Below are 142,253 nucleotides of genomic sequence, written 5' to 3'. Positions count from 1 at the left end.
ACCTCTCAGGTCTCATTTTACCCATACATAATATAAGGATATTGGATTAAATCATCTTTAAAGTCCCTTTAACTTATCAACTTTGCACATCTAGAACTTGACAGGTTTGAAGGCTGAGCAGGTCTCATGCATTGGAGGTGTCTTGGAGAAAGGGCACAACTGGGGCAGCTAAAGACTCAGAGGTTGGAGACAGCAGGTGTTCTTTGGAAGAGGGAGAAAAGTCTGGCATCTGATGCATGGGAGATAAACTGAGGCTTGAGGGTTATTCACCAGACCCTTAACTATAAGCTAAGGAACTTTCATTTGATCCTGGGACTGACGGAAACCATGGAAGGTTTAAGAGTAAGATGAGCTGAATGTAAAGTGCTCTCATATTTTTGGATAAGAGGGAAATAAGGTGGCACTACACTGTGTTACACAGAAAACTTACCAACACAGCTCTCCTTGGAGAACATGGGAAGGATGCTTTTGTGTCCCTTGGGCCCAGCCTCTAGCTGTCAGGTCTTTTCCTGTTGCAGAGCTGCCCCTCCAAGCTGAGCCCAGAGACCTTCCTGGCCTTCTGCATCAGTGCCCTGGACAAACTCACTAAGGACACCTACCATGTTCGATTTGCTCTACCTGGAAACAGCCAACTCAGCCTGCACCCTGGGCAGCACCTCATCCTACGGTACATTCAGGTCACGGGAGGACCAAAGCCTTGCTGCCTGCCTACCTTGTCCTAACTGGTGGCCTTAGGCAACTTGCCTGACCGCCCTTAAGCCTTCATTTGTCTTCTTCAAAATAGCAATATATGATTCAGATGGTTTTTCAGATGGAACTAGAACTAGATAATGCATTATCATGAAAAATAATAATACAAGCACTTTAGCAGCACTTATTATCCAAGGCACAGTGTGTGCATTCGTATGTGTTAATTCACATAACCCTCACAAAGTCCTGTGTGAGTAGTTGCCACTATAATCCCCCACAGGAACCTGAATTCAGAGAGATTTAGGAACTTGGTCCAGGTCACACAGTTAGGAAATGTTGGAGCCAGGATTTGAAGACAAGCAATCTGGCTCTAGGGCCTATGATTTTAACCTATTATGGTTAGCACCAGTTGACAGAAATGACACTGTCACTGAAAATAAACTGCCCAATATCACATAGCTGAGAAGTCAATGGAGCCAGGATTCAAATCAAAACAGCCTGGCTCCTGAGTTATACTCTTAGCCACTTCTCTGAGGTTTGTCCTGACCTGCTTTGGTGCTCTACACCCACTTGGATTCCTGCCCCCACCTTTCCAGGGACAAGATCCTTTGGGATATCCAGGGATTGGTGTCGGCCAGGCAATCAGTTCTATGAGTTTGGGGTTCATCAGAGAGATCTGGATTTGGGAGTCATCAGCCCATATCTGGATGGCATTTAGGAGCATATGTGTTTGTATGAAAAGAGGAAAGAGGATAGATTTGAACCCTGAAAATTCTGGAATTTATGGGACTGGCAAGAGAAAGAGGAGCTGGCAAAGGAGACATAAGGTGCAATCAGAGGATAAGGTGGAGACCAGGAGAGAGCTTATTGCTGATCAGACTCCAGGTGTGTGTCTAGGTGCTTCGGACTTGGCCTGGCTGGCAGTCTTTGAAGCTCACTGTTCCAGGAGGCAGGAGAGCCCCAGGCAGGTCACAGCCTCATGCAACCCTTAATCCGTAAGCCAGGGATGCCCAGAACCCCTACCTCTAGACTGGCTTCCCTCCTCCATCCTCCTCACTATCCCAGTGACATTCCTAACGTATTCAACTGACCATGTCACTCTCTGTTCACTCTCTGATGCACCTCAGTACTTCCATGATAACATCCTAAGCCAAGGCCTCCAGCCTCCTTTCCCACCAAATTCTTCCCTGTCCCCCACTCCACATGTGTTCCTTGTCTGAGCCTTGCCATCCCACGCCAGTTCCTGACAATGTCGACATTGTCCTGCCTCTAAGCTTTTGCCTGGGCTGCCCCATATGCCTGCAGTTACTTCTTTTCCTGTCCCTACTGTGATCTGTCAGTGGCCTGCTTATCCCTTAGTCCTCCAGGAGGTTTTGGGGGTTCTACAGATGAGAGTGATTGCTCCCTCTGTCAGCTTTACCTCTGTTGCAGCAGACATCCTGGCTCTTTGCATCTACGTCATCTCATATGTCTGTTCTTGTTTCCTCATTTGTTTCATAAATATTTATTAAATATTTCTGTTTAGTGCCCTGCTTTGAAGCATTGAGACAGGGTCTTTTTAACCTTGCATATCTCAGAGAAGAACATTTTGCACATGACAAGCCTGGAGAAGAGTGCTTGGGTGCTCTTTAAAAGCTGTGAGGAATAGTGGTGGGGAACCTGGCTTTGGAGTTGAGTTGCAGTTGAATTCTAGCTGTGCAATTGACTTCTCTAAGCATAGGATTCTGCATGTGGATATCATTTGAATGAAATGAAATAGCATGTATAATATGCTTGGTGCATAGTAGGCATTTAATACAACCTGGCTATTATTGTACCTCATGATTGCTATCCTGACCCCATGATAACATTGTAGAGAGGACTCATGCAGGGGATAGGGCTTTGGACTAGTGTTCCTTTGAGAATCCTTCCAGTTTTGATACTCTGGGTGCATGATAGTGTTTCATAAATCTAAACAATTTTTTTAATCTTTATTATCACTACATAGTTGAGACGAGGTCAGGAAAAACCACAGCAGTGTCCCCAAAATTGCTTACATCATCAGTGTTTTTTTGTTTATTTGGTTTTTTTTTTGTGTGTGTGTGTATCAAACCCAGGGCCTTGTGCATGCAAAGCAAGCACTCTACCAACTGAGCTATAAAACTAGCCCCATCATCAGTGCTTTTTTTTTTTTTTCAAATAATAGTCCATTGAATGGACATACCACATTTTTTATGCCTTTATTTTTATGTGGTGCTGAGGATCAAACCCTAGGTGAGTGCTCTACCACTGAGCCACAATCTCAGCCCCATCATCAGTGCTTTTTGAAGCACTCTTCCACCTGTAATTCCAGTGGCCCCATAGTCAGGACATAGATGGCTGCCTCCATTTTGCAGAAGGGGCAGCTGGAATGTTAAATTACTTTGCCTGTAGGGGCTGGGGATGTGGCTCAAGCGGTAGCGCGCTCGCCTGCCATGCACGCGGCCCGGGTTCGATCCTCAGCACCACATACCAACAAAGATGTTGTGTCCGCCGAGAACTAAAAAAAAATAAATATTAAAAATTCTCTCTCTCTCTCTCTCTCTCTCTCTCTCTCTCTCCTCTCTCACTCTCTCTTAAAAAAAATAAAAAAAATAAAATAAATTACTTTGCCTGTCATAACCACCATATGGCAGAGGATGAGTTCAGTGCTCTTTGTTTTGCTGTACCTTGCTTCTCAGTGAAACTTCTGGGGATATCTGGATTCCATCTTCAGATTCATCAGTCTGGCAGAGAAGGTTCTTTCTTTCTTTCTTTCTTTCTTTCTTTTTTTAAAGAGAGAGAGAGAGAGATGAGTTTTTTTTTAATATTTATTTTTCAGTTTTTCGGCGGACACAACATCTTTGTATGTAGTGCTGAGGATCCAACCTGGGCAGCACACATGCCAGGCGAGTGTGCTACCGCTTGAGCCACATCCCCAGCCCAAGAGAAAGTTCTTGATAAGGGTTTGTTGAATGACTGGCTAAACACCTGACTGTGTATTTCTCCTTCCTAGAGGGATAGTAGATGACTTGGAAATTCAGAGAGCCTACACGCCCATCAGCCCTGCCAATGCAAAAGGATACTTTGAAGTTTTAATCAAGGTGAGTTGACTCTTCTGGAGGATGCTCCTAAGATGTCATGAATTGGTACCTCCCTTGCCAGCTTGGTTGGGATCGAACAGTTTCCATCCAGTGTTCATGTGGGAAGAGGCTGACTTACAGGAACAGCAGGCCAGGTAAAGGGAGCCTTCTCCCCTCTCCTTTTCCTGGGGAAGGGGTCTGCTGGACGACTGACTGAGGGCATATTCTCTATAGATTTTAGGAGGAACTATTCTTTTTCACTTTTTCCTATCAGTGAAGAATGAGCACAGAACTGGGAAGTAGAGGAGAACCAAATCTCCACACTCACTGTGTGTTGGGCATTGGGGTTCAAAGGTATGTCAGACACGGTGACCACCCTCAAGGAACCAACCCTGAGACATGAGTGACAGATGCTGTTATAGAGGAGGCCCAGCCCAACTCAGGGCAGCTGGGGGTGCAGGGAAGGCAGGCCAGGCTTCCTGGCAAAAACTATGTTTAAGGAGCAGGGAGTGAGGGGAAATGTGTGAAGGAGTCTCTGCAGGCAGGATTTAGGGAAGTAAGTCATTCATCCTGGAACAGAAGAATGAGTGCCAAGGGAGGAGGATATGAGTTGAGAGAATCAGGAAAAAGGTGGAATGTGGAGGACTTTGTGAACTGAACTAACCTGACATCACCTCTGCATAGGAGGTGAGCAGAGGCAGGGCCTTTGATACACTTGAAGTAGTATGAATTGGTGGTTGTGGGGAATGGCATTATAGGCTGATGGATGGATAACCAAATGTAGGGAGGTGGTGACACAGAGTAGGTCTTCTAGAAACTGTACCCTGTCTGAGTGACAGGAGGAGAGGGTGCTCATAGCGTAGTCAGGGCAAGTGGAGGAGTTGGCAGAGATGAGATGAGCAAGTGTGTCAGATGCAAAGTGCCCTGGAGACCCAAGGAGTGGGCAACAAATGTACAAGGAGTCATGGAGGTCCAGTATGCAGAAAAAATAATTAGATTGAACTACACGAAATGGCTGATACTCTGACATTTTTTACTTAGAAATAGCATTTCACAGTAGAGCTCTAGCCCATCATTCCCAGATGGAATCCTGGGGAACACCAATGTAGAAGGATAGCTTTCCCATTCTAATCTCCCTTTAAAACATGCATTATTATTCCTATTTCATTGATGAGCAAGCTGAAGCCCAGGGGAACCCAAGGTCCATAACTAATCAGTGCTGTGGGGGATGAGCCCTGCCCCTGACTCCAAGATGCCGGTGTTGTCTTCCCTCCCACTTCCCTGCCTGCCCTGCCTGCTTCAGAACTCAAATGTTTATTCCCTCACACATAATCCTGGATGGGATCCCTTCTGCACGCTGATGTTTGTCTGGGAGATTCTGTAAATCCTCTCCAAATGGCCTGCTTCCCTGCGCTGCTTGTCTGGGTGTGTTTCTGCTGAGAGGATAAGCCTGGAGACAGTTCTCCAGAGCAGCTGGATCCCTCCCAGCTGTAAGGCTGATTTTCTCCTTCGTTTGCTGGAAAGCCTCTCTTTAGAGAGGCACCTCATTATCCCTAAGCCGCTGGCTAGGAAAAGCCAGAAATGTCTTTGCAAATTGGGAAGGCAGCGGGGTTTTCCAGTTTGCCTCCCCTTGTAGAAAGGAGGGAGGCTGCACTTCTGAGACACCTGCAGGGTACGGGACACTGCTTCTGGCTCTTTGTTCTCAATTCAACCTTATAACGACAAGTAGATTATATTAGCCCCATTGTACAGATGAAGAAACTGAAGCTCAAAGATCCTCAGGCAATATGACCCCAAGTAGAAGGATAAAAGCTCAGTGTCCATTTTGTTTTGCAGTGCATCTTGAGCATCTCCTCCAAACCAGGCCATGTAGAGACTCAAAAGAATCTTTCACTTCTTCCTGGTACTGTCTGTGGCATAGGGCCTCTGAGGCCACAGTTGGGGTTGTGTCTCCCTGCCAGACTAGGGTCAGAAAACAAAGTATGCCCTAAGACCCAGTCTCCAGAAAGGCAGGAGCAAAACTTGCCCTCCTTGGTGGTAGAGCTCAGAGGTAGAGCCCTTCCCTAACATGGAACACCCTAGGATCATCCCCAGCATTGCAAAAAAAAAAAAAAGGACTCTTCTTCTCAGACCTCTTCCAGGTGAACCCCCTGCCTTTTTTTGCAGGGGCGGGTATTAGGGGTTGAACCAAGGGTGCATAATCACTGATCCACATCTCCCAGCCCTTTTTTATATTTTATTTAGAGACAGTTGTCTCCCCTGCAGTCCCAGCATGGTGCCTGGCACAGAGTGGGTGTCACCCAGGCAACATAGACTGCCCACCACCCATGGAGGAATCCCTTCCACAACCTTCATTTTCTCACATATTCAGCACATGGTGTAGGGTAATTCAGACATTGTAGGTCCCTTGTTTAGAACCTCAATAAGTTGCTGAGGCTGGCTTTGAGCTCACAATCTTTCTGCCTTAGCCTCCCAGCCAGTTGCTGGGATTACCAGCCAGCGTGACACCTCACCTGGCAGGACTTTCCCTTTGCTTATGCAGATGATAGCTGCAGAAGCAAAGGTGGTATCCAAGGTGGTTCTGGGTGATGGAAAACATGTTTGGAGACCAAAGCCCAGTCTTTTCTTTAAGCCTGGCTGTACTCTCCTAGCATTTTATCCTTCTCATGGGAATTAGGTAGTCTCTACTTGGCATGTATCTGTGCTGTACATCCCTTTCAGATTGTGTGTGTGTGTGTGTGTGTGTGTATTGCTAGTCATTGAACCCAGGGCCTCCTGTGTGCTGGGCAAGTGCTTTACCACTGAGCTATACCCCCAGCTCCAGATTGTTTACTCTTAAGGGGAGGGCCTGAATTTGGATTGACTGATTAATTAATTCATTGAGATATTAAGTCCTTTATGGTTCAGACACTAGTTGCCTTCATGGAGCTTAAGGTCCAGTTGTCTCCCCTGCGATCCCAGCATGGTGCCTGGCACAGAGTGGGTGGCACCCAGGCAACATAGACTGCCCACTTCCCATGGAGGAATCCCTTCCACAACCTTCATTTTCTCATATATTCAGCACATGGTGTAGGATAATTCAGACATTGCAGATGTATGGCCTGCAAACCGGATCCAGCCCACAAATATATTTGATTTTGGCCTATATAGTGTTTTAAATTTTTATTAATTACTGTCATTTTAAAATGGGAGACTATAAATAAAAATACAGATTTGCTGCCTGTTTTAGATAATCAGAAGATTTGTCATCATCAGTTTCACAAACTATAGCTTGGTACCTGCAAAGTGGTCCTCCCTAGAAGGAACACTATCTCACCAATATATCACAGTCCCCACCACTCCCTACTGCTCCCTTTCACTGAAATTGTTAATTGCCATTAGTCACTTGGTTGTGGGTCCCTGTGGGCATTTGAGTTGAGATCTTTGGTGAAGGCTACAGTCCTGTGGATTTGTATCCCAGCCTTGCCATCTCCCTGTGTGGGAACTTATGGGCCTCATCTGAACATCAGGGATGACAGTACCAACCTGTAGGTGCAGAGGTGGATTAGATGTGAGAACATATGTAAAGCCCTCAGCATGCAGGAAGAGCTCCACACTAATGACAAATGTGGTTTGTGTTGGCAGCATATGCCTTTCCAACTGAGTTCTCTCTGTGTTTGCTTTCAGTGCTATCAGACAGGGCTGATGTCCCGGTGTGTCAAGTCCTGGAGAGTGGGAGACACAGCTTTTTGGCGAGGACCTTTTGGAAACTTCTTCTATAAACCAAATCAGGTCAGTGCCAGCACCCTAAGTGTTTAGGAGATGCCCCTGGCTTACCTCCAGGGCTGTGATTCTCATATTTTAGGCCATAGAACCTCACTGTGCCTTTGTTCATAAGCTTAAACTCAATCCTTAGAGTATCCTTGGAGTTGAGAAAGGGAGGAGATAGAATAGTGGAATAGACACTAATAAACAAAACCACCTGCTGTGCTCCAAGACTATCTGTGGCTTCCCATTGCTCAGAAAACCAGACTCATTTACTTGGTGTTTAGGAGCCTGTGCTACATAAACCTCAGGTGCTGTTCTGTGCATTCCACTCATAGGGCCAAATATAGCCATGGCTCCCTGCTTAGGAGCCCACTGCTTCCCAGCTCAGAAGACTATTGCCCTCGTCTTCATGGCATGTTACTTCCTTGATTTTCCCAGGAATACTTAGCAATTCCTCTTCAGTTGGTGCATATTTGAAGAGCAGTTTGGCAGTGTATAACAAGAGTCTTAAGAATCTTTAAATCCTTTGACCCAGTAATTTCACGTCTAGAAGTCTTTTGTGTGGAAAGAATCCAAAATGCTGACTACTTTGCACATATTCATGTTTTTTGTATGTGTGTAATAACAAAAAATTGGAGATAATTGAATATCCAACATTAGAGGTACAGTTAAATATTCTGGGTTTCAGTATACAAATATGCAGGCACTTGATAGAGTATTATCTTGGGTTTTAAAACATAATTTGTTTATAAATGATATATGCTGGGCTGGGGATATAGCTCAATTGGTAGAGTGCTTGCCTTGCATGCACAAGGCCCTGGGTTCAATCCCCAGCACCACAAAATAATAAATAAATAAATAAATAAATAAATGATGCATGCTTATGCTACAAAATCAAGTAATAAACATTAGGTAAAAAACTGAATATATACCAGGTTGAGAAACTAACTGAAAAGGCACAGAAAAAATATGAAAGGAAAATACAATGTAATATGCTAAACTCTGAATGGTAGAATTATGGGTGATTTTTATTTTCTTCATTTGTTATATGTTCCAAAATTATACATTCTAAATTTTCTGCGATGAACACCTATTACCTTTATAATTAGGAAAACAAAGCAAAACAAAAACAAATGGAAAAGAATGAATCATGCTTACCTCGTCTTTCTTTTTGTTTAATTTTAAAATAGCATTTATTATTTTTTTTCTTTATTATAAATGCAGTACATATTCATTATCCAGAAAATATAGAGGCAAAAACAAGAAAACAACAAACACCTGCAGGCCATTTCTTTAGATACCAGGTTGCTACCTTGATGTGTATTCTTCCAAATCCTCTTTCATGAGTGGGTATGTTGGCATATGTACATACACAGGTATGCATACTGAGCACTTGCACATATGTATGTATTATAATGCTATCAGGAACAGGGTGTAGCTCAGTAGGAGAGCACTTGCCTAGCATCCACGAGGCCCTGGATTCCATAAAAAAAGGAAATTAAATAAATAATACCATCAGACACATATTTGGCACCTTCAGTGTACATACTCTGACCTTAGTACTTGATATATGTTAACTCAGTTCCCACAACAGTTTTCAGGTACTTCTGTCTCCAGTTTACACATGCATGTGTACACGTTAGTGCTCTTTCACAGGATTCCATAGGACTCCCCAGTACTAACTGCACTCAACCCTGTGTTTTAGCTCAGTGTGTCCCGGCCCCCCAGTCCCTGAGAGCAGGGCAAGGAAATTGTTCCTATTTCTTCCTTGCCTAGGGTAGACACCAGATAAAAAAGTTTGTCTTGACCACTTTTTCCAGGAGGGAACCTTCTGATGCCATGTTGCTATCCTCTATATCCATCAAACACTCAAAAGCCCCTGCATTTATTTTTTATTTTTTTTAATATTTATATTTTAGTTCTTGGCAGACACAATATCTTTGTTTATATGTGGTGCTGAGGATTGAACCCGGGCCACACACATGCCAGGCGAGCACGCTACCGCTTGAGCCACATCCCCAGCCCCCCTGCATTTATTAATCTTTTTTTTTTTTTTCCTAGCACTGGTGATTGAACCCAGGACCTGGTGCATAGTAGCACTCTGTCACTGAGCTACACCTCCAGTGCTAGCCCCTGCATTTCTCATCTGTGAGGATATAGGGCCCAGTAGTGAGGGAAAGGTGATATTGTCTCAAACATTCCTGTTGGCCACCAGAAGCCTTGATCAGGGCTGCTTTTTCTCCCACGAGAATGCCTGGGTGCTGCTCCCCTCTTGCTAGCCTGCTTTGCTTCTCTGCACTTGTCTCATTATAGACAGATATTTTATCAGCCCTGAGGCTGACACCCAAGCATGAGCGTGCTCATGCAATAGACAGAATTGTTTACCCAGGCTCCTGCCCATGCTGGACTCCAGGGACCAGAGGTAAATCAGACAAGGCCTCTGTCCTCCCACTTAGTCTGATGGAGGAGACAAGCACACAGATGATAACAGTATGCCTCTGTTATATCAAGGAAGGCATAGCAAGCTATGAAAACACAAAGGAAGACCCCCTTCCCTGGCCCTGGCTGGGAGAGGCTTCCCAGAAGACAGCCTGAACATGGAGAAGTGCAGGGAGGGTTGAGGCAGGCTGAAGACATGGAGATGGGAGGTTGCATGAATAAGGACAGCAGGACATGGCCCCACAACAGCAGGTAGGAGGGTATCCTGAGCCTAGCAAAGGGAAGCAGTCTAATTGGATTAAACCTCAGCTCCTCACCAGGCACTTTATATCATCTCTTATGAGCCTCAAAACACTTTTTGAGATAGGTGTCATTATGAGGAAGTGCAATTGTGTGTGTGTGTGTGTGTGTTATTGGGAATTGAGCCCAGGTATGCTCTACCACTGAGTTGCATCCCCAGCCCTTTTAATTTTTTATTTTGACACAGGGTCTCAGTAAGTTGTTGAGGCTGGCCTCAAACTTATGATTCTCCTACTTGAGTTTCCAGAGTATCTGTGATTATAAATATGCACCACCACCCTGGCTTATTTTAAAAAAATTTTTTTACCAATTAAGAAACTGAGGCCCAGATTGATTTTTAAAAAAATGCGCAGATCATATGGTTTGGTATTTCCACACAGAGGCCTAATCTCTAGAATGAGGGAAGTGAATACTTCTCTGCATAGGGGTCAGGCACTAGCTTTTGATGCACTCATCTTAAGAAGGCTTGCCCCTCTTTAAGAGATCTAGAGCCAGGAAATGAGTTCATTGAGAGGAATTGAGGGAACTAGGCCTCTTGAGCAGGAACTCACCTTGAATGCATGACTCTTTTGGACCAATGCTATGTTAGACACTTGCATATATTATCGCATTTAGTCTAGAGAAGGGCAGGCTCTGGGGTCCAAGAAGGGGCCCAGAGATATCTTCAAGGCTGCCTAGGGGCAAAGGAAGTAGCCCAGAGAATAGTGCTGTGATGGAGTTGGGAGTGGGCAAGGCTTTGGTGGGAGCAGGTTTCAGCTCAGCGTGAGGTGGAGAGATCTCCCTAGCAGGGGCAGTTGGCCTATTATGGAGCAAGCTGATTTGGGAGGCGGTGAGTTCCATGGCAGCAGAAGCTGTGAGTGGAATCCTTGTGGCAATGCTTTAGAAGTCAAACAAGCCCGTGTTCAGGTTGGACTACACTGCTGTGTTCCCTTTCAGCCTCAAGACTCCTTAATCTATTATGCATACCTCATATGCCTTTCATAAGTCAGGATGACTTCCTGAAGGAGAAGAGAGGAGGCATAGATGGGTGGAAACCCAGAAAGAGCACTGCTTCTGGTTCAAGCAAAACCAAGAAAAGGCCCATAAGCAGGACAGGTGGGATGAGACCCTCAATCCACCTGTCATGCCCATTCTACTCCCCAGTATGGTGAGCTCCTCATGCTGGCTGCAGGCACAGGTCTGGCTCCCATGGTGCCCATCCTGCAGAGCATCACAGACAATGCAGATGATGAGACCTTCGTCACCCTGGTCTGCTGCTTCAAGACCTTTGAGAGCATCTATCTGAAAACCTTCCTCCAGGAGCAGGCCCGTTTCTGGAATGTCCGCACCTTCTTCATACTCAGCCAGGTAAGCCCAGGGAGGTGACTTCCCTCACTGAGACTCTGCAGTCACCTTGCATCCATCCCAAGGACCAACCTCTTTGCGCCACATTGCACTAATAATCCCTGTCACTGGTAGTATACCCACAGGCTCCTGGCACAGAAAGCGGGTATTACTATGGTCTCTTTTTTTTTGCACTAAGGATTGAACCAGGAACACTTCACCACTAAACTACATCCCTAGTCCTTTTTATTACTTTACCACTGAGCTACATCCCCAGTCCTTTACAGTTTTAAATTTTTGAGACAGTCTCACTAAGTTGCTGAAGGTCTTGCTAAATTGCTGAGGCTGACCTCAAACTTATAATCCTCCTGCCTCTGCCTCCTGAGTTGCTGCAGTTATAGGTGTGTACACCTGTGCCCAGCTCTCACCATGTTCTTATGCAGAATGGAAACAGAACTCATCAGTGAAAGACAGTTGTGTCACACTGTAGACAGGATTGAGCCAGGATTTGAGCCCAGGACTGACTCCTTCCCAAGCTCTAGCTCCTCCCACCATCCTTTGCTGCCTCCCCCACCCTCTGGCATTACCAGCTGTGTGACCTGGGACCAGCCGTGGAGTCAGGGCAGGCTCAATGTATTCAGTTCCTTGGGACCAGGACCACATGTTTGGGTCAGCACTGTTTGTTCAGGGATTAATGTAGTGCCAGGCACAGAGTAGGGACTGTGTCAGCAACTGATGGTCCAAACTGGATCCAGGTTCCCTCCATTTAGAAGGTTCCCCATCACCTCAGTTCATCTGCTCATGAGACTCCCCAAGCTGCAGATTCTTTATCTGTAAGTCACACTGCCTTCTGATACTGCCTCCCTCCGGTTCCCTATCCCCTTCATTCACTCTAGTTACCCTTCTTGGATCCTCCCCACCATAGAATGGAGGACCGTCTTTGTGCTTTATCTCAAGCCAGGTCCTCAGCTGCCTTTGTTCTTCTGCCTTCCTTGGTCTATAGATTTAATTCTCCTTGCACCTGCTGGCTTGAGGGTCCCTCCTGGGGCCTCCCAGCATTCCTTTTTGCTTATGGTCAGTCTTCTTGCCCTGTACTATGGACACCCCTCTCATTAATTTCCTCTTTGAGGCATCTGTCACTTAGCTGATCCTCAGCACTGTGGTCAGGTGGGTGAGGGTTGGGTTAGGAGACTGGATTTCCCTTCCCCAAACCAGAGTTTCTGGGCTCCCCAGGAGCCAGGGTCTGTGGCCTGTCCATGGGGCAGAGTGCTCAGTGGTAAGAACATCAAGAGGGTCATGCTTGGTGAACATTAGAAGCAGCAGGAAGTACCCAGGCAGGGCACAAGGCCAGAGGCTAGTGTGCAGCCTGAGGGAGTGGGTGAAGGAAGGCCATGGTGCCCCTGCTCAGGATAGTGGGAGCGGGACAGGAGGGTGGTAGACACCTTGGATGCTGACCAGCTCTCCTGTCCTCTGTCCCCCACCCACATGTCTACAAAATTCCAGGACACAAAAGTGAAGATGACCCAATCCCTGCCCTGTAGGCGCTCACCTGTGCACGGAGAGATGGCACAAGGACAGGACAGCTGATAAGGGTTCTCCCTCCTTGAGCACTTTCTCTGCCTGGTATCATTTGAAGCACTGTGTGTAAGAACTAATTTAATCTCCACAGAGTCTCATGGGGCTTGTACTGCCGTGATGCCCCTTTTAAGATGTAGAAATTGAGGCATAAATGATTAAGAACAAAATAACCCAGCCAGATGGTAGAGAGCTGGGACGCTGGGACAGGCCAAGTGGTCCTGCTCAGTGGCCTTTCTCTTTGTGCTCATCACTGTGAGATAGCACAGCACAAGATGCTGAGAGGCGAGGATGGCCAGGATGCTGATGGCCAGCAGGCAGAATTGGGAGGGCTTTGTGGACCAGTTGACCTTAGGGCTTTGATGTTGCAGAGGCCTGGGGTTGGGCAGGGAAGTGGGCTACCCATTGATGGAGGGGCAGGTAAAGGGGGCTGAGGATGACGGCTCTGCTCCTTCATACTCCTTCGAGGGCTCCTACTCCCCTAACTGGGCCCTGGAAATTGGGTCCTTCGGGGTCTCCCACTCCAGTTACTCCCTGCCAATTTGTTGTTTATTCTGCAGCCTAAATGACAGATTTGATGGACTACCACTTTGCTCCAGCCCTTCCCTGGCTCCCCACTGCCATTAGGACAGTGTCTAAACTCAGTAGCCCTGGCAGAATGTACAGTTTTGCCTCCTGGCCCAGCCTCCCTGTGTGCTGTGTCCTGGTGTCACTGGTCTGCTCAGTGGTGAAAGGAGCTCTGCTTTCCTGGCTGCTAGGCCTTTGCTCAAGCTGTATCCTCTGCCAGGGGAGCTGTCCCCCTCCCTTTCTTAACACCTGCTTACCCTTCGCATCCTGCTGAGGGGAGCTCATCCTGGATGTTTGCCTAGAGCCCCTGGGTGGTGCTGGTGTTCTGCTGTTACAGCCCCACTCTCCTCCTCCACTTGCCACACCATCATTGCTTACAGGCCCCTCCTGACCTGAGCAGCAGCCAGACCCAGTGCACTTTGGGGTGCACAGTTAGGGTGGCGGCAGGCAAAGACAATTGGCCTGAGGGAACTGAGCATTGGGAAAGAGAAGTGAAGCCAGCAGGCCCTACCAGGCCCTGCCCTTGAGGCCTCTTAGGATGACTCAGACCGTGGAGGGAGTATAGGCTCAGACTGTGAAGGGAGTGTGGGAAGATTCACATCATCAGCGAGGACTCCTTCACTCTCCAGTGCAAGAGGGCTTTTGGGGTCAGACAAGCTCTGTGAGGTGGGGCTCCAAGGCCCTGTGAGCAAACTTGATGCTAGAAGCCTCAGCATCCAGGGCCTAAGGTAGGAGGACAGCTGTGAGCCAAAGATGGAGGGCAGGAAGAGAAGGGGCCTGGGCCTCTTGGGCCTCTATGTGAAGGATAGATCCCCTTTTGTTATGGGGCTCTGCTGCCTGGGACTTGTGTTACACACAGCCGGGACAAGACCTAGAGACTCATCTGTTTGAGCAGCCACCATGTCCCCTACCATCATACCTGGCATGAGTGGGCACCTGGCAAACATCTTTAAAATAAACAAGGAATTCATTGAATCCTTAAAACAAATGAACAAAAGTATGCCCTGAGGTAATAGTAATGGATTGCATTAGGGATTCTGGGAAACCCCCTTATCTATGGGGAGAACCGCTCCCTGCCAGTGTCAGCTACAGAGGCAGTGAGAAGTGGTAGGAGTAGAGTTCTGCACTTTCCCAGGGAAGCCTCTTCTCCTCCCCCTACCTCCCCTGCTCTGGGGGGTAACAGCTCCCAAGACTGCTGCAAGGGTGATGAGGATCTAAGTTTGCTTCCTATTCTCTCTGCATCTCTTTCCTCATTTGGTAGAGAAGAGCTGGCTATGTGAACTCTGAGAAACCCATGGTAGTCACTCCCGCTCTTTTTGATCTTCCCAGGAGAAGTCCCCAGAGCAGCTTCCCTGGAGTTACCGAGAGAAGACCCACTTTGGTCACCTGGACCAGGACCTGATTGAAGAGCTGGTTAGTCGATGTCGGAGAAAGCCATTTGCCTTGGTCTGTGGCTCCCCCAAGTTTACCGAGGACATGGCCAAGTGCTTGCTGTGTGCAGGCCTGACTAAGGACTCCTACTTTCTCTTCTAGCCCGGATCTCCTTTCCAAAGCCCAATCAGGGGCCTGTTGCAGGGACACGGGAGGAATCTCAGACTAGAATCAGAAGTCATGGCATCCAGGCATGGCCCTGCTGCTCACTTGCCATGTAACCTTAGGGAAATGTCTTTATCTCTTAGGATTTCTGTTTCTACACTATAGGGTTAAGCATTTCCTCCTGGCATCCTGCTGTGTGGGAGCCCTGATTGGTAAGCATCCAGCCTTAGAGTCAGGGGGACTCCTCCAAGGAAGCCAACTCTAGGATAAGTAGCAGTTGGGCAGGAGAAGTGGGGAGCTGCCCTGGTCCTTCCAATTAGAAGGCCCTTTAGGAGCTCCAACAATGGTGTTCATGCCAGCTCAGAACCCTAGGTTTAAACTCTCTAACCTTTTATGTTTAGAGAATGACCCCAGCCAAAGCTAAATGCTCTCTGGACAAGGACCATAGTTTATGTACCTTGTGCACTGAAGGCCTTGGATTCTGACTTGCCAGCATTCTTGGAGCAAGGCATTGCCCTGGATGACCTCTGTATTGGCTCCAAACATGTCCCACTGCAAGCAGCTTTGCACTCAATCTCCTTTCTCTGGCTCTAGAGCCTGGACAGCCCAGAGCCCTTTCTGTAGCTTAAGAGGAGGCCTGGAGGCAGACACCTTCCCTCTTCCTGCAGGTGGCTGGCTCAGCCTGTGCCTTCAGCTGGGTGCCCTGGTTACGGTTGCTAAGGAGATCTAAAGATAGAGCAGGAGACCTGGGTCCCTCTCTCAGCTCTGCCCACAGTGGTTGCTGATCCAGTTCCCCCAGCCCTCCCCATCCCACTCCCTCCATCCTGCAGAGGGCGTGCCCTCTCCAGGGAGCCTGGTGCCCCTGGGCAGTGCACTGCACTTAATATAATTCTGCTTTTTTCAGCCTGGGTTCCAGTGTGCTGCATCAGCACTGGCTGGCTACGGGCCATCCCAAAAATTGGAATTCTAGGCAGTGGAATCTTAGCCATGGGACATTAAGAGCTAGGTTTTTGCAGTCATAAATTTCTAGTCTTCATATCACAGCTAAAAGTATAGGATGCTAGAAAACATCTAGTCCAACAGAATGATATCAATGGGGAAGTCAAGGCCCAGTAAGGCCCAATGACTTGCCCAAGGTGAAAGAGTTAACAGGAGAGCTGGCACCACACGTTTCCTTATTTCAACCCTGTGCTCATAGTTCTCCACCAGTGGTTTTCAAAATGGGCTCCACAGGGCTCTTGCATGGATGACAGCAGTGAAAAGATGGCCAGAGGGATCTCCAGGCCCCACTTCAGCCAGAAGAGTTCTATTTTTATCCTATTTGTATACTGAGGTGTGGAGTAACTTTGTCAGAAAGGATTTTCCTGTTCCCTCCCCCCCCAAAAAAAGTTACAACAAATTTGCTGTGCCATGTTCACCAAATAGTCATGGTAAGCAACAGAAAGGACATGCAAAGGGTTCACACTGTTCTATAGGAAGGGATTCTGTGCTAGATGGAGGAAGGGTTGCTGGATGTGACCTCCAAAACCATACACATGTGAGCATATTAAAGGCTTTGAGAAGACTACGGGTTTCATTTGGTTTAACCCAGAGTTTCTCAGGCATTTTCCTCTAGAACACTTCTGTAGGGCCAGGCTCTCTCCAGCACAGTGCAATGAAAGGAAAAGGCCCTGACAGAGCTCCCAAGTAGGGACTGTTGATCTCCTGCTTGACCTGTGCCTGGGGCAAGACACTTTCCCTTCTTCAGGGCCCCTGTAACCTCTTGCCAGTGTCCTTGTCCTGCCCTCTGCCAGTACATCCTGTGGACTCTACATTAAGGGTTTTTGGAGGCAGTTATGAGCCTGACTCTGTTCTAGATACTTAGGAAACAACAGTGGGCAAGTGCTGCCTTTCTGTCAAGGAGCTCCAGCCTAGCCAGGAAGGCAGGGGTTAAACTTGTAGATCTGAAAAAATGGAGTGTGGAGTAGGACTAGAAGTAAGCTAGTTCTAGGGCTTTACCTAACCTAGGGAAGGCCAGGGACATGCCACTGTGCCCCTGTGGATGGAGAGTACGCTCACTCATAACTAAGGGTGGAGTGGGGGTCCTCACTTAGAGAGTAAAGGTCTGGGTCAGTTCCTTCATATTTTTCTTTGTGCCATTTTAGAGATTTAATATTTAGGTATTAGACAAGGTCACCTCATGGTCAACAGCCCCTCTTGTCCTAGAGTGGTCATCCTTCCCCTCCCTCCACATAGAGTCTGTGTAGTCTGGCTGTTGGCGGGATCACTTGTCAGGGACATTGGTGAGGACCTAGCCATGCCTTTGGTGCCAAGATCAAAAGGACTCCTATCATCAGATACTTGAGAGCTTGTGTCTGGGTGTTGTGCCTTGCAGGGTGCCTAGTGAGCCCCAGAAGAGGAGGAGTGGTTAAGATGTGTGAAAACAGACCTCTTGGGATTGGGGATGAGACTCTGGGCAGCTGGTCCATCCCTCCTATCTCCTGCTGGTGCCTTATGTAGGCCATCGGGGAAGTGCTGTGGGTGGTGGCCACTGTGTGATATTGCAGTGGAAGAAGGAGACTTAGGAGCTGGACATGACCAAAAGGCATCAGGAAATCAACAAAGTGACAACAGTTCTGTGATCAGATAGGTCTTGGACTTATTCTAGGCTCAGGCTGTCCCCTTTGGGCCCTGCTCTACACTAATCAGACTGATTTTCCTAACGTGCAAATTCATGCCTATCACTGTCCTACTTAAAGTCTTTCCATGGTTCCTTATTACCTTCAGGATATGGCATCTCAGCTTTGCTCACCTCTCCAGACCTGTCCTGTGCTGCCACCTGCTCTGTGCCCACCTCTTATACTCCATACGTGTTCTCTGGTATCATTGCTCCCTTCACACTTGCTGCTCCCTTTGCCTGGCCAACCTCCTGATTCCAGTCTCCCACTCTCATTTTTCACCTTCTTATCCTCTGAGCTCCTGGTTCAGTGTCTCTTCTTTGGGAATCCTTGCTGCCTCTTCCACCCCAGTCTGGAGCAGTGAGCAGAGACTCTTAAGTTCTTCCATTGCCACACCCATCAGACTGAGCACAGCAAGGGCCCTGCATAGCCCAGTCCACTGCTTCCCCAGCAGAGAGGGTGTGCAGTACATCCTGAAGGTCAAATACTTGAGTGATAAGCAATATTCATGGATCAAGTGACAGGTGGCAGAATGCTTTTCATATTCATTGAAGCACAGAATCTTAACAAATATTTATGCTATTTTATTACCCCAATTTACAGATGAAGAAACTAAGCTTCCAAGTCATTGAGTGATTCTTCAAGGTCATGTAGGCAACACAAGTTCCTGATTGTTGTAAAGGTTATATATGACACATGAATGCACCTGGAGATATGTATAAAGATTTTTATTGCTGCACTGTTCAAAACAGCAAAAACTAAAAATTGTATGTCCATGAAGAAGAGAAAAAATGAACAGTTCCTCTTTTTCATTTGATGCTGGGGATTGACCCCAGAGCCTCACGAGTGCGAAGCACACTCTGTCACTGAGCCATACCACAGCCCCAACAAATTGTTCTTATTCATCCAGTGGAACATCAGACAGCAGTTAAAATGAATGAACTAGACATCTGTCAACATAGACTAAATCCTAAAAACACCATAATGATGTGAATTGCATGTTGTGAAAGGATAGGTACAGTGAGACACCTGTACTTAGAAATTGTTAAAACCCAAAGTAATGCTGCCTTTTGAGTTGAGGAACCAGCTGCAAGCATGAGGCTGGCTCTGGTGATGGACAGAGGAGTTGGGTGGGGTCTCAGGCTGCATCTGTACTTGTATTATATTAAAAATATTTGAAATGAACATTGCAAAATGTGAACTGGTTAATCTGGGCAATGGATTCACTGATATCTGCTAATATTTTCTATTTTGTTTTGTTTTAAATAATTCTATAATTAAAGATCTCTTAAATTTTTTTTTAGTAGTAGATGGACACAATACCTTTATTTATTTTTATTTTTTGTGGTGCTAGGGATTGAACCCAGTGCCTCAAGCATGCCAGGCAAGCGCTCTACCACTGAGCCACTGCCCTAACCCTTAAAGATCTTTTTAAAAATATCAAATGTGGGCTGGAGTCATGGCTCAGTGGTAGAGTGCTTGCCTGGCATGTGTGAGGCCCTGAGTTTGATCCTTAGCACTGCATATAAATAAATAAAAGATCCATTGACAACTAAAAAATATTTTAAAAAATCAAATGTGAACCAGGCATGGTGGCGGGGCATAAGCCTATAATCCTGGTGACTTGAAACTGAGGCAAGAGGATCATGAGTTCCAGGCCAGGCTCAGCAACTTAGTGATCCTGTTTCAAAAAATGAAATGGACTGGGGATGTAGCTCAGTGGTAAACTACACCAGAGTTCAATCCCCAGTTTAAAGTGTGTGTGTGTGTGTGTGTGTGTAATCTCAAAATGTGATTTTGACCTCAAGTTGCAACGCTCTTCACAAACTATGGGCTTACAAACATCCACTCTCTCTCTCCCACCTCACACAGGTTCCCTTTATGCCTCCAAGCTCTTCAGTCATTCATTCAAGACTGTGAGCTTGTACCATGCCAGGGCCTCTTCTAGATGTCAGGGACCCAGCAAGAAGGAGTATAAATCATTCCCAGCACTCCTGCTGTCTGAGTGTTCCTTCTGCTTGGACATCTTCTTTTCCCCATAAACTTAACCCATAATGATTTGCCAGACACCACTGTTGTAGGCTTTTCCCTCTCCTCCTTTTTTTTTTTTTTGGCCGGGGGGATTATTTTGTTTTTCCATTTAAATGAAGCAGACCAAGTTCAAGTGATTCTCTGCTGTGACCCACAAGAACTAACTGTGCTTCTCTGAGTCTGAGTTTGCTCTATAAGATGGTGGAAGGTAGCATCCTCTCCCAGGTTATCTGTCCTTCATCCCAGTGAGGGTGAGGGATACATGTGTGCACCTAAGCACAGCACCTTGCTGTGAGGCTACTCTTGAATGGCCTTACCCAACAGCACTTGGCTCATGACTGATGGCATTTATTCCTATGTTTTATTGTCCAGAATTCCCCAGCCCAGCAGGGTGCCACGTGCCTGTAGTCCCAGCTGTTCAAGAGGCTGAGGCAGGAGGATCACTTGAACCTAAGGGTTCAAGGTCAGCCTGGGAAACACAGCAAGACTCTGACTCAAATGAAAAAAAACTCCTCTTTTTATTATTTTTCCCATGCTTTGGAAAATTTTGATCCCAAATTGCAAGTATTAAGTCATTATTAATTTATCTCCCATTTTTTATTAATCAAAGACATAGATAGCTGCGGCTCAGAGCTTCTGATCTGCACACCCAGCTGGGAGCTGCGCGTGGCTGACATGATCCCAGCCAGAGGCAGAGGCGGCAACAGCGTGTGTGGTCTGGCAGCTTGCCGAGGGGTCGGGGGAGATGCACCTTGCTCCCTTTCCTTTTAGTTGGCGAAGGATCTGGGAAGCTGCTGTCCTTGCCAGGTGGCTGCTACACACACAGGTGGTCACTGACTAGTGGGCTAGGAACTGAGTTTCCATGCCAGGCCTTATTATGGGACCCCATGTGGATCCCAGGCCCTCACCCCACGAGGCTCATTTTAAATAGATGACATGCACCAATGCCACGCAGAAGAGCGTGGAGTTCACATAGTGGGAGGTGGCAAATAGGTCTGCATGTGGGTCCCACAGGCTCTGGCTGGCGACCACCACACCATCATGCCCCTTACTCTCAATGCTGACAGAACATACTAGCTTATAGCGGGATGGGTCCCTGATCTCAGGACTCAGAATGGCAGCCAGGTAGGCACACTGGCCTGGATGGTAGGCCACACCAGCCAGCTTGGAGGGCAGGTGGGTCTGCATCAGTTCCTCTGCCTGGACACAGGGGAACTTCACCTCTGGCCTGGCTGATCATGAGGGAACCTGGAAGGAGGAGAGGAGGGGGACGAGGGGGTGTGTTTGCAACAAACAGAATTTGAGGTCAAATATGCTGGACATAGACCCCTGAGTTGGAGCATATGATTTGGAACCCTGGTATGGAAAATGCAATGCAGAATCTAAACACAAGAAAACAGCTTTATAAACTGCATAGTGCTCTGTGGATGGCAGAGATTAATCCAGTTTTCAGTCTATAAAAAAAAGTGCCTTGGGGCCCACAGCCTGGCCCACTCACCCTCGTTGTACCCGCAGGCTGCTGGCCCATACTTGTTCCTGGATGGTGCAGATTGGTGGACAGTAATGCAGTTCCAGTTGTGTCCTCGTAGATGTCCAGTTCTGTAAAAATGTGGACAAGCATTGAGGTGAACATTTGCTGAATGTCAACTGCTGGGTTTGTCCCAAAGGTGACTCTGAGCAAGGATTTGGGTACAAGAAGTTTATATGGGAGGTAACTCAGGGAAACATGGTGAGACAGTTGGGAAGGAAAGATGATAAAGGGTGTGGGTGGGCAGGTTACCCTTGGCAGCAACTGGAGATTCGCCTGCCGTGGTCCATGCAAAAGACAGTGGAACACACCTCAGAATCATGCCACTGAAGGACAAGGAAGCTGGGCATTTATTCACCACAAGCCTACTCCTTTACTGGCTGAACAGGCATGTTTGGCCTCTCCTGAGTGGCCTCAGTGTTGGCAGCCTGAAAAACCTCAGGTAAGAAACCTGGAACTAGCAAGGCACATGAAAACTTCTGGCAGGTGCTTCCAGGGTGGGCAGGGTGTACAGGTGGCAAATCAACAGCATTCCGTACATGATCTCCCTTAATGCTTAGTCTTTAGGATCAGTAGCAAAGAAATAGATGTTAGAGAGGTAAAATAGTGATAGGAGAAAATGGTGTTATTGCACGAGGCTGGGCTCAATACAGTGTCCCCTCCCCACTTATCCCCCAATCCAGCACAGTGGACAGTAAGTGTTGCCGTGGTGACTGATGAATGAATAAAGAAGCTGATGGAATCCACAAGACCATGGATTAGCTACCACTCCTCTGTAAAATGAGGGTGCTAATTCCTTTCCTCCCAGGTGGCTTGGAGGAATATAGGAGATTGCGTATGTAAAGTTGCTCAGCTGCCTTCCTCTGCCCCTCTGAGGAGACTGGGGGTCTTTACAAAGAGGCAAGCCTTCAGGCCCAGTTCAGTGGTTCTCTGAATCTCTGAGTAAATGGATCTTAGCCTGTCCCGGTTTCCCCGTGCTAAAGCAGAGAAACACACAACGGCCCACCTTACCTTCATGCTATTCCAGTATGTTCCTTCTATTTTTCTCTCTCTCACCTTCATATTTTCAGCCTATCCTTGGAGAGCTGCCCATAACCTGTACAGCCTCCGCTCTCACCTCCCTCCTGTTAAGGTCTGTAAATAAGTCTGGATGGCGCCTGGCATTTTGCCGGACTGCGGCACCCTCCACTTCTCACCCCACTTCCATCTGGCATGCACTCCCCTTCTACCGCAGCTGCCTCCGATAAGGTCCCTGGTGTCCAGAGGTCATTCTCAGCAGCATCTGAAGCTGTGGTCAATTCCCTCCTTTCTGAGCCTGTTTCCTCCGTGAGATGGTAATTCCCACCTTCCCTGATGATTCTGAGGATTGCACGACTCATTCATTTGGGTATGGAGCAAATATGTCTAAACACCTGCTGTGTTTTCTGCTGGGTTCTTGAGGGCCTTGATTCCAGGGGTGTGCACCTCCTCCTGGGCTCTGCAAATGCTGTTACAGCAACGTGCAAAGTCTTGCATTCTCCCTGATGCACAGCGGACATTCAGTGAGTGCAGGGATCTTTTCTTTCTATTCCCTCTGGGCCTCAGCTCATACACCCAGAAAATAGGCAGAAGGGGTGGGCTTGCTCTCTGAAGCCCTCTGCATCCCCTCTGGCCTCCTCCACTGGGCATACTTGCACTCACCTTGAGCTCCTGTGTGAGCCTTTGTGCAGCCAGGATGCCCCTGAGGCTGAGCGTGGGAGCTTCGGCCTTTGGACTTGTGGGAGTTCGCCTGGCCCTGCTTCTTGATGGAAGACCTGATGAGGAAGCACTGCTCCCCTGACTAGCTTGACGGGCAGCCTGGGGAGATATGGGTGGGCCAAGTGGAGAAAGGAGGAAGCCAGGGCACTTGTGAAGGGGTCTGCAGGGTCTTGGTCTCAGTTACCTGCCCCTGCAGACATCTATACCACCCTGACTTTGCACCCCAATTCAGACCTCTTCTTCCTTTCCACAAATGGGGATCCATGTGGCTCAAGTGGTAATGTGCTTACCTGGCATGCACAGGGTGCTGGGTTTGATCCTCAGCACCACATAAAATAAAAAAAGATGTTGTATCCACTGAAAACTGAAAAATAAATATTAAAAAAATTCTCTCTCTCTCTTCTTTCTCTCTCTTCTTTCTTCTCTCTCTCTTAAAAAAAAAAAGAATATAGGCTCTCAAGCTAGTCACATGGGAGGTTCAAACCTGAGCTCTGCCACTGAGCAGCTGTGTGATCTCAGGCAAATCACTTCACTTCTTTGAACTTTAGTTCCCATATTTGAAAACTGGGAATATTTTTATTCCTTTTCTCATTAGCTATTTGTTAACCACTTAACTCTGCACCATAGGCTGAAATATAGCACTGAACCTGTTAGGTGACCCCGTCTGGTGGCCCAGACCTGTTAGATCTCTGCTGTCCTGGTGTCCATGTGCTGGAAGATAATAACCAGCCAGGGGTGTCAACTAGGGTAGGACTGCCCACAAGGGGGTGTTTAGAAATATTGAGGACAGACATCCAAAAGACATCCAAAACTCCTGGATAGAATAAAATATATTTTATTATTTACTTATTTTTGTGTGGTACTGGGGTACTGTCTGTCCATTATATTCTTGCTATTGAGTATTTATTTTTAGAAAATCTTGCTGATGAAGTAGAAGAATTGTATCTTATAGTAATTTGCATTTCTTTGATCAATACAGTAAAGTTGAAAAATAAAAAAAAAAAAGAAATATTGAGGGATACTAACGCCTCCTCAGCTGTGGGGATTAAATGAGATGAAGTGCATAAAGTTTCAAACCTGGCAGAGTAGGTGCTCAATAAATGCTTGTTAAAAGCAATGATCTCTGAACTCCACTTACCATACAGTGAAGTGGAACTGATACTCCGTACCCTGTAAAGTTAATTTAAATGAATGTGTAAATACAGCTTATCACATGGACATGTCTCTTCTTCTAAACTCTTTACAAATATTACAGATGAGGAGACAGAGGCATGGAGGGAAGTTTAAAGAATTTGCCTAAGGTCTCATAACTTGGATATATGGCTGCATAAGAATGTGCCTGGAAATCAGTAGGAACTCAATGGTTGCTTTGATACCTCTGGTACCCGTATGTGCTTCCCCACATGTTGAAGTTTGAAAGCTTCATTGTGGAGCAGGGAGTTTCCAGGCTTGGTGTCAGTACAAAGCATGTTGGAAGGCTCTGCACGGAGCTGCTCTTGTCCCTGAGACCTGGTTGTGAATGAGCAGCTGAGGAATGGAGGATGAGAAGGGGAGAGGACAGGAGGCCCCAAGGAGTGAGATGGGGCAGCAAAACCTTCCAGACAACTGTCTGGAGGTCACAGTCCAGAACAGCCATCCCAGCGGGCTCCCATGGGTCAGGGAAGGGCACGGGGCAGTTTCCCTTATGTAACCATGGACTTCCTCTGCTGCACCTTGGCTTGTTAGCGCCTGGCCTGGCCAAAGAAGTAAGGCTAATTAGTCATCAAAGGAGGGGGAGGAGAGAGGCTGGGCCAGCGGGAGGCTTGCTTTGTGTATCTCCTCACCCCCTCTGCCTTCTGGGCCTCTGCAAATCCTCTCTCTCAGGCTTCCCCGGTGACCCCATCTGGCGGCCCAGAGCTCCTGTTGCAGGCAGGAAGTCCTGGCTGCTTAGGGGCTGTGGGAGCCTGGGCAGCAACTTCTCCCCAGCTTCCCATTATGTGAGGTGGACAGTGCTGCGTCCTCAGAGGGCACAGTGAGCCTTAGATGAAGCGGCTGTGCATCAAGCTGGCAGAATCCCAGCTCAGAACATGTCCACTTGAGTCATCGTACTAGCTGCTGTCAGTGCTCAGCCACCTGCGAAAGCAGACCCCTGCCGTGGGACAGCGCTGCATCATCTGTGAACCCCTTTCCTCCAGGATCACGTGGTTAGTCCCCAGCAGTCTGATGAGGTAAGGTAAGACTAGGAACCCCACTTCACACATTGTAGAAACTGAGGCTCAAAGTGGGAACCAACTTGACCAAGGTTACACAGCATATCAGATGTGGAACTAGGATCCAAGTCTGGGGAGATTCAAACCCAAACCTTTACTCTACTCAAATATAGGTGAGAGCAATTGCCCCTTGCTGGAGGGGTAGCTTCCCTCTGAAGGGGCCTATTTTCTGCCTGACTCCCCAAGCTCCTGCCAGTCCCAGGACAGCAGGCCCCAGCTCTGCCCAGCCCCAGGTCCAGGAGCAGGTCTTTTCGGGTGCTGGGCCTTAGTTTTCTCATCTGTGACATGGAAACAGGACCTCTTTCCCTGCAGGGTGGAGTCTCAGTGAACAAGGGTGCAGAGCTGGGATGGGGGTCTGCAAATGGCAGCGATTCCAACCCTTCCTTACTTTCTTCTCAACTATCCAGGAATTGGAGGCCAAGAAGGTCACGCCCTTGTCCAGGGGCTCTTTGGAACACTTGTCCTTGGCCCCATCTAGACTTCTGGCATGTCATTTCTGAGGTGGTTTCCATACCCAGCCTCTGGGATCAGGAACAGGACAGAGTGACTGCCAGAGAACAATAGAGACTCAGAAAGAGAGGATGTGGCCTCCTAGCCCTGGGGTGAGGATCTGGCTCCCAGAGGTGCGAGGACCCACCCAAACCCCATAAGCCACCTTCCACCACCTGGGGACCCCAGCCCACCCCATCACCTCCCTTGCTCCCGGCTTCCCCCGTTTCTCTTGGACCTGTCGCTTCTCTTTCCTGTGTTCCATTCCTCATCTCCTTCCCCTCCTCTGTCGTCCAGGGACACCCCAAGCCCTGCACACACACTTTCCCATGGTGTAGACCCCATGACTTCCTAACAGGCTCCAGTGTAAGTGTGGAGTGTGACATGCCATCACCAGACAAAGCTAGACCCTACTGACTTCAGGGAGCTGAAGGTGGAAGCTGCTCCATGTCCCTACCTCCTGGCCTCTGCCCCAGGGCCACACTCAGGGGAAATTCTCCAAGGTTCCCCTGACCTTTAGTAAGAGGGAGATGTGGCTCCTGGGACCCAGCCACGAGACCCCAGGGGTGGACAGACCTCCCTGGCCCTGTCCTCTGCCAAGTCCTCACGACTGGCCCAGGGAATAGGGAAGATACCATTCTTGTACCCAGAAACCAGTGACAGATACAGAAATGAAGACAGAACTGATGCAGAGAAGAACCCCAGTTATAGACATCCACTCCCAGAAATCCACGCTGACATCTAGGGGTGCTGATGTGCAGCCCTGAGCTATGTAAGCATGTGCTGTCATAGCTACATGCACCAGGCACAGATGTGCACACCCAGAGACAGAGATCTGTACAGCAGCAGAAGCTGCATCCCCGTGGGACTATGTGTGCCTATGGAGAGGCACTTTGTCCCTGGGAAAATTGTGCACATGCACAGCTATGGCATTTATGCTGATTTGTGCTGAGACATGGATGTATATACTCAATGAGGACATTCACTCAGAAATCTTTGAATATATCCATAGGGAGAAATAGACACATTGACAACACAGTACATACAGATTTAGAAGTAGAGCCATAGATACATTCACAGAGACAGAAGCACTGCATGTGTGATCCATGAGTGTGTGCAAAGATGGATTTGTGTGCAAAGAAACAGATATGAATGCACAGCAGTGAGTAGTCACACAAGAGCATATTCACACTCAGAAAGGGACAGCCACACCCAGAGATTAGTGTACTTGGTGTTCGTTACATAGATATTGAAGTGACTCACATACCCAGAAAAGAATGTGCCCAGGTGATGACAAATGTACACCCAGAGATGGGTACACATGTGTGCACAGCAACAGAAACACACAGCATCGGTTCCCCGACTTTGGATGATGTACTCACAACCTTGTGGAGCTCACACTCCTTCAGAGACATCCTGTGTCCCCTAGCTCCGGGGTTCTGCAGAGCCAGCCATGGAGGGAAGGGTAATCTTATGGCAAGAGACCCCCCCTAGAAGTTTAAGAGTGGGTCCTCAGAGCTCAGCTCATGGGAGTTGGCACAACAGGGCCTGACAGACACCCAGGCGCCCAGGGTTGAATGTTGTGGGTAGCTTGGACACACCCTAATGACCCTGGCAGGTGGCAGCCTTTGTTCCTTCTCCACCACCTCCCCTGGGGACCAGGGGAAAAGCCATGACCAGGCTGCTGATTGAAGGGAAAGGCAGCCTGGCAGCAGGAGGCCCCACCCAGAGGTCACTTCAAGGAGAGATGGGTTAAAAATGAAAAATACAAGAAGCTCTGAGGTCTGTGTAGCATTTGGATTTCATACAGATGGAATGTAGGATAAGGGAGAGCACACCTCCAGACTCCCTGTGTGCAGCGCTCTCGCATACACCACCATGCCTTGACCCATTCTGTAGATGCCACTCTCCTCATTTCCCAGATGAGGACAGAGGCCTGGAGAGGTCAAAGGACTTGTCCAAGGTCACACAGCTAGTAGCGCCCACATTTTTTATTTGAGCCCATGTGGTCTCTGTTTGAGGACCTTCTTCCTTCACCACTATACCAGACCATCCTGGATTCCAATAGGAAGCTGTTATGTTGTGGTCTGAATGTTTACATCCCCCCAAAATTCATGTGTTGAAATTCTGACCCCAAGGCAGTGATATTAGGAGGTAAGAACTTTGGGGAGACCAGTCAACTTTGGGGCCCTGGACAGGTGGGTTGGACATGCCTTGGAGAGAACGTACTATATGGCCTACGGTCAGTGGCAGTTGGGACAGGAGCACAGCTTCTTACCACTCAGGTGGAACACCCTGAGGGTAGTCAGCACTGTCTCGGAGGTGCCCCTGGGGTTGGGCCCTGTCTCCCACAGTGGCATCCTGCCCACTCATACAGTCTGAGTTGCCCCCCACCCCAACCCATGTCATTTCACATCCTTCCCTGTGCTCCTTGGGATCGCTTCCCACGCTTCCTGTCACAGGGTCTTCCCATGGAGGAACTCACCCCAAGACCCCAGGGCCTGTCTGATGAGGGGTGCGTCGTGTGCTGGGGAGGTCAGAAGTCTGCAGCCTGGCCCCTGGCCTGAGCTGGGTGGCCCCCTCCCTGGCCTTCTCTCATACCCACAGTGGGTAGGAATGTTTAATAGAAGCTCAGCCCTAGGCTGCCCAGAACCTTTCTTTTCTGTCAGTCAAGGCCCACAGGTGAGCCAACCCTTCAGGCTGACCACTCCTGATGCTCCTTGCTGAACACCTTCTAGGTGGCCTCCTGTGCTGGCAGCCAAGGGCTCCTTGGGGACTTCCTGACAGAAGGGTGGGCCAGAGGCAACATGTGGTCTGGAAAATGGACATCTGAGTCCTCTAGGGTAAATAAAAAACATCCTTGTTGGTTCTCACACAAGGCCAGGATGGCTGAGACATCCTTCACGTGATCTCATTCAATCCTCCCCGCAAACTGCAGGCAGCTGCTGCCACTACTCCTTCCCCAGCAAAGAAGCTGGGCCTCCAAGAACTCAGGTCACTTTCCCAGACCCCCTCAGCGAGGCAGCTGTAGAACCAGGATTCAGACCTCAGTCTGTCAGAAACCAGAGCCCAAGGGCCTCCCTGGAAAGGAGGCTAGTTTCCCTCCAAAGCCCCTGTGCCTGGCCCAGACTCTGCAGAGGTGGAGCTTAGAAATGCATGTTAAACTGAACTGACCCACAGGGACAACTCTCAGAGAGAAAAAAGGCCCTATTTCCTGTTGGACACAGAGCCATGAGGGCATTTCTGCAGCCCCAGCTCCTTGCCCAGGGTCTGGCTCTGGGCATAGTGATGTTCAAGCAAGGCTTGTGGATCAGTAAAGGAACCAACATGTAATATTTCTGGCCAGAATGCTCACTGTGGCCCAGAGCTAGTAGGAGCTGCACAACATAACTCAAGCGCCAGTTCTGCTCTCCTGCTGCATTTTTTCATCAGAAAGACTTTTCCTTGTCTCCTTCTGCCATCCTCCTTCATTCTCCTTCTGTGTTTAATTCTCACATCTGAAGGAAGCTTGTCCATTTGTTCCATGCATTTGAGGTTCCTTCTGGTTTCCATAAGGGAAGAATAGGAAAAAAACAGTAGTAAGTTCCTACTGCATGCTTTTAGCTCACATTCTCATTCTCTTTTCACAACCGTCCTAGAATGGACCCACTGGACTATGAGAAGCACAAGACCCACACAGGTTAAATGACTTGTTTAAGTCACCTGTTCAAGTTAGAGGCTGAACTGGGATTGATCCCAGATCTGCCTGGCCCTGCTACTTAGGCCCTTTCTCTACCACCCAATTTCCTTCCAGGTCCAAGCTGCTTGCCTTCCTGACAGAGTCTGGCCAGTGCAGATCTCAGAACGTGTCAACCTGGTGACACTAGATCCGTCACCTTAGAGTGGAGTGAAGGAAGCACCTGGGGATCAGCTTACTAATTCGAGGGGCCTATGAATTATTCACGCCACCATTAACTTGGAGGCCCCTTCAGCCTCACCTCTCTTTCCCCTGCTCCAGACCCTCAGATCCAGGCTCACCTGAACTCTGCAGCCCTGTGGGGTCCCCTGGTGAGGAGATGCTGACAGAGCTGGGGTCTTGCCTGCTGCTGGCTGTAGCACTGCTGGGCCCAGGCCCCAGGGCCCAGGCCATGAAAGGTAGGAGCGCCTGGAGATGTCAGAGCCAGGAGTGGGGAGCAGGCAGAGCCAGGGTCTCCTGAGGTTTCCATGTGAGAAACCAGAAAGTAGGAGGCCCTTTTTAGTGGAGGCTAGCTGAATTGAGGATTTGTTTCTGGGATGGGGAAGAGAATATTTCTTTAGAGCCGGTGTCTGCCGGAGGCTTTACCTACATGATTACATTTCATCTTCACAACCAACTTCGAGGTGGTATCAGTCCCCATTTTATAGGAAACTGAGGGCTAGCTATGTTAAGGAACTCATCCAAGGCCACAGGATCATGAAGGGCAAAGGGAATGGCCCAGAGAACTATTAAAGTTTCCTCACAGGAACAAGTCTTTGTCCTCCTGAGGGCCGGCTGCATTCCCACTGCCAACTGCGCCAGAGTCAGTGTTCCTTGTTGTTCCATTCGGTAGGCTGGGCTGATAGAATTTCACCCTTCTGTAAGGGATGCATGGAGGGCTCAGCAAACAGCTGTCAGTGCCCCATCTTCCTCAAGCTCAAGGGGGCTCAGTCACCTCATTGCTGGCAGAGATGGGATGGACACTCACGTGTTTCAGCCCATGCCTGAGCAGCAGGAGGAGCTAGTCATTCCCATTTTCCAGCCACCAGGGTTCCAATGGCTTTGGAGTGACCTTAAGGTTCAGCATGCCTGGCTGGGTTCTTATGGACAAGGTCTGTACTTGTCCTGGTGCCCTGGGCCACCTGAGCTGTAGGAGTTCTGCTCTGATACTCTTATGGCCTTTCCTGCCTATGGGCAAGACTGGGGGAAGGACAAGGACAGGCACTGGATATAATGTCTCTTTATTCTCTTGCCATAAAGGCATGAACCAGACACTATTGCTGGCACTGGCCTGCCCAGGGACCAGGCAGGGAGCCGACAATGTGACCCCAATGTACATCTGTGCAGCCAGCTCATAGCTACCCAGCAAAGAAGACAGCAGCATCCCCATTTTATAGGCATGTGACTGAGGCACACAGAGGTCAAGCGATTGTGTCCTTTCTCACCAGTCTTCCCCAAATAGCAAAACTTTCTCATTTTTCTTGGTCAAACTCAATATCATCATCTCTGTAACTCTTGTCCTTCACCTAATACTGTTGTCTCCAGACAGATCAGCTTCCCTCACTCTGGACTCCAAAGTTCCTGTGTAGCCATAGCATAGTCACACTGCACTCTGTCATTCGCCTGACTCTCCCATCCTGCCTCTGCACCCTCCCTGAGCTGCCCAGGAAGCCATCCACATCCCTCATTAGCCTTAGTTACTTTCTTGCTGGGGCATGCACTTGCTGCATGTGTCTCACCTCTGGGGACTTTAGTCAAGTGTATTCTTCAGGACACCTTTGGGTGCAAGTGACAGAAGCTCAACCTGAATGAGTTTAAGCAAAACAAAGCAGCACTGTGAATGGAACCAGGGAGGCAGGGGTGTAGCTGAGGTGGGCTCAGGGATGCCAGCAGCCAGGACCTGTTGATCCCAGGGCCAATTTCACTTTTCACATGGTTCTTGCAAATTGCCCACCAGGAGTCTTTCATAGACCCCATGCCTGGTCCTACCCAGGGCTCCCACTCCTAGACTAGAGACTATAAAGGAAAGGAATCCCATCCCGATGTTCTGAGCAGAACTCTGGCCTCCACCTGAGCACAGGCACATCCAATAGGCTGGTCCTGCAATGGCAGGCTCCAAGGATGGCCCTGCTAGGCTCATGTGTCTGCCTGCAGGGCAAGGAAGGGGAGCAGGAGGTAGAGGGCAGGTGCTGAGCAAAGCAATAGATGGTAAATAGCTTCCCTCTGCAGCTGTTTTCTCATATGTAAAATGGAGTCAGTGAAAGCCCTGCCTTTCATGGGCTGCTGTGAACATTATTTGAGGTCATTCACTCACTCATCCATTTGGTAAGAAGGCACTGATGCTAGGGCTTGGGATATAGCAGGGAACAAAAGGGACCACAATCCTTGCTCTCATGGAGCTTCCATTTTCATGGAGGGAGACTAGCAATGAACTGAATTACCCAAGTAAAAACGTGTTAGATAGTGATGCATAGTGAGAAGAAAAATACAACACTATATCAAGAGTGGAGGAAGGAGTGGAAGGGGCTCTTGATTGTGAGTAGGGTGGTAAAATGTCATAATAAAATTTGAATTACAAAAAGTTTTGAACCTATACAAAGTAGAGAAAAGTTGTATAATAAATCCCTTTATCTCCATCAACCAGCTTCAACAGTTAACATTCTACCTTTCTTGTTTCCCATTTTGATGGTTCTAGAAGAATCTAAAGCTGATTTCATATTTCACACACAAATATGTCAGGATATACCTATAACCTAGAAAGACATAAAACCGTATTAACCCCAATATCATTATAATGGAATAATTCCTTTAATTTTATCTAATATTCTGTTCATGCCCAGTTTTCCCTAATTATTGCCTTAAGAAGTCTTTTTTACAGTTCATTTGTTCAAATCAGAATTCAAAAATGTTCATACATTATATTTGTATTTGACTCTTTCAACATAACCATGTGTCCCCCACCCATCATTTGTTGTTAAAGTATCCCGAATATTTAATCTTATACAATATCCTATGTTCTGGACTTGGCTTAATATATCCCTGAAGTGTCATTAAAAATGTTAGTCTAGGGGCTGGGGTTGATGCTCAGTGGTAGAGTGCTTGCCTCGCAAGCATAAGGTACTGGGTTCAGTCCTTAGCACCACTTTAAAAAAATAAATAGATAAAAATAAAGATATTGTGTCCATCTATAACTGAAAAAAAAAAGTAAAAAAATGTTTGTCTAGGCCAAGTGCACATGGGGCCTAGCTACTCAGGAGGCTGAGGGGCCAGGGAGCCTGGGCATTGCTTTCAAGATCAGCTTGGGCAATACAGTGAAACCCATGGGAAAAACCTCCTAACTTAGTTCATTTTTTAAAAAAGTTCCTCTAGAGCTGGGGATGTAGCTCAGTGGTAGAGCACTTGCTTAGCATGTATGAGGCTCTGGATTCGGTCCCCAGCACAACCTCATATACACACACAAATCCCCCTCCATTTCACTCTAACTTATAGATGGATCCAGAGTCTTTATTAAATTCAAGTTCCTTTATTTTATTTTTCCAAGAAGACTTTATAGGTGGTGGTATGTATTACAGATTGTCCAAGGTTGCACCTTGACAATAAGATTTATTGGTGGGTTCAGGAATTATTAATCTGATTCATCCATTATAAATTTCCATATTAACTTTTTTTTCCTTTTTTTAAAAATATTTATTTACTTGTAGATGAAAACACAATATCTTTATTTATTTTTACGTGGTGCTGAGGCTTGAACCCAGTGCCTCACACATGCAAAGCAAGTTCTTTACCATTGAGCCCCAGCCCCAGCCACTTAACTTTTTCTTAAGTACTAGGGATTGAACCCACTGAGCTACATCCCTAACCCTTTTACATTCTTAATTTTTTATTTTGAGACAAGATCTCACTACATTACTGAGGCTGCATTTGAATTTGTGGTCCTCCTGCCTCAGCCTTCCGTGTGTCTGTAATTATAGGCACAGGCCGCTATACCTATCAACTTTTGTTATTTTTAAATTATAAACAATTTCAAACATTTAACAAAGTCAAAAGAGCTTTATAGAGACTACCTATATACCCAACCATTTAGTTCTTACCTATCATCAATGTTTTACTCAGTGATTAGAATAGATATTGATGATGTTTATACATCCAGTATTTCATTAAGATTTGCAAAACTATGATTTTCTAATGCTGTTATTCTTTCTGCAGCTGTCTATAAAAATAATTTTCCTTCACCAGCTATTTGGTTGTTTGAAAATCCAGTCCATGTGGGAGTGGCAAAGTAGAAGCTTAGTGTATTTTCCTTTCTACTTATCAATTTTCCAAAAATAAATTAGTGTCTCAACAATCTCTAAAAGAAACCAATAAGTTTCTTTTGCATCACATTATGAATTCATGAGTTTTTAAAAATATATTTGATATGTTTCAACCTACTCTAGTAGTTATTCTTTTTTTGATGCTCAAATTGTACCTTCTTTTATAACTTTTAGTTCCTCTGTCCTTTCACATAATCCCAGCAGTCTATGGTACCTTCTTTGCTCTTTAACACAAAGCTATTCAAGTATATTTTACATATTTCTTGTACTAGACCTAGTATCAGCCATTTCTCTAAGTAGCCCTGGTTCAATTGGGCATAAGAATCTTAATCTGAAGTCTAGTGGTATAAAATCATACTGAAATATCATTGCTTCTAGGCCTGTTTAATGAACAGAGTATTTTTTTGGAAATAAAAATAAATTTTAAATTCAAATTGATATGTTCAGTTCATATTAAGGATACAGAGTTTTATTGTAGTATTTGGATCTCTTATCTCTTACACTGAAAATTCTGCTTTGTATTGACATTAGCATATTTATTTTCTTTGTTCCAAAAATATTATAATACTTTTAATAATATTTGATATTATTACTAATAGTAAGACTGCTGAATATGGTTTAAGATTTCTTCATGGCTCATTTTGACCTCAGGATATATTCTACTAGGCAGGTGCAGTTAAAGTGTAGTATTCCTAAGTCATTTGTAATAATTTTTTTCCCATGAGATTATGTCTCCAACTTGACACAGTTAGGTTTGCTTCCAGTGAGGATATTTAGGGGTTTCATTAATTTTTTTTATCTTTTAAAATTATATGAATTATTTTCTGGGATCACAAGTCAAAATGATGAAACAAGGTGAGTGTCATGAGGACTGGCCATCAATATTTCCTGTATTTTGTATCCTTCCCCTGACACAGAATCATTCTTATTAGTTTCCTTTTGTACTCTTTTAAAAATACAAGCGAATGTGTATGTACCTATGCCCTTGAATGCTGTAAACAGACTGCACGTTTTCACTGAAGGGTGTTGTTGTTATTAATTTTTTCCTTTTTAAAAAATTTGTTCTAATTAGTTTTACCTGACAGTACAATGCATTTTGACACATTGTACATAAATGGAGTATAACTTCTCATTCTTCTGGTTGTACATGATGTAGAATCACACCGGGTTGTGTAGTCATATATGCACACAGGGTAATAATGTCTGATTCATTCTACTGTCCTTCTTACCCCCTCCTCTCCCTTCACTCCCCTCTGTCTAATTCAAAATACCTTTATTCTTCCCTAGCCCCTCCTGATTGTGAATTCACATCTGCATATCAGATAAAACATTCAGCCTTTGGTTCTTTGGGACTGGCTTATTTCACTTAGCATGATATTCTCTAGCTCCATCCATTTACCTGCAAATACCATAATTTCATTCTTCTTTAAGGCTGAGTACTTTTAAAATCACTGATAGCACATACCCAGGACCTGGCACGTGGTGCAGTTTCATCCAGGGTTGAGGGCCGACTGCCTCTGTTTTCCTTTCTCACTTGTTTTGTTCTCCACTTACCATTATTTCACAGTCGGCTCATGTGTATTTTCTGTCTTTCCCACCAGAAGGTAAGTTCTGTGAGGACAGGACTTTCTGTTTTGTCCCTGTTGTAACCCTAATGTCTAGAACAATGCCCTGACATCTCAGACAACATTTGCTGAATAAATAAGAAAGAATGCTTCACGAGAATTTAAAGAATATATAAATCCATGAACAAACACACGGATCCGCGGACTGCCTCGGGGCAGGGCCTGCACCAGGACCCAGCCTCCCTTGCGCATCAACACATCAACGTCCCCAGCACTGATTCTGGGCCGTCCTTCTCTCTTGCCCCAGGTGTCAAGTGTGGGGGTGTGCTCTCAGCACCTTCTGGAAACTTCTCCAGCCCCAACTTCCCGAGTCTGTACCCCTACAACACGGAGTGCAGCTGGCTGATTGTGGTGGCCGAGGGGTCCTCCGTGCTGCTCACCTTCCACGCCTTTGACCTGGAGTACCATGACACCTGTGGCTTCGACTTCCTGGAAATCTACAACGGGGCCTCTGGAGACAAGGGCAATCTACTGGGGAGGTTCTGTGGCCAGGTGCCCCCGCCCCCCTTCACCTCCTCCTGGCACGTCATGGCTGTCGTCTTCCATTCCGACAAGCATGTGGCCAGCCGTGGCTTTTCTGCAGGCTACCAGAAAGGTCAAAGGGGCTTACGGGTGGGAGGCTGGCTCCGGAATGGAGGTGGGAGGGGGGCAGTGGGGTCAGGGGAGGTCTCTGTACCTGAGTGTGAAAGCTGTGCTGTGACCTTTGACTCTGTTCCTGGGCACCACCTCTAGGCTGGGGCAGCATGACCTCACTGACCTGGTGGCCGTGGGCTCCCACGCTCAGGCAGTCGTCCTGTGCCTCTCTCTGTTGCTCCTGGAGCCCCCAGAAGGTCTCATCACGTGTAGGAATGAGGCCTGGGTGCTCTCTACCTTGTCCTTCTTGTTCTATGTCATGGCACCAGCTTGCTGGGGACCCTGCTGCTGCTTCTGCTGCTGACGCTTTGCCACATCCCGCTCCTTCCTGGCACAGGGAGGCCCAGGGCCCGGGGCAGGTGCACATAGGTCTGTATGCAGCAGCAACTCCCCCTCCCAGGACCTTTCCTTAGAACTGGCCCCATATGTGGGGTCTCTAACCCTCACTCCCTCAAGCAGGCATGTCACCTGCAGCACAGGATGGCGCAGGGAGCCAAGGCCTTGCTCTTCTTGCCTCTCTCCTTGACTCCTTCCTCATGTCCTCAGGCTTCTGTGCAGACTCAAAGCTCTCCCTTCTCCCAAGGTCAAGACCAAAGGCTCGGTCAGGTCAGCTCAAGCAACAGACAACGGCAGAGGCTCCTGGTTCCCAGGGTCCACTCATAGCAACACCGGGGACTTGGGTGGAACGCCCAGTCCCTGCTGAATTTAGAGGCACAGAACCGTGGAATGCTAAAACATAAGAATCTTAGACTGTTATCCTGCCAACCTGTTATCTCTGAAGTTTCAGCAGGTCACCCGGTCCCAGCAGCCCCCATCCTGGACTCTGGGAACTGGTGTGTAAATGCCCAGTGCCCTCGTGACATAAACTGTGCCCTCTGGCCCAGAGCTCCTCATGGGGTTCAGCAGCTACCTGTCCATACCTGTCTCCCTCCCTCACACCTATGTTCCCAGATCTCTCAGATAAACTCCTTGCACTCTGATCTTTGTCCCCGGGGTCTTGCCAGTGAACCCAAACTCAGGTGAGTTACTTACCTGCTCTGCTCCTTGATCTTCTTACTTAACCTGGGAAACAGCAACACATGCCCGCCAGGGTTAGGGTAGAGATTTTAAAAGGTGGAGTAGGTGCTGAGTGCTGGGCCTCTGCCTGTGGTGTACCAAGCTCTCAGTGGACGGTGATGAGGTTCCCATGACATCCCTGTGGGAGCAGCATTTGGGGGCATCTGGTTCCCAGGGAGGGAGGAGGCCAGGAGGTGTGGGGAGGGAAATTCAGTTCCAGTGGGCTCCCTTGCAGATGTGTGCGGTGGCGTCTTGACTGGTCTATCAGGGGTCCTCACCAGCCCCGAGTACCCCAACAACTACCCCAACAACGTGGAATGCCGCTGGGTGATCCGGGCTGCAGGGCCTGCCACCATCAAGCTGGTGTTTGTGGACTTCCAGGTGGAGGGCAATGAGGAGTGCACCTATGACTACGTGGCAGTGCTGGGGGGGCCTGGTCCTGCCCACGGGCACCATTTCTGTGGTGGCACCAGGCCCCCCACCCTCGTGTCATTGGGCCACGAGCTGCAGGTGGTCTTCAAGTCCGACTTTAACATTGGAGGCCGGGGCTTCAAGGCCCATTACTTCTCAGGTAGGAGGAGCTTCACCTGGATGCTGTGCCTCCCTGTATGCCTCTAGAGGCCACATTTTTCTGTCCCTTGGGGCCTTGGGCTTTCTGCATTCTCTGGATGCTCTAGTTCACACTTCCTGGCCAATAGCAAGGCATAAGCATGTCACTTCCTCTGTGAAGACCCCCCCATTCACTCAGAAAGAATGAATGAATCCCTTCCTCAACTCCTTAGCAATTTTTTTTTTCACCATGATCTAGTGCTTATCATTTGCACATGTCATTTATATATCAATCTCCTGCCTCACTGTGAGTTCCTCATGGGCTTATCTTTTTATGTAGCTTATAGTCGGTACTCATTAATATGTGTACAAAGGAACAATGAATGCTTGGAGAGTTCACAGTCCAGTGGGGGTGACGGCTAAGACAATGATAGCCCATTGTGACATGTGCTAACAGTAAGAATCGTGGGGGACTTCCTGGAGGAGGAGAGAATTGATCAGTGCCTTGAAGGACTTCACCAGAGACAGAAGGGTGTTCCAAGCAGGAGGAACAGGGTTTGTAAAGGCAAGAAAGACAGTATCTGGTGTGCTCACAGTACTGGAAGTTGTTTGATAAGGCTGTAATAATGTAGGAGGTGCATGGGTGTGTTAGCTTTCTGTCACTGGGACAAAATAACGTATAAGGAAGAAAGGTTGATTTGGGGTCACAGTTGCAGAGGCTTTTGCCCATGGTCACTTGGCCTGTGGTCTCTGGGACTGTGGCGAGGCAGAACAGCGTGGCAGGAGCGTGTGGTAGAACAAAGCCGCTCACTCATGGCAGCCAGGAAGCAAAACAGAGAGACAGGGAGGGGCCCGGGGCCAATATGATCTTTAAGGCTCTGTTCCCAGTGGCCCAGCTTCCTCCCATAGGGGTCACTTACAGATTCTACCACTGCCCATGAGCACCACAGGCTGGTGACCTGGCTTTAACAGCCAAAAGGAGGTGGAAGGCAACGAGGAGTGCACCTATGACTATGGGGAGGACATTTGGTCAATCCACAGGAAAGGGTTGTGAGAAAAGGGCAAGGCTATGTCTGAGCTGCCTTGTCTGTCTACCAGGGAGCTTGGACTTAACTTTGAGTTCATATTTGAGGTGTTACTACTGAATTCCTAACAGGACCAACATTCTTGAAGGGGTTGCATTTGGAACGAAAGTCCCAGCTTTCAGCTAGTTTCAGTTTATTTATTTATTTAAATTTATTTTAATTTTTATTTTTTGGTTCCAAGGATTGAGCTCAGGGGCACTCAACCACTGAGCTACATCCCCAGCCCAATTTCGTGTTTTATTTAGAGACAGGGTCTCACTGAGTTGCTTAGTGCCTTGCCATTGCTGAGGCTGGCTTTGGACTCTGGATCCTCCTGCCTCAGCCTCCTGAGCCGCTGGGATAATGGGCATGGGCCACGGTACCCAGCTTAGTTTCAAGTTAAAGCAGACTTCAGCATCGGTTGTCTGTTTTGCTGGCTGTAGTGTCCAGACCTGCCAGAGTGGTCACTGTGGGGCCCCTGCAGTGCCCTCTCTGAGCTGGCACAGCAGAGGGGGCCTTCTTTACCCTCCTCTCCGATGCTCCTCCCACCCCATTCTCCCCCACCCAGGAGAATGCCAGGAGGTGTACATGGCTGTGCGAGGCAACTTCTCCAGCCCCCAATACCCCAGTTCCTACCCCAACAATATCCGGTGCCACTGGACCATCCGCCTGCCTCCTGGCTACCGCGTCAAGGTGTTCTTCCTGGATCTGGACCTAGAGGAGCCCAACAGCCTGACCAGGACCTGTGACTTCGACCATCTGGCAGCCTTTGATGGGGCCAGTGAGGAGGCACCCCAGCTGGGAAACTGGTGTGGCCACCATCTGCCACCACCCATCACCTCAAGCCACAACCAGCTCCTGCTTCTGCTGCACACGGACCGCAGCAGCACCGGCAGGGGCTTCTCCGTGGCCTACATTGGAGGTCAGCTGGGGTCAAGGGCGTGGGGGCACTGGAGTAGGGGGAAGGCGAGGCTCTGCAGCCAGCTCTGTGCGGCCTTCTCCCTCCATCCTGCCAGCTCGTTCTGATCCCATGGATGGCCTCTGCCAGCCCTTGTTTGGTTGGGCACACCACTGCCAACTCCTGGGACCTTGAGACCACACCAGGATGGCCCTTGCTTCTTTCTACTATGGCAGGACCCTCCTTCTCCAGCTTGACCTCCACCATTCTAACTCCTCCCTCCTGGCCCCTTCTTTCATGGAGCCCTGGCCTCTCTCTTACTGTGGTCGATCCCCTGGATCCAGGGGGTACTACACAAAATGTGGCAATATTGTTTGTGGAAACAACTGGCAGAGCCATGGAGATGCCTACAGCCCTGTTTGTATCATTTGGAAATACTGACTGAACAAATGGCACTAGTTTTTCCTCACACAAAGAAAAGTCTGGAGCTAGGCAGCAACCTATTGATCCAGGGACTCCACAGGATTCCAAGTGCTATTTCTGGCAGTCTCGGCCTCATGGTTGCAACATGGCTGCCACCAGTATTCTGCCAGACATCCTGTCCATGTTCAGGTTTGGAAGAGGGTAGTAGATGTGCCAGCCACATGTCCCAGGAAAGCAAAAAGCTTTTCCAGAAGCTCTCACAAGATTTTCTCTTGTCTTTCATTGGTTTACTCAGTCAGATGGCCATAGTCTACTGCAGAGGAAGCCAGTATTGGTGTTGGTTAGTTTTGTCAGTGAAGAGAGGCCACTTCTTCTCCCCTCCTCCCACCACCCTTCTCTGGATCATGGCCCTAGAAATGCCTGCACTCTGGACCTATCTGTCCTCTGCCTAGTCGGGCAAAGCTCCTTGCTGTGCAGATATGGAACTGGGGGTGTTGGAGGGAAGGGACTTCACTTTCACTGTGGTCACACGGGCAGTCCATGGCACAGCCAGGACTAGAACCCACTCTCCTGCCTTTGTGTGTGCCTGAGCAGGACATGGGGAGGGGATCCCAGGGCTGGACAGACCAGAACCACATCCAGAGCTGCCATTTGCTGACCACCCGAGTGGGCTCCTCTGTAAGAGGGGTTGATAAATGCTCCAGACGCCTGGCTCTGAGGACGTCTTTCCTTCAAGGGTCTCAGACTATTCAGCATTCAAAAGATTTTCCTCTTTCTTTTCTTTTTCTTTTAGTTGTCAATGGACCTTTTATTTATATGTGGTGCTGAGAATCGAACCCAGTGCCTCACACATGCCAGGCAAGTGCTCTACCACTGAGCACAACCCCAACCTCTTTCCTTTCTCTTTACCCCGTACAACAGGGGAGTTGGGGGCCCTGGCGATGGAGAAGGAAACAGAGCTGCAGCAAGCCCGTGGTTGGGAGGTGACCTTGGGCAGACCCACCCCTCTGGGCCCCAGTGGGCTCCATCCCCGCGGGCAGGACAGCTGTGGCTCTGCAGGCTGATCCCCTCCCCCGATTCTGCACTGGGCGGGGGGGAGGGCATGCTCCAGAAGGCCAGGTGCCATTGGGGCTCTGCCCCAGGGAGCTGGCATCTGCCTTCCTCTTTGGATCTCAGTTTTCCACTTACAAAATGAAAACATGGACTGAAAGATCTTTAGAGTCCCTCTTGCCTGTGATAGGCTTGTTCTCAGTCCTGGGCCCTCTCCCAGCTCTGTGTGATTTAGGACCAGCCACTTCTTTCCATGCCTCGAGAGACTGAAGGTTGGGGCAGCTCTAATCCTGGCTCCTGTTCCAGGGACTTCAGTGCAGGGACTCCCCTCCCTCCCCCCCAGATCCCTTTGGGAGCCCAGGGTCAGACAGGGGTACTTGTGCAGGGCCAGGTTCCAGATGGGGCCAGACTGCGGGCGGCCTCCCCACTGGGAGGGCAGCCGCAGCATCCATCAGGGGTGACACACAGTTCAGCGCCACCAAGATCATTGTGGGAGACAGCCAGCCCATAAATCCCTGACTGCCCAGACACCAGAGGCTGAAATGTGTCTGAGGCATTTCCCGCAGAGGCCTGAGAGGCCAGTCTCTTTTCCTCCCACCAGCCACCATCTTCCTTTCCCCTACATTTGCCCCTGCACCCTGTATACACACACAAATACACACAACACACCCTCATACACACACACACACAAGTGCATATGATGCTCAGAGTCATACACACAGTGCTGACTAGGAGGTGTTCGGGGAGCTGTCAAGCAGCAAGAGCCCCCTGAGAGACGTCGGACTTGGGAATTCTATAGACTCAATGGTTCAAATCCCAACTCGGCCACTGCAACCAACTTCACCTCTCAGAATTTCAGTTTCCAAAACTAAAATAGGTTTAGTGGTATCCACCTCATGGGGTCCACCCACAGTGGGGGTCCCCTTACCACCCTCTTCAAAACTGCAATTCTTAGCCTGTGGATGCAGCTCAGAGGCAGAGCACTCACCTAGCACCTACCACACGAAAGGCCCTGGCTCAATCCCAGTACCAGATGCACCCAAAACCCCTGCAACTCTCCCTCTTCCTCCCCACGCTGCGCTTCCTGTCTTCCAGTGGCTTGATTTTCCACTCTGTGCTATGTGTGTTCTACCTATTTATTGCCTTCTGCATCAACTAGAATGTAAGCTCCACGAGGGCAGGGATTAAACCCCCCCCCCCCCATTTCTGTAACTCTGGTGTGCAGCTATTTATTGAATGACTGAATGAGTGTTTAAGTGAATTGGTGGGCACATGGCAAAGTGATTGGCATGAGGTGCTTTTATTATACTTGAGAATTTTCATTTACTCCTCACTCCACCATTCATTCAGCATTCGCTAGCCTGTCCAGCCTGCCCTGGACTCAGAGGACCCCAGGCAAGCATAAATCCCTGACATGGTGCCTGTCCTCGAGTGCTTCCAGTCCGATGGAGTTAACAGAGTGGTGCATGTGAACACCCCATGCTGTGCCCTGTAGGACTCCACAGGAGCCTTTCTCTTCCTGGGCCTCTCTCCCCATCCACTACCCTTTGGGAGGGGTTGAGGAGGGAGGGGTCAGACTGCCTGCCCCTTAGGCCTTTAGCTCTTCCCTCCCATTTCCAGTGGTGCCCATGAATGTGAGCTGCTCACGCACGGACTTCCAGATCCTGATCTCGGCTCAGGTGCTGGCCCCACTGGAGCGGACCAAGGTCTACCTAGGTAGCCGAAACTGTGCTGCCCAGGAGGTCGACAACAACTTCCGGATCCAGGCTCGCTTTGACACTTGTGGCACTGAATCTCAGGTAGGGGTGAGATGGGGAGGAAGGAGAGGAGGAGCATGGGTCTGGGGGAGGGGCTTTGGCCCTGCAGAAAGGCACCTGCCTGCCCCAGCTTCTCCTCTGGCTCTGGGGGGGTACACAAGGCTGGATGCAGAGCTCACCCCTTCTTGGCTTCATTTATCCCAACATCTTTGCTTAGTGTAGACATAGCAAAGGACTCAGGTGGAGGGATTGAAGAGGGGGTCCTGCTGGACAGCCCAGTGACAACCTACAGCCTCCCCTGGTGCTGCTCTCAAAAACCCAGCATGGTGGCACACGCCTATAATCCCAGTGGCTCAGGAGGCTGAGGCAGGAGGATTGTGAGTTCAAAGCCAGCCTCAGCAATTTCACAAGGCCCTAAGCAACTCGGTGAGACCCTGGTGTCTAAATAAAATACAATATAGGGCTGGGGATGTGGCTCAGTGGTTAAGTACCCCTGGGTTCAATCCCTAGTCCCCACCCCCCACCCCGCCCCCTACAAGATAAAGGCCTGTTGGTGAACACCACTTAAGATCTTTGCTGCTCCTCCCCTTCTCCCTCCCTTTCTCCCCCCAGGCACCCAAGTCCCTACTTCTTTAGTACACAAGGCTGTCAGGCTCACTCCTGCCCACCCTCCCCAACCTGGGATCCAAATCCATCCCAGGGCTCCACAAACAAAAGCATCTTTCAAATAACAGGATCCACTTCCCTCCAAAGGCTGTGAGGCTCACAAATGAAACTTTTCTACTATCCTTGGAGTTTGAAGGCCATGAACCCAGGCATAGGGCCCCCAGAGAGTCACTGACCAGTGCCCTAAGCACCCTCTAGGAAGAGGTCAGGAAAGACAGTGGTGAGAGAAGGAACAGTGCCCTCTGTTGCAGACACTCTCCAGTCTTGGAATCTGGGCTGACTTGGCAGAAATCACGGGCTTTCCAGCAGATGCCATTCGTCCTGCAGCAGGAGCCACTTGTAGGCCTCTGGTCCTTCCAGTCTGCTCCTCTGCCTCCTGGTTCTGAGAGGAGAAGTGCAGGGGGCCTGGTCTTTGCTGCAAAGACATTCTGCACTCATCCTTGCTCCATGCCCTGAGTCCCTGGGGATTTTCTTGGAACAGAACCACATTCCAGAGTCATGGAAAGATGGAGACAAAGAAATCCCAGAAACTCCCAGAACCAAGGACCAATAGACAGAAACAGAACCACCTCAGAACTCAGGGCCGCAGAACCAGAGAATCGTGGAGTCAGTAGCTTGGAAATGTAAAACTTGAAAACCTTGGATCATAGATGCTTAGTGAAACCCTTACCAGCACCAGACCCATAAGGCCCGTCTCTACATAGAATTGCTTTCAAAGAGGCTCAAATGGCCAAAAGCAATAATAAAAAATGAAAGCCCAATCTTTCTGTGCTCATTTGAAAACCCTAGAGACTTGACTTCCCAACCTAGATAACCACATGTCCTTCTAAAGGCTCTTACTCAGGAAAGACCCCCACCCCCTGCTGAACCCCCTCCTCATCTTATATGGTTTTTCTCTCCTTTCTTCATTATGTAGATTGACTTCAGCCTTCTTACTGGGTCCCGTTTTACTCTTGGCTCCTGTCTTGCTTCGTCCCATGTCCCCAAGCCCCAGGACAAAAGTCCCTTTCAGGGTATAGAGGCAGACAGACTGAGGCTCCCTTGGGGACATAGGAATAGGGTCTTTTGGAAGCCCAGAGAGATCCCAGAAGTCACCTAGTCTATAAAACTCCAGATGGTCATACCCTTCAACCCTTCCCAAGGGGTCGCCCAGTCTTGGGAGATGCGAGCTTCCTACTGCCTGTGCTGCTACCTATTTTAGGTGGCTTCAGTTTTTAGGAGCCCTGCCTCTGCAGCAGCCCCCTCAGAAGAGACAGTTTGGGTGGCCCAAAGAGTCTGCTACAAATGTGACATGGTGAGGAGTGGCCTTGGGTCACTGCAGCCCCAGCCTCCAGACCCCACAGACTGCTCACTGAAGTGCTGCCCCACAGGCCCTGGTGCCCCGCCAACACAGGGTACCTTGACCCCTGCCTCCGTCATTCTTGGGGTGAGGAGGCAGCAGGCTCCCCAACATCTCATTCCACAGTGCCTCCTCCCTGCCCTAGGGTACTGTCTCTGGATGTCCAGTGACTTGAGAGCAGGGACTCGTACTGCACACACAACTGGGAGAGAAGCCTCCAGAAGGAAGGCCCCACAACCCCAGGGACAAAGCTGCTAATTGAGAGGCAGGAGAGTTGCTCCTGAGCCTCACTGCGGGCAAATCATTGCTCTCTTGGCCTTGGTGGTCACCCACATTTGTCACAGATGGGGACTGTCTAGATGCTTTTTGGTTTGAGTAGCACCGTTGAACAGTTCTGGGTGAGAATACGGTCTCTGTCACTTGTATGCTAGGTGACCCCAGAGAAGAGTTAACCTCTGGGCCTCAGTTTCCTCATGTGTAAAATAGGGATATTAATGAGGATTATGAGATAATGCACTTAGGCTACAGAACTCGAACATGGTAAATGAGCCCCCAACTGTTGGCCATGGTTATTGCTACCGCCTTTCATCAACCTCACCTCATCAGATCTGATCCTCTCCTTCCAGACAGCCCATGCCCCTAGGGCCCCTTTTCTGGATGGGGAATCAAGGCTCTGAGTGAAAGGGAGTGGGTGGCTGAGTGAGGACCAGAAGCAGGTCTATATATGCCTAAGGGAACAGGTCAGCCTGTGCTCCATCAGGTGACAGCAAGTGCCCTGTGACCCCACAGAGGAGAAACAACACCTCGGTGATCGTCAGTGTGCTGTACATCGACTTCTCGGCCCCTGGGCTGGAGGACATCCATGAGTACGAGGTCCGCTGTGAGCCGCGGCGCAAGGAGGCTTCTGTCCACCTGCTGTCTGGCTCTGACTGGCTTGGACCTTATGCTGCCACTGCTGAGCACCTTCAGGAGGCACCCCCCAGGGAGGAGGTGGAGACACTAGAGAGCCCAGTGACCGTGGTGGCTCAGGACACCAGTGACTTCGTGTTCCTGGGCCTTTGCATCCTGGCTGGAGTCCTCATGATCACTGCTATCGTGGTCCTGATGCTGCTGTGAGCAGGCAGGGCAGGGGCTTGCTTCTGGCATCCCTGGAAGGCAGTCGACTTGTTGGTGACCAAGAGCAAGTCAGGTCCCTCTCTGAGCCTCCATTTCCTAGGGACCACCCCTCTGCCTTGCTCTCTCACAGTGCTGGCGTGAGGCTCAGAACATGAATGGAGAAGGGCTTTGTAAACTGCAGCCTGCCGTGTGTGGGCCCAATTGTGGTTATGATTAAGGTTAAAAATATTCTGCTCCAGAAAAGGACTCTCCTGTGTGTGTCACTTGTCGGCTTGGACAGCTGTTGTCACTGGTGGTAGAGTGGTTACCATGGACACATTCTGTAACTTGTATAAGTGCTTCACTAACTCGGGGCACCATTCATTGCTCACCCCAAGCCTTCACTAGGAGGAAGTCCAGTATCTCTCCAGGGCCTCCGGCCTCCTGAATTGACCCGGGTACCTCAAGACCTCATCTAAAGCAAGCCAGCTCTGTCTCTAAACTCCAGGTACAGGGAAGGGGAGCCAAAACCCCATCTAGTGCTGGTGTTTCAGCTCCTGACACATGATGTGGGGTTAAAGATGGGCCCTGCACATCCTCCTGGATGCTGGTCAACCAAGGTGGTGGTGGCCTGCTGGGTCAGTTCCAGTGGAAACCACGGCAGACTCAGCACTATGCTCAGGAGGCTGAGGACAGGTGTATCTTTGTCATGTTGGAGTTTTTTCTTAAGTGTCTTGTGATCTTTCACCAAAAAGCTCACTGAAGTCCCGTGTGTGTCTGTCCTCGCCCCTAATGCTGAGCTCAGATCACTAGTCCATCCTCGTCCCCAGATGAGTTCTCTTGGGCTTCTTCACTCAGAGCTTCTACCGTTCATATCTAACTCAGAAAGAAGATGTAAACTTCTTTCTCAACTTACATCACAGGGATCAGAATCCTAACCCTTCCCAGTGGGATGACCTCTGGGATTATTATGCAAATCAACCCACCCTTTTCCAAGGATTTATCAGATACCAAGAAGTAGAGCAATCTTAATAATGAGAAATAAACAAAAATACTTTTACAATACACTACTTTCCCCTCTTCACTTTCATATTTGCATACTGATTGCTCAAGAAGTCCTTCTACAGTAACAGAAATCTCCAAACTGATGATGCTGACCACTGGTCTCAGGTTTAAAAAAAATGGTAGCCCAATTACAGTACATTCAACAAGCCAACAAGCAGCCACTGGTTTCCATACTTGTGTCTGTAGTCGTGACAGCTCCAGACACACAGCAGCGCGCCAATCAAATGACGTTCCTGCCTTCGAGGTGTTTAGAGTGACTGGATGCAGTGGCGCATGCCTGTAATCCCAGTGGTGCAAGAGGCTGAGGCAGGAGGATTTCGAGTTCAAAGCCAGACTCAGCAACTTAGCCAGGTCCTAAGCAACTCAGTGAGACCCTGTCTCAAAATAAAACACACAAAAGGGCTGGGGATGTGGCTCAGTGGTTAAGGGTCCCTGGGTTCAATCCCCTGTACCAAAAAAAAAAAAAAAAAAGATATTTAGAGTGGTCAGGTGCAGGAGCCCAAGGCAGGAGATTCGCAAGTTCAAGGTCAGACTGGGCAACTTGGCTAGATACTACCTCAAAGTAAAAAATAGAAAGGGCTGATGTAGCTTACTGGTAGAGCACCCCTGGATTCAAAGGCCAGTACAGAAAAAGAAGGGTTTATGGCAATGTCCTCAGACTCAAGGGCAGTGTCCGGTGGGGAAGGTCTGGAAGGGCAGAGAATGAGAAGGTGATTCTGGCAGAGCAGAATTGAGGAGTGAGGGGGCAGTAGCTTGAGGAAAAGATGAGAGAGAAAAGAGAGAAAGAACCCATAAAGCAAGAAATGAAGCAAGGGAGAAAGAGCTGCCTGGACATTGGGACCTGAACTGGGTGGACGTCCACGCTCTCCCACTTACTCATGTGAAGCTGGAAAGTTGCTTTGATTCTGGGAGCCTTGATATCTCCGTCTGCAAAGTAGTGCTGCAGATCCTCTCTTGCTGTGAGGCTGTAGCAACATGGCGAGTTGGGGGGGGGGTCTGTCTTGGTAGGTGTGTTGCAGGACAGTCCTGAATCTCCCCTAGGTGTTGTATGGAGGTCCCTTCCCCCTCCTCTCACACCTCTCTTCACCAGGCTGCTTGGCGAACACCTCACAGACTCCCTGGGCCTCAATTTCCCTGTCTGGGAGAACTGGAAACATGCTGGAGATTTCCAAGGATGTTCTGCCTTCTGGGATTGTGGACTGAAACTTGGGGCGCAGCTGGTGAGGTGTGGGCCGCAGGACGCACACCAGGTCTTGTCCTTGGAGTCGTATCAGGTGGGGGAAACAATGGCCCAGCCTGGGCCAGGCAGAAATCTCAGAGCTGCCTGTGTGCACCTGTGGGAAAGCTGGGACTCCATCTCCACTCCCCAAGGTCACCCTTATGGGCAACTGCACAGAGGCTGGGAGCTCCGGCTCTGTACCCGGACCACCTACAGTCAAACTAGGGCTACCACTGGCTATCTGTGTGACTTTAGGCAAATCACCCCACCTCTCAGAGCCCTGCCTTCTTACCTGCAAAGTAAGGAAGATAACAATGCCCACTTCGTCAGCTCTCTGAGAATTAAATGAGATAATGTGACCATCCTCCACAGGAAGGAATTCAGTAAGTCATTCCTGGGGATCTGTAAGTCATGCAAAATCCCTGACCTGGAAGCCCAAGTAATAGGTTCAGCTTTGCCACTGATTTGCTGTTTGACTTTGGGGAAGCCTGTTTCCTTCACTGGCCTCAGTTTCCCTTATTTGCAAAATGTGACAAACATAATTACCATCTCCAGTACCACTGATGTCATAGCTGCTGATGTCCAAGCACCCACCATGTGGCAGGTGTTTAAAAAGTGTCATCTCACTTAAGCCACCTTAGCAAGTTAGGCACACTTGCCCCACTTTACAGTGAGGAAACTGAGGCTCTGGGTGGCAAAGTGCCGTGTCCAAGGTCACATGCCTCTGAAGAGTTGAAGTGAGACGGAGACAAGATGGTTCTTCCCCGAGCTCTGCAGTGAGCTGGGCCTCCTGGGACCCAGGGCGATGCCCTCAGATTTAAGGGCAGTGTCCGGTGGGGAAGGCCTGGAAGGGCAGAGAATGAGAAGATGATTCTATCTTCGCAGATGTGCCCAGAGCCTGCTGTTCCAAGCCCTCCAGGCGGCCAGCATGTTGATTATCTGCGTGAGCCGCAGGAAATGACAGTCTTTATGGCAGCACAGTGTCTATTAGAACTGAAAGGGCTGAAATGATACCCATTAGCCAACGTGCCTGGCCCTGCAAGAGTGTCGGGGCACGTGGGCATGGTGCAGCTTGCCTGCTCACCTGCTAGTGTTCCCTTTACAGACAGCGGAGGACTGTGGAGAGAGCTTGGGGGAACCCCAGCTTCCAAAGGGTGCACCTACCCTTGGACAGAAGCTCTGGGTCTTGTTACCAGACTATTTCTGTAAGGCTGATGTCCCTGACTAGGGGGTCCCCGGCAAATGAGTGCACTAGTGTTGGGAAATCACCTGCTGGGCCGCAGTTCAGGCAGATCTGGGTTTCTTTCCAGTTCTTTCCCTGACTCTGTGTGGCTTTGGGCAGATTGCTTAACTTCTCTGACCCTTGTTTTTCTCATGGGTGGAATGGAGGTAGATGATTGTGAGGATGAATTAGGAGAACATGGAGAGCAGCATCTCACACGGGGATTTCACCTGCACGGATTCAGGAAGTTGTTGGCTAGTAGGCCCCCACCTGGGTCAGGCCCAGGAGTCCTCAAATCTCAGAGGTGGAAGGGGCCTTTCAATAAGGTGGTATCCACCCATCCCCTGCATCATCCCTTGATCCACTTTGCCGCAGCCTCCTTCTTCCCTGCTGTCCTTCAATAGAACAAGGTCCTTCCTCCCACGGCCTGTGTGTTGTACCGGAGCACCCCCGACCTGGCCTCCTCCCGGCCTTCCCTGCTCCAGTGGCCCTGTCACTGTGTATCCTGTGCCCTGCTTTTCTTCAGAGCATTCATCTGAAATGATTCCAGGTGTCCGTTTGCTTTTGCTTTTGGTGCCTGTGTCTCCTCATCACAACGCAAACCCCAGGAAGCCATCCATTCTGTCTTGTTCACCCCTGCCAGACACGTGTGGCATTCAAGGAGCATTTGCAGTTGAATGAGTAGGTGAATGAGTGGATTCAAAATTCACTCAATTCCAATGTGTGTGCGATTATTATGTTCTGGTGCAATCCAAGTCAAGGACATTTCTCAAGTGTCCTCCCTGTGTCCTCTTTCTGCATGAAGAAGCAGACTGGCCCAGACGCTGGCCTCGCCCTGCAGAGCTCACTGCCTCAGGGAGAGAGATTTGCCTGAAAACTACTGTGAGGAGCAGGATGCTTGAAGCAGCGGGGACCAGTCAGGGTGGCAAGAACCAAGAGACTGTCCCCTGAAATCAGGGATCTGGAGAAGGTCAATAAAAGAATGTTTCTCAAAGGTGTGTCAGCGCGTCGAGAGGCCCCAGGAGAGCACGCAGCCCTGGGCTGTGACACTGGGGGTCACACAGAGGAGGGAATGTTTCCTGGGGCACAGCCAAGAGGACGGGGAACCTGTCCTCCTGGCTTCCACCCTCTGATGTGGTGGGTGCAGTGAATGTGGGTCAGCCTCCCCGGGACACAGCAGGTACAGAAGAGTGACAAGTAGATCTCAAGTATCCCGAGGGTGACAGTGGATCTCCTGGGTGAGCGGAGATGTGCGTGGAGATAAACAAGTGCTCTCCTCTCGACACTGAAGGGACCGAGATGGGGTTGAAATGAGTGACAACTGTGTAAGAGCTGGAGGAGGACAGAGGGAGTCTAAAGCTGAGAGGACACTATCAGGCAGAGGAGCAGGAGTGGCATCCCAGCCACAGGGAACAGCATGTGCAATGCATAGAGGCTGGAAGAGCCCTTCGTGCCTGGGCCGGGGTGGGGGCTCAGCATATTGGAGGGGAAGTGGGAGAGGCCAGCGGAGGAGTTATTATTTAAGGCACCAAGGTGGACCAACAGCATCTCTCGGAATGATGGTGGAAGTCCCTGTATCCTGGCTTCAGAATGGAGGAGACCACTGTACCAAGAGGGGCACAGCCCGCCATGTACAAAGGCTCTTGATCTGTTGGCATCACGCACGGCTTGTCCCACAGAGCTGAGCCCTGGGTTCCAGGCTGTCTCTGGCACCTCCTGACTGAGTCAGCTTGGTCTGTCCATCCAATTTCAAGCAGCTCTCCCCAGAGCCCCCCAGGAGCCAGACCCTAGGGCATTGGGGTCCAGGCAGGAAGGTGGCAGGAAGGCATCAGCAGATCATGCTGAAACTGCTCCTGTCTTAATCCTGCCACTGGTGATGTGTGGAGGCTCAGGCAGGTTTCATAACCTCCTGAAGCCTCAATTTCCTCATCTGCGAATTGGGAACAGTGATAGGAGAATTTATGGAAATTTACTCTATGCTGGGCATCTTTCTAGATTCTTTTGCATTTATTTTCTCATTTAATTTTCCGAACAGTAACTCTTATTATAAGTTTTAAGAAATGGTGGAGTGGGGATTCAAATCTGGCCGATGGACAGGTCAGCAGGGCCTGGACCTCAGCTGCTTCAGTAGAGCATGTCAGGGAGCTGACAAGGAAAGCAAATGCCAGTTGTTGCCCACACTCATAGCTGGATCAAAATACGTGCCAGGTGCTAACATCTGGCAATTTGTGCTTCTGGTGTTCTAAGAATCTAAGCACGCTCTAAAAATTAGTTCATTGACTCTTCATAATAAGGTTGTGAGGTGAATACTGTTATAAGTTCCATTTCACAGATGAGGAAACTGAGGCACTGAGAAACTGAGTAACTTGCTTGAGGTCACAGATAATAGCTCCCGCTAGGTAAGGGCCAATGCTGAGCTCCAGGCATTGTTCTCATGTTAAGTATTAGGTATCACTAAAGAGGTACAGCACAGAGAGACTGGGTTAGTGAAGGGTGCAGCCAGGACTTATACCAGCCATCTGATGTCAGAGTCCCTCTCCTAACCCCCAGCTACCAAACTTTTTCTTGGTATATTCTCCATGCAAACTATGAGCTTCTTAAGTACCGACCAGAAGCACACAGACCCACAGACCCACTCCAAGTGGTAAAATGGGTTCTGGGCTCCTGAGATCCCAGCATGTGCCTTGTCAGAGTATAAGGCTGTTCTCAGTCAAGGCTTCCACAAACCAGGGCTGCACTGGCCTGTGAAGCCCAGAACACAGAACACACAGTGCCCAAGCCAGGCCCGGCTGCTCCAGACAGCCTCAGGGCCTCCCAAGGCATTTGATGCTCCTGTCCAAAGTCAGTGGTATCCGGTAGAGAAGGGTATCCTTTCTGATCAACCAACAGGGCTCACCACCTTCTGGTGGCTTCCTCCTAGCTCATTCCCTTGGGGGTAGGGGATACATTTAGGAGGGCAGCTCCAGCTTCCTCAGTACCCTGGCCCAACCTGGGCCTACACCTCTCAGCAGCAGAATGTCCCTGGCTGCAGTTTCTGGGAGTGCATTGCAAAGAGCCCTGGACTTGCTGGCAGAAATGGAGATACATCTCAGTGGCTCCTGCTCACTGGGCCACATGCACAGTTTACCCACTCTAATCCTGCAACCTCCTAGCTTGGCAGGTAAGAAAGCTGAGGCTCACCAGGCATGGTGGCACATGCCTATAATCCCAGTGACTCAGGAGGCTGAGGCAGGAAGATCGAAAGTTTGAGGTCAGCCTCAACAACTTAGTGAGACCCTGTCTCAAAATAAAAAATAAAAAGGATCGGAAATATAACTCAGTGGTAAACACCCCTGGGTTCAACCCTCAGTCCAAAAAGGAAGAAAGCAAGCTGAGGCTCAGCAAGGGTGGGCTGAAGGGGCTCACCAAAGACTACCCCCTCCCCCTGTAGTGATGGAGTAAGAGATGGAGTGGGGACTAAGTCCAGTTCCTTCTGGGGGCTCTTCCCACAAAACCTCATGGAGTCTCTGAGATGTTCTACTGTCACCAGCAGAAAGATACTTTAGGGGATTTATTTGTGCCTTGAGGTACCAGGCCCTGAATTGGGCAGATGATGAGTAGCTAGTGGCAAGTATGAGTGGTCTGGGGAGACCAACCAGAAGTCCCAGCTTTGCCCTGGGGCTGGGAAGCTCCCCAAGAAAAGGGGGTGCCTGGGCAGGATCCTGAAAAAGGACACGAACAGGGGAGCAAAGGGAGAGAGGAAGGGTGTTCCCAGCAGGGGTTGTGGGAGAGCAGAGCTCCAAGTTCACTAGGAGGCTGCAGCCCTGAGCAGGAGGGAGAGGGCAGAGGCTACTAGGCGGTGGGGACAGGGCATGAGGAAGCCTTCCCACAGAGCAGGGCCGAGCCTGGGGGTCTAGGATGCTCACCCCTCCCTGGGTCCTCACTTGGTGCCCCTCTAGGGCATAGGGGCTCTCCAAACCATAAATCCTGGCTTATAGCTGACGCTCCAAAGAGAAAGTTACTGACCTCAGGTTGCCCAGAGGACTGGACACACTCCCAGATCACATGACTCCAAGGGATACCAGTCCCTGCGGTGCCGTCTCGCTGCCCTTTCTCCTTCCTGGGGGGTGAGTTTCTGCCTGATCACTGTGGGGGGTGATCAGGGCCCCCTGCCGTCGGGATTCCCTGGCAACACTGTTGACCAGATCCTTCTCACATCACCTGGGTGAGGGAGTGCCCCTTCTTTGAAATCAAACCCAAACAAACCCAAGCAAACCCAAACAGAAACGGCCCCCCACCTGAGCGCCAGGTAACAGGTGTGCACACATTTGGGCTCACCTCCAGGAGCAGGAAGGAGGCCTGTTTGTATATTTCCTCCAAATAGGTGCCAAGCAACTTGCAGTTTGCAAATGTTCTTCCCAGACCTTCTGTCCTGTGATCCTCTGGCCTGTCCTGAGGAGGAGGGGCTGGCCATTTTACAAAGGGGGCACTGAGGCCTGAGAGGGGAATTCAGGTGCCCAAGGCCACACAGCAAGTTGATGGTGGAGTTAGAAACAAGTGGCCTCAGGAGGCTGCTCTTGGGGTCACCCATTGATTAAATGGTTTCTCTCTGATCAGCGTGGTGACAAGAGGTGTTTGGCCCAAAGGAGACAAAGAAGGAGCTACTGAGGCCAAGACTGCAGAGCAATCACCAGGCAGAAAAAGGGAAAGGTGGAGAAAGTGTGGGCAGAGGCCTGGGGGCGGGAGGCAGGTGGACAGTCCCAAGCAAGGGTGACGCCATTTTATAAATGAGGAAACTGAGGTACAGAGAGGTGAAGTAACTTGCACAAGGTGACAAAGCCCTCAAGTGTCTTAAGGATTCGAACCCAAACCACCAGCCTCCTTTGAGTGGTTTTGCACACATTGCCAGGCACGTGGAGAGGGGTCCTCCTGCACAGGTGGGTATACCGACATTTGTGTACACACACATTTGCAGATGTGCACAGGTACACACAGCATGGACACCAGACCACTGCCCCATGCCCCTGGACGTGCATCCTCCCCTGACCTGCAGAGTGAAGGCATTGGCAGAGTTGGGTGCCAGGCCAAGGGCATGGAGGGAAGGGATTTCAGTGGGGTAGGAGATCAAGTCACCTCTCTTCCTAGTGGTGTAACTCTCTGTCTTTAGGCACCACCAGCTCTGTCAGTCTTGTGGATTTTTTAAAAACACAGTGTCCCTTCTCCATCAACCCCTGCCACAAGGTAAAAATTCCCCACCTCATTGAAGAAGCAAAGATCTCCCACCTGTGCCTAGTGCACCAGGCCCTGGGCTGGGCTCCTTATAAATAGGTATCACTCAGTTTCCTCAGGGTGCCAAGTTCACCTGGGAGTCGGGGGGTATGATCTAGACGTGCCGGACCCTGCAGCACATCATGTCCTTCACTGCCCATGTCTCTCACCAGGATCCAAGTTCCCTTTAGTGGTACAGGACCACCCAGCCTCGGGAAGAGGAGAGGGGCCAGGGAGGGGAAGGCTTTGCCCATGATCACACAGCCAGGGGAGAGAGAGCAGAACCAGGGCTGGGTGCAGGTGGGGGGCAAGAGATTTTTTGCTCACTGGAGCTGAACTTAGGCTGGAATGCGGGCCAGTCTGGGGCTTGGAGAAATCCTGCCTGGACCCTGGCTGCTTTTCCAGATCAATTTTATAGCAAAAGAGGCATCGGAAGGGAGGCCTTCTGGGTGTTAGGCATCACCACCAGACCTGCCACTCTGAGCAGCAGGGCATTTCTGGGTCCTGTGACCCCATGTCCTTCTGGGGCATATGCAAGAATGTCTGAGTTCCCTTGTGGTGTGGGGCTGGGGCGTGGGCGTGAGGAGTTGCATATTGTCAAGTGTGCAGGTGTGTTAGGTGTGTCTGCATGTGTGCGTGTGTCTAATGTGACCCCCTCTACACACTCAGGCATACGCACCTCCCCTGGTGTCTCACTTGATGCCCACCATGGGGCAGTAGGAGCCGTGAGAAAGGTAGCTGCCAAGGGAGCAGGGAGTTGGCCAGAGCCGCCCAGGGTCTGGCTACAGGAGGCAGGTGTGGCCTGTGTGGTCAAGTGCTGGGTGTTTCGTGGGTGAGGGGGGTGCGGGGTCTGTGCCTGGGGGGAGGCCCTGCGGTGCTGGGGAGTGTTCCTGAGCCCCGTGACCAGGGGGGTGGGGGGCAGGGCTGAGAGGACCAGCCAGACCTCTGCAGGCCATGCTGCCCACCTGGCAGAAGCCAGGGCCGGCGCTGGACACAGCACCACCTTGTGGGGCTGCAAGGAGGTACCAGTGCTGTCACCAGGGAGCAGACGGCCACCTCAGGAGAACGGGGGCCAGGGCAAGAGTGGCGCAGGGGACCTGAAAGGCCAGATCTGCCTGTCCATGTGCCACTGTCTCTCCGACCTGCTTTCTCTCCCGTCCTCGACGCCCCCACCAGCCTGCCCTACCTTCACTGCTGCTGGCCATCACCCTGGGCACAGACCAGCCTGGCCTCGGGGGAAGGTTGGGTGAGGACGTGGGCTTGGTCCTGGCTCCTGGATCTGGGTCCTACGAGTCCTTGCCATGGGGACACCCAACTCCCCTGCCCCACACTGCAGGAACCCTTGTGCCGAGGGCCATCGGCTGGCAGGGCCAGCCCCTGTGCTCTACCCTAACACAGCCAGGGGGACTTCCTCCCAGGCCCCCAGGGTAGAGTCGGAGCTTGCTCTCCTGCCTTGTGCGACTGGCCCCTCTGCTCTTGGGGTGACACCTCTGGTTGTTGCCCTATCCCTCCCTGCTGTGTGCTGGTCTCTGTTCAGTGGAGAATGATGATGGTGTGTGTGGTACAGGTGGCATGGTGTGGTAGTATTTGTGTGTGGTGCTTGTGTTGGAGTGTGTATGGTCATGAAGTTATGTGTTATAATGGTGTGGGTGATCGTGTGTTGTGGTGTTGTGGGGGGGGGTTGTCATAATATATGTAGGTGTGATAGTGGTTGTGAAGTTGTGTGGCTGTAATGGTGTGTGTGTGTGGTTGTGCTGTGTGTGTTTGGGATGGTGTGTAGTGGTTGGGATGGAGATGTGATCTTGTGTGTGGTTGTGAAGGTGTGTGGTTGGGATGGTACTGGTGTGGTTGTGTTGTGTTGTAATAGTGTGTGTGTGGTTTTGAAGGTATGTGATTATGACGGTGTTGGTGTGGTTATGTTGTGTTGTGATGGTGTGGTTGTGATGGTGTTGTGTGTTGAGATGGTATGTGATTGTGAGGTGTGTGGTTGTGATGGTGTGGTTGTGAAGGAGTGTGGTTGTGATAGTGTGGGTGTGGGTGTGTGTATATGGTTGTTATGTATTGGTGTGATTGTGTGGGTGTGAAGGTGTGTAGGTATGATAATATGTGTGGTTGTGAAGGTGTGTGGTTGTGATGGTGTGGTTGTGGTTTTGTTGTAATGGTGTGTGGTGGTTGTATTTGTGTGGTTGTGATGATGTGTGATGTTGTGATGGTGTATGTGGGGGGTTGTCAGGATGTGTGCAGGTGTGATCATGTGTGTGGTTGTGGCAGGTGGCAGGTCAAACAGGGCTTTCAGGGCCTCCCCTCGACTTCAGTCCCCCAGGCCTCTGCTCTACAGGCTGCCACTCGGTTGTCCTCTGTGACCTGGTGCCCATGTGATTTTCACTCCTGTTCCAATGCCCTGTGCCTCCATCTGTATCGATGTTGCCCTTTGCAATGCCCCACCTCCAAGAGGCTCTGGGCTTGACGACAGGGACAGAGTAGCCCCTTCCCCTGGGCCCCCCACATCTCCACCTCCTTTGTGTTCCGTCTTCCTCATGCTGTCACCTCCACACTGATGCTCTTCCCCGAGACCCTGTGGACTCTTGTACAGGGATGACCAGAACCTCGTTGGGGCTCACAGCCTGGAGGGAGACAGATTCAATGACGCAGGATGACAGGGACGCTGAGGGACCTGCGCAGTGTGCTGGGAGGGCGGGCGCCCAGAGGCTCCTGATCAGGGTGGGAGAGGGCCCAGAGGCTTCCCAGGCATGCATGAGCATGAGCCTGTCGAGGTGGGGAAAGTGTCCACAGGTGATTGTCTGTAAATGGCATGACTCTTTTTCCTTTGTGTTTACTGTTATTTTCTAGTTTTGCTATTAAGAATAGGTATTATTTAGGAAACAAAAATAAAAACATTATTTACATGGCATAGAATACAAAAAAATATAAATACAAACAAAAACAGTGTCCACAGTATGTGGAAAGGCCAAGAAGCATTGAAGAAGATGGTGGGTGAGTGTGGTGCACTAGAAGTCACTGAGATTGTGTGGCACGAAGGTCAACTCCAGGGAGTAGCTGGAATTGAGGCCCGGGAGGTGGAGGGAGCCAGACCAGGGGAGGCCTGGGTGGCCAAACTGTGGAGCTGGAACCAGGGAACTGACAAGGGACTACTAACAAGGTCAGTGTGTATTTTTTTTTCAACTTAAAAAAAAAAAGCCAATTTCACATAAAAATTACCATAAATTCATTTCATATAAAATGAACCATTCTTAAAGTAATCATACATTCACGGCATTGTGTGAACAGCACCTCTATGTAGTTACATTTTCATCATGCCAAAGTGAAACCTCTTACTCATTAAGTAATTTCTCCCCATTCTGCCTCCTCAGCCCCTGGCAATCACAAATCTGTGTTCTGTCTGTATGGATTTATCTTTTCTGGACCTTTCATGTAAATCGAATCACACGACATGTGACCTTTGTGTCTGGCTTATTTCACTTAGCTCAGTGTTTTCGAAGTCGTCAGCATTGCAGTTAGTACTAATACTTCATTCCCTCGATTCTGCCGGAGAGAGCTTGCCTAGTGTGTGTGAGACCCTGGGTTCAATCTGCAGCACCAGAAACGACAATAACAGCCCCACTTCATTCTTCTTTATGGATAAATTATATAGATGCTCTGATGCTCCTCAGTTTACCATAAGGTTACATCCTGATAAGCTTATGGTAAGCTGAAATATTTTAAGTCAAAAATGGACTTAAGGGGCTGGGGTTGTGGCTCAGGTTGTGGGCACTTGCCTAGCATGTGTGAGGCACTGGGCTTGATCTTCAACACCACATAAAAATAAATAAATAAAGGTATTGTGCATATATACTCTCTTTCTCTCTCTCTCTCTCTCTCTCTCTCTCTCTATATATATATATATATATATATATATTTTTTTTTTTTTTTAATGGATTTAAGCTGGGCTTGGTGATGCACACACGCTAGGCAAGTGGAGGTGGAGGTAGGAGGATCATCAACCACAAGCAACTCAGTCAGACCCTGACTCTAAATAAAATTAAAACTAGGACTGGGGATGTGGCTCAGTAGTTGAGTGCCCCTGAGTTCAATCCCCAGTACCAAAAAAAAAAAAAAAAAAAAAAAAAAATGGATTTAACATACCTAAGCTACTGAACACCATGGCTTAGCCTGTTGGTGGTTTACCCATGTGGCTGGCTGGAAGCTAAGGTTTGCTGCCACTGCCCAGTATCGTGAGAATACAGATAGGATTGCACATCACTAGCCTGGAAAAGATCGAAATTCAAATATCAAAGTACAGTTTTTGCTAAATGCCTATCACTTGCGTACCACTGTGAAATTGAAAAAACATGTCAAGCCATTGTAAGTTGGGACCGTCTATACCACATTGTATGGATAGACCACAAGTGTTCATCCACTTACCACAGATGGACATTTGGCCTGTTCAGATTCACTTTTACTCCCTCCAGCTATGTCCCTGCCATGGTTCAGAGGGGGCAAGAGGAGGGTAGTCTAGGGACTGTGTCAGGGAAAAGGGCACAGGGCATCGGGCATAGGAAGGACAAAAGCCAGTGCATTTTGAAGATAGATAAGGTGGGGCTGGAAGGAGGAATGAAAAATATTTTCCAAGTTTGTTGTTTGTGATGGATGGTGGACTGATTCTTTTTTCTCTCTCTCTTTTTTTTTGTACCAAAGATTGAACCAAGGAGCACTTAACCCCTGAGCCACATCCCTAGCTCTATTTTGTATTTTATTTATAAATAAATATAAATAAAATATACTGAGTTGCTTAGCACCTTGATTTTTTGCTGAAACTGGCTTTGAACTTGAAATCCTCCTGTCTCAGCCTCCCAAGCTGCTGGGATTATAGGCATGTGTCAGCTCGCCAGCTGGCCTGATTCTTTTTTTTTTTTTTTTAATTTTTTTTTACTTCATTTATTTATTTTTATGTGGTGCTGAGGATCGAACCCAGTGCCTCCCACGTGCAAGGCAAGTACTCCACCACTGAGCCACAACCCTCACTGAGCCACAACCCCAGCCCTGCAGCTGGCCTGATTCTTAATAGAGGAGAAATTTAAGGGGAAGAGTAGAAGTCTGGTTTGGATCTTGCAAATTTGTGGACCATTCCGAAGGAAATATTCTCCAAATAGTTAGAGGTGTGGGTGTGGAACTTGGGAGAGAGGTCTGGGCAGAAGAGCTCAACAGTCTGCACAAGGTGTGATTCCCAGGAGAGATTGGGGGAGGAAAGCACCACCCCCCATCATTATTCTGTACTGTCTGGAAGACAAGTTCTAACCATCTTGCTCCTCCCTGAGTCACTAGACCCAAGCACAGTGACCAACAACTAAAAGTAGCTACTTGAGTCCCAGTTAGACGCATGAAGAGAAGCCCCCAGCAGCCTGGGAACAAGGCGGGTGTTTGGAAGAGCGAGAGGACGGGTCTCAAGGATGAAGTGGTCCTCAGCTGTGGTTTATATGGGAATGGGAACAGCGTTGGTGACACCAGGCAAGGGAAGCCAGGGCAGGGAGGGGGCAGAGGTGAGGAGTGGAGGCAGCCAGAGTCCCAGCCTCTGGAGAGGCTTGCTGAGAAGAGCAGGAGAGAGGCAGGGAGCAGCCTGGGCAGGGAGAGGTTATTTCGTAGATGATGATGGAGGTTTCGGTCTGCTGCTTGTGTTTGTCTTGGATGGAATGCATTTACATACTGATGGGAAAAGCCAAGAAAGGGAGAAAGGGGGATGCTGAAGCAGGGCGGGCTGCCCTGAGCAGGAGAGGTGTGAGTACGGAGAGGGACAGGCACGGCAGGGACAGCATGTGGCCTCCGAGAATCCAGCGCTGTGGTGCGGGCCAGGGATGAGGGTGAGGCAGCCCCTGTGTGCTGCTTTTATTTTCCCATGGAGTCAAGGCTGTCTGTTAGGAGTCCAGGAGGCGATGGTGGGATGGAGGGCCAAGGAAGAGAAGCCCCAGCAGCCTGGGAACAAGGAGGGTGTTTGGAAGATTGAGAAGACAGGTCTCAAGGATGAAGTGGCAGTCTGTCCTTAACAAGACCTCCATGGGGTGCTGGTCCTGTGAGTTGTGCCGAGCAAGCCAGGGATGGTGGGCTGACCAGAGCTGGTGGAAGAGGTGAGGGCCCCAAGTGAGGGCCAGAAGCACAGTGCTGATGAGCATCGAGTCAGACTTGAAGAATGGTGCAGAGCCAGCAATCCCAAGAGCCCTTGCAGGAGAGAAGAGTGGAGTGGAAAGTGTGCTAGAAGGTCCCCTCTGTGCAGGTGGCCTGGTCAAGAACCTTGTCTAACTGAGTGGCCTTGCTTGATCCCCTTCTCTTCTCAAGCATTTAACCCAGCAATGCTCTACCACTGAGTGACACCACTAGCGTTTTATTTGTTTATTTATTTGAGACAGAGTCTCACTCACAAAGTTGCTGCAGCTGGAACTTGCCATCCTCCTGACTCAGCCTCCCAAGTCCCTGGAACTACAGGCCAACATGCTCAGCCTCCTCTCAGGCAATTGAATAAGCCAAGCTGCTCTAGGGGGATCCTGCATAATTTATGCCTTCGCAGCTGCCCCCTCTCTCTTATTTGCTGTGACCCAGGCGCTGCAAGGGGAAGGGCTCCCACCTCAGGAAGTCTCTGTTTTTAAGTGGTAGGCAGAGAAGGGATAACAAAGGCCTCCAGATCTACCAGAGTTTCCAGGACTCCAAAATGGTTTTCTTTTCTTCCCCTCACGCTGAGATTTTTCATAGACCCCAGGCGCATCACATGGGAGGGGGAAGGTATCTGGGAGAAGCAGAGAGACACTGGACCCTGCGTCCAAATGACTGAAGGGACAGTCTGGGACACAGGAGATAGATTCCAGTCCCAGCTTGGCCTTGACTCTCAGCTGGACCTTGGTCTGGAACCTGAGCATGCACAGGACCAGCACCCCATGGAGGTCTTGTTAAGGATAGATTGGTAGCCGAGCACATGCCTATAATCCCAGCGGCTTGGCAGGTTGAGGTGGGAAGATGGAAGGTTTGAAGTCAGCCTCAGCAACTTAGTAAGACTGTAAGCAACCTAGTGAGACCCTCCCTGTCTCACAATAAAAATTAAGAAGGGCTAGGGATGGGCTGGGGCTGGGGCTCAGCGGTAGAGCGCTCACCTAGCATGTGCGAGGCGCTGGGTTCGATTCTCAGCACCACATAAAAATAAATAAAATAAAGGCATCGTGTCTAACTACAACTAAAAAAATATATATTTTTTTTACAAAAGGCGGGGAGCGCTGGGGATGTGGCTCAGTGGTTAAGCATCCCTGGGTTCAATCCCTGGTACCAAAAAAAAAAAAGACAACAGATTGCTTGTCCCACCCCAAGAGTTTCTGAAGTTCGGCCTGAAAATTTCTAACAAGTGCCCAGATGATCCCCAGGTGCAGGTGGGATCTACTGGTCTAGTTGCTTCCTTTCTGCTCTGTTCTTACCTCTGACATGGAGCCTCACACTGGTGCTGCCTGCCTCTTCCCAAGGGCCCTGGGATGCTTGAATTAAATGCTGGGGAATAAGGAACCTCTGGGAGCTGGCTGAACTCCCTGCTTGGTGGGCAGGGAAACAGGACCAGAGACTGCACAGGCCAAGGTCACACAGTCAAGTAGCCTCCGCCCCCTCTGGGGTCCCCCAGCCTGACACAGACACTTGCAGCATCTCATCTTTCATGTGAAGTGACACTACATGGTGTTTGTGCCAGACGCTGGTAGTTCCTGTCTATGTCTCTTGGGGTACACCATCTTGCACATGCCAACCTGGCACCTTCTAAGGGCTGGCCTACCACTCTGCCTGAGGACGTTTTCTGGCCTCAGAGGCCCCTAGCCTGGCCTGTGTACATGCAGGAAAGCCACCAGGGACCTCATGCCCATTCTCCTGCAGCAGATCCCAGCCAATGACTAGTGGGTACAGACCTCAGCTCCCTCACCCCTCATACCAACACCTCAATGAAGATCCTCTGATCACCTCTCAAACGAATCGCTTGCCTTTGATCTCCAGGAACTCAGTCTCAGACAGACTAGTAGTAGCAGCAGCAGCAGCAGCAGCAGCCATCATTCATTGAGCACCTAGTATATGCCAGGCATTGTGGAACATGACCTCAATCCACCCCCCCGTACCAAGTGAGCATTTTTACCTTTGTTTCACTGTGGAGGCCACTCAGGTACGGAGAGCGGGGTGGGCTGATCCGGGCCTCTCAGATGATAAGCTTTCAATCTACAAGTGGAGTTCCAAGACTCCACTTGGCCGAGCTGGGAGTTGAGGAACCTGGGCTCCCCTCTTGGGACTCACCCTCAATTCCCATGGCCCCTGAGTGGACAAAAGGCAGCATGGGACAAGAATGCAGCATCTTGGCCCTGACCCTGTCCCCATGGCAGGCACCTTCAGGAGTGGCAGCAGCAGGACTCCTTCCAAGGGCTTCACCATTGAGGAAGGAGCCTGAGCCACAGAGGAAGAACGTGGGGCTATCTCATAGTGATGTAGCCGAGGGCTGGTTTGTGGCTACTCTTGGAGACTCCCAGGAATAATTGGGGGCCCTTTGAGAAGAATAAGTTCATGCTTATGCAGAAGGAGGCTCAGGGTTCTTGTCTTTGAGGCAAAAGTGGGACTCTACTTTGTCACTGCAGGCCAATGACACCCGTGATCCCGTGTCAGTCTGCACTGCTGCATTTCTAACATGTTTTTGGGGACAGATTGTGGTCTTGGTCTCTGGAAGTGTAATGTTTTCTTTCAGCTTAAGTTTCAAAGCATGTTCCATAGCAAACATTTCATTACGCAGGAAGAAGGCTGCCTGGGGGATAATGAAGTCACATACTCCAGGACGGTGAGAGGCGCTCCTGAGATGGCACTCAGGGCCCACGTTGGACTTCATTCGGGGCCCGTTTTCTCTGGCAGGAACTTCCAATGTATCTCCCTGGGCCTGGCCTCAGTTTCCTCAGGCATGCCAAGAGAGGCAGCTGAGGGGCCCCATGCTGTTGAGGTCCCAGGTTTGACAGGGCCCATGGCCCTCCCTTGGGGCCACCCGGCAAATCTAGACAGGTTCCTTCCCCAGTCTCTCCTGGAAGCAGATGTGTAATTGAGCCTACGGGGTCACTGTGACAGGCACAGCCCGTAAGTCTCAGCTGGGGAGCAGCCCCGGGAGATAAATTGAAGTGCAGCTGGCTTTTTCAATCTCGAGGACAGCCGTCTCTGGAGTTCACGTGGAGAGAAGGGGGAGCTGACAGAGCCATTCCCCAGGGAGGAGACACTCAGGGGGCGGGGGCAGGAGGCCCCAGGCTCCTCTGGTGGGAAGGAGTGGTGGCAGAATAGTGTTGGATCCCCAGAAACCAGGCACCAGGGTGGATTCGCGTAGAACAGTGACAATCAAAATGTGCACCAACATGGGCTGTTTACACGCCTCTCTCCTCCTGGGCTCTAAGGCCAGAGTCAGCCTCGGAGTCCACTTGTGGTGCCCAGCACAGGGACTGGTCACAGGCAGGCATCGCAGAGCACAGGTAAAGCTATGATAGCCGGGCTACGTCGAGGGCTTGTTCTGCACCAGGCTCCATGTTTCATGTTCTGTTAAGTGGCGTTTTCTCCGTACAACATCCCCTCGTGATAGAGTTGAGGAAATATCAGCAGAGATGTCGAGAACAGACAAGTAGATGACGTGCCCAGGGTCACTCAGCTGGCACCTGCCCGAGCTAGGCTTTCAACCCAAGCAGTTTGCTCCAGAGCCTGGGCTCCAGGGCACCCTATGAAATGACCCATACACTAGTGACAATAGCAACAATGAAAAGACCGTGTCAGGCACCTGTCCCAGGGACCAGAGAGAAATTAAGAAATGATGGGCATGAGCCCAAGCAGGCTGGCAGAGGAAATGGCAGGTGAAAATGGGGGTTGAGAAAGGCTGTTGCATGTTTGGGAAATGGTGACACATTTGGAAAGACTGGAGTGTGGATGGGAGTGACCCAGGAGGAAGGTGGAGGCCAGATCATGGGGACGTCAAGCTAAGGAGCTCGGATGGGAGCCGCTGGCGAGGGCAGCCACTGCAGCAGAAAGTGACATGGCCGGTATGGGCCCCAGACCACCTCTCATCACCTCTGTGCCTTGGTCCACTCACTTTCTTCTTGGAGCCTCAGTTTCCCTAGTGGTCACTCCTGCCTGGCAAAAGCAGGGCTTCAGCAAGGACTGATGAGATAATGGATGAAGAAGGTTTGAAAAATGTTACAAATGCAGCTTGGGTGGCAGGTGGGATGGGAAGGCGTGACCAGATGGTGGGTGTGAGTTAAGCCAGCTCTTTTCTGAAGGGGCTTTCGAATTTGCTCCAACTTTCTTTTATGATTATTAAAACATGACTCTGCAAGGGGCTTTGCTACTAGCTCAGCCCACCCTTCGAAACTCACCTTTCTGGTTCTCTTCTCTTTGCAGGAGGCAGAGTGGTCATCAACACATGGGCTTTAGAGTCAGCCCATGTTAAATCCCAGCTCTGCCACTTGAAGCTGTGTAACCTTGGGTAAGTAGCTTTCTGTCTCTGAAGTTTCCTGATTCTGTAATGCAAGAATAATAATGCCCACCTCCAAGGGTTGTTGAGATGATTGAATGAGATGGTAATAACTCATGGACTTTGCAGGATATGGAAGGAACTAGTCATTGATATCTGGGGAGGAAAAGAGTACAGAGTCCACAGGAGGGAGGGAGATTTATTTTTCTCTATATACTTTTTGGTAATGGGAGATTCCTTACTTAGAGAAATTAATGGAATTTCAAATACTGAGATAAGACATGGAAAGTCCTTCCTCAGCACGGCCTTGGCCCTGAAGAAGCACTCCACAATGTTAGCTCTTTCTTCTTATTGTACACATGGTTGCAAAGTGATGTTTCGGAACTCTTTCTTTGTGAACTGAAGCTGAATGCTCTTGGGGAGCACAGAGACCACGGCTGAGGCCAGGGTTACTTCTTAGCCAGAAAAGAGGTCTCCCAGGGCAGACTCTGGCCTCTGATGCAGCTGCTCCCAGCCTCAGTGAGCTAACACCCGGCCCCTGGAGGAGCATGCGGCTCTCCAGGTTGAGGCTGGGAAGGGCTGGGAGGCCAAGGACCAGGCCCACAACCTGGCTTTGTAGCCTGTCTGTGACGACCTGCTGAGTCACCCTGGGCAAGTCCTTCAACCTCTCAAGTGTCAAATGAGGACACGGCCGCTCATCTTCCTGGCTGGGCTGCTGGGAGGGTTCCGCAGGAGTCCAGAGACAGTTGTCTGCTGTCATCGCACCTTCCTGGACATGGGGGCAGCCTGGCCAGTGACAGGCTTTCTGCCTGGGGTGGTAGGGTAGGATGCAGGGGACAGAGAGGTCAAGGATTCCCAGTGCCACCCTACGGCTCCACCCCGTCCACTTCTCTGAGCAGCACCCTGAGCCATGAGCCGGGCTAACCCAGCAGAGGGAGGGCTCTGGATTGCAGCAGAGAAGCAAAATCCGAATGTAACTAACAGAGCTTTACCTTATCCACTTGCCAGGACGGTGCTTATGCTAATCCTATTCTGAGCAAAAGCAACTCAGACTAATAAAAGCTGCGCCCACTCTGGGCTCCACACCATCTGTCGGTGCGCACGCTGGGGATCCACTCTGCCAGGCTGTGGGGGACCCTCATCGGCTGGAGGCGGGGCGGGGGCCCTCTGGTCTTTTGTCACACGTTCATTCAGCACGTTGCATGAGGCCCTGCTAGGGACACCAGCGCCGAGAAGGAGGAAGCAGAGCCACCCGAGGTCACTGCCCCAAGAAGGCGTGTTCTGGTGTATAGGGGGGAAGCAAGGAATAAATAAGAGAATATGGTAAGTTCAGATGCATGCGGTCTTGTGAAGAAGGACACTCATGTGGCAGCAAGTGACGCGGGGGTGTGGGCCTAATTAGAGACCGAGGCCAGGAAGACCCTTGGAGGAGGACCTGCAGGACAAGGAGTCAAAGGAGGATCAGGGTGTGCCGAGCAGAGGAGGAGCCTCTGCCAATGTCCCAAAAGGCACCGTGTGAGTTTGGGGGACAAAAGCCAGAGCAGCTGGAGCCAGGGGTCGGAGACAAGATGGAGCTGGTGCCAGAGGTCAGGACTCGCAGAGCTGAGCCGGCCTCTGGAAGGACTTGGGTTTGTTTTCAGTGTGATGAGATCCGTGGGAGGGTTTTGGGCAGGAGCGTGACGTGGTGCAGTATGGGCGCTCACTCTGCCAGCCAGGTAGAGAGTGGATTACAGGGAGGACAGGCGTGCCGAGGAGACCAGGTAAGAGGCCAGGTATGGCACAAGGGATGGAAGGTTGAGGAGGGGGTTTCAGTGGGAGAACAGACTAAGATAAAGAGGGTCACGGTGCACACACCACACATCTCTGGTGTGCGGCAGGAGCTCATTAACGCTGATTAGGGTTTGGATTATTTTGACGCCCCCTCCCCACCATACAGCTTCCCCCAAATCATACCTTTGGAAAACACTAATATTTGATTGGTTCAAGTCCAGGTCCCGAGGACCCTGTGACAATGCTGGATGCATCTTTCCTTGTGAGCTGGCCTCAAGTGGTGTCTCTATGGCCATGTGGGCTGCCTGCCTCCGAAGGAAGCCTGCCAGGTATTTTCTGGCTCTGAAGCAACCCAACCCTCCTGGCTTTATCAGGGTGCGTTGCTGTCTGCATCAGGAGGGCGGGCGCAGGCTCTTGCACATTTAGAGACAGCACCAACAGCAGAACCCTGAGACACCACAGCAGAGGGAGGTTTGGCCCCCGATCCTGCCTGTCTTCTAATTTGCTCGTTCCTGGCATGTGCATTGAGTCCCTGACCTGCACCGGAACCTGCTGGGGCCACAGAAATGAATCAGGCACAGTCCCTGCCCTAAATTTCACATTCAGGTGCTGAGGTGGGGGTGGGGGTGCGAGTGAAATACCCAGTGTTCTCCAGCTGCTCCAGATTTTTGGTTATCAAAAAGCTGTCCAGGTAGGAAGCTCCTGGCACATGAAGCTAGGATTTTTTGCTGAGGAGTTTCCTAATTCCACGTCTTTAAAACCCTTCCCTTAAGCAGGAATTCCCAGGCCGTTCATCCACCGGCCCCCTCACTGTCCAGGCTGTCTCCCAGCTATTCTTCTCTTCCTGCACCTTGACTCCAGCCACCCTGCACTTGGTACTGTTCCTGACCTTTGACATTCCTTGAGCTTGCACATTTGCACATACTTTTCTTTGTAACCTGAAAGGCCACTTGTCCTTCTCACTACCGGCCTGCAAACTCCTTTGTAAAACCCATCAAGAACCAGCTGGAAAATCCACCTCTGCCAAGGCTTTCTGGGTCCACTGTAGCCAGGTCCCCACGGGCATAGTGAAGCTGTCCCTCCACTGGCCCCCAGCCCTCCTGTCATCCCCTGATATGTCGGATTGTCGTGGGTCAGTGTCTTGGTTCGGCATCGGACCTAGAGCCCTATCTGGTCCGTGTCGTGCCTGGGTCTAGCAGAGGCCTGGCATAGAGGAGGGAGGGGTTCAGCAAGCTGGTTCCTTCCTGGACGTACCACTTCCACGTACCTGGAAGTACCACAGACACTGGGGCTTAAACAGAGGACATTTGTTTTCTCACAGCTCTGGAGACTGGAAGTCTGTGATCGCGGTGTCAGCAGGTTTGGCTTCTCCTGAGGCCTCTTTCCTGTCTTGCAGATGGCCCTGTTCTTGCTGTGTCCTCACACGGTCTGCGTGTTGTCTGTGTCCTCTTCTTACAAGGACACCACTGTGTGGGATCAGTGCCCACCCACACGACCTCATTCTACCTTCATTATTTCTTTAGAAGTCTCCATCTCCAAACAGTCACCTCCTGAGGTATGGGGGGTCAGGACTTCAACACAGGGATTTCAGAGGGACAAAATCAGCCCATAAGAGGGTGACCAGTTGTTAGTGTGTGGCCATAGCCTAGGAGTGTGAGAAGCTCAGGATGAGGCCAGAGAGGTTAGCAGAGGCCTGGTGGGGCAGGGTCCTGAGTGCTGGGCCTCAGGCTAGACTGTAGCCCCCGGACAGAAAGCCAAGGAAGAAGAGGAGAACCAGATCCCACGCAGAGGGGTAAAGAGCAGGGCAGGAGTACTCCCTGGGGTTGTGGGAGGGGACATAAATATTGATTATGTTTATGGGATGTTCTCAAGGGCTATTAGCTCTGAGTTTATTTTCCAACATAAATAAAAGAAGATAACCATTAAGGACCTAAGTTCTCTGAGGCAACAAAATACCGGAACACTTATGAACATACAAACATCATCCCCTTCTTCATCTCTGAGACTGTTTTATAAAACACTCTCTTATTTAGATGGGGAAGCTGAGGCCCGGTGGATGGGAGCAGCCTGTCTTCAGTTGCTAGTCAGATACAGTAAAGTCTGATCAGCCTCCTCAAGGGCGATCATGAAAAACTGCACAGGAAGGACCTTCAACCCTGGTTGGACTTGTTCTCACACAGCATTGTTATGTGTGGTTCTTCATGTTCAAAAATATAGATGACGCGTGACTGTGTCTTCACTGTGAAAAGAAACCAATCACACTGAATTATAACCCAGTGTACAAAATAAATGTGTCCATATCAATATAAAAATTATCAAAATAAGTAAATAAAATGGAGAGAAGAGAGATGCATCTTTCTTGTGGAAGACTTCTAAATAATATAGGTAGATCCTGGGAGTTCTGGGAGGTGGAGCTGAATTCACCACCCACCATCCTCCAACCTTTAAGGGCTGTCTGGATTTCATGACTTGCCCCCAAAGAAGAGAACACAGAAATGGAAAACTGGTAAACGACAGCAGAGGAACCTGGCTAGTACTACCTGAACCGACACCCAAGGTTCAACTCATCAGCAATGCCACGTGGTGCCATGTGCCTGCCCCCTGATGAGATGTGACCAAAAGGGACACCCGCCTGGGCGGTATTCTTGTCAAAAGCCTATAATCTCAATTTAGTGAGGAGGGAATCCTCAGACAAGCCCGAAATAAGGGGGATTCTACCAAACACCTGGCCAGTGCTGATCAAGACTGTCAAGGTCACAGGAAACAAGAAATGACTGGGAAACTGTCACAGAGCAGAGGAGGCTAGAGAGACATGGGCACTAAATGCAATGTGGGATTCTGGACTGAATCCTGGAACAGAGAAGGGACATTAATGGTGAAGCTGAAAGAAGTCTGGGGCTTAGTTGATAGAAATATATCAACAATGGGCTTTTAATTTTGTCAAATGTAACCCATGAATGAAAAGTGCTGCCCACGGAAAGAACAGGGTGAGGGACATATAGGAACTCTCTGTATTATCTTTGATGCTTTTTGTAAATCTATACTTATTCCAGAAACTTTAAAAATTATTTTGAAAACATCAGGTAAACAAAGCCAGCCTCAGCAACTTAGTGAGGCCCTAAGCACCTTAGTGAGACTCTGTCTCTAATAAAATGCTCAGTGGTTAAGCACCCTGGGTTCAATCCCTGATACTAGAAAAAAAAAATCAGATAAAGAGAGAGTCTCCCTGGGCTGCCAGTCCATACCCCCATCCAAAACTTCTCTCTAATTTAAGTATGTATCTGTATACACCTATACACCTTTCCCCCATCTCTTTTCCCTCCAAAATGCTCCTATGGAAATAGTTTATCCTATTGGTTCATCCTGTACATAGGATGCTGCAACTCTTTTCTTTTCACCTAGCACTGTATCGTGGTGTTCCCATGTTTGGCCTTATGGATCTGAGCTGTCCAAAGCAGTAAACTTTGGCCACATGTGGCTAGAAGCACTTGAAAATACTGTTAGCCTAACTTGGTATGTTTTAAGAGTAAAATGTACACCTCATTCCACAGGCAGTACAAAGAGGAACGTAAAATGCCTCATTAGTCATTTTATGTTGATTACACGTTGAAGTGATAATGCTTTGGGAATATTGGGATCAAAGTATATTGTTAAAATTAACTTCATCTCTTCTTTTTACATTTTTAATGTGGCTACTGAAAATTTTTAAATTACATATACGATTTGCATTGTATTTCTCTCTCTCTTTTTTTTCCCTGATACTGAAGACTAGACCCAGGGCCTTGCACATGCTAGCTAAGTGCTCTTCCCCTGAGCTACATCTCTAGCCCATTTAAAATTTTCTTTTGGGACAGGGTCTCACTAAGTTGCTGAGGGGGCCCTGGAACTTGCAATTCTCCTGTCTCAGCCTCCTGAATCACTGGGATTACAGATGTGTACCTCCACATGTCATCCGTGGGCTGTGTGTGGACTATGTTGCACATTGTAGCCTAATGAGGGGATAAGTCTGGCATTGGGAACTTTCTGTGGCACCCCCACAAGGATTGAGTGCCTGATGCAGGTGAACTTCCCCCTCAAGCTCTGCCAAAGATCCCATAGCACCTGAGATAAGTGTGACCCGAGAAAATGCCAATCAACCTGCTGACTGCAGGACATTTCAAAGCAGGGCTCCACCCTTGAAACCTTATCCCTGCCTTTGATGTCCCCCTTAAATAAACCACCAGAGCCATCTTTTCTTTGTCTGGTTCCAGGGCCATGTGGACTAGTTCTATCAAGGACTTTGCTTTTGTAAATATATTTCTGGCTATTTTTGTTACGTTATTCACTAATGATTTGAGACTTTAAGTTTTAGGGTGGTTTACATCCTCCTGAGCAGGAAGAAGAACCCCCTAATGAGATGCTGGCAGTTGCCCTTGTTAACCTCACCCAAGAGGTTACAATACATTTTTATTGAACAGTGCTGTTATATAGATTAAAACACACTTTAAAAAATCTAGTTGTATTTATTTAACCATTCTTTTTCTAATGTGCATTTAGATTGTTTTTATTATATTTTATTCTATTTATTTTTTTGGTACTGGGGATTGAACTCAGGAGCACTTGATCACTGAGCCACATCCCCAGCCCTATTTTGTATTTTATTTATAGACAGGCTCTCACTGAGTTGCTTAGCTCCTTGATCTTGCTGAGGTTGGCTTTGAACTTGCGATCCTCCTGCCTCAGCCTCCCAAACATCTGGGATTGTAGGCGTGAACCACCATGCCCAGCTTAGATTGTTTTTAAAACTTTTGCTATTACAAAGTATGTTGCTGTTAAAAGCTTTGTACATGCCTGCTTTGTGTACATATAACAGTTTTTTCCTAGAGTAGAGGTTGGCAAACTAAGACCCACACACCAAATGCAGTGCACTGCCTGCCTGTTTTTTTTTTTTTTTTTTTAAATTTTTGTACCAGGGATTGAACCCAGAGTGTTTTAACACTGAATCATATCCCCAGCCCATTTTTATATTTTATTTAGAGACAGGGTCTTGCTAAATTGCTTAGGGCCTTACTAAGTTGCTGAGGCTGGCTTTGAACTTGTGATCTTCCTGCCTCAGCCTCCCAACCCGCTGGGATTATAGGTGTGCGCCACTGTACTAGGCTATCACTGCCTGCTTTTGTACCTCAAGTTTTATTGGAACGCAGCCACACTAATTTATTTGCTTATTGTCCATGGCCACTTTCGCACTACCATGGCAAGGTAGCATACCTGTGACAGAGACCATGTGGCCCACAAAGGCTAAAATATTTACCACCTTCCCCTCCCCCACTGTTTTTCACAATTTGCTGACTCCTGCTCCAGAGTCTTATCCGGCCAGGTCCTGGAAGGTAGACTCTGAGATGGGGATTAGCACAAGGTGACTTTATTGGGGATTGCTCTTGGTGAGGTGGTAGAGAGATAAACTGGGTTGCAATTCATTATGAAGACCTTTGACAGCCCTGTGGGGACCTGTGAAGCTGGCAAGGCCCTTCAGAGTTGTCCTGAGTTGGGACGGTGGGGCCAGGCCTTTCCAACCCTGAATCGGCCTGCCTCACAAAAGGGGAACATCCTCAGGTGAGGTAACTCTCTTCAGTGGAGGGACATTCCCAGCAGGGCTGCTGGCAAAGAGCACTCTTGGCAAGTTGGGAAGAGGCCCATCAGGCATGGTGGGGGGACCCGGGGAGTTCAGAATGGCATCCACTCAGTCCACACTTGTTCTGCTCAGCTCCAGGTCTTGGGTTGACTTCTGTGGGCCCTTTTCCTGGGAGAAATATAAAGCTGGATGTTAAACTACAACTTCCACCCATGGGACGGCTTCATGCTCCTTACCACCTCCCTCTTCCACTATCTAGTCTAGATTCCTCTTTTCCTCAGTGACTTCCATGGAGGCTCGACCTAGAGACCCTCAGCCCTGAGAAGCCTGATCCTGTGGCTGCCATATCCTGCCCAGGCCATGTCACCTTTGCTTTACTTATTTTATAAATATCTGGCAAGGGAATATCAAGAGGTCTCCAAGCGGATCAATTGGCTACCAAAGATCTAACTTCTGCCTCTATTGCTTAACCGCAGCCTGATGATCAAGGATAATTAGCTCTGAAAATGGCTACTACTCTCTTGCCTGCTAGTCCCTTGATACAAGGAGCTCAAAGTGCCTGGATGGAGTCACAGCTAAAAGTTAAGTAGCCATCTTGATGTTTCCAATGGAAGTGTTGTTTTCCCTTTGAGACCCAGGACCTCTGCCCCTGCAGAGGCCAGAGTTGCCAGGACTGGAAGCACAAATGCCCTAGAGGGCCGCTGGGAGTCATGGTAATGGTGAGCCAATCCCGCTTCCCTTGCTTGGTTCCTGGACTCACGTAGTTTCCCTATTGGAGACAAAGTGCCATGTAATTGTCTTTGATTAGAATGTGTGCTTCATCCTGGAAGATGACATCCTATTCCTTCAGGGGGTCACATCTGAGCTGGTGCCTTCAAAAGTTTGTTCCAAGCTGGCAGCTCAAGAGTGTCATATGTGAAAGGATGAGTAGGCCCCGTGGCCATGTGTCCCCTACTACAGCTCCTGTGCTGAAGAGCCATATGGGATCCCATATGACTGTCCTATCATCTATACATCCTGTAACCTATTCCAGGTTTAAAACTCTATAAACCCTTCAGGAGTTGTGCTTAATGAAGCCCTGTAAGCAACAGAGGCAAACCCTGGGATAGTTCTATTCCAGGGGAAATGAATCACAGCTCCTTCCAGGGAAAGGGGTTTCATATAATCAACTCGCCCAGTGGCTGGTACTTTTCCTTGCAGGGTGGAGATGTATCTGAAGCTGAGCGTTGGTCTCTGTTGCTGGCAGGTTGGACACACAGCAGCAGCAATAGCTTGGTGAGTGGGAGCTCATATGCTGATTTGAATATGTCCCCCAAAAGCTCATGTATTGGAAACTTCCTTCTTTAATTTGTATGTTAATGGTATTTGGAGGTAGAGCCTTTAGGAAGTGATTAGGATGAGATGAGGTCATAAGCGTGGGGACCCATGATGGCATTAGTGGTTTTACAAGAAGAGGAAGACACCAGACCAACTTGCTCTGTCTCGCCATGTAATGCCCTTTGCTGTGCTGTGGTGCAGTGAGAAAGAAGGCCCTCCCCAGGTGCCAAGTAGATGCTGGCACCATGCCCTCGGATTTCCCAGTCTCCAGAATCGTGAGCCAAATAAACCTTTCTTTATAAATCATCTGGTCTTGAGTATTTTGTTAGAGCAACAGAAAATGGACTAAAACATCATGCTATTGAGCCCCTACATGTCTTCTCTCATGCTATAATGGTTACTCCACTTATATACCTGTTGTGCCGGCTGTAGGGTAGCCTCAGAGAGAGACTGGGGGACATCACTGCATATACATGGTTGTTTAGTGCTTCTTCCATGTTTTCTGATAGGAGTTAACATGGAATACGAGGATCTCACACTTGGTGAGCACTCCCATAGTTCCATCTGGCAAAGTTTCCTTGACCTCAATTTTCCGATCTTACTCCTTTCTGACCCTATACCAAGCAGCCAAGCATTCTCCACTGTTCATGATGTCCACTTCACCTGGCCCCATTTCTTTCCATAAAAAGTGGATGACCAGGTGCACTACCTAAAGTTCTGCCTGTTGGAAGGATTTCCCCTTCTGCTGTCTTTTAAGGACATCCCTATGTGAACTTGAGGCCACACACTGGGCAGCCGCGGTCTATTTTTGTCGTGCTCACACATCCTGACCTGATTCACCTGTGAACAAAGCTTAGCTCATTTTTCTTCTCCATCAGCTGGATATAAGGTGCTCCCCAGGCATCCATGGGTGTGAGCTGGTGCCAAGGTGGAGAACATAGAGGCCTGGGCCACCGGCTCATGACACAGCTTGTCCGCTGGCCCTGCTATGCCCATCTCAAATTATCTGTTTTTTTTTTTTTTTTTTTTTGAGAGAGAGAGAGAGAGAGAGAGAGAGAGAGAGAGAGAGAATTTTAATATTTATTTTTTTAGTTTTCGGCGGACATAACATCTTTGTTTGTATGTGGTGCTGAGGTTGTACTTCCAACTTATGAGTTGTTGCTGCACTTGTCTGAACTTTGTGACTTGATGAATTCAGTAAGATCAGTTCATCCTAGCAGCTTTGGCTACATGATCAACTTGATACCAGAACTCTGTGGCAAGTCAGAAGCTGTTTTTTTGAGGAGTGTACAATTCTTGGCTACAGATGGCATGGCCCTGCTCCAGATTCCTAGGGGTTAACATTGTGATGACTCTCCTATTGGGCCTTGTCATAAACTCAATGGGTGTCTTTTCCCACCATAGATAGCTCAAATACCCCAGGTTCTGCCAGCTCATATGGCCCAAGCAGCATGGCCGCTTGTACTGTAGCCTGGACCTGCTGCCGAGCCCTTTACTGCTCTGAGCCCCTATAAAACCCAGCAGCCTTTGTTCCATCTAGTGTAGGGGTGGAGCAATATTCTAGGTGTGAATGTATGCTGCCTTCCCAGCCCAGAGGCCTACCAAACCTGTGCTTCCTTCTTAATGATGGGAGTGGCAGATGCAACAATTGGTCTACTTTATAAGGGATGTCCCTGGCATATCCAGACCCCAGGTCCCTAAAGATTTCACTGATCTGTCAGCTCCCTGTATCATCATAGGGTTTTCTCTCCACCATTCTCTGCAAAGCCTGTCTAAGGCTTCTGATAGACTTGCCAGGTTTTGCTCTTGTGGACCAATCAGCTAATGACTTCAATCTCTGGGCTCAGCGTGATGTTCTATAGGCTATCTAGGCTGTACAGGTCTTTTCAGGCTAGGCTGTGAGAGGGTAAGAGCCTTAACATCCCTGGGGCAAGTCTGTAAATGTATACTCTTATCTGTTCCAAGTGAATGTGAACTGCTCCTGATCTTCCTCTGTGATAAGGTAGAGAAAGAAAACCCTCACCAGATCCACAGCCACACACCACGAGCCTGAGAACGTGATAACGTGCTCGAGGAAAGACACCACATCTGGCATGGCAGCTGCCTGCAGAACTCTCGTGGTTGGTCTTGCTGCAGTCATCTTCTAGGAGCCACCTGCTTTATGTAGGGGTCAGTCCAGGGGGTTAACTAGAGAGGCACAGGGATCTCCACCCCGTATCCTTTAGTTTTCTAAGGACGGCATTAATCTCTGTCATCATCTGATCACCAGGGAGGCTGAGCATCTTTTAACGTTTTTTATTTCCTTTTCTTTGAATTCCCATAAGTCATAGTTGTTTGCTTTTTAAAAAATGGTCCATTTATTTTCTCTCTCCTTTGCTAGACCATGAACTTGAGGCCAGACACTGTCTCAATTATCCCTGTGATCCCTGTACCTGGCATGGAATTCAACAAATATGCACTGAATGAGTGACTTCAACAAGATGAAAAACAGCATTTGATTGGACATCTTGGTCTTCTAGGATCTTGAAACCAACATACCCAGCTAAGGGGTAGTCCATCCCTGACAGCAATTGTATCATTTTGGGTAATTTAAAAGAAAACACAATGTCATCCAATCAAACCATCTCTCCTTTGAAACCAAGGCAGTGTCACTGAACTAATGGAAGCTCCCAAAGCCTTGTTTTTCTGGATGGACTCCCTTTGATAGCAATAATGGGCAGTAACAAACTGAGCCCTTGCCCCATCTGGCTGTGATAAACGCATCCAAAACACATTACAAAGCTCAGAGTGAGGCTGTGAGGCCTGAGGCTGCTGCAAAAGAAAACCAAGGTTGACAGGCACAAGTTTAAGAACCCGACATTGTATAAATGAGAAAATGCCAGCTGCCTGTTCTCTCCCCACCAACGCGGTAAGTGCGTTATCTGAGCCTCCTGCCATTTTTCAAGCCCGGGACTCTAATGGTATCTGTTTGGGCAACTCTAAACTTCAATTAAAAGAAAAAAAAAAAAACCCTCTCGTTTACTGTATTCTTTCCTTTTTAAAAAAATATTGAGTTTTTAAAATAAATGTTCAAATTTTTCTTAAATATGTTTATGCAGGAACTTTTTTTTAAAAAAAAAAATCTTTTTAAAACACACATCTAATCAGGTCACTCAGCTCCTTAAAAACTTCTCATGGTCTTCCACTGTCTGGAGGCCAAGGTCCAAGGTCTTTGGTGAGGCCTCCAAGGCCCTTGTTACTGTTTTCGCCCATTTCTCACCGCATTCATTCCTGAGCCCTTAGGCTTCAACCTCGGCCCCTTGTATGCCCTCAGAGGCCAGCCGTACGTTTCACACCTTTATGCTTCTGCACAGCTTTGGTTCAAAGATGAGCTCTTCTCTGAAGATGTTCTTCCTCTGAGTCATTAATCACTCCTTTCTCTATTGTCTCCATATTTGAAATAAATGTCTAACCACCCAATATGCTCTACCATCATTATCTACTTGTGTCTGTCTCACCAGACTAAGAGCCCCTCAAGGTGGACATGACATCTCATTTACGGCTGTTTCCCCAGTGCCAGGCTAGTCCTGGGCACAAAGGAGAGGAAATACTTTTGTTTGTAGAGTAAATGAGTGAAAATACAAAGACTCTGTCCCTAACCCAAAGAACCAGGACTCCAATTTAACCAGCATGAGAAGAGGATCAACAAGCCGCTGATGTAGACGGATGCTGCTTACAGATTTCCGTGACTGAAAGGGCTGTAAGGCACATGCACACCGAAACTCACAGGTAACTCAGAGGTGCCAGGAACTTTTCTCACTCCATTCCAGGAGCAACCCTTTCATTTTAACAGACTAGAGCCCAGAAGTGCTTCTTGGTGGGCGGGCAAGTGTGGATGGGTGTCTGCAAGCCTCCTTCCCTTCTGCAAGTGCTCAGAATAGCTCCATTAGCGTTCATGGAAATTCTGCACATGCATCAAGGAGAAAACAGCCACAAATAACACAGCCCGCTTTCCAAATCTCCAAAGCACATCTCTGCAATCATTTTACTTTCCAACTATCACTACTGAAGCCTTTCAGCAAGAAAGCAGTGTTTTCAACTTACTCTGGGTTCCCAAGTTAGCAGAACTCTTTGGTTGTTTATAAATGAAGCTTCCTACATCCACTCACTCTCCCTGCCCCAGCTTCTATTAACACAAAAACGACCAGTTCCTGCTGGGAATCAAAGGCCTTCACCTGATTTTTAGGACACTCCAAATATGGTCCTGATTCTTGCCTTTCTCTCCTGCCTCATCTCCAGCAACTCTCCTGCATGTGTCCCCCCACTCCAGCCATACAAATCATTTTTGGGGGTGTGGGGTATCAATTGAACCCAGGGGCACTTAACCATTGGGCCACCTCCTCAGCCCTTTTTACTTTTTGAGATAGGGTAGCCTAGAGCCTCACTAAGTTGCTGAGGCTAGTCTCGAAATTGTGATCCTCCTGCCTCAGCCTCCTGAGATTACAGGTGTGTACCACCATACCCAGCCCAAATCATCTTCCATAAATCTCCATTTTTGGGTCTTTCCTTACTGTCTTCTCTGTAGGCATGCACTTCAACTACCCAATTGAGTTCTGCCCTTTAAAACTGCACAGAAGTATGATCTCCTCCAGGAAGTATTATTTCCTGGTTGAATTAGATGCTTCTCCTCTCCATCCACAGCCACTCACTCAACTAGGCAATAATGACTATGGAGATCTAGCTTGTGCCAGTCTCTGTTCCAGGTGCTGGAGATGCAGCAGGGAACAGAACAAAGCCTCTGCTTTCCTGAAGCTTAGATTCTTGAAGCAGGAGAAAGACAATAAAGAAATAAAGAATTGTGTCAAGGGATATGAAATGCTCTACAGAAAAGTAAAGCAGAGTAGAGTATTATAGAATATTTGGGAGGGAATATTACTCAGGGAAGTCAGTGAAGGCTTTTCTGATAAGGGAGAGAGACTTGATCCAAGTAAGGACAGGAACATGTAGACATCTAAGGAACAAGTACTGCTATCAGAACAGTGAGTGCAAAGGCCTGAGACAGAAGCATGCTTAGTAGGTAGGTGCAAGGTAGCAAGGGAGTCAATGGGACCACAGAATCATGAGGGAGAGCAAAACAGGAAATGAGGTCAGAGGCAGTCAGAGGCCAGATCACACTGGGCCTTGTAGGATATGGTAAGGATTTTTTTTTGGTGGTGCTAGGGATTGAACCCAGGGCTTTGTGCATGCAAGGCAAGCACTCTACCAACTAAGCTATGTCCCCTGCCCTATGGTAAGGGATTTTACACCAAGAGAAATGGAAGTCACTGGGAGGTTTTAAGCAAAGAAGAGATCATTTGTCTTACATTTTAAGAGACTCGTTTTGGCTACTCTGTGGATAACAGAGGAAGGGGGAACCATGAAGAGCACAGACATCTGGACATCCACAAATATTTATTGGCCTCTACTATGGCCACGCACTGTTCCAGGCACTGAAGATACCCAGTGAGACGGGATCTCTGATCAGTCAGGGAGGATTTACAATCTAGTGGGGAGACAGAACTGGCGTAATGACAGAACACACGAATATGTCTAGAAGAGTAGACAGGGTACTGTGGTGAGGGCAAGAAAGGAATTAGGTGGGGAGCAGCACTCTAGGAAGGGAATGCTCAGTTGCTTTAAGAAATACCATGTGGAGGGGCTGGGGATATGGCTCAAGTGGTAGCACACTCACCTGGCATGCATGAGGCACTGGGTTCAATCCTCAGCACCACATAAAAATAAAATAAAGATATTGTGTCCACCTAAAGCTAAAAAATAAATATTAAAAAAAAAAAAGAAATACAATGTGGAAGAACTACAACAGTCTGGTGAAAATGGAAGGAGGTGAGAAAGGAGAGGAAGGCGGGGCCAGATCACAGGTGGCCTTGTACACAAGCATGAAGGTGCTGTACTTTATCCAGAAGGTAGCAGGGATCCACTGATGGGTTTTAACACCATGGATGTCCATGGAATATCTAGGAGATACTGCTGAAAATGGCACAGGTGTGGGCTGCAAATACAAACTGGAATATCATTGGCATCTAAATGAAGCTTAAAAATATGAGAGCTGATGGAATCAACTAGAGACTATATACTATATACCATCAAGAGACTATATACTATATACCATCAAGCAGACCAAGATCTGTCATTCATTGTCTGTGACCCCGAGTAAGTTACTGCCCTTTTCAGAGCCTCACCTTTCTCATCTTTAATTGGGTATTTTCTTTTTGTAAAATGCTACCACAGTCCCGGGCACACAGTAAGTGCTCAGTTATTATTCTAGCTCCATCAGTAACTAGCAGTGGCAACTGGACAGCATATTGTGCTCTGAACCTCAAGGTCTCACTGTGGCCACTGCTAGGTATCCAGCATGCCCCACGGAATGGGCACCCGGTAAACGTTGCTCAGTAGTGAACAAATCTAAAAGACTGGAACAATACCCACCAAACACAATGGAATTAACAGGGTTTTCAAAGATTATATATATAAAGATGCATGTCAATAAATCCTCTAAGGAAAAGCGCCAGGCATTTGGGTAGACATTAGCCCTTCCTTCTGTCCTCGCTTTCCAACCCATCCCTTTTTTCTTTAATTTTAAATCTCCCCCTTGTAATTGGCTCCTTCCTTTCAGACTGCAGACATGCACCTGTCTCCCCTAGTCTGAAAAGCTTTCCTTGGGTCTTATCCCTTCTCTCAAATTCTCATCCTGCCATTCTTTAATTTTACCAACTGTACTCCTTCGCAACCCAGAACACTCTTCAGTGAGGAAACCACACCTTTTGTTTTAGAACACAAGTCTCAGTTTAATAGTACTTTTAAAAAGGCAAATATCATTTACATCATTCTTTGAGCAGGCCTGTACATAGGTATTTCACTTTTTAAAAAATATGCATTTTTTTTCTTACCACAGTAATTCATTGCAGAAGAAATTTCATTATGTATGTTCTACAGAGCCCTAAACCAGAGCCAGCGTATTCAAATAAACCCCGAGGTGTGGGGAGGCTTCGGGCCAGTTGCTCATTAGAGGCCTCAGCATGGGGGCTCCGGAGACCCACACAGAAGGTCTTCCAGAGAGAGCTGAACCGTTCAGATAAGTGAGCTCTGGAAAGCAGGGCTGGTCGGCGGGCTCTGGCAGGCTCACCCCTGGGGTAGAGCAAAGAGAACAGACAGGGAGTTCTGAGAGGCACCGGAGCTGTCTAAACTCAGGGGGATGGAACCGAGTGAGCAGCAGCGGTAATTGAGTTTCAGTTACCTGCAGGGTGGCGAAATAAAGTGTTAACTTCATCTGCCTGACATGGGGGAAGTTTAGAGGTGTCCTTGGCATGCTCACAGTGAAATCCGTCACCCTTTCACTGTGTTGGGTGATGGCAATCGTATGGCGCTTCCTAGTGACAGCCTGCGTGCATCCTGTTAGGCAGCACCAGCGCGCGGTGGCTAATGAAGCAGGTTCCCGCAGGCCTGTCTCCCAGGGCTCCCCGCATCCTCTGTCTGAAGGAATGGCACCATGGGAAAATTTAGCACAGCCAGCACCAGCCATCACCCAGACTCAAAAGAGTCTTTGAATGGCAGAGAGAGGCCCATTTTCCTCTCTGCCCAGCCCAGGGTTGGATCCGTCCTCGGGTCACTTTTTGTGGGTCTGTACAAACGTGCCGACGGGCAGCGAGCCGTTCTTCACCTGCTCCCGGATTTCAGCTCGGTGCTTTAATGTGAAGACCAGAGCTCTCACCGTCCGCCGGTATGGCCCGTTAATGAGGCGGGAGCAGAGATGAAACGTTTCCCGCTCAATATTTTCAACCAGTAGGTGATCCATCTAAAAAACAGCAAAATTATCAAATTAGAGCCTTGCATTGCATAAGGATTAAAAGTAAGAGAGGCTGCAGCACTCTGCTCGAGGCCTCCATTAATCAACTGAAATTCAAGGACATCTACTTCCTGTCACAAGAGAAACAGGAAGAGCAAATTAATTCCACCCTGGCAATTAAGGAACAAGGCCATGTGCTTTGTGACAGGGACCTCATTCACAACCCCTGCCGGGTGGTAATATTTGCCATTATAACAGGAAACTGGCTTGAACTAAGCAACGGGTACTGGGCCCTGTACTTCACCAACCAGGAAACGAAGTCCAAGGATAATAAATCAGTGGAGCAGTTCATGCTTCTTTTTGTTTTTAAAGGGCCTTTTAACCCCTTACAGCATTTTAGAAACACTGGGTCTGGATCCTAAACTGTGCATGAGGCAGTTTATAAATCACTTTTCCCATCTAATGCTCATAACTCTTATTATCACATTCTATAGATAAGGAAACAGGTTCAAAGGTAAAAGATCAAGACTGTACAGCTACTGAGAGACAGAGCTGGAACTCTGCCCTAGACCTTGACTGCAAAGTTCACGGTCCTCCCCTTTTGGCAACCAGTGGCCCCTTCAACGTTCTGAGACCCATGCAGATTCAATTAAGCAGAACAGGCCTAGGCGATGGGACCTGGAGCAATTCTGGGGTGGTCTGGCTCATACTCAGGCCACCCTGAGGTCACAGACCTAATCAAAGCAGACCGGGTCTGGAATTATGTCCACATGGTCTAGATCCAGGCCAGGTGAGGCTGCTGGTCAGAGACCCCCAGCCCATCTCCCTCCCCATCGTCCCTGGCCTAAGCGCTCTAGCTGTTTTCATGCTCCTCTACGCCACGGCACCAGTGCACGTTCCCTTAGAAGACACACCTTTCCTCAGGAAACACTCGTGTTTTTACGTCAAAGCTTAGGCAAACATACACCCATGGAGAAACCAACAAAAACCCTAGCACAAAGGACTGAAAGTTCTTCAGGCTACCACTATGTCCTGAGCTTCCCTTGGTCATTATCATAATGTTATAATAATCTATGTTTTGAGTTTGTCTCCCCTGGTAGTAAGTTCTTTGAAAAGAGGAACAAATTTTTCTTACTCCCTCTTTCCCCTTTATTCCTTCCCTTCCTGCTAGGCATTTATTTGAATATTTATTCAGCATCTATGACGTGCCAGGCTCTTGCTTGGGTTGAGGAACAGCAGTGACTAGGGTAGGCACAGCTTTTATGGCCATGAGGAGAAAAGGCAATAAGAGAAACAGGTGGTGAACGGGGATCATTAGGGTACTGAGTGCTAGGAAAGGCGGTGGGAATGAATGCCGAGGAGCACAACCACAGAGAAGTCACCTCACTCAGAAGGGTAGCACCTGGCTTCAGGAGGAAATGATGTTTTTCCTAAACTGAAGGATTCTAGGATCTGGCCAGGTGAAGTGGGTGTTTGCTTTGTGATCAGTTCAGTGAGCCGACACACACTGTTCTGTATATCCTATACTTCTATGTAAAAAGGATAAAAAGGAAAAAGCCCTGGTGTGGTGGTACACACCTGTAATCCCAGCTACTTAGGAGGCTCAGGCAGGAGGATTGTAAGCTTAAGGCCATCCTGGACAAATTAGTGCGACCCTATCTCAAAATCAAATAAAAAGGGCTGAGGGGCTGGGGTTGTGGCTTAGTGGCAGAGCACTCGCCTAGCACGTGAGAGGCCTGGGTTCAATCCTCAGCACCACCTAAAAATAAATAAATAAAAGTATTGTGTCCAACTACAACTAAAATAATTTTTAAAAAAAGGGGTGCAGCGGTTGTGGCTCAGTGGCAGAGCACTTGCCTGGCATGTATGAGGCACTGAGGTTGATCCTCAGCACTACATAAAAATAAATAAACAAACTAAAGGTATTGTGTCCATCTACAACTAAAATATGTGTGTGTGTGTGTGTGTGTGTGTATACATAAAATATATACACACACACACATCATACACACAAGAGGAAAAACAAAGAAAGAGACACCAAAAATAAAAAGTCCTATCTGATATTTGATAACATGTCCTAATATGCGAGACAGACACAGAAGGAAGAAAAAGAGAAACTCTGAAGATACAAGAACCAAACAGGGAGCAGAATAGGACTGAGAGAGAAAGAGAGTGAGACAGAATATGAATGCTGTCAGGCCCAGACATAAGCTGAGGTCTACTAGGCAAAAGATGCTCATGAAAGCCTGTGGTCCCAGTGGCTGGCTGATTACCTTCTAGGTCTGGGCTGGAGGGAGTGGACTTGCCACCATGGCTCTCTAGAACCCACAGTGCTCAAGTTTTTCAAGTCAAGGGTTCCTGAGTAGACGATGCACTAGTGAGTCCCTGGCCTGAAACAGCCCTGGTAACAGACTACATTGGGAGGCTGGCAAGGTGGCTGCCTAGCTGCCCAGCATTTGACCCATAGCATTTTCCAGAGAGGCTCCTGTTCTAGTATGAGGCTGGTTACTCACCAAATATTTAGAGATTCACTTAGTTTAACAGGTAAGAAAATCTTTCTTTAAAAAAGGGGCATGCTGGGCTGGGGATGTGGCTCAAGCGGTAGCGCGCTCACCTGGCATGCGTGCGGCCCGGGTTCGATCCTCAGCACCGCATACCAACAAAGATGTTGTGTCCGCCGAGAACTAAAAAATAAATATTAAAAATTCTCTTTCTCTCTCTCTCACTCTCTCTTTAAAAAAAAAAGGGGGCATGCTTATAAAGGAAGAAGAGTCTGTGTGTTTATAAAAGAAAGTCATAGCCATTCCATCAAATTGTGCTATTATAAAAAAACAAACCCAAATCTGAGAGTGCCTTGGAATTCACATAACTTGCTGCCCATATGTCTTAATCCAGCAAATAGAGCTGGTACTCTGAGTCTGGCTGGTTCTTGGAGAAACAGCATATAAAAGATCTGACCCCTCCCCTCTAGGAAGCCACAGCCTAGAAAGGAGATGGAATGTACAGAGAGTGCCTGGCGCAGCTTGACAGGAGCTAGGCCCACGGTGTGATGGGAATAGGCAGTATCTAACAATTCTCAAGCATGCCTCTTGCTAAATGAGGGACAATGAAATGAAGAAATGCAGAAAAATGTTTGTGATATTAAAATATAAGTCATAAAGGAAAATTATTCATCCTGCACCATTGTGTATAAGAAATTCATTGCACAAAGTGAAGAAGGCCTATCTTGTAACAGCCTTGGGTAATCCAAACTTGCCCAAGTTGATAACCCCTTTCCAATGGGTCCTAACTTGGTGCTTTAGGTAAGTAAACCCTTTTGGATAAAAGGATCAGTTTCACTGAGACCCTGAGAAAAAGAGATTTTGCTATGAGATACATCTGTAGAAATGGGAATGGGAACAGAAACCCTAGAAGAGATCTAGCGATTTGCTGTATTTAGCAATATTTCTCTCTCTCATCCTCTGCCTGGTCTCTCTCACACATTTTTGCTCCTCTCCCTGGGTCTTACTCACTACCAATTTTAACCGCCTGGTTCTCTCCTCTTATGCTACACATCTCTACCCACACCTTCTGCTTCCTCATAACTCCTCCAACATCTCTTCTGTTTCAATACTTGCACTGATGTTTTCTTGGTATTTCCTAGTTCCCGTTTCTTGGAGACAGAGAATCTGACGTGCCTTCCTTATCTATTTGTGTGTGTGTGTGGAGCGTGTGTAATTCAGATGTCTAATCCTGGGCAAACTGGCTTTAGCTGGGGAAGATATAAAACATGACCACCTAGGGCTCTTCTTCACCAGGGAATAGATCTGGTGGGAAATGGTGCCATCATCAATTATGATGTTTGCCACATCTGTAAGCTCTATAAATGCAAGGAAACAAGGTCTTCTTTTGTTAACCATAGGAAGTGTTCAATAAATATTTGTTAAATGAATGTGCTTCTTCCCCATGTATACCTACCTCCTCTCCTGCCCTCTCAATAACATCATACATAGCAGATGAATATCTTTTTATTATGTGTTTTCTAGTTAGCAAAATCCTTCCCAGATTCTTACACCAGAGTTAACATTTCCATACTTTGTATGTCTATATCCCTTGCTGGGCTTACACCACTACTTCAGACTGCCTCATATTTCTGTTTGTTATTTACAGACTCTCATTCAAAAGATGGTAAGCTAGCACTTCTCTCTCTCTCTCTCTCTCTCTCTCTCTCTGTTACTGGGGATGGAACCCCAGCCCAGGAGATAGCAAGCTTTCCTAGGAGAGGGACTGTAGCTCATTTATGTTGTATTTTCCCCTGACACCTAGTAGAATCCCACTAAACATTCAATGAATCGAACATCCACAAGAAGCAAACTTTGTGTGGGTTTTCTGATAGCGTGATCGGATTTGTATGTATCAACTCACACTTCTTTTTGACCACTTGAATACATTTATGAGAGAGCTGGTCAAAGCCAAGGGTGCAGCCTGAGGCCATTAAACAAAGAAAAAAACTAACAGTCCCATATGAGAATGTACCCCTGACCTGGATCTCATTAGCACCATCTAACAACCAACTGAGCCAACCAGCCAGTGTTTCATAACTCTTAATGATACAGGCTCACTTTGAGAATCAGGTTCATTTTTTTTAATGACATAATAGGAAAATGATCACAGGACGTGAGGTAGGAAGGAGAGTGGATAATGAGGAAGGGGAAGTAAGAGAATGACACCACAGGGGATGTTCATATGAGGAAAGATCTAAAAGACGGAGAAGAACAAAGAAGATCTGGAAGGGAGATAGTAAAGGGGAATAGAGCTTGGATTTGAACGATGGAGTTTTTATTCATCTATTCCATTATTCCAAGAACAAGAAAATAATCCATGAATCTAGAAAGCAAGGTCTGAAGGGTAGTAAAGAGATGAATCTTTTGGCTGTGTGTATATTCTTCATTTCTGACTTTCACTATTAAAGGATATAACTGAAACAACATGGAAACATCTTTTTCTACAAAGAATATAATGAGTAGATTTAGTATTTACAAAAACACATGCTAGGATCAAATTGTAAAAGCTTTTCAGTCACTGGGCCAATAATTTACCCAATGGTTTTACTACTATTGCCTGGTGTCTGATTTGAATGCACTCCACATTGATTACTGTCAAAGACCAGATACTGGATTAGATGGTTCATTGATTTACCCTAATATGGAAATGTCTCATGATGATAGGTGCTAGGGTTAACCCTACAAAAAAGTGTTTGTATTTACATTTTCTTACATCCCAAACGAACAAAAATACCATCAAATGCTATTTATGCAAGAAAAACAGATTGATTTTTTTTTCTTTTGGCCAAGGAAGGCAGTAAGATGCATACTTTTAATTTTTAAAATTTACTCTTTGGGAACAAAACCATTCAGCTATGCTTAATCTGATATTTTTTCCAATTACGATGGAAAGCACTAACGAATGTATCACTTTTTTAACTTTGCTTTGTAACACTTGAGTGCTTACCACTTGATGTGCCATTTAAAGGATAATTAATGGATAAACTAAAAGGATAATTATTATGGAGTTTAATATAGCAGGCAAACTGCTCATTAATCCTTACAAGCATAGCTTCGTTATTATCATTTACTTAAAAAGATACCACAGGGAACTGGTATTTACCACCACATTAACTACATATTATATACCCACACTGTATGTTTCTACAATAATTTTGGCTTATTTAAAAAATGAATTTTATTTAAAATAGCACGTCTGTTGGCTAATCGATACTCTGGAAAGTTACTTATAACCTACATATGTTTTTCTCTCTTCCAATATTCATACTGAAGCTTCATTTAAAAGAAGTTAAGCAAACTTACTAAATAGCAATTCCCTGCACCATCAGATAGACATTAAAAATTATAAACATGAAAAAATTAAGATATATAGAAAAGGATATATAAAATGACATTAATTGAAATTGATCAAGATTGAAGAGAAAGCACAAATGTAAATAATCATGTCAATTTTATGCAATGTTATTTAAATAATCAATAAAAATCTTACAGAATGTTTGGCATATAATTTGCTCTAATAATAATTTGCCCAGCATTCATTTAAAAAGCTATAGTAATTTTTACTGAAAAAGGAAATGCACCAAAATGTTAAGATTATGCCTGGGTGGTAGGTTCAATGGAGATTTTTCCCTGCTTTCTACAGTTTTCTCATTTTCTATTCTAAGTTTTCTTTTTTAAACTAAAATCTTCTTTTCAAAAAGTAAATAATATATCACAAGTCCACCTACTCTTCTTTTGTAGATAAGAATTCAGATAGAAGTGGTAAGGTTAAAAAGAAAAAAAATTTTTTGACAATGTAGTAATAGATCTAACACTTCAGCAAGACTTCTAAATTCCTTCCTTTATTAAAAATAATTTAATTATTCTTTAAGGATATTTTAATAAGGAGAGCCTGGGATATCCTGGGAAGAAGAAAAATATAGATGTTTTTGCTTATTTAGCTTTCTTTTTTTTTTTTTAAGAGAGAGTGAGAGAGGGAGAGAAAGAGGAGAGAGAGAGAATTTTAATATTTATTTTTCAGTTATTGGCGGACACAACATCTTTGTTGGTATGTGGTGCTGAGGATCGAACCCGGGCCGCAGGCACGCCAGGCGAGCGCGCTACCGCTTGAGCCACATCCCCAGCCCCTGCTTATTTAGCTTTCTGTCACTATGACAAAATACCTGACAAAATCAACTTGGAGGAGAAATCTTTATTTTGGCTCACAGTTTCAAAGGTTTCAGTCCATGGTTAGCTGGCTCCACTGCTTCTGGGCTTGGGATGAAGCAGAGCATCAGGGCAGAATGATGAGAAGAGCAAAGCAGCTCACCTCATAGCAGCGAGGAAACAAAGTCTAAAGAAGAAGCCAGGGATAAGATATACCTTTCCAGGGCATGCTTCTAGTGACCTACTTCCTCCCACTAGGCCTCACCTTCTACAGTTTCTACCACCTCCTAGAACTCTATTCAATTATGATTTCATCAATGGATTAATCCATTGAAGAAATCAGAGTCCTCATGATCCAACCACTTCCCAAATACTCCATCTCTAATCATTGCTGTACTGGGTACCCAAGCCTGAATTCAACACATCAGAATTTGAGAGATGTTTCTGATTCAAATCATAACAATGTTATATATCTGATTTTTCCAGAGTATTAATTAGCTTGCAAGATTTATTGTTTGGTGATAATTAATACCATTATAAATGAGCAAAAATTCTTCCAGTAGGTATACTTCAAACCATTAATATCATCTCAACTTCTGGCTATGAAGATGATAGGGAATATATTTATGCAATTGATTTTATGCCTTAGAATTAAAAGTAGGGGGGCTGGAGATGTGGATCAAGCGGTAGCGCGCTCGCCTGGCATGTGTGTGCATGCCTCGGGTTCGATCCTCAGCACCACATAAAAACAAAGATATTGTGTCCGCCAAAAACTAAAATAAATACATAAATAAATATTTTAAAAAAGAATTAAAAGTAGGGGGGGTAACAAAAATGGGAGAGCAGAGTTTTCTCAATAGACAACTTTTTTTGTTTTGTTGTTTTGTTTTGTATCAGGGATTGAACCAGGGGTGCTTAACCACTGAGCCACATCCCCAGCTTTTTTTATATTCTATTTAGAGACAGGGTCTTGCTAAGTTGCTTAGGGCCTCACTAAATTGCTGAGGCTGCTTTGAACTCGTGATTCTCCTGTCTCAGTCTCCCGAGCCAATGGAATTACAAGTGTGTGCCACCCGCCCCCAACTCAGTAGATAGCTCTTTCTTTTGTCATTGATATTCCAAAACACAGGCCATCTCAGAATTTTTACTTCACTGGGAAGGGAAAGAATTTTAAATGGGAAGGAACCAATATTCATTAAGTGACTTGTAATCAGCAGGCACTAGATACTATTCCTTTGTATAAATGGTTCATTTAACTTTCCCAATAACCATGTCAGTGGTAGGAATTGTAATTCTCTTTTTTTAGAAAAAGAAAGCAAGTTTCAGAAATGTTAAGAAATTTGCCTAAGGCATCATGACTCGAAGTATGACACCCAGGGTTTCAACCTAGGTCTTGCTAATTCCAAAGCCCACATTCTTACAACACTATTTCCCAGAATGCTTATAAATCTAGAATCCTTAGAGTTATCTGTTAGAACAAGGTCACAGCATTAAGTCTATGAAAGCTCATGAAAACTTAGGGCTTATTTAAGCAAGAGCTCCTAGCAATCACATTCCAATTAGAACTTTACCTTTAATTCCAAGGCTTCTGAGAGTAATTTCTGGGCATTTTTCCTAAGTGACTCAGTTTTGGGATCACTTCGAACTTCAATAGAAGGTCTATCCGAATGTTTTTCAATGAAGGTTTTCCACTCAGTGTAAACTTCTTTGGCAAGAGAAGCCACCTCTGAATCTGCATGTTTACGCATCTTGTTCACAGTGTGACCTGGAAAAGGAGGAGAAAAAACAAAGGAGAGGTAGTTGTATCTATTTCTGAAAAGCACAGAACTAGATGGTCTGACGTGTGGCACTGACAGTCACTTACATACCTAAGGATGTGAAGGGTCTTGTGTAAATGAGACGGTTTTCATAAAGGCTGGTTTCATTAATGGAGAGAATCAGATTTGTTGACAGAAAAAGTCATAAACTAGAAGCATCATCAATAGATTCTTAAAAAGAATAAGAGCCAGGGGTGGTGGTGCAAGTTATACCCCAGCAACTCAGGAGGCTGAGGCCTTAAGCCACTTAGCAAGACCCTGTCTCAAAAATAAATAAATAAGTAAAAGGGCTGGGGATGTGGCTCAGTGGTTAAATACTTGTGGGTTCAATCCCTGGTACCTAAAAAAAAGTTAAATTAAATTATAGTATGAAGAAATAGAGACAAATTCAGAATGTGGGATAATCTACAAGATAACAGACACAGTTTCTTCAACATTTAAAAAAGGTGGGTAGGGGGCTGCGGTTATGGCTCAGTGGTAGAGTGCCTGCCTAGCATGGGCAAGGCGCTGGGTTTAACCCTCAGCATCACATAAAAATAAATAAATAAAATAAAAGGTGGGCGGGGGTTGTAGCTCAGTAGTAAAGTGCTTGCCTAGCATGTGTGACGCACTGGGTTTGATGCTCAGTACCACATATACATAAATAAAATAATGGTCCATCAATAACTGAAAAAACATTTAAAAAAATAAAGGTATTGTGTCCAACTACAACTGAAAAAAAAAGGTGGGTAGGGTTAAGGACTGAGTCTGAACTACCAAATGTGATATGTGATTCCATCATAAAAAACCAACTACTTTGAGATAAACAAAAATATGAATGTGTACCAGAAATTAAATTATATTCAGGAATTATTGCTAATTTTGTTAACAAGAAAGTGGCACTGTTGTGAACTGAGAAAATATTCACACTTTTTTAGAGATGCATACTCAAGTACACTGAGCTAAAATGACAAAAGATCTGGCAAACACCACAAAAGCAAAACAGAGAAAGATGAAGAGAGGCCAAAGGGCATATGGAATTTTGTTCTCGTATTTTACTTTATTTTTGTGTATGTTTCAGATTGTCATAATAAAAATGGAAGAAAGGGGGAAGGGTCAAACATATCAATATGCAAAACTACCTATAAGAATAAATATGCAGAAAAAGCCAAGGAAATCAACTAAACACAGGAATTAAAATTTCAGAAAAAGAAAGAATTCAAGACAAATATATGTTTGAAAATCAAGAGCTTTCTTAAGGCAGCAATAACCAGCTAGAATCCAATAGGCAAAAAAAATCCTGCCTAAGCTAGTAAAAACCGTATTAGTAACACATTAATGAAAGTGGTGCCTACCTCCTTAACAGCTCTGGATGCTTCCTTTGCTCCATTCCTAAAACCAGTGCCCTTGCCTTGGGGCACACTGCCTCCAGGTGACCACAAAGGCCTCCTGACTGGCCTCTCTGGCTAGGTTTGGAACCTGTTAATGCCATCTTCCTGCAGTTAGAGAGGCCTTCATTTAATTTTACTATTTTCTTTCTCAAAACACAAATTTGACCATTTCACACCTGTACTTAAATCCTTCAGTAGTTCCTAAATCTCTTAAATATTTTTTCTTCTCTTTAGTTTTGAATTCACATCCCAATGAACATTCTGTCTATTTGGAACACTCTCTTCCCTCTGCATCTGGCTCACTTCCATCAGGCTTTCAGACCCACTCAGGGGTCTCCTATCAGGAGTCTCCCCTACTAGCCCTGATCCTGGTTGGGACCCCTGCTCTGTGCTCTCTTCGCCCCTTTGCTTCTGCTTATCACAAGAATTACAATAAATACAATAGTTAGTTGTAATTATCTGATCAGTTATCAGATAATCACTGAAGAGAGCTTCTTGAGGGAAAGAACTGTGACACATTTATCTTTGTATCTCCAGCAGTGAGCACAGTGGCAGGAGAAGGAAGAAGAGTAGCTTGTTGTTTTACTAGATGCACCTAACAAGATCTAATAAAGGGGAAAATATACCATATAATTAGATGAAAGATAAGCACAAAAAAACCACGATAGAAATTAATTTGTAATCTCAATGATTATTTTTGTTAGATACAACCAAAAGTTTTAGACTTATTTTAGAAGGATAACTAGGCAAGAGTATGAAAAAGAGGAGTTTCCCAGGTACAAATAGCCTTATAAGATATCTGAACATATATAAAGCAATAATAATTAAAAGGAAGGCAAACATTTATATTTAATTTGGGAAAACGGTCAAAACAAAATTTCTCCAATTATGCCAACTATATAGCCCAACACTATTCGCTTCCTTTACTCTCCACACACTTCCTGAAGAATATTTGTGCTGGGTACTAGCCAGGGACTGGTCATGGGGGGCTTGAACAAGTAACTATCACTGCTTAAAAGTTTAAAGAGAATCCTGGAGGTTAAAAAAAGAAAAAAAAAAAAGTAATGTTGAAGGAAAGATAGGGGTAACAGAATATTAAGAGTCTTTAACTTCTCACTGTAACCATTTATTTGGAAAGGATTTTTATCTGGATTTTCTATTGAGCAGGGAAAGGAGTAAATCAATACTCACCATAAACAGGAAGATGAGGAAGAGCAATGCAGAGCATTCATTAGAGACATCTAAAGGTATTTCTTAGATGATAATGCTGAGGAGACTGCTTTTGAAACACACATCATTTCAAAGCAGAAATCACTACTGATATTTTCCTTTCCTGGGTACAGCTCTTGATATAGCTGAGACTCTTCCCTCAGCAATTGTGTGTGTGTGTGTGTGTGTGTGTATGTGTGTGTGCTGTTCACTCACACACACACACACACACACACACAGATCGCTAAAAGCGCAAAGATCAGGGCTGGAGATGTAGCTCTGTGGTAGAGCACAAGCTTACCACATGAGGTCTTGGGTTTAATCATTCAATTAATCAAATAAAAACATTTAAAAATGCATAAGATACCTATATTCAAGGTATTGTAACACTCCCACTGAGTACCTACTTTGTGCCTGATTATGAGGACAGAGATGAGTAGGACACAATCCTTGGAATTGGCTTATACTTACCCTGTGTTATGGTTTGGATGTGAGGTGTCCCCCAAAAGTTCATGTGTGAAACAATGCAGGAAAGTTCAGAGGAGAAATGACTGGGTTAGAAGAGTCTTAACCCAATCAGTGAATTAATCCCTAATAGGGATTAACTAAGTGGTAACTGAAGTGGTAGGGTGTGGCTGGATGAAGTGGGAATTGGGGCGTGGCTTTGGGGTATATAGTTGTATCTGGAAAGTGGAGTCTCTCTCTGCTTTCTGATCATTATGTGATGTCCTGTCTTACCTTGAGCCCTGAGGAATGGAGTCTGCTATCTGTGGATTGAGACCTCTCTGAAACCAGGAGCCCCTAAATAAACCTTTCCTCCTCTATAGTTACACTGGTCTGGTCCTGTTTCTCTCATCCTTATGTTCACAGCAGCAAAAAAGCTGACTACAACACTCGGACAAAGTGAACAGGGAAGACATATGTTACAAAAATATTCATCCCAATATAGTTTCAGGTAGTGAAAAGATACAAACAACCTCATCATTATGGATTCAATTTGTTAAAAAAATTTATGGTCCATTTAAACAAACCACTTTACAACCATTAAAAACTGGAATAGTTTTACATGTAGTAACATGGAAAGATGATCACTGCATTCAGTTAAGTGAAAAAAAAAAAAAAGGTCTCAAAAGAGGATGCACAGGGCTGGGGATATAGTTCAGTTGGTAGAGGGCTTGCCTCACATGCACAAGGCCATGGGTTCAATCCCCAGCACCACAAAAAAAAAAAAAAAAAAAAAAGCTAAAGCACAGTTGCACAGCATATAAAGGACTTTAAAAATCACAGGTATATACATATAAACACCTAATTTGTTTATATGCAGAGAAAGTCTTAAGCATTTATAATAAAATTATTTTTAAAATTTTTTATTTAAAATAAATTTTGAAGTTATAGATTGACAGCATGCTTTTATTTATTTTATTTATTTATTTTTTAATATTTACTTTTTAGTTGTAGTTGACTCAATATCTTTATTTATTTTTATGTGGTGCTGAGGATCAAACCCAGTGCCTCACAAATGATAGGCAAGTGCTCTGCCACTGAGCTACAGCCCCAGCCCTACAATAAAATGATTAACAGAAGTCTCTTCTGAGTAGGGGGACTATACAGTTCCGCTCAACCTAGGCTCTGGCTTACACGCAAACAAACATCTTAGACAGCCGGGGCTTGCTATAGAAGGGACACATTTAAGTTTCTTTAAATGTGTCCTTCCCATCATGTGATCCTCACCTTATCTTTTTTCTCTATCCTAGAAAGGCTCTGCTGATCCAGCTATATGTATGAAAACTGAAGATGCAGAAGCCCCTCAAACAGAGTCCCACTTATCAAATGCAGTGGACTCCCTCCATCCTGACACTGCTTGGCTTCAGACACTGGCCTTTTTCCTTCTGAAATATTTTTTTCCACTGCTTTCTGAACTACCTGTTTACTGGGTCTCTTCTTCCTTCTCTATATCTCCTCTGCTGGCTGCTTATCCTTTCCCCACCCATTAATTATTTGAGCTCCAGCTTGGGCACTATCCTTGGGCACTATCCTTACTCTTCTTTCCTTCTCTGAGTAATCTTATCCACTCCTATGGCCCAACCTCTACCTGCAAGCAGATGACTTCCACCTATGTATCTCTAGCTAAAGGTTCCCACTGTGCATAAGACCCAAACATTTAACCAGTCCCCTTCTAAACATCTCTAACTCAACCATTCTTGTCACATGATGGCACTGCCACCCATCCATCACTTAATGCTCCACTGTTTCTGTCATCCTTATGTTCATTCAACCACTCCAACTCATACAGAGTCACTTCCTTACCAGTCTCTGTATTTTTTCCTCTTCCTTTTCACCTTCCTCTCCATTTACATGGCCCTAATTCAGGTTTTCACCACCTCTCCACTAGTCTACTACAAAAGTTCATCTCTGCCTCAATCTGGCCCTCTCTAACTCAACCTCTACACTGAAGTCAAAATGACCTTTTAAAGACGATTCAAACTGGGCACCTGTAATCCCAGTGGCTTGGGAGATGGAGGCAGGGGGATTGTGAGTTCAAAGCCAGCCTCGGCAACTTAGCAACTTAGCACCTTAGCACAGCAATGCAGGAAGTCTGTCTCTAAATACAATATAAAAAGGGCTAGGGTTCAGTGATTGAGAGTCCCTGGATTCGATCCGTGGTTAAAAAAAAAAAAAAAAGACAATTTAATCATATCACTCCCCCAAATCCTTCAGTGGCTCTCTATTGCTCTCAAGTTTATTTCTAAGTATAGCATTAAAGTTCTGCATGTCCAGAACCTCTTTGGCCTTACTTTATGCCATATTGTCCTCTTTTAGTCCTTCCACACCTTTTTCTCCATGCACTGAGTCCTAGATACAGTGAGTAGATTGTAGGTTCCTGTTTTGAGTGATGCTGTCTGGCCTTTTCACATTTCTGTACCTTAGCACTTACTGTTTTTATTTATTGAACTTCTGCAGTGCTGTGGATGGAACTCAGGACCTTGTGCAGGCTAGACAAATGCTCTACCACTGAACTACATCCCCAGTCCTATCTAGAATATATAAATGCCCACTTTCTCCTCAAAAGTGTAAATGTCTTGAGGGCAGAACCTGTACCTTACTCCATGTTATATTCCCAAGTCCCAGAAAAGGGCCAAGTACAGAAGAAACAATTAATAAATGTTTGCCGAGCTCAATCAAAACAGTTAAATAAAAAAAGCATGTATGGAGCTGGGGCTGTGGCTCAGTGGTAGAGCACTTGCCTGACACTTGTGAGGCTCTGGTTCCATCCTCAGCACCACATAAAAATAAATAAATAAAGGTACTGTGTGTCTACAACCAAAAAAAAAAAAAAAAAAAAGCATGTACCTTTGGCTTTCAAATTGTACTAACATTTGGAAATGGATTCCATTGATTGGGAAATCACACAATTGCAGACAAAATAACAGACTATACTATAAAGACATGGATCCAAAAGTATTGGGAAACAGAAAAAAGTTTCTAATTCTCACCTATTGCTTTGTATAAATTATCTCATTTAATTCTTATAACTAGATAATGCATTGAATACCACTACTATTTTTCTCCTTTTACAAATGAGAAGCTGAAGCTGGGCAAAGTAACTTGTTCAAGGTCTCACAGCTAGTCTGTATGGAAGGCAGGACCTGAAAAGAGCAGCTTCACTCCTGAACACCTAAGACCCTGGAATTTTCTATTAGGGACTGACACATAGAGCACCGGCTCTGTTGAGATAATGTTGTGCACCTTCTTGGTTTTCTCAAACCAGAAGGGAACGGGCCCTGAGAAATAGCCCAAGGATACCAGGCTTCCACTCTCATGCAAGGACAGCAGAGTTGCTGCTTTCGGCCTGTACATTCCACAGATGCTCCCACAGAGCCATGCCCAGACTGGTCTGGAGGCTCAGCTAGGGAAACCAGCTCAGGAAGGGCGAGCTATAAAGGAGCCTCCGGGAAATGCAAGACTTGTTAGCAAGAGGGAGGACCATCCAAAGAATGAGATGGAGAAAGATAATCCAGTCTGGGGCAAGAAATGAGATAAGAGGAGGTTATCTAGGGCCCCTCCCTTTTATAAAAAACAAATTGTAAATTTCAGATCCCAAAGGTGATTTCAAAATAGCATTAATGAGTTTGCCACTGTGCTAAACACTTGACATATTGAACAAATGTAATCCTCAGAACAACCCTACGAAGTAGGTGCTATCATAGTGTCTCGTCTTACAGGTAAAGAACCTGGGGTATGGAGAGGCTAAGTAACTCAGGAAGCATGGCAAAAAGCAGGGCCAGGTGTCAAGTGCACGCATAGGCAGTCTAGCTCCAGAGCCTACTTTAACCCTGTACTGTTGCCTCTGTGATCAGACAGTCCTACCTCCTCCTGATTCACATGAAAAAAATGAGGCTCCATGACCTTTCCCCAAGGTCACAAGTTGGTCAGTAGCTACATCAAGGAAGTTAATGATCTGCAAAAAGTCATTATTTGCTCCATGAAGTTTATGTTTTAAAGTGAGCAGTGCCACTGGCTAGTCTTATGACCAGGGTCAAGTCCCCTGGGTTTAAGGTTAAGGGGTTTCTGCATCCTAGCACATTGTTAAGACAAATTCCCAGCAGGAAGCAGTTTTTTGCTCATTTAACAAATATTACCAAATACTAGGCATTTACCAGGCCCTGTGCCAGGCACTGGGTTAGAATGTTGAGCCAGACATGGCCCCGCACTAAAGAGCTCAGGCAGGAGCTTCCCCTTGAGCATAAGGGGAAGACAGCTAAACACAGAATGCACAAAAGTGTTACAGGTCCTAAGATCAAAATGTTTGGGGAACTCCTAAGAGAATCAAAAGGACAAAAGAGAAAGTGGTAATGTTTGTCCTGAGTCTTCACAATGACTGAAAGGGGCAGGAACGGCACAAAAAGAGGAGAAACAAGAGCATGAAAGACTAAAATAGTGTGGCATAACTTGAGGACCTGTTGGGCAAAATAATCACCTCAGGAGATGTCCTTCCCGTTCTATCCTCAGAATCTGTGACTATGTTCCTTTACGTTGCAACAGGGACTTAGCAGACGTGATCAAGGTTAAGGAACCAAAAAAGCAGAAGGGTAAGTCAGAGAGATTAGATGTGAGAAGAATTTGACTTATCAGTGCTAGTTCTGACATGGACAAAGGGGACCACAAGCCAAGATATGCAGGCAAATTCTAGTAACTGGAAAAGGCAAGGAAATGGAGCTGCCAACAACTTGACTTTAGTCTTTTATGCATCATTAGGTTTCAGGAGGTAGCAAGAAAGAGTATAAGAACATCTTAGCACTGGCACTTATTTTGGTTGTCTAACATGGAGCAAGTCACTTTAAACTCTCCAAGCTTCAGTTTCCTCATTTTTAAAATGGAGAAAAAAATGACATTGACTTTACAGAATTGTTATTGGATCAAATGGGTCAGAGATGTGAAAGCAATTTATAAATAGAAGGGTTTTTGTTGTTAACCAATCATAAATGAAAATAAGGCATTTCTGAAATCAGATTCATATGACTGACATAAACCTTTCCCCATAATATTTATATGTTCAATATTGCAAGGTGGGGCATGCTTGCTCACCAGGCTGAGTTCAAGGCCTAACCTCACTGTCTCATCAGCTGTTTGCTCGACACCCCTTACCCATTGGCTTTCTTTATAATACAGGCATCCACTCACAGAGGCCCTATGACTGCTGGGTCCAAAGGCTTTTTCACAGTTGACCTTCAAGTTTGGGTCTGGTGACCACCAAGGAACACTGAGTCCACTCATTTCTCCTGCTTCTGAAAAATGTTCTCCCTGGCCTGAAGTGACTATACTCCCCTACCTACACTGCCTCTGTCTCTTCCGCTGGCTGCTCTTCTTCCTCCCACTTCTCCATATGCATTTTCTCCCAGCTTCAGTCCTTCAACCCTTTAATCTTTCCTTTTACTAGAAGATTCACCCACTTAGGTAATTTTAAGCAAGAACATCCTGGAATATGAATTTCTAGTGTAAATTTCTCATCTAAGCTTCAATCCCATATTTCCAATTTCCTGTTAGACATTATCACCAAAAGAGTTCATGTTAGTGCAAAAATATAGAGAAATTGACTAAAATGGAAATGCTAGGAGAAAAATTCCCATTTGAGGTACAAAAGAAAAAGCACTAAATTCTGATTTAAATGAGGTTAAGTTTGAGCAGATGGCAGCACCCAGAGAAGGTCCAATAAAATAAAGACATATGGCTGGGGTTCAGGGCACAGTGCAGTCTGCTAACTAGGAAGGAACTGCCCCAAGAGACATGGGTTCTCATTACATCTTTGGTCCTAACTCACTCCTGGGGCCTTAGATGAGTCACTTCAACTCTCTGGGTCTTGGATCCTAGTTTCTAAATTGAGGCAGTTAGGGTTGGGGTTTGTAGCTCAGTAGTAGAGCGCTTGCCTAGCATGTTTGAGGCACTGGGTTCAATCCTCACAACCACATAAAAATAAAATAAAGGTTTTTTTTTTTTTAAAAAAAAAAGCATTAAAAAAATAAACTGAGACAGCCACCAAATGGATTTATAGAGCTCACAGAAATAGATAAGAAAAATTATAAGATTTCACAGTAAATGGACAAAGAATACTTACAAAAAAAAAAGAGAAAAAGAACAAAGTACCAAGAAACACATGGTAAACAATTCATTCTATGCAGTAACTGAAAATAAGAAGGCAACTTTTAGATTAGTAAGAATTAGGAAAATGACAGAAATGGAACAAACTTTCTAAAAATCAAAGATTCAAAAATGGATAAAGACAGAACATGAATATCCAAGAGGTGTCTGGATTAAGGCCTAAATTAAGGTGGAGAAGAGGAGACGCTCTCTAAATGCTCTAAAGAAGCAGCATGAGACCAAGGGCTGAGTCTAAGGGAAACTCATGCCTTACTCATGTGGGGAGACGGAACACAGAAGAAACAAAGATGGAAGGCCAGAAGAGTCACAAAAATTCTGTCAAACCTTTTGTTTTTCACTAATTTGCTAAACACATCCATAGCTCCTGTCATATGTGACATTAAAGCTTGAAATATATTGGTGAACAAAATAGCATGGTCCTGTTGGCATGGAGGGTACTGCCTAGCAAATAATAAAGAAATAAATAATTAAATAAGTCATTACAAACTGAGATGAAGGCTAAGGAAACAGTTTAAAAATAGAGAATTGGGCCAGGTGAGGTGCACATGCCTGTAATTCCAATGGCTTGGGAAGCTGAGTCAGGAAGATCGCAAGTTCAGAGCCTCAGCAACAGTGAGGCACCAAGCAACTCAGTGAGACCCTGTCTCTAAATAAAATGCAAAAATAAGGGTTGTAGCTGTAGGTCAGTCACAGAGTGCTTGCCTGGCACATGTGAAACATGGGTTCCATCCTCAGCATCACATAAAAATAAACAAATAAAATAAAGGCATTCTTTCCATCTATAACTACAAAAAATTTTTTAAATGCAAAAATAAAGGGTTGTGGCTATGGCTCAGTGGTAGAGCATTTGCCTAGCATGTGTGAGGCACTGTTCGATCCTCAGCACCACATAAAAATGAATAAAAATAAAGGTATTGTGTTCATCTACAAGAAGAAAAATATTTTTTTAAAAAAATGCAAAAATAAAATAGGGCTGGGGATATGGCTCAGTGGTTAAGTGCTCCTGAGCTCAATCCCTGCTTACTGCACCCCTTGCCCCCCCACCAAAAAAAAAAAAAAAAACAGAGAATCGGCAACCAAGTTCAGTGTCTTTCACCAAAATAGAGAATAAAAAAAGGTTTCAAATTCACAGTCTGGGAGAATGAGAAGTGAGACAAGACCATTGGATTTGTATAGAATGCAACCACTTGGGTGTGTCCTGAGAGGCTGTGGGAGATGCCAGCTTGGAAAAAGTCCTAATAAAGGAGTAAGAAGGTCTGGAAATGGAAGTTGTGAGTATCAATCATTTAAAAAGGAATTTGGTTATAAAAGCAGGGAAGATTTGTATATGTTTGAAGGCAGAAAGAAAGAGCCAGTCCAGAGGGTAATAAATGGCAACAAAGAGAGGCACTGAGGCAGAGAGGCACTGGGGCACAGCATTTCCCTCACCTCCATGGCTAACCCTTGCCAAGCCCAGTCTACTCTCCCTGAGAAAGTCTCACGAAGAAGCTGCTTCTCTTCTCCACTCTCTCAGTCCTCAGTGTTTTCATCATGTCCCAACTCAATGACCACAGACACACCTTGCCCCAGGACTTAGTCCTTCATCGCTTTCAAGTTTGCTCAAATGCCACTCTCTCCATAAGACCCACTACTGACCACCCCCACCCACATTCATGACCTCCTGCCCCTGCTCTACCATTTCACTTTTCCACAGCAATAATCATCATCTTATAACTAGACAATTTACTTCTGTTTCTTCTTTATTGCCTGTCTCCTCAGTAGAATATGAGCCTCGCAAGAATGGGTTTTTACCAGGTTTGGTCACAGGTATTCAGAACAGTGCCCGCACAGGGTAGGCATTCAGTATTCAAATCTCAGTTGAATGGATATTAGGATGACCTGAATTCCCTTTCTCCATATTACTCCTTTCTTACATATTCTTCCCCTGGTCACCCAAACTCTAATCATATCATTCTATATCTTAAAAACACTAAATGGCTCCAGTATTATTTTTTTCAAAGTTTATAGGTTGCTAACAGATATTCCATTAAAAATAAAAATAAGAGAGTTCATGGGGAAACCCAGGTAAAACAAAATTTAATAACTTCCTTCCTTCCTTCCTTCCTTTCTTCCTTCCTTCCTTCCTTCCTTCCCTCCCTCCCTACCTACCTACCTCCCTCCCTCCTGCTGGGGACTGAGGATAGGGCCTTGCACATGCTAGGTGACCATTCTACAACTGAGCCACACCCCCAGCCCAGATTTCTATACTATGAAATTTCTCAGGCCACTGAAAATCTCAAAGACAGAAGAGATAGTAATGCAGCCTTTCTCAAGTTTATCTGAACTCTAGAGTCCTCATAGGATCAGAGTTCTGAGAAAGGTACTCTAGAGAATGCTGGCATCTGACATAAAGTCCAGACTCAACTGGTCAGCTTTTAAGTTCCTCTCTCCACCCTTGCCTATCCTGGCCATGTATCCTAGATTCTGAAATGCTGTTCTCAGGATTTTAAAGCCTTCATTCTTTTACTCATGCTTCTGCCTGCAATGACCTGGATCTCACTTTGACCTAGCAAAATTCCACCTCTTCTTCAAAAACCCTTCCCAGTTAATCCCAAAAGAAATCGTATACTCCCACAGACCTTAGTATATCCCTTGATGTTAGTATTTTCACACGCCAATAATAATTACATCCCCATATGCTCCTTTGTTCAGAGAGAATGTGAGTACCTTACACACACAGACCAGGCATAAATCTCTAGCACTCAGCATAAGCAATGTTACACACAAGGTTCTCAATATGTATTGAAAAAACGAATGAGCCAATGGTTCTTTTTTTTTAAAATTTCAAATATTTGGCTTTTTAAAAATATTTATTTTTTAGTGGTAGTTGAACACAATCTTTATGTAGTGCTAAGGATCAAACCCAGGACCTCACACATCTGAGGTGAGTGCTCTACCGCTGAGCCAGCCCTGGGCAAATGATTCTAGATTCTAAATAAAACAGATCAAAACAGGATCCAAGTTTCTTACCAGACCTCATATTATCCACCAGTCTTAACAGCTTAGTGACTTCATTCTGTTATCTTTCTTCTACATAGCATTCTGAATTCTTCTCAATAGCATTCATCATACTAAGATTCCCTCCTATCTTAAAAATCAGAACTTTGGTCATTCTCCATTCCCTTTCATATTGTCACATCATTCTTTTCTTTCAATATCAAACTTCTTGAGCTATTTTCAGTTTCACTTTTGTACCTCCTCCTGGCTCCTCAAGCTCCTGCCCCTAACCTGGCCTTTGAACCTGTCCTGAACAAGATTACTGATTCTTTGGTAAAATTCATCATGCAGTTTTCAGACTGCTATTTGGCCACTTGACAACCATGGACGCTGCTAACCAACTTCCCATTGGAAACACGCTTTCCTTTGCGTTCCATGACAGCATTCTCATCTGTTTCCCTTCTGTTTCTCTGGTCACACTTTCTCAGTCTCCTTCCTCAAGTCCTTTAAATATTAGTGTGCTTCAGGATTTTGGACTTGGCTCCTTGCTTTTCTTACATATTCCTCCTGGGCAAGCTTATCTATTTTGATCACCTCAATTCCTAGCCATATGCTGATAATGACTCTCAAGAATATAATTATAATCTTTCCTTAGTTTCAGCCTTGTACATCCAACATCCTGTTGAACATTTCCCCTGGGATGTTCTATAGTATGTTAAACACAATAAGTCTAAAACCGAACTTATCATTCCCCTACCTCCAAACCTCCTGTTCTTTATTAGAGAGTGGTAGCACCATCCAACCACCTGCCCTAACTTTCACTCCTTCACCTTCATCCCCAGCATCCAATCAATCTCCAGGTCCTCTGAACTTTATCACATATGCATCTCTTGATTTCAACAACATTTCTGCATTCCCATGACTACACCATCTAGGTCACCCTCATGTCATATCCAGATAATTTATTAGCTTCCTAACTGGGCTTTCCACCTCTAGGATTGCTTTTCCCCCAACACCTTTCCCACATAGCAACCAGAAGGATTTTTCAAAACTCTTCAATTACACTATTTTCTTTACGATAAAGAGCAAACTCTTAGACTTTATGGTGGACTACAGATACCCCTTCACTACAGCACAACTAGATCCTGGATAAAAGCTACCTTATCCCCACCAAAAAGTTAGCAGAGTCTAGAAGAGTAGACTCAGGGAGAGGTGAGGCTATCCTCAGGGCTGACACCAATAGCAATGCTGCTGAAATACTTAGCTATGGGTCAGTGATAAGGTACAAGAGCTAATCTTAGTATTGACATACTGAAGTAGGGTCCTCAAAAGGTGTGCTAAAGTGTTCTAGGCCAGAGCTGATTCCTGACTATTGACAGAAACAAACAAGGCAGCAAATCTTCTTTAGAGGGAAGCTTTTCCAATTTAACCCCATAGAATTCCTATAGATTGAAATAAAATAATGAGCTTACAGCTAAAACCCAGCCAAGTACATGGGAAAGCAAAGATGATGAGAGCAGTAACAATAAACAACAAATATAAATCCTCAAGGACTATAAATATAAGAATAGTCAGATGAAGAATACAGAAGAGCTATGTATTAAACATTTCAAAGGATAAAAGACATAATCAAAAGAATGTGTAAATAGCATTGACAAGAGTCAAATTTAGGGGAAAGAAAAAACTTTCAAAAATGGAAAACAGAGTTTTTGAAATAAAGAATTTAAAGAATGGGTTAAATAGTACATTAGAATCAGCTGAAGAAAGAATTAGATGTTGGAAGATATATATCTGAAGAAATTATCTAGAAAGCTGAAACAGACAAGATTAAAAAAGATGACACTCAAACTAAAGAATATGAATAAAAGGAATCTGGTTGTAGAATCTCAGAAGAAGGGAACAGAGAAAACGAAAGAGACACTTTTAAAGAGATAATAGCTATAAATTTTCAACAACTGAACAGGAATCTGCAGGTCTAGGAAGTATAATATATCTAGGATAAGTACAAAGGAGTACCTGCTGTGCTAACCAATCTACAAGATCACTCCAAATGATTCTCACCTATTATTCACACACTGTGTAGTTGCCTTTCAAACCAAGAGAATGTGAGGGAAGTGACAGTGTGTCACTTCTGATATTAGGCTATAAAAGAAACTGTCTTCTCACTTGGTTTTCTCTAGATTTCTTGTTCTCTCTTGGATAACTTGTTCTGGAGAAAGCCAGCTGCCATGCAATGAGCAGCCCTAAAGAAAAACCCACATGATGAGGAACTGAGGCTTTCTCCATGCAATCCTGTGAGGGAGTCATTTTAAAAGCAGATCCTCAAGGCCTGATCAAGCCTCAGAGGATTACAGCCCCAGTCAACAGTTTGATTACAACCTCTTAAAAGACACCCTGAGCCAACACCACCCAGAGAAGCTGCTCCCAGATTGCTGACCCTCAGAAAAACTGTGTGAAATAATAATGTCTTAAGCAGTTAAATTATGGGTAATTTTTACACAGTGATAGCAACTGATCCATTGTTAAGACCAAACACCTTCTGCTTTACTCTTTATACTTAAGGCACTTGATTAACTTCTCTCCATCATCAGAGTGCTCATCACACTGTATGACAAAGTCTCATTTAAGATATCTGTCTTTCCATTAGACTTGTATCTGTCTTTCCATTAGACTTGTTCCCTTTTTGTTCCAAAAAGAAGGGAATAATACCTTTCTCCATTATTATGCAAGCATAATTCTTAGCACAAAAAATATATTCAATAAGTATTTGTTCCTTACAACCTACAGCATAGTGACAGGCAAAAAGGCTAAAAGGTGTAAAATATAAACATTCTCAAGCAATGATTCAAATGAATCTTCATCATTCAACTGACATAACTATAAAAGAACCATGAAACCCCTATATTCCAAATAACCTCAAGTTTAGGGAAGGTTTAGAAAAGGAACAAGGTTCAAAAGTTGGATGGTTTCCAGCTTCTCATAAGTCAAGCCCTCTTGAGTTTCACTATGACCCTGGAACTAAAATCTTTGAACATCAGACATACCCACCATTTTTTTTTTTTTTAATACTGAGGATTGAATTCAGGGGCACTCTATTGCTAAACTACATCCCTAAGCTTTTTTATTTTTTATCTTGAGACAGAGTCTTACTAAGTTGCCCAGGCTGGCCTCAAACTTGTGATCTTCCTGCCTCAACATCTCAAGTAGCTGAGATTACAGGGCATGTGCCACCACACCCAGCTCAGACACACACACTCTTGAAAGCATTCGCACAATTATACTCAAAGGCCATACAGAAATGATTTTTTAAAAATAATCTGTTCTGCATTTGTAGAACAATTCCAGTTTATCACATTGATATTTAAATCTGATCACACGTGGTGTCTAAATATGAACATGCACATACACACATGTACATACATACATGTTATAAAATATTAATCACTAGTACCCTCTACTGGTGGAAATGTCTTATCTTTTCATATGAATGGTCTTACTGCCCTCTAGTGACCACAACCTGTAAAGACAGAAAAATCTAGCAGCAGATGGGAGAATCTTCTTGGCCAGAATGATATGGTTTTATGTTCTTTAAGCATCTAATTTTCTCAGATTCTGGTTTGTATTACAGGGGTGCAACTCTAAAACTCTTGGGGGACCCTCTGGGGATTTCAAAACAGCTCTTCCCAGCTGTTAGTGCCAGTCTGAAGCAGCTCTCTCTCCTGCTTCTCAGAAACAAGAGGTCAAGGGGAGGCAGACAAGGCAATGGCTGTACTCATGAGGGCAAGAGCAGCAGCTGTGAATGACTGCCCTGGACTCCCTAGGGAACTGGGAGCAGCTTGAGGAACACATGTTGGCCCTCCCTTGCATATTATCCAGTTGCGTACTGTACTAAAATGGCAATTCAACATAGTCTCTCACTTACCTTTGATATATCTCCAAAGCTACAATAAATGACACAGTGACAAATGTTGCTATAGTTTGTTGCTGTTGTTGTTTTTTTTTTTTAAATAGGCTTTGCAAATTATTTCTACTCAAGACAGAAAAGTCAAGCTTCTTTAAAGATTTAACTAAAACCTGTCATCTCTCTTACGAAGTTTTTTTTTAATTCCCCGATTTAAGTGACTGTTTTGTCTTTTGTGCCAGCATATATTGCCCAGGTCAGAATGGTACCCAGAATATTATATGTTCATTTATAACTTACAGTATTTCACTGCTTCTATTTGTCTAAATGCTTGTCCCATCTAGCAAACCTAAAGTTCCTTGGGGTCACAAACCATATCTTATTCATTTTTGCACACTCAAAATGATATCTATAGATCACTGTGTTACTGGTCTATAAGGTAAGTATAGAAACTGGAAGCATTTAGAAACTTTTATAGCTTTTGTGTTAGACCTAATTTTAAAAATTGGGGCTTTATTTTGTATATTTTAATTTCATTTTCTGTTAAATGTTATTATATATTACAAAAGTATTGGGTGCAACCAATGGAGAAGTTTTTAAACAATGATCCTTATCCAGAGAGTTTGAAAAGCCCTAGTAGGACAGATAACTTAAAATTTGAAGGAAAGAGGAAAGCAGGAAGAAAGGAGACAAAAAACAAGACCTTTCATAAAATTCTGAAGGAACATACCTATCCTTGTTGATTTTAACACTTCCCTGGAGGGTATTTTCTTCTTTAATTCTCGTAAGGCCTCAACTAGATTCTCTTTGCTTTGATCAGGAAGCTCCAACATAGTTTTCCATCTTTTTATGTCTTCTACAACCACAACTCTCTGAGAAAAAGAAAAGTCATTTGGAAAATGGAACATTTTCATTAGAAAGACATCTGCCTTCACCTGAGCTAATGGGGCTCCTATTGACATATGAATTATTGATTATGACCTGAACCAAAGCACAGTGTGTCTGATGGCCCCAAATGATGGGTAATTGCTTAAAAGCAGGTCCTGCTTACTGCAAATCAGGAAGAGAGTTGCATCTATTAGGAAAAGTGCAAGTTTTAATCTTACCATGTCAGACACTACTGGGCACTTAGCCGTGAGAGGTAATAAGAAAGAGAAGAAAAGAAAAATGATGCTGAGGTGAATCAACCTTATAGATCACTTAAGAGTGTCTTAATTCACAAGCATGGACAGAGAGCAGAGGTCATAAAGGCATGTTTATTTCAACAATAAAAAGCATGCTTCAATAGTTCCCCACTTTGTAGAGGAGAAAACTCTTTCTTTTTGGAAGAATTTTTTTAAACTTCAGGAGAGAAACTACTTATAATTTAAAAAGGTTAATACTTTGCCATTCCTCATAAAATAACAAAACATTATAAAACTTAAGTCCCTTTATACTCTCCACCAAACTCATTTCCACCCTTACATTCCCAGGGAAAAAACTACCATCTTAAAGTTGATATGCATTTTTCCATTAAATGTAAAATATTAGCAATGAAGGAATATGGGTAAAGGGAATGGGAAAGTTCTTTGTACTGTGTTCTAACTTTTCTTTAATTTTGAAAGTATTTCAACTAATAATTTTTTTAAGTACAGAGACAATTTAAAAATGAAGTTGCTTTCATAAGTGCAAAATAAAAAATCTTGTCTTGGATCATTACTACCCTAGGAAGGTGGGCAGTTAGAAATTAGAAAGGGTTATGGCTTCTGGGATCCTGGTAATGTTTCTTGATCTGAATGCTGATATGTTCACATTGTGGAAATTTCTTAAGATGTACACTTAGGATCTGTGTACTTTGCTATATGCATTTTCAATATGGCAATTTAAATAAAAAGCAACTATCTAAAAGTCCCATCTCCCTCCCTTGGCTGGGGTCTGCTTCAAGTCTAGAAGCCATGGTGGGAGGAGGGTATGTTCCCCGGCCTTGGTTTCTCCTCTTCCCCAATATGTTTATTTGCTTTGGTTCCCCATTCATCCAGGTTCAAAGCTGGGAAAAGGAAGGGAGCAAAGGAAAAGTTTTACTTTGTTGTGATACTATGCTAATCAGGTTTTAGTGCTCTTTGAATTGGCAGATATTTGAAGCTGACTCTTTCTTTTTCTCTCAGGGTGGCTTTTGTAGTTCCTTGGAGAGCTCCCATTGCTGAGATCTCACTTTTGGTACCCATAATGTGGGCACTGCTTCTTCCAGCCAGCCACTTACAAGTCCTCCCTTAAGTTCCCAGTTTTTGGCAACCCACTTCACACAGACTCTCTCTGTAGGGGTCCAAGGATTCTTGTAAACCCAGCCACTTTAATTCTATTCTATGCCAGCCAGCATTTTCTCCCATGATTGCCCACATCTTTGTCCTAAAAGTTTCCAAGAGTATCAGCCTTCCCCAGTCGCTTCTCTCTCTGGCATTAGTCACTCCATCTTTGGATTTTCTCAGGCACAGATCTAATTTCTGAGTCTATCAACTCCTTGAAGCCCAGTTCTCCATGTGAAACTGCTACAGTACTCTCACTTCATTGGAAGGAATTCTCTTCTTCCTTCTTATTTAACTTCAACTTTCTTTAGAGCCTCTGGTGGGTAATGGGTTCAGGATTCTAAAACTGGTCAAACATTTCTGCCTTCCCAAGTTCTGCATGGATGGTCCAAAATCTCATTTGAGAACTCCATTTGCTACCTATTACTTTGTTCTCAGCCTTTAGGGTCCTTGGTCAAAGTTGAAAAAAATCCCTTTCTATAAACTCTATAATATAAAACAATATAATTATTGTTAAGTGGCATGAAAAATAAATAAAGGAAAAGGAGAAAATATTAGGCTTTGAAAAAAAAATTTTAGTTGTAAATGGACACAATACCTTTATTTATTTATTTTTATATGGTGCTGAGGATTGAACCCAGTGCCTCACTGTGCTAGGCAAGCACTCCACCACTGACCTACAACCACTGCCCCAACATCAGGCATTTTTAACTCAACAAATTTTCTTGATTTATTGATACTGATATATACAATCCCAATTGATCCATTTTAATATTAGATAGTATTCCATTATTTTTCATACAAATGACTGGAATTTTAAAATCTATTCCCCTAATGGATATTTAGGATTTCTTTCCCTGTATTTTTTCTGTTACAAACATTGCTTCAATGAACTCCTGCCCATAACAGCTTTTTGTATGTGTTCCACCCATTTACTTTCCACTTTTCAGGGTCAATAGCCTAAAGCTACTTTATTTTGCTCCCTCACAAAGAAAAATGTGTTTATAAATATTTTATTAAAAGATAGATATTATTGCTATCCAACCAATGATCTCTACCTTTTAATATGGATGTTTAGTCCATTTGTATTTATTATGATCACTGATTAACAATTAGGCATCACTTACTCTTCTATGTAATGGACCAAGTTTAGTTTTGTTTTTTTCTTTATGGTTTGGAAGTTAGGCACCACATTTCTTTCATTTAGTGTTTACTTTTATCATTTTAAAGATGTTTATTCAACAAAATCTATACATCTTCTTCCCAAAAGCCTTTATTTCAAAAACTCTTATTAATCTTATTTTCTTTCATGTTTGTATCTCTTTATTTCTTTGTAATGCAGATAGATCTAGCTTCCAATTCACCAATTCTCTCTTTAGCTATGGTTTGTCTACTTTTTTTTTTTTTAAAGAGAGAGTGAGAGAGGAGAGAGAGAGAGAGAGAATTTTTAATATTTATTTTTTAGTTGGCGGACACAACATCTTTGTTGGTATGTGGTGCTGAGGATCGAACCCCGGCCGCACGCATGCCAGGCGAGCACGCTACCGCTTGAACCACATCCCCAGCCCCTGGTTTGTCTACCTTTAAACACAGAACAATATGTTTCTTCTCCAACAAATATATTTTTTCATTGAACAAGTTCTGTTCTTTCCTCCAAACTTGCCTGTGTTCTTTTCATACTATCCTGTTCTTATGATTTCTATTCAAGTCCTTATTCCCACTTCCATGAACATTCTAAACATATTTCAATTTAAATCTCTTTTAGATTGTTCTCTTACCTCCACTTCTTGAGATGGAGAATCTATAAAGCTTATAATTTTTTGACTTTGAGTTCATTTTTTAAAGGGGATTATTTTCCATGGACATTCTGTATATCCTAGGATGTGAAGTACTTAACAGGGAAATCTCTCATTTGCCCCTGCCAAGGACCTTGGATTCTCCTGGTACTAGACCATATTTTACGTGAATTTCTTTCAGCTTTGCAGACAGTGTGAACTTAAAAATATATATATATATATTTATATATTTTATAAATATATACATATATTTTATAAATATATATATATTTTTTCATGCACAGCAGTAAGTGTGTGATTCTAATGTATTATATAGTCAACTCTTTTTCCATCTAAGACCTGGAGAAAAGATTACAGACTTCATGCTGTTTTCTTGGACTAATAGATGAATTTTTGTTTTTGTTTTTTAACTGCCAGCCCTGTTTTCTTTTTTAACTTTATTTACTTATTTTTATATGGTGCTGAGGATTGAACCCGGTGCTTCACATGTGCTAGGCAAATGCTGTACCACTGAGCCACAACCCCAACCCAGTGGATAGAATTTTTCTAGCTCATTTTTCACAAAAATGGCAGCCCTGTCATTTTTTCATGTAAGGGGTCAGTTCCAGCTCCTATCATATTAGCCTGTGGCCTTATCTCCCGGCCCCTCTTACAACTCCAGTGCCTAAGCATTGCATCTGATTTCAATATTCACTGGAAATATTTAGCTTCAGCTCCCAATCACAGCTTTGGGTGTTAATTTCTTCTCTCTTCCTGGCACATCAGAAATGATTTCCCTTTCTTGTTTTTTTTTTTTTTCCTTAGTTATAGTTGGACACGATATCTTTATTTTATTTATTTATTTTTATGTGGTGCTGAGGATCGAACCCAGCACCTTGGCCTTGCACACACTAGGCGAGCGCTCTACTGCTGAGCCACAACCCCAGCCCCTTCCCTTTCTTGTGTTCAAATTTAGCTCTGTATTGGAGTTTTGTTTTATTTTGGTTTTGGTACAAGGGTTTGAACCCAGGGGTGCTTACTGAGCCACATCCCCAGCCCTTTTTTGTATTTTATTTAGAGACAAGGTCTCATTGTGTTGCTTCAGGGCCTTGCTAAGTTGCTGAGGCTGGCTTTGAATTCATGATCCTCCTGCTTCATCCTCCCAAGCCACAGAGATTACAGGCATGAGCCATTGCACCTGGCTCCTGGAGAATTTTTTTTTTTTAAATATATAGCATTTCTACATGGTTAGAACTGGGTTAGGAGTTCCTGTCAGATCATTTCACCATATGAAACTATAGAAGTCCAAACTCTTTAGCATGATAAAAAAGGCTTCCCATAACCTGGCTCCTGATATTCTTTTTGGTCTTATCATTACCTTCAGATACATCAAATTATTGGCAGCTACCTAAATGAATCACAGTATTTCACACTGTTAACCTAGGGATACTCTTTCTTTGCCTGATAAAAAAATATACTTACTTCTTAAGACTCTCCTCAAGTATCATCTCTTCTATGAAGCTTTATTTGCCTCTCTCCTACCACATTTGACCACATTTTCCTTTAGGTCTCATTGTAAATTGTGTAGATTCCAATTACCAAATCTATGGTTTCTGCATACATTGCTCAATGAGACTGTCTTCTCCACTAGACTACGAATAACTCCAGGGCAGCAACAATATGTTATTTATTTCTCTATCCTCAGTGCACAGTAAATATAACTGCACAAAATTATGTACTATGTTTCAGATCTGAAATTTTAGGAAGAAATGGGAGAAAAAGTCAGTTTTCAGAGCAAAAGAATTCTATATATGTTGAAGAAATGTTTCCTTGTATCTGTCTAAATATAAGCCTGAAAATTCTTACCTGAATTATTTAGAATACAAAAAGACATGGAAACTTGGGACAAAAACTATCATTGGGGAAGCTGCAATGAGTAGTGGAACAGTTATGCCAGAAAGAAGATATGCTCTCCATCTGGTCTTTATAGTTAGGGATGGGTGTAATATGAGGTGTGACCAAAGCAGTAGGGCAAATGATGTACTCATAAGCAGTAACTTGGACACTGGTGGGGGCAGCAGACAACATATTGGTTAGTCAGTCCTACAAAGGAAAGAAAGGTTCATAGAACATTCTGAAATGCTAAAACTGCCCACCCAACCCCCACAAAACAAAAAGCATATTCTAGGAACTTTCAATTTAAAAAAATTCTGCTATTGAAATCAACAGAAATCATTTCTCCTTAAGGGACTAATAAGAGATTAACCAAATTAACCTTTACCATTTAAATGAACACTACATGAGTTCTATTGAGTATCACTTTTATTGAATGTGATAAGGCTACAGCAAAATTACTTGCAGTATACTGATAACAGAAGTACAATGATCCTAATATCTCAAGATTTTTAAACTTCCTCAGCTTGGCACTCAGAAATCTGCCTTTTTTTTTTTTTTTAAGTTTACCCTACGGGGGCACACTATGGATCTAGATTGTCTAGTTCAAACCCCAGCACTGCCACTAACAGATGCATGACCTTACGCAAGCTACTTAATCTCTTTGTGCTGTATATTCTTCAACTGCAAAATGTAAATGATAAAAGCATACATTTCAATTTGGGTTGTGGCTCAGAGGTAGAGTGCTTGCCTAGCATGCATGAGGCACTGGGTTTAATCCTCAGCACTACATAAAAATAAAATAAAGGTACTGGGCCCACCTACAACTGAAAAATAAATGTCTTTTTTTTTTTAAAAGGATACATTTCACAGAACATGTTATTAAGACTTTTAATATATGTAAAGCACTAGTACAATACTTTGCCCATAGAAATGGGCTCAATTACTGTTAGTCTTTATAGTTAGGGATGGGTGCAATATGAAGTATGACAAAAGCAGTAGGGCAAATGACTTACTCATAAGCAATAACTTGGGCACTGGTGGGGACAGCAGACAACATATTGGTTAGTCAGTCCTACAAAGGAAAGAAAGGTTCATAGAACCTTCAGCTCTTTTACTACAAAAGTTGCTCCTATTTCATGCGTAAGAAGAGCAATTAGTTTCTACTAGTAGACAGCACAATGTTCAGTCCTATGAACATGCATTTAGTTAGTCCTCACAGTGATTCTGCAGGTTAGGTACTATTAGATGTTATCCTTACGTGATTGATGAGGAAACCAAAAACTTCAATATTCAGTAAATTCCTGGAATTAAAACATGATGCTGGTGTGTGGGAATAAGTCCCTCAGCAGAGAGTGGACCTAGCTAACAGTCTAGAATTCAGTTACTTCACTTTGCCTTCAATTTGCCATCCTACACACCTGAAAGTAAGCACCATGCATTTATAAAAGAAACTACAGCCAGCTGTTGTGGTGCATGCTTGTAATCCCAACTACTTAGGAGGCTGAGGCAGGAAGATTGCAAGCTTAAGGCCAGCTTGAATAACTCTGTGAAACCCTGGGGGCTGGGGATGCAGCTCAGTGGTGGAGTGCTTGCCTAGCATGTGCAGGACCTGGGTTCAATCCCCAATACTGAAGAAAGAAAGAAAACAGCAATTGCCACTTGTGGAACAGTTATATGCCAATACTTCCCTCTAGCCAAACCTTCCTGTCCCTTTAAGGTGTCCTATCACAACAGACACTGCAATGTTTTTATTCTTAACAAGTCCTGTGCTAAGGTACTAAGGACACAAAATTATTATACTTCCTCAGCTCGAGATTCAGAAATCTCTCTCTCTCTCTCTCTCTCTCTCTCTCTCTCTCTCTCTCTCTCTCTCTCAAAGTTTAACCTACAGGGAAAATACTATGGATACAGTTATCTAGGAGAAGCTCAGGGCATAGCATGGGACACGTCTTATTAGATTGACTCTGTATCTAGGGGAGAGAAGGGTAGTCAGGAAAGGCCTCAAAGTAGAGAAAACTCTTAAACTACGTCATAAGGGATGAATAGGATTTCAGTAAGTAATGATAATAACAATAACAGCAAACACTTGCACAGTACTTAGTATGTGCCAGACTCTGTTCCAAACACTTTATATATACGGACTTACTCGAATCTCACAGTATCTTATAAAATAGGCATTAATCCCTAGGTGAGGACACAAAGACATTAAATAACTTACCCAAGGTCACAAAGGCAGAACTGGGATTTTAACACAAATATTTTGGCTAAAGGGGCTGGGGTTATGGCTCAGTGATAGAGTACTTGCCTAGCATGCATGAGGCACTGAGTCCGAGCCTCAGCTCCACATAAATGTAAAATAAGGATATTGTGTCCACCTAAAACTAAGAAATAAAATAAATATTTAAAAAATTTGGCTCAAGAGTCTGTGTTTTTTTTGCTTATTTGTTTTCTTGGTACTGGGGATTGAAACCAAGGTTGCTTTACCACTAAGCTACCTAGTCCCTCTTTTTTTTTTTTTTTAACTTTATATTTTGAAATAGGGTCTCGCTCAGTTGCTTCGTGCCTTGCCAAGTTGCTGAGGGTGGCCTCGAATTGTGATCCTCCTGTTTTAGCCTGCTGAGTTTTGGGGATTACAGGTATGTGGCATCACGCCTGGCAAAAGTCTGTGTTCCTAATTACTACACTATATTGCCTCTAAGACAATAAAGTAAGGCATTTCAGGAAAACAGGATAATATAGTGTATTTGCAAAGGTACAGAGGTATAAAAGAGCATGTCATCTTTGGAACTATGAGAGGCTGACAACGAATAGAGTGTAAATAATGAGTATGGGCTAGGCATGGTGTCATATGATTAGAATCCCAGGGGCCCAGGAGGTTGAGGCAGGAAGATTGCAACTTTGAGGCTAGTCTGTTCAACTTAGAGAGACCCTGTTTTGAAATAACAAATAAAGGGCTGGGGCTATAGCTCAGTAGTAGAGCACCCCTGGGTACTGGAAAAAAAACAAAAAGTGTGTGTAGGTAAGCATACATGTAGTTTAATTACCACTACCACCCATTTTCCTCTAGAGGGTCTGCATCATGAGCTTTCCTTTAGTTGTTACTAATATTCTGATGAAACGAGATAACCAAAAACTTGATTATATTCCATGAAGTCATAGAACTACAAAAGTAGAAGAGACTTTAAAGCTCATCTAGAGTTCAGCAGGTCTCAACCACCTGCTGCTTAGAAATATGTTAGATAGGGTATTTGTGGTCTTCACACTGGGAGGTCCTATTTGTGTTTAATGCTTCAGAGGCAGGGATGCTAAACATCCTATAACTCATAACTCATAGGTAGTTTCAAGTAATGAAGATTATCTTGCCCTAAACAACAACTGTGCCCCTTGAATAAACACTAATAGTGTTCAACCTCCCCATTTTGTAGATAAGGGATCTGAGGTCTTAGAGAAGGGACTGACTTGCTAAAGATCACCCAGATGTACAGCAGGGCCTCAGACCCAATGCTTCTGTCTATGTCCCCTTCGCTGCTTTCTTATGGGTCTGGGAAGCTTGTGAGACATATAGAAAAGGAGTCCAACTAAGTATCTAAATCAAGCACTCAAATTGCTGCTTTGTTGTCATAGTTCTTTGTATACTGTCTCTAAACCCAAATTCCCCCTCTCCCTTTCAGAGAGACACAGACTGGAAGTTCAGATTTGGTACTTATCTGTATAGAAAATTTTGAGATAGATTAGAGCCACCCTGGTCAAATAACATAAAATATGACAGAACTCTGGGAGCAAAAATATTAGGAATCTAGTGGAGGAAGCAGAACCTACAAAGGAAATGGAAACGAAAAAGTCAAATGCAGGCATTCAAGATGACAAAAGGAGCTAACAGCAAGCTGTTTTGTTATTAGTGAAATAATAATAAATAATAATCACTTTAGTATTTATTAAATACTTATGTTCATTGGATTTTTGTATATATTCCTTGACTATTCCTTGATAATATAAATAAAACTGAGTTCCAGATAGCAGAGCCCATTAAAAGTCTCTCTGGCCAAGCTACAGCTGTGGAGGCCATGTGATATAGTTGTGGCCAGTTAATTATGACAGTACTATAAGCACTGTCAGTCACTCCTTAGTAAGTCTGGACAGGGCACATAGAATTATATTTGATGGTTTAACATTCCTAACAAGAAATTTTCCCAAAAGAAAAACAACAACAAACAAACATACAAAACACAAGGGGGCTTGTCCTACCTGCTAGAAGACATATCTAAAAGCCAGAATAATTAGAAGAATGTAGCAGGGATGTGGGAATCAATAAACAGAAGTGCGATAGCATACTGGGGAAACAGCAATGGAATAGTCACATAAACTTTGTGGAAGGGCATAGCAAAAAATAACTCATGGGAATCCCAGGACAGACCCCTTTGGAACTGTCTGCTGACGCAGTATTTGCACATTTGCTCTAGTCTCAGATCCCCTCTCACCTTCAGAGACTCAATCGTGGCCTGCTTGTAAATCTTTCCTCCAGGGTCTTTCTTTTGTGGGCTATTCTGGATTCTAGGCGTTCGAATGACGAATTTATCCATCGTTAGGGGATTCCAACTACCTTCTTGTGCTCGCAGCGTTTTCTGCTTAAGAAAGAGGGCAGATTCTAAAACTTCATCAAGGCTGCCATGATGTGTGTGTTCCCCAAAGTAAAACGACTGGGTTTTCTGGAAGCACTCCTGAATCGTGGTGATTCTTGGACAGTATTAACAGGAAGTAAGAATTCTCGGGGGGCGGGGGAGGGGCTCTGCCTAAGACCTGAAACTATACAGAAAGTCTACTTCCTGGGTTAGGAGGTTCCTAGCTTGCAGAATCGCAGGCAGTAGAGGGGATCCCGATCTCGGAGCAAGCGGCCTGAAATTGTCTTCCAACTTAGGAAGGTCGTGGCAGGGTTAGGGTCAGGGTTGTTAAACAACTACCCCACAGCAGCCCCGATCCCAAAGGTTGACTTAGTGACCAGCAACGACCTCCTCTAGGCCTGGCAGGGTCCTCACAATAAGCAGCCATCTCCAGGAAGGACTGATCAATGGTCAGAGGAGTCCAACCACGACTGTCAGGCTCCGGACCCCGAGGGAGGAAAGGAACCACCCTCTCTGCCCCTACCCCGCACTCAGGAGCGCGGGAAAGGACACCCACCACGAAAAGCAGCCCTGACAGCACCTGCGCCTCCAAGGAGCGCCCAGCGAAGCCCCCGCCAGCCGCGAGCGTCGGAGCTATAAACTCGCTTGCCTGCTCAGCCGCCCAGTCCCCCGAAGGCTACGAACCACACTCCCCAGAATGCACCGCGAGGGGCGGGCGGGGCGCCCAGGGCGGTGGCCGTCCCAGGGAGCCGCTCCCCTCCAGCACGCCGCCCGACACCGCGGAGAACTACAAGCCCCAGCCTGCCCCGCGAGGGGCGGAGCCAGCGCCGCTCCGCGCCGAAACTCGCGATGCTTGGGCCCACCTCCCCACGCCGGCCTAGAGGTTCCTAATCCCGGAGGTGGGGCCCGCGGCGGCAATTTCGGGTAGACTCAGGCGGAGCCGAGGCCACGGCTGAGGCGGAAGCTGCGGCCGGCGGGGCGGGAAAGGGGCTGGCCCGGAAGGAGGAGAAACCCTGAAAAGAAAACAGCAACAAGAGGAGCTGCTCTGACAGAGGGGAACAAAATGGCGGCGCCGAAGGCGAGCCTCTGGGTTCGGGCTCAACTGGGGCTCCCGCCGCTGCTGTTGCTGACCATGGCCCTGGCCGGAGGTTCGGGGACCGCCGCGGCTGAAGCGTTTGACTCGGTCTTGGGTGATACGGCGTCCTGCCACCGGGCCTGCCAGTTGACCTACCCCTTGCACACCTACCCCAAGGTAGGGCCCGTCCAAACCGGGCTTCCACCTTTCCCAGGCCGCCTATTTCGGCTCCCCACACCAGTGTCGGCTCTGGGACCCTAGTGGTGAATCCGCCCTAGAGCCGCGATCTGCCCGTGTAGCCCCTGTTTTCCTCCTTAACCCCGCCTGCACCCCGTTGGTGCTTTTCATTACCGGAAGTTTGTGCTGCATTACTCGGTGATAGGCTGGGGGCCCCCACGATGAGAAGGACGCGGTCGCTTTCCTGTGGGTGCTTGACGAGCGGCAGCAGAGTCGAACACTGGCGAAGGAGGAGGATGCGGGTGATGACTGCGGGTCCTTGCCTGCAAGGAGCGCAAGGGGGGTGGGGAGGGAGACGCCGATGCACGAGGCCGCGGAAGACTGACACCCATGTTTATTGAGCGCCTCTGTGGTTCAGGAGTGCAGAGTGGGGAGTCAGACAAGTAAACAATTTATTTCACTATAGTCAGAAAAGTGTTAAGCAGCCCCAGGAGTCTTGAGACTCCAGAAAGGGCTTCCGCCTGTGTTGGCATATTGCCGATAAGACCTGGAATGTCTTAGAGAAGCACCAGTTAGGTTTCTGCCTTCGAAAACAAAAACCAACAAACTACTCAGTGTGCGGAAGATGGAATCTGTTGGGTGGTAAAGATTAGACTGTCCTCGGAAGGGTGTTCACAGTTTAAGAGAGGGCCACCCTACTCTCACTTCCTGCACCCTGCCCCTTATCCTTAGCCCCTAGCTCCTGCCTTTCCTTTAATTTCGTCCCACTTCTCAAGTTGTTTTTCGGCCTTTTAAGAACTCTGTTTACTCAACATTCTAAATTGCTTGGCATCTCTCCCCACACCTTCCCCATATATAATTTGGGTATATTCCCACACACACACTTTACTTTATAAGTGCTTTTGCTGATGTTGCTGGACTCTCTTTTCCCTCAATTTCCCTTCATCTCTTGAATGCTATTTGCTTAACCGATGTGGCTTGCCGCCTTTGCATTCTTCAACTACAGAGTGGCTATGAAGACAATTCCAGTGACATTTACGATGTTCCATATTGGGAAGTGTTTTCAGGTCTTTGAAAAAGTTCCAAATACTGTTACTTTCTGTGCTTGTTTACTTAATTGCATGAGGATTATCAATTTTTAAAAAAGCATAGAAGATGAGATTATTCTAAAACGTTCAGAGTGCAAGATATTAATTGAGAGAAATGAGAAATTAAGACTTCCAGACTTAAGTCAATGAATACTGCCCCTAACTACACTATTATCTTCTTACAAACAAATTTCACATCATTAAGAGGCTACTAAGAAGAAATTCATTAATATTGATTTGGCCTAGAATTAGGTCAAGACTTACTTTGTATTGTTCTAATGTTTGTTTTCTTTTTTGAGATTTTCCTAGCAAATATGTAGTATGGGGCAGAATGCTGGGAAAATAAATAATTTGAAAGGATATACATACTGGGAACCTATCCGTTTTTTAAATAGCCACTGTTTTCTAACAGTTAGTGTTTTATTGATAAGTCATGTTTATTCATTCATTAAAGAATTCTTACCAGGAACCCTAAATCTTATGGCTCCCTAAATATCCTGGACTTAAAATTTATTGACTCTCTACTATCTGTTAACCTGTATGATGGGGAATTTATGTTACTGTATTCTCTAAGTCTCACAAAAGTCCTGCAAAGTAGTGTTTTAAAATTAAAACCAGGAAAGGTTAAGTGACTTACCGAAGGTCCTATGACAGAGAAGTAGTGGAATAAGAATTCAGTCATCAAACTGTTGCCCTGTGCTGTCACCTATTAATAAAATTGCATTACAAGTATATAATGTATTTATTTCACTGATTTCTTATTGGCCTTTCAGCAAATTATTATCTTTGCCATTCAAGAAAAAGCAGTGTGTGTTATAAGAAATTAGATGAATTTATAAGCTCACATAGCCTCTTCTGGTCTGATACTTTTAACTGGCACATACAAGAGCTTAATAAATGCAACTAGAACTGAGGTCCAAAAACCTTTGAGGTTGTATAATAAAACTTATTTGATATTAGATCTGCAGCCATCTCTTATGTATTGTTGCTGCTGCATTAATTTTACTAATTCTTCTGCTGGAAAGAAATGCATACCATTGTATTCCATTAGTTGCTAACTGGTATATGCACATGCTGTTTCCTTATTAGGTGCCTGCCAGTTTGTACACAGTGGACCACACAGTAAGTTGAAGGGGCTTCCCCGTATGCACTAGTCTGTTTTGAAAACTATATGTATTTATCATAGAAAAAAAAAAAACTGTTGAAAACACTGTTGTTAGTATTATTAAGCAATTACTATTTTTCAGTAATGAAGAACCATACGTCCATCCTATTTTGAGTTCCCACACGTGTACAGTGATACTTGTAATTATTGTTTCTTATTTTTAAAATCTATTATGTTTAATATTACCATTTGTTAAGTACATTCTATGTCTCAGGCACTGTGCTAGGAATAGCTGTATTCTAGAAGTATTGAGGAGTTTGGAGATAATAGCTGTTGTCTCCTTTTGTAATGAGAAAGCTGAGATTTTGACAGGTAAAGTAACTTGTGCTGTTACTTCCTTAAATGGTTTGATTCAGGTCCAACTATTGCAGCAGCTTTTTCTGTATGTCACTCTGCTCTTGTTTGTGTTTGCAGTTAAAGTAATCCAAACTTAAGCAATTCTTTTACATAGCATTTTTATACATGTATACCTCACTTTATTGGTAGGCCTTTGTGACCCATTTGCCACCTGAAGCTAGTCACTATAATCCTAAGATTTAAACACTATGTGGCAGAAGCACACCTTTGGTCGTAGGGTACTGCTTACTTCTTTCTCTCTTTGTTAGGTTTCTGATTATGTCACTGTCATTTTTATTTTCAATTTTTTTCCCCACAAATTGTGACCACAGAATATGGAAAAAGGATGATAGTTTTAGCTACTAGACGTTTTTCTTGGTATCCCTTTTAAAATTAAGAATTAAACTTCTTTATGTTGTACAAATGTTGGGTGTTACTTGGCTCCTTTCATTTTTTTTTTCTTTCAGTTATAAAAGTCATTGATGGTTTAAAATAAATCCTACTAACTTTACTTTCTTCTTGACCTTTTTTTACCTGAGAAAAAAAAATCTTACTTTTTGGTAATCCTCCCTATTCTTGATCTCCCTAGGAAGAGGAGTTGTATGCTTGTCAAAGAGGTTGCAGGCTGTTTTCAATTTGTCAGTTTGTGGATGATGGAATTGATTTAAATCGGACCAAATTGGAATGTGAATCTGGTAAGAAGCTATATAGAACATTGGTGTTTTCTTTGTGTTATGTTTTTATGCATTTTCCTTAAAAAATGACATACTGTTTAAACTGGTCATCCAACGTATTGTAGTTATTATGAATTTAGAGTTTTAAGGGTGTTTCTAGAAATTTCATGGGCTTTAAATTTCATCTGTTTGTTGAGACATTATTTATTTTGTACTATGGATCGAACACCTTTGTTTAAATATTCTGTTTAGACAAATGCAGCAGTAATTACCCTACCTGTAATTCATCATTACCTTTTCAGAGGTGGTATAATTTTCCTAATAAGCCTTTGAATCACAAGTTGGTTGACTTAACTTGAAGGCTTTTACTGATTCCGTCTTTTTTAAAAAATTTTTATTAGTTATTGATGGACCTTTATTCATTTGTTTATATGTGGTGCTAAGAATTGAACCCAGTGCCTCACACATGCTAGGCAAACGCTCTACCACTTGAGCCACAACCCCAGCTCCTGAGTCAGGCTAGAAGAGTTGTTTTTAATAAAATAAATCTATAGGGGCTCTCAGCACCACATAAAAATAAGTAAATAGAATAAAGGTATTGTGTCCAACTACAACTAAAAAAATAAATATTTTTTTAAAAATAAATAAATAAATAAAATAAGTCTATAATCAGGGCTCAGTGGACATTTATAAATAAGTGTAATGGAATTTCCCTAATCAGTACAGTTTATTCAGTGTAGAATATCACCTATCACCACGCCAAGGCTCATATCCAGTCTTCTGTGTTATTGTAATGTTATTTTTATGGCTCAGTCTTCTAATTGGCCATCTTTATATTTGCTTAATGCTGTTCAGCTTAATATCTAGCACCTCTGAATTTACAAATTCATCACTGAATTGAGAAGAAAAACACAATTATTATATTGATGAAATGTTATATCACAAGAAAAAAATGGCTTCAATGAACAAAATGGAGAGAATATGTCTGGTAAAGGGCCAGTTTAATTTTAATTTTAGAGTCACCTGCTAGACAACATTTTCTAGTTCACATTTCTTAGAATTTAGGGCAGTAAACTAATTGATTTATTTTATTTTTCCCTTGCCGTTCTGATACCCTTGTTTCTCAACTAAGTGATTCGTTTATTAACAGTAATCTCAAATACTTATATAAATCACTTATTATTTCATCAGCCTGAGGTAGGCAGTGGTATTTCTATTTTAGATTTTTAGAAATCAATGATCATAGGTTAAACACTTCATCTTGTTACAACAAATGATGGAACTAAGACTTTGAATGAATCCTCAGGACACCAGTTCATGCTTTTCCCCTATATGATTGCCATCATATAGCCAGAACCTGGATGTGTAATTAATAGATTATTACATGAAACATTTGACTTGTGGAAGGGAGATAATATGGAGTTCTATTAAAATATTACATTTCCTACTGTTATCAAATTTGGAAATTCATGTTGATGAAATACTTATTAAGTATAAGAAATTTCTTTATAAAATGCCAAATCCTTTTTTTTCCTCTTCCTATCCATTCTCTTTTCATCCCCCGTCTCTTTTTAAATTTGACTGTTTTTCTCTTTCAGCATGTACAGAAGCATATTCGCAATCTGATGAGCAATATGCTTGCCATCTTGGTTGCCAGAATCAGCTGCCATTTGCTGAATTGAGACAAGAACAAGTATGAAACCATATTGCCTTTCAAAATTGCTTGCTCCATAGTTCTGACTTGTATTGGTTGAAGTGCTTATTACTCACTTGATCCTATTTTAAGTATTGTATTTTACATTTAGTTTTCATCAAACAAATTATATTTACAAATGGAAGTCAGTTGAATGACTTCTAAACAATGCTTTTCTGTTAAAAATTACATTTACTTCTATATTTTCATTTTGTTTCTTATGTTCGGTAGAGATATCCAATTTTACATGTGAAAAAACTGAGCATAAGAGAAATTAGTATCTGAGTCCTTTTTTTGCATCCCACTTGCCATTACCTTAAGTCAGCTAATCATTGTTTCTTATCAGTATTGGCTAAATTACTTTTCACAGTTTTTCCACTTTAACTGGGTCTAGATATTTGTTTTTTCTAAGTGCAAATATTATGTCATTCTCCTGTCTTACATAATTCAGTAGTTCCCAAATACATATAGGTATAATTTCAAATGATTATCACAGTCTAGCTCCTGATTACCTCTCCAGTGTCATCTCTTAAAGTTCCCTACTCCTCATACTCTATACTACAAACATACTAGAGGAATAGTTCTTAATTTTATTAATTTTTACATAGGAAATATATGTTGCTATTCTTCTACTCCCCATTTGTGAAAAGTTTTCTGTGTCAAACACTCAATTTTCCTCCATTTTGTAGCCAAGGTTATCAATATGGAGGAATTTTATGCATGTAAAGAAATATACATATTTATTTTATGTAGATACAAGTATAAATGAAGAGCTTGTACTCATTTTTCCACTATATAATATTCCATATAGGTGTATCATTTACGTAAGCAATCCCTTATTTGTAAATGGGGTTTTTTAAAAAATCTTTTTATTTTATAAATGGTATTCTGTATTGTGCACATTTGTGAATATACCTGTAGACTAAAATCATAGGTATAGAATTGCTGAGTTAAGAGGTATGTGCATTTTTAATTTTGAGAAAAAGAGCAACACATTATGAAAAACCTACCCTTTAAAGTGTATAATTCAGTGATATTTAATATATTCACAAAGTTATGCAAACATCATCATCATCTAATTCCAAAATATTTCATTACTCTCAAAAGAAATCTCATACCCATTAGCAGTCACTCTCCTTCCGTCCTCTCCCCAGCCCTTGGCAATCTATTGTAATTTTAATTTGTATTTCTCTTAACCAGTGTTAAGCATATTTTTAACTGTTTAAGAGCCATTAAACATTTCAAGTGTTTTAAGTTCCTTTTCTGCTTATTGTGTACATACTAAACAGTTCTCAAGTTATGACATGCTATTTCATGTCCGTTCCTTCTACTTCCCATGTACCTAGTGAATCCTTGACTGTAGACAAGTGTCATTTCTTTAAGAAACCTTTTTATTTACCCCTCACCCTAATTTGTATGTATATATACTCACTGTTTATACATACAAACTACCCCTCTCAATTATATACGTATCAACCCGGGTTGAACCTCTGTTTTATATAGATTATGCAGATAAAACATAGATATGCATTGATGATTAAATCCACACATGATCCCCAGTCTGTTTGAATTTATAACCTCAATAAAATGCTTATTCAGTGAATCATTGAAAGAGTTCTCAACTATTAAATGGGAAAATTGGATCCTGAATATAGATCTTCTGATTCTAAAAAACTGCTCTAAATATCCCATAATGCCTTAGTGTTATTTCACACTAAGAAGCCCAGTGCTGCTAAATAAGTCAGAATTAGATAGGAGGTGTTACCAATTATGTTAAATCTGTCAGGAGCACCTACTACATATACTTAACCCTAAAATAATCTCCTCACCCTATTCTGTTACCAGATATCTCACGTGTTATGCATATATTCTTTTAGTTGATTTTTTTCCTTATTTTTATTAATGTTCGTAATAGCATGATTTATTCTACATGAAAGCATTAAAGATGAGAATGGTATGATTTGTCCCCTCTCATTCTACCTCTGAAGACCTTATTAGTCTGTATTTAATCAAATCTTAAAAGTCCATATTTTTGGATCTGACTCAAAAGCCTGCTATTGTGTTAGAGGGGACAAATAGCTTATGTGTTTAGTGCAATTAAAGAAGCCTGGAATTTTAGGCTTTGCCATTAATTAATTTGCATAGGTATCTAAAAGTTTAATGCTAATGATTATGGTGAAATTGTGTAATTATTTATTCCATATCCCAGTAAGGATTTGAGGACTCTTGAACATACATATATAATGTATTTCTCATTATTTAAATTTTTTGTTTGTTTAGCTCATGTCCCTGATGCCAAAAATGCATCTCCTGTTCCCTCTAACTCTCGTGAGGTCATTCTGGAGTGACGTGATGGACTCTGCACAGAGCTTCATAACCTCTTCATGGACTTTTTATCTTCAAGCTGATGATGGAAAAATAGTTATATTCCAGGTAACAACCATGTTTCATAGATCCATCTAAATAACAACAGTAGGGCCGGGGATGTGGCTCAAGCGGTAGCGCGCCTGGCATGCGTGCGGCCCGGGTTCGATCCTCAGCACCACATACCAACAAAGATGTTGTGTCCGCCGAGAACTAAAAAATAAATATTAAAAATTCTCTCTCTCTCTCTCTCTCTCTCTCTCCCTCTCTCACTCTCTCTTAAAAAATAAATAAAAATAAATAACAACAGTAAATCCATCTAAATAACAACAGTAAATGTATTGTTCTTAAAGAATGTCTTGGCATATAACCATACACTCAGTCACTTACAAATACATGTCATCAAATAATACTTATTTGGCCTTCATAAAAATAGGGGACATCAGAACACTGTATAATTTGCCCTTTCTTGTGCTCCTTGAAGCCCTATCTAAAGCCTTTTTGTTCTTATCTAATTGGAACTTTGAGTCATCTAAAATTTTTGGTAGTTAAATTGATAAAAATGAAATCTTTAGATATTGGAAATAAGAATAATTAATATATTTTGCATGTAAACAGTGGCAGATAGCATACAGATATTAGAGGAAAGTAATATGACATAATATTTAGTTGTTTATAATAAAAAATGCTTTTTCTCATAATTCTTTTAAGAGAACTTGTGGAAAAACATTTTTTTATTAGAGATAACTTTTCCTCTCATTTACCATGTGAATTGATAATAGCTGCAGTTCCTAGAAAATTCAGTTACACTAGGCATTTTATATATGTAATTATCCCTGAGTTAACTATGGGGGATTTGTTTATTCCTGAGTTGTCTATGAGGGATTTGTTCCAGTAACTTCTATGGATACTAAAATTTTAAGATGCTCTAGACCTTTATATAAAATGGTGCAGTATTTGCATGTAGCCTACACAACCCTCTCATGTACTTAATAATGTGTCATGTGTCACTTAATAATGGGACACAGTCTGAAAAATACATGATCAGGCAAATTCTTTGTTGTGGAAACCTCACAGTGAGTACTTAAACTAGAATGGCTAAAACACGACTACATGCTACAGTCATGGGACCACCATCAAATATGCAGACTGTTGTTGAACAGTGCATTACTACACTTTAAATCATCTCTAGGTTACTTATAATATCTAACGCAGTATAAGACAATGTAAATAGTTGTCATACTGCATCATTCAATGACAACAGGAAAAAAATCTGTACATTTTCAGTACACATTTTTTCCAAATATTTTTGATCCATGATTGGTTGAATCCATGATTGCAGAATCCAAAAAAGTGAAACCCATGGATGATATATGGAAGTTAACTATATTATCTCACATCTTCAAACAACTTTATGAGGTTATATTATCTCTATATATTTTTTTTTTAATATTTATTTTTTAGTTCTCGGCGGACACAACATCTTTGTTTGTATGTGGTGCTGAGGATCGAACCCGGGCCGCACGCATGCCAGGCAAGCGTGCTACTGCTTGAGCCACATCCCCAGCCCCCATATTATCTCTATTTTATTGATGAGGCAACTGTGAGTTTAGTTTGTTTAAGGTCATGTTGCCAGTTAAGTGACGGGATTAGGCTTCAAATGCAGGGTACTTTAGCTCCAAGGCAAGTATACCACATTACCATGCTGTCTTCCATTTAATTCCGAAAATTCCTCAAATTTGCCAGTCAATAAATTATGTTGTGACACTGTCTTCCTCTTAGATAATATGGTATACCTTTTAATTATTGCCATTTAAGCGGTTTACTGAATGGCTAGTGTGTCGTTTTGATCCTAAGCTTGGGTCCCCTGTACCTAATAAGGTGGTAAGTAAAACATAGAAATTTTCTGACTTTATATTTATGGGCATAGTGGTACATGCTTATAATCCCAGCAACTTGAAAGGCTGAGGCAGGAAGATTGCAAATTTGAGACCATCCTTGGCAATTTAGGGAGACTTATGTCTCAAAATAGAAAATTAATAGGGCTGAGGATGGGGCTCAGTGGTAGAGCATTCGCCCAGGATGTGTGAGGCCCTGGATTCAATCCCCAGCACTGAAATAATTAGTTCATGAGCAGATTCTGTGTTCTTAAGCTATGTAATGCCATTAAAGCACTTGAGAATGGAGCTCTCACTTGTTCCTCATTAGATGTGAGATTAGCTGTTCTCTGTAGAATTTGTGTCAATTTGACTGTAAATAGGATAGAGGAACCCCATTTCAGAGAATTAGAGCTATATAAAAGATGAAAAATATGGAGTATTTGCCTACAGTTTATGAATTGTTAAAACTTAGAAAAGAAAAAAATAAATATGTGTTTAACCAAAAGTTTTTGTCAGCTGAGTTATTCCTGATCAACTAGAGTTAGAAATTATTTTTCAGGTTCTAGTGTTTATTTTTATTTATTTATTTTTTTTAAGAGAGAGAGAGAATTTTTAATATTTATTTTTTAGTTCTCGGCGGACACAACATCATTGTTGGTATGTGGTGCTGAGGATCGAACCTGGGCCGCACGCATGGCAGGCGAGCACGCTACTGCTTGAGCCACATCCCCAGCCTGGTTCTAGTGTTTAATGCATAATTTGCCTCTTGCTCTCTCTCTGGCTCACTTTATTTGGTCAGAAAATTAAACTGCCTAAATAGTTGATGATTTCAGAAATCTGTTTCTTTGCAAAGCACTAGATCTAATGTCAGGAAATGCAATTAAACATATTATAATTAATATGTTTTATTTTTTATACCAGACTTCTGTTGCATTTTCTCAGCTGAAGTGTTTATAGAGATAATATGTTATAGAACTTGCTATGGAAAAAAAGTTTAAATGACTTAACTGTTTTCATTATCATTTTAGTCTAAGCCAGAAATTCAGTATGCACCACAGTTGGAGCAGGAACCTACGAATTTGAGAGAATCATCTCTAAGCAAAATGTCCTGTAAGTTTTATTTTAAATGGCTTGGATAAAAACATTAGTAGTCAAATCTGGTTATAGTAGGGTTGACTTTCCACTTGCATATTTCTAATTTATTAGGTCTGGGAGAGGATTAGAGAATTTGAGTTTCTACAAGTTCTATATTTTGCTGATGCTGTCATCTTGGGGACCACACTTGTGAACCCCTATTTTTAAAACATTTAGGTTGTTTCATTTTTTGAGTGTGAACTACTGAAATATTCTGGTATTTCCCAACGAATTAACAAAATATTAGAACTAACTATCTTCAAAGTATGAGTTCCTTATTCTATTTATATAATTTTTTTTTAGTTGTAATTGGACACAATACCTTTATTTTATTTATTTTTGTGTGTTGCTAATGCTCAAATCCAGGGCCTCACACATGCTAGGCAAGCACCCTACCACTGAGCTACAACCCCAGCCCATATAGTTTTAGTTTTATTTTCATATTAGAAGTTAATTTTGGGACTGGGGTTGTGGTAGAGTGCTTGCCTAGCACATGCAAGGCCCTGGGTTCGATCCTGAGCACTACATAAAAATAAATAAATAAAATAAAGGTATTGTGTCCAACTAAAACTAAAAAATAAATTTAAAAAAAATGAATTTCAACTCATAGGATCATAAGACATCAAATTAAAACACAGCTTCCTTTTTAAATTTTACAGACTACCAAGCCAGGCACATTCCTATAGTTCCAGGTATTCAAGAGTCTGAGGCAGGGGGATCACAAATTCAAGGCCAGCCTGAGCAACTTAGTGAGAATCTTTCTTTATTATAAAATAAAGTATAAAAAGGGTTGACGATGTAGCTCAATGGCAGAGCACCCCTTGATTTAATCCCTAGTACAAATAAATAAATGACCTTATTTTAGATGCTGATTTAATTAACTTCTGATTATATTGGCAGATAGGAACTGTGGACAATTATAGCACATAACATCCACAAGACCATCTTTTAATTAGGCTAGAATAAACCAAATTCTGTCATTCAAGCCTACATGTAATTAAACAGCATCAATGTCAATAAGAATTTGAAAATAAGACAGAAAACCTTTTATGTGGTAGAATATCCATTTGGTTTTTGATGTACTAAAGGAACTTGCAAGCATGTAAAATGTGTTAAGATTACACGTATAAAAAGTGTTGAATATCTGTGCAGTGAGTATATCTAGAGGTACATATGAGACTAGCTTTTAGAATATAGGATGTAATAAATTTGTACTATTATTTCAGCAGATCTACAAATGAGAAGTGCACAAGCACACAGGAACTATCTTGAGGATGGAGAAAGCGATGGCTTTTTAAGATGCCTCTCTCTGTATGTATGCCTCTTTTTGTGTACAGAAGATAAATTAAATGTTCTATCTTTTAATTGATAAATAGTTGTACAAATTTATGAGGTACAAAGTGATATTTTGATGTATGTATACATTGCATAATAATCAAATCAGTAATTAGCATACCACCTCAAATCTTTATCATTTCTTTGTGGTGAAACATTCAAAACCCTCTGTTCTAGCAATTTTAAAATGTATAATACATTATCATTAACTCTATGCAATAAAATGCCAGTACTTACTATAACTGTGTACCCCTTGACCAGCCTCTTCCTAACTCCTCCTCTCCCATGTTACTTTAGTAAAATCCAAGCATATTATTTTATTTTCCACAGTGTAAGAGCATTCTTGTTAGGATTCCTTGATTAATGCTAAAAAATGTGCTTCTCTAGATATTTAAATGAAGTTCTAATTTAAAATATGTCTGAATGGTTTTGGGATCTGATTTTTTTTTTGTTTTTATGTGAATGGCCAGATATGAGGCTAGAGGAGACAGATAAAGACTATAAGAAAGGCTTGGGCTGGGGATGTGGCTCAAGCAGTAGCGCGCTCTCCTGGCATGCGTGCTGCCTGGGTTCGATCCTCAGCACCAATACAAACAAAGATGTTGTGTCCACTGAAAACTAAAAAATAAATATTAAAAAATTCTCTCTCTCTCTCTTTAAAAAAAAAAGGCTTTGTATCATACACTATGGAATGTCATCTCTAAGCCAGGGATTTTTAAGTGTGACAAGGAAAACAGGAGACAGGAGTAAAGGGTACCTTATTCTTTCTTAGGAAGGACTGTTGAGCTTTCTAAGGGTAAGAAGAGGATTTTATCAAAGTGTACATGCTTGCACTCCTCCAAGGCATTCTAATATGAGTCTTCTCATCTTCTTTGCTGCCTTCCCCACAGAGGTTGGGGGCGGGGGAGTTGTGTCACAGTGGGCTATGTCATTTACTGATTGTTTTCTTCTGTGTCAGATACCAGACCAAGCACTTCTATACAAGTCTTAACAGGTCTGTTTCACAATGTGTACTCTGTAATGGGCTGTTCCGTCTCAAATGTAATGCTACAATTGTTCAAACTGTGTGCTTCCTACAGTTTCTTAGCAGGTTTTATCACATATTAATAATGTTATATGGAACTTTAAATTAATACCTTTCTAAACAAAATGTTTAAAGACTATGTGAGAAATGAGGGTTTAACTTTAAATTTCTTCTTCCTTTCATTTATAAACCTGCTTTTTGACTTGTGCAAAAAAGAAAAAGACAGTTTTTCTCTTGCATTTATTTAGGTTGTTTTTGGTTTTCGGTTTATTATCTATTTTGCAGTTTTAAATTTGTAGAAACTTAAATAATTGCCTAATCTAAAATTATAATTGATTCTCAATAGTACATTACCTGGCATTTTTGCAGGGGGGTGGGGGTAATGGAGATTGATCCCTGGGGTGCTTTACTCTACTGAGCTACCTCCCAACCTTTTTTATTTTTTAGTTTGAGACAGGATCTCACTCAGTTGCTGAGGTTGGCCCTGAACTCAAGTTTTTTTCCGATAAACTGTCTTCCTATTAAATGTATGAAGTACATTACTGTTTATGGAAGTCCAGGACTGTCATAAATTTGACCAAAATAGGCAGATAAGAACCAGACAGAAGTGGCAAAATAATCAAATGTAATTTTCAGGAAGAAGCCTCTATGTGAAGGATAAATTAAAGGATCAGGCTGGAGAGCTTTGGTAAGTCAGCAAGAAATTACCAGGCCTGAACTAGGGCTGTTGATAAGCAGAACAGGAGATAACAGAGATAGTTGAGACTCTTTATGATGTAGGGATTTCTTTGTTACTGAGGTTGGGGAAGAAGATGAACTCTAAGATTAGCCCTGGTTTTCTTTTCTTCTCTTTTTTCCCCAGTTTTAGAGATGGATCCTAGAGCCTCACATGTGCTATGCAAGCACTTTACCACTGATCTATATCCCTAACCTTTTTACTTTATTTTGAAAAAGGGTCTCACAAGGTTGCCATGGCTGGCTTCAATCTTGGGGTCCTCCTGCCTCAGTCTCCTGAGTAGCTGGGATTATTAGGTTTGTGCCACCATGCCTGGCTGGGCCCCAGTTTTCTGTCTTAATAAGTTGCTAGTGCAATCCAGTTATCAGGTATATCCTCATTCATAGAAATAGATTCCGTAGTTCTCAGAGTAGGGCTGGATCATATAGAGAAAAGTAGGTGTTTTTTCCATTAAAAATATATCTTATCTTTTTAAATTGGAATGCTTTAAGGCATAACAGGAAAGTTCCCTGCTTTTTAATATAGTATATTCTCAACCGCAAAGCTACCAAGGGGTGGGGCTATTAGCCTCACCCCGGTTTTTGCCCTCCAGCCAATATAATAGAATATAGTAGAAGAGAAGTGTAGCCGCAGCGCAGCGAGGTCTCTGCCGCTCATCCCGCTCCGCCAAACGGAAACGAGTGGGTGTGGACTTCCCCCGCTGATCCCGCCTCCCCAGCTCTGGGTAATTTAGAGCCGCGCGCCGGGCGGGAATGTAAGATGGCGGAGTAGCAGCGCAAAGCGGTCGGTATTAAGTATTTGGGCAGACTTCGGTTCTGGTCTCCGCAGCAGCAGTGATCGTTGAGCGACGAGCGCCTAGGATAATTGTTCAAGATGCCGAATATCAAAATCTTCAGCGGCAGCTCTCATCAGGACTTATCCCAGAAAATTGCTGACCGCCTGGGCCTGGAGCTAGGCAAGGTGGTGACTAAGAAATTCAGCAACCAGGAGACCTGTGTGGAAATTGGTGAAAGTGTACGTGGAGAAGATGTCTACATCGTTCAAAGTGGTTGTGGTGAAATCAACGACAATCTAATGGAGCTTTTGATCATGATTAATGCCTGCAAGATTGCTTCAGCCAGCCGGGTTACTGCAGTCATCCCATGTTTCCCTTATGCCCGGCAGGATAAGAAGGATAAGAGCCGAGCACCAATCTCAGCTAAGCTTGTTGCAAATATGCTGTCTGTAGCTGGTGCAGATCATATTATCACCATGGATCTACATGCTTCTCAAATTCAGGGCTTTTTTGATATCCCAGTGGACAATTTGTATGCAGAGCCAGCTGTCCTGAAGTGGATTAGGGAGAATATCTCTGAGTGGAGGAACTGCACTATTGTGTCACCTGATGCTGGTGGAGCCAAGAGAGTGACCTCCATTGCAGACCGGTTGAATGTGGACTTTGCCTTGATTCACAAAGAACGGAAGAAGGCTAATGAAGTGGACCGCATGGTGCTAGTGGGAGATGTGAAGGATCGAGTCGCTATTCTTGTGGATGACATGGCTGACACATGTGGCACAATTTGTCATGCCGCTGACAAACTTCTCTCAGCTGGAGCGACCAGAGTTTATGCTATCTTGACTCATGGAATCTTTTCTGGCCCAGCCATTTCTCGAATCAATAATGCATGTTTTGAAGCAGTAGTGGTCACCAATACCATACCTCAGGAGGACAAGATGAAGCATTGCTCTAAAATACAGGTGATTGACATCTCTATGATCCTTGCGGAAGCCATCAGGAGAACTCATAATGGGGAATCTGTTTCCTACCTATTCAGTCATGTTCCTTTATAATAGAATAACTTGAGGCTTTTTTAAAAATAAAATCAACCCTACCCCTTGTTTCCCTTAGTATTTCATGACAAATTCAGCAGAAGACCCAGCTTGCTCCAGTATAGCTTTCTACATCCCACATCATGTAAATGAGGGTTTATTGTAAATTGGGAGAAGACAGATTGAGATTAACTGCTGGGATTTCTTAACTGCATTGTCTCATTCTGGCTTCCTTAATGATTTTGTGAACCTTGCAGCTTTAACTAGAGTTCAGCTGCTTCAAGATCTCAGACTTCTGAGGGTGTTGAATAAGGCTGTTTAGATGGTTGGGGAAGCTCAGACTTTGCATGTGAATACTTTGGGGATTTAAGTATTTAATTTTCATCTTTCTTCCTGGAATCTGTTTGGCCTCTCCAATGACCTGACATTTCTGTTAAAAGTTTGATGTTAATTGTCTCTTGTAGAAGAAACTAATAAAGTGTCTTTGTGTGTGAAAAAAAAAAAAAGAATACAGTACATTCTCCAAAATCCGCCTCTTTTGCTGGGAGACAGTGTCTGGGTATAATATTTCTTTGATATGTCCAAGACTTGGACAAACCATTAAGTGAATGAGTTATGTTGGTAAGTATAGATATTTATTAGGTAGGATCTGATGAGCAGAAATGTGAAAAATTAGACTACCATATTGATACCCAAGTTTCTCCACTTTCTCTGGAAGGTGAGGTCTGCACAAGCTACAGGCCTCTGCAGTGGAAAAGTGTTGCAGCTCTTAATGGCCATGCCTTCCAGTGTTGTAGCAGACCCCAGCAGCTCACCATCAGTTTCTTCTTTCTGGGTTCTTGTCTTATGAATGGAAGAATGAAATCCATAGGCCAGGATGAATGAGTGTAAGATTTAGACATGTAGGATTTATTGAAGAATAGAAATAGGAACAACTCCCACAAGTTGAGAAGGGACGAAAGAGAGTTGCCACCTAAGTGTACTAGTCTAGGGGTTTATATAGCACTTGGGTCAACACTATTGGTCCAAATTCATACTAATCGGGGTTTGGAAAAGTACTATTGATTCAAAATTATGCTACTTAAGAGTTTGGAAAAGTACTAATGATATTGGTTAGCCCTGAATCCCATTCAGGGTTGACTTCTATTTTCTCACAAGTCACACATGCTCAGTGGGGGTGGGGGTAGGGTCTGGAGCTGCAGTGCTGTGTGGAGCTGGTGTCCACTGGGCAGTGCTGAGCTCTGGTGGGATGACAGGTCAGTAATCATTGGCTCACCTGGGGTGTTGGTCTGTACCTCAGGCCCACCATGTGGTTGGTTCCTTGTGCCCAACCCCATGCTGTCTACCTGTGCTTAGGCCTGCTCTACAGCTCTACCACTCTGCTGCTACGTCTTGTCAGGGACCAGTGGACTGATGCACAGCTTGGCAGCCAATAGTATATAGTTTTTCAGAATGAGATTCTTTTCTTTCTTTCTTTGTTTTCCCCTCCATAGTGCTGGGATCAAACCTGGGGCCTCATGCATGGTAGGCAAGTGCTGTACCACGGAACTATAACCCCAGGCCCAGAATTAGATTCTTAAACATTAAAAAAAAAAAAAAAAAGCTTGATTTTTTTTTTCCTGTTCTTTGAATCTTTTTGTTTCATTTTGTTTTAGGTACTGGAGATTGAACCCAAGGGTACTTAACCTTTGGGCCACATTCCCAACCCTTTTTCTATTTTATTTTGAGACAGGGTCTTGCTGAGTTTGAGCTGCTGGGATTACAGGCCCGGTTTTTTGAGTTTTAATAAGTCAATTATGAAAAAAAAAATTCTATAGTAACTGATTCTCATAACTTATCTCTGCCTAAAGATTTTTTAATCAAAATGAAAATATAACTGTCTCTTTATTATGATATATCATAATGGTTACAAGGTGCCTCAGATGAGTTCTTTTAAATTCAAGAATAAGTAAATTGTAGCAGTTAAATATTTGAATTGTTATAGGTAAGCTGAATTTTGGAAGCCAGTTGTGAATCTGTTTATAAAACAAATGATCATTTTTTAATTTACCTAATTCAATTTATAGGACACTTATTTGCCCTAGAAAGTATTATTAACAATAAAGTAGTTTAATTTTATGTATTTATTGAAAAGTCAATGGGTTTGATTTTATTATTATCATCATCATTATTATTATGAAAGTTATGTAGCCATGCTATAGAAACTTTAGAAATGGAGGAAAGGACATCATATCACCCTAATACACTAGTTGCTATTATAATGTTTCCTTCTATTAGCATGTTTTAAAAATACTTTTAGATAGTACACAAAGTCTTAATTATATTAACCAGGTAAGTATATAAGGCAAGCAGCTTGCCTTTAATTATGTTAAGAGACTTTTTGTTTTTTATTTTACCAAATTTTAATATGACCAATTGTAGATTTTTTTTTTTTCCAGTAACTCTGGGTGGATTTTAACCATGACTCTTGTCCTTTCGGTGATGGTGTTGCTCTGGATTTGTTGTGCAGCTGTTGCTACAGCTGTAGAGCAGTATGTTCCCTCTGAGGTAAATTTAATTCTTACCCTTGGGCCATTTTAAGACTGAACCATGTGAAACCATTTTAAGTGCTTTATTTGTTTAACCAAAAAAAACAAGGCCTCTCTACTAACAGAATGTGAGAAGATTTGGTGGTTTTAATCTGGTTGAGGTTGGCACATATGAAAAAACACAAGAATCATTGTTCCTGGTTTTCTATGATGCTAACTACTGTGGTGTCCTTAATGTGATTGCCTTGAGCAAAGTTTCTCTTCCCAGTTCTCTGAGACTGAAAAGAACTATTAGCATTCAGTTTCTAAGCTGGCATAGAGATGACTTGTAGAACCACTTAAAATTTTAAATTAATTGCCACAAATGTTAAGGAGTAATTATTGCTTTAGAAGCAGTAAAACTAGGCTGATTGATTCTGAGTTGTGTTCTGTAGTAACCCCGAGAGAGCAAATACTATTGTGACTTCCTTAGTAATTAAACTGACCCAGGAAACATAACTGCCAAGGTAAAGAATTTTTGTTTGGGGAAAATGCTGTAATTTAAAACAAATAACCCAATCAATAAAATGGTCAAAGACCTGAAGAGACACTTCTCAGATGATGTACAATCAGTCAACAAATACATGAAAAAATGTTCATCATCAATAGCAATTAGAGAAATGCAAATTAAAACCACTCTTTAAGATTTCATCTCACTCCAGTCAGAATGGCAGCCATTATGCATACAAACAACAATAAGTATTGGCAAGGATGTGGGGGAAAAGGAACACTCATACACTGCTAGTGGGACTGCAAATTGGTGCAGCCAATATGGAAAGCAGTATGGAGATTTCTTGGAAAATTGGGAATGGAACCACCATTTGACCCAGCTGTCCCTCTCCTCGGTCTATACCCTAAAGACTTAAAAATAGCATACTACAGGGACACAGCCACATCAATGTTTATAGCAGCACAATTTACAGTAGCTAAACTATGGAACCAACCTAGATAGATGAATGGATTAAAAAAACAGTGTGGCCTAAATACACAATGGAATATTACTCAGCAGTAAAAGAGAATAAAATCATGGCATTTGCAGGTAAATGGATGGAGATAGAGAAGATAAGCTAAGTGAAGTAAGCTGATCCCAAAAAAACAAATAAGGCTGATTTATAGTGGGGTAGGGAGCAGGACTATGGGAGGATTAGATGAACCCTAGATAGGGCAGAGGGGTTGAAGGGGAAGGGAGGGGATATGGGATAATTAATGATGGTAGAATGTGATGATCATTATTATCCAAAGTAAATGTATGAAGATGTGAATTGGTGTGATTATACTATGTATATAACCAGAGATATGAAAAATTGTGCTCTATATATATATAATAAGAATTGTAATGCATTTTGCTGTCATATATAAATAGAAAAATTTACATTAAAAAATCTAAATATAAAAAAATGCTGTAATTTGATGATTCAACTTAGCATTCAAGGAAAGACAGTTATTTATATAACTATAAGGTAATGGTTTTTGACATCAGATCCAACTGAAATAAACTGGAGTTTTCTTCTGTCTCCAAAGCACCATAGAAAGAGAGAAAAGAAGAAAAGAGGGAAATTAAAATAAAAATCTAATAGTAAGTCATTGGCATGGTTGAGTAGACACAGGTACCTAGAAAGTAGACTAGGATAGTGTTAATAACTAACATTTAAGTAGTTCTTATAACTCGCAAAGTATTTTCATATATTTTGTATGTCAGTACAGTGTCCAGCAATATTCTACAGCAGGTTTTATCATTCCATTTTATAGATGAATAAACAGGCTTACAGAGTCTAGGTGACCTTTCTGAGATGCATAACTATGAAAGTGTTGATGCTGGAATGAAGTTTATGTCCTTAGATTAACTCCTGTATTTTTCACTGTATACCATCTTACTATGGCTGATAAGGTGTTTAGTTTAAGTGGCACAATAATAGTTGTATAAAGTGTTAAGGAAAACAGAGAATGTGCTGTACTGTAAAAGAGGCTGTACTTCTCTAAGAAGATACATTTTCCAAAAAATGTATGGAAAAAATCCATTTGGATATATTACTTTTAGGCTTTAACTCTGTAGGTGAAACCATACTTCGCCTAGGTAATAATTTTAAGTACATTTTTTTATTATAAAAGTATTGTAATATTTTAGAAATTTATAAACTACATATTTAAAAAAAGAAGGAAAGTCACTCATTGTATCTAGAATTTTGTGTTGCCCTTTTTTTTTCAGTATAAGTGATTTTTGATACATATTACTGTTTTTATTTCCTGTTTTAGAATATTGTAGTATAAATACTCTACCTCTTTTGGGGGATTTTCTCCTTTGTTCATTATAAAAATAATTTTACATTTTATGTAATGTTAGAGAAATTACTTAGATTTTCATGGCCAAAATCACTTACTTGGAGAAGTTCCCAGTGATCAAATTCCTTATGTGTGCTGATTTTTCTCTTGCAGAAGCTGAGTATCTATGGTGACTTGGAATTTGTGAATGAACAAAAGCTAAGCAGATATCCAGCTTCTTCTCTCGTGGTTGTTAGATCTAAAACTGAAGATCATGAAGAAGCAGGGCCTCTACCTACAAAAGTGAATCTTGCTCATTCAGAAATTTAAGCTTTGTTTTAAAAAGTGTCATAGACACTTAAATTTCCATTCTTCTAGAGCTTTTTAAAATGGTTTCATTGGACTTAGCCTTAAGAAATCACTATAAATGCAAATAAAGTTACCCAAATCTGTGAAGACTGTATTTGCTGTAACTTTACCTGTATTTTTTTCCTAGTAATTTAAGACATGGATGTTTGGGGTTGTGTTTTTATTTTACTAATGTCTGTAGCTACTTTGTTAACTGCATTGAATTTTTCTTTTCTTTCTTACCAAATTCTACGAGCTGATCATTGTTCTTCCCCACCTCCTGCCACAATACTGTCAGTTCTCTTAGCTAAAAAACTGAATACCTAGTAGGATGCTTCTGCTCAAAAATGACCCACAAACCTGTAATTTGAAATTTAGCAGAAAATACTGTTTAATGACACTACATTTTCAGTTGTATTGAACTGAAATTATTAAAATTTTATTTGAATAATTATATGCTGAAATTTGAGTATCTGATTTGCTTGGTCTTCCCTCCTGCCCTCACCTAACCCAGAAAAGAATTATTAGGTGTTCCATGTCTACTGCTGTGTAAATAGGTAGCCAGGGTTGAAGCAGAAATGAGCCTCTCAGCAGTACATTTAACGTCATTTTGCCCGGGCTGTATGTTTTTGTTAGTCTTTCCAGAGAACTATCTGTTCTCCATCAGATAGTGTCAAGTATAAGGTAACAATATTTTCAGAGAAAAATTTTCATTTTGACACTAAGAGTTATACTCTTGTAGTACAGAATTAGGTGTAAATTTCACTTGACAAAAATTAATATTACTATTCCTTTACCTACAGTAATACAAATGTAAAAATAGGAGTGCTATCAGATATAACAATATGTCAGAATCCAAATCTGATTCAGTATAGTTACACCACAAAATGTGGAATAATTTTGCGAACCAGTGCTTTGCTTAATCAGAGCATGACTGACAGTTACAGTGGTGCCGTTTGACCAGAGTGAGTCACACACTCACCCTACAACCTAGTCTTTAGATTTCTCTGAGTCAGAATACAGTTAAGCAGCTTATCAAGTAAGACTTTTGGTCACAAAATGTAGGCCTTGATTTTTTAAATAGTTTGTCTAGATTTGGAAGATAGAGGGCTGGAAAGTTTTGAATACATCCAGATGAAGAAGAGAGGAGGGATTGCTAACTTGTCATTGCCAAGAAAACATTCCTTATTTTTGTGAGAAAACAGGGAATAGTTTTTGAGTTACTATTAAAAAAATTTTTTTTAAAGCAGCCAAGTTGTCATCTCTCCCATCCATAGTGTATACTTATATTTCTTAATCAGACATGGGTTTAATTGTAAAGCACCCAGTAAAGCAAACTAAGGGGAAAAATATACAGAAGTCAGAGAGCCCACTGTTAAGAAAGACCTCCCTTATAAAAACAAAGCAATACGAAGAAATAGCTATATAGGGAGAAACCACTATACAATTGTCCCATATTCTTCCACTTCCCTCTTGAAAATGTTGATCCAAGATTGGGGCTGTAGCTCAGTGGTAGAGTGATTGCTCAGCATGGTTGAGGCCCTGGGTTCAGTCCCCAACACAGCAGAAAGTATCCAAGTTTAATCAAACTATTTCTACTCTGGTTTGTAAGAGATGATTCATTGTGTGTGAAAACATTCCTGATCATTATTAACCACTTAGATATTTGTCTCCTTTTACTTTTGGCATGATTAAACCAGACTGAGAATCTTCACCATCGTATATACCCACACAAAATTAGTAATTAAAAAATACCTATGGGTAAGTGGCAGAAAGATCAATAAAAGGGAGTGGGGAGAAAAAGGGGAAGGAGAAGCACTGGGTCTGGATTAGAACAAGGTATATTCCATGCTTTTATAATTATGTAAAAATGGATTCTACTATCATATATAACTAAAAATAACCAATAAAAATTTTTAAAACTGACATTTTTAATATTGGTTTCACTTAAAAAATTTCGAGCTGGGGATATAGCTCAGTTGGTAGGTAGAGTGCTTGCCTCACATGCACAAGGCCCTGGGTTCAGTCTCCAGCACCACAAAAATATAACAAATGCCCCCAAATGTATACAGCATAAAAATGTTTCTGATCTTGAGAGTCTCAACTGAAGCAATAAACTCCAGGCCCCTTCTGAAATAACAGTTTTGCCCTTTGACAGGTGCAATTTTACACAGCTCCTTCTTACTATGAGGCGTTGTCCTCTCTGCCACACAGGATGCATCTTCCTGATAATCTTGTCTCTGGCCTAAGCAAATTCTCCAGGCCCTTGAGTCTAGGTTCAGGTCTGTAATCCAAGAGACATACTAATTCAGGTGATTACCTAGAATGATGTAGGCCCAGGTTACACATCTTTTTTTTTTTTTTTTTAAGTTGAAGACGAACACAATATCTTCATTTTTATTTATTTTTATGTGATGCTGAGGATCGAACCCAGGGCCTCATGCCTGCGAGACAAGCGTTCTACTACTGAGCTACAACCCCAGCCCTTGCACATCTTTTCACAGAACTTCCTAGGCACTCTTATGATACATTTTGGTAAATCAGGAATTACCAGATTATCAGGCTTATCAGTCTTATCTCAGATTCTTGGCAGTGCCTCCTTCATCAGGGAATCTGAGCATAGAAATTTGCTTTGGTATTTCAGCCAAAAACCAGCAATTTACCTTTTGTTGCTTGTCAGGCTTTATCTTAGAGAAGTGAACTGCTTCTATCAGGATTTAATTTATTCTCTGCAGGGGGAGCGGAACAGGGATTGAACCCAGGGGTGCTTAACCACTGAACTACTTCTAGCCCTTTTTACTGTTTGAGACAGGGTCTCACTAAATTGCTTTAGGCCTCACTAAGTTGCTAAGGCTGGCCTTGAACTTAAGATCCTCCTGCTTCAGCCTCCCTAGTCACCAAGATTACAGGCCTGTGCCACCACACCTAGTTTGGATTTTTAAAATTCATAAAATAACTCCATTTTAACTTACGTGGACTTGAGTTTTCAGGGATCACATTGGGGATAGTGATCTAGAGGTTTCTGGTTACCCTTACTACCACATCAAGGCAGTGATTTTGCCCAGACATTATTGTAGATCCACAGTTAACCATGCAACAAGTTGAGAGCCTGAGTACCAGGCCCTACACTAGGTGATAGGGTTGCAGTAAGGCCCAGTGCCTGACTCCAGATGCTCAGAGTCTAAGGAGAGAGATATTGTTATTAATATAAATCCCTAATTCCAGGAAGAAGTAAGCCAAGCTTGAACCTGGAGGGAGAGGAAAAGGGAAAGTCTGTTGAAATACAGGGAGCAGTATCCTAGGCAATGGGAACAGTAGGCTAAAGGACTAGAGGCAAGGAGGTAGGGAACTGTGAATTGTAGACTTGAAATACAGCATAAAAAAACATAGCAATAGATTGAGCTAGACAGACGAGATAATCAAGGACCTCTCTAAACCTGGTCTTGATCCTGAGCACAGTGAAGAGTCATTGCAAGGTATTTTTTTTTTTAATTTTATTTGTATA

At 44.5% G+C, this 142,253-nt stretch overlaps 5 protein-coding genes and 2 long non-coding RNA genes across 28 annotated transcripts in view; 5 read left to right on the top strand and 2 right to left on the bottom strand.

The window, feature by feature from the left end:
- Nucleotides 1-19,099, top strand: part of Cyb5rl (cytochrome b5 reductase like) — a 23,886-nt gene extending 4,787 nt beyond the window's left edge. The window contains exons 3-8 of one of the 3 annotated variants that reach the window (XM_021726828.3): nt 519-667; nt 3,704-3,791; nt 7,437-7,541; nt 11,400-11,603; nt 15,051-15,134; nt 18,518-19,099. In XM_021726828.3, the coding sequence (XP_021582503.1) occupies nt 519-667; nt 3,704-3,791; nt 7,437-7,541; nt 11,400-11,603; nt 15,051-15,134; nt 18,518-18,550 (663 nt within the window). In that variant the 3' untranslated portion in view covers nt 18,551-19,099. Of the gene's footprint in view, nt 1-518; nt 668-3,703; nt 3,792-7,436; nt 7,542-11,399; nt 11,604-15,050 lie in introns of all 3 variants that reach the window. The other 2 variants (XM_005326031.5, XM_078026316.1) reach the window with 2 other exon arrangements.
- LOC101958104 (uncharacterized) lies at nt 2,690-25,626 on the bottom strand. 2 transcript variants are annotated; one of them, XR_013427795.1, is made up of 3 exons: nt 22,485-25,626; nt 21,444-21,544; nt 2,690-3,473 (listed from the first exon to the last, which is right to left on the bottom strand). It is a non-coding gene; the product is annotated as an uncharacterized LOC101958104 (long non-coding RNA). The 2 variants fall into 2 exon arrangements; XR_013427794.1 differs by having other exon boundaries at nt 23,154-25,626.
- Nucleotides 24,983-46,395, top strand: Cdcp2 (CUB domain containing protein 2). Of its 6 annotated transcripts, none has more exons than XM_078026311.1 (7): nt 24,983-25,417; nt 29,946-30,082; nt 35,849-36,196; nt 37,526-37,861; nt 39,472-39,825; nt 42,895-43,073; nt 44,614-45,770. In XM_078026311.1, the coding sequence occupies exons 1-7, from the start codon at nt 25,413-25,415 to the stop codon at nt 44,794-44,796; spliced, it is 1,542 nt and encodes a 513-aa protein (XP_077882437.1). In that variant the 5' UTR covers nt 24,983-25,412; the 3' UTR covers nt 44,797-45,770. The 6 variants fall into 6 exon arrangements, with proteins under 6 accessions (XP_077882437.1, XP_077882438.1, XP_077882439.1 ...); XM_078026312.1 differs by lacking the exon at nt 44,614-45,770 and adding an exon at nt 43,949-44,164 and having other exon boundaries at nt 24,984-25,417; XM_078026313.1 differs by lacking the exon at nt 44,614-45,770 and adding an exon at nt 44,179-44,458 and having other exon boundaries at nt 24,985-25,417.
- A 20,010-nt stretch (nt 46,396-66,405) lies between these two features.
- LOC120890770 (uncharacterized) lies at nt 66,406-70,876 on the top strand. 2 transcript variants are annotated; one of them, XR_013427793.1, is made up of 4 exons: nt 66,406-66,696; nt 67,365-67,472; nt 68,540-68,698; nt 69,177-70,876. It is a non-coding gene; the product is annotated as an uncharacterized LOC120890770 (long non-coding RNA). The 2 variants fall into 2 exon arrangements; XR_013427792.1 differs by having other exon boundaries at nt 67,360-67,472.
- Nucleotides 70,877-80,869: 9,993 nt separating this feature from the next.
- On the bottom strand, nt 80,870-118,675 carry Tceanc2 (transcription elongation factor A N-terminal and central domain containing 2). 9 transcript variants are annotated; one of them, XR_013427791.1, is made up of 6 exons: nt 118,511-118,662; nt 116,944-117,090; nt 107,243-107,384; nt 90,154-90,347; nt 88,643-88,769; nt 81,767-81,902 (listed from the first exon to the last, which is right to left on the bottom strand). XR_013427791.1 is itself a non-coding variant. In XM_078026309.1 (6 exons), exons 1-6 carry the CDS (start codon nt 118,526-118,528, stop codon nt 81,883-81,885), a joined length of 591 nt encoding a protein of 196 aa, XP_077882435.1. In that variant the 5' UTR covers nt 118,529-118,675; the 3' UTR covers nt 81,792-81,882. The 9 variants fall into 9 exon arrangements, 8 of the variants coding, with proteins under 8 accessions (XP_021582504.2, XP_040144652.2, XP_077882434.1 ...); XM_078026309.1 differs by lacking the exon at nt 88,643-88,769 and adding an exon at nt 84,508-84,577 and having other exon boundaries at nt 81,792-81,902; nt 118,511-118,675; XM_021726829.3 differs by lacking the exon at nt 88,643-88,769 and having other exon boundaries at nt 80,870-81,902; nt 116,944-117,087; nt 118,511-118,665.
- Nucleotides 117,949-139,202, top strand: Tmem59 (transmembrane protein 59). 5 transcript variants are annotated; one of them, XM_078026307.1, is made up of 9 exons: nt 117,949-118,336; nt 120,514-120,546; nt 121,515-121,620; nt 123,198-123,292; nt 125,573-125,725; nt 128,565-128,646; nt 129,897-129,981; nt 136,013-136,121; nt 137,663-138,665. In XM_078026307.1, exons 1-9 carry the CDS (start codon nt 118,148-118,150, stop codon nt 137,705-137,707), a joined length of 897 nt encoding a protein of 298 aa, XP_077882433.1. In that variant the 5' UTR covers nt 117,949-118,147; the 3' UTR covers nt 137,708-138,665. The 5 variants fall into 5 exon arrangements, with proteins under 5 accessions (XP_077882433.1, XP_077882430.1, XP_077882429.1 ...); XM_078026304.1 differs by having other exon boundaries at nt 117,952-118,336; nt 129,900-129,981; nt 138,575-139,202; XM_078026303.1 differs by having other exon boundaries at nt 117,952-118,336; nt 138,575-139,202.
- On the top strand, nt 131,236-133,643 carry LOC101960776 (ribose-phosphate pyrophosphokinase 1). Its single transcript, XM_040288711.2, has one exon. It carries the CDS (start codon nt 132,639-132,641, stop codon nt 133,593-133,595), a length of 957 nt encoding a protein of 318 aa, XP_040144645.2. The 5' UTR covers nt 131,236-132,638; the 3' UTR covers nt 133,596-133,643.
- Nucleotides 139,203-142,253: the final 3,051 nt, after the last annotated feature.

This window comes from Ictidomys tridecemlineatus, chromosome 11 (assembly GCF_052094955.1).
Source record: "Ictidomys tridecemlineatus isolate mIctTri1 chromosome 11, mIctTri1.hap1, whole genome shotgun sequence".
Lineage (NCBI taxonomy): Eukaryota > Metazoa > Chordata > Mammalia > Rodentia > Sciuridae > Ictidomys > Ictidomys tridecemlineatus.
This window is presented reverse-complemented; position numbering and strand designations above follow the sequence as displayed.

Bases quoted from the DNA above. Each gene is read 5' to 3' on its own strand.
- Cdcp2 (XM_078026310.1), top strand. The intron at 39,826-42,894 runs GTCAGCTGGGGT...TCCCATTTCCAG, and splicing joins CTCCGTGGCCTACATTGGAG to TGGTGCCCATGAATGTGAGC. The intron at 43,074-45,825 runs GTAGGGGTGAGA...GTGACCCCACAG, and splicing joins CTTGTGGCACTGAATCTCAG to AGGAGAAACAACACCTCGGT.
- Tmem59 (XM_078026303.1), top strand. From the start codon at position 118,148: ATGGCGGCGCCGAAGGCGAGCCTCTGGGTTCGGGCTCAACTGGGGCTC. The intron at 125,726-128,564 runs GTAACAACCATG...TTATCATTTTAG, and splicing joins GAAAAATAGTTATATTCCAG to TCTAAGCCAGAAATTCAGTA. The intron at 128,647-129,896 runs GTAAGTTTTATT...CTATTATTTCAG, and splicing joins ATCTCTAAGCAAAATGTCCT to CAGATCTACAAATGAGAAGT.
- Tceanc2 (XM_040288718.2), bottom strand. The intron at 107,385-116,943 runs GTGAGAGGGGAT...TCTTTTTCTCAG, and splicing joins CCACGATTGAGTCTCTGAAG to AGAGTTGTGGTTGTAGAAGA. The intron at 90,348-107,242 runs GTATGTTCCTTC...CTCCTTTTCCAG, and splicing joins GTTAAAATCAACAAGGATAG to GTCACACTGTGAACAAGATG.
- LOC101960776 (XM_040288711.2), top strand. From the start codon at position 132,639: ATGCCGAATATCAAAATCTTCAGCGGCAGCTCTCATCAGGACTTATCC.